Source organism: Etheostoma spectabile, unplaced genomic scaffold (genome assembly GCF_008692095.1).
Source record: "Etheostoma spectabile isolate EspeVRDwgs_2016 unplaced genomic scaffold, UIUC_Espe_1.0 scaffold00002169, whole genome shotgun sequence".
In the NCBI taxonomy this organism is placed as follows: Eukaryota; Metazoa; Chordata; class Actinopteri; order Perciformes; family Percidae; genus Etheostoma; species Etheostoma spectabile.
Window position 1 is genome coordinate 81269 of NW_022602864.1, and position 143264 is coordinate 224532.

Consider the following 143264-nt stretch of genomic DNA (forward strand, 5'->3'; position numbering starts at 1 on the left):
ATGCCACTTTTGTGTTGAGGGGCTTTCATATACATACATATGTGTGTGTGTGTGTGTGTGTGTGTCTCTCTTTTGTTAAAGGATAACCTTCTCTCCTCGCCACCCCTCTCCTGTGCATTAGAGGAAAAGTGTGTGTAACCTATAGGTGTTGTCTGTGTGTCAGAGGGAATGTGGAGTGTGTGTGACCATGCTCTGATAGCGTGTCAGAGAGAATTAGCCTCTGTGTGGCGTCCGCCTGGCACACACTGCTGCCTGCCCTCTGCCCACCACCCCGCATATGGGCCCAAGATTAGAATTAATAACCAGCGCTGCCAATCATGCTTTAATCACAATAACTCTGCATTTAGGTAGCGTGGGGAGGTCACAGGCATCTGGGCCTCAGGATGGCCAATCTGGAACAGCTAATAAGGGCAGTTTGCACGCGTGCGCGCGTGCGTGCGTGCGTCCCTGATGGACTCATTTTTAGTGTTTGTGGTGGCAGCTGCTCAGGTGAGCTACAGAGACTGACTTGAATAGTCCAGGATTTAAAAAACACATCAACTGCTGGAACAGACATGCAAGATATTGTGGGTTAGTGTCTGTACTTTCTGGGTGTTTGTGTGTGTAACATGCTAGCTAAGCAATGCTGAACTTGTAGAACAAAGAATCATAGCTTCTGAAGGCTAATCTAGCACGACATTAATTACATTGTCTCCTCTTACTGCATGTTGTGTTTAACATGAGGATAAGACCTAAGCTGGCCTGAATGACTATGTCTTTCCTACTTCTAGAGGAGTTGTGCTGTGTTAACTGACTCACCCAGTCGCTGCTTTCGTTCGCGGTCGAAAGATGGCTGCTGGCAACATTTTCTCCCAGACGGCTTTCCTTCATCTCCTCTGTCATCGGGACTGGGCCTGTTCTCTGTGTTCCGGCTGTATTTACAACTAGTTAGCCTCCAGCGTGACCTTCTGCCGCACTGCCTGCAAACCTGCACGTGACTGTCTGTCAGCTAATTGAAGTCTCAATGTAAACTGTACATTGAGCTCTTCTCTCTCTTCATCTATATGCATTCATGTTCCACTAAAGTACTTAATGTACTACACACTAAGCTTCTTCTGTGGAGTGTTTGTGCTTTTCTCCTCGCAAGTTTCCGTGGATCATGGCAACATCTGGATCGTGGCTGCGCCTGCTGCCGTGGTCCAGCTTGAAGCCCACTGCTACTATTGTTATAACTGGTCAGATTTTTTATTACAAATACTATTATTATTGCTACTGCTCATTCATATCTTTCTATCATACCCACTGCTATAATTATTATTAATCCTATTTCTACTACTACAAAAGGGGCCAAATCCACACACACAGATGAAACTGCCAAAAGTTCAGTATCTTGCTTAAGGACACATCAACATTTATACTGCAGGGGCAAGGGATCAAACCACTGACCTTTTGATGGGCATGCATTCTCTCTACCTCCTAAACCACAGCGGCCACAATTAATTGAAAATCAACTGCTGTACTCTCGGTTTAGTGAAAATTAGCTCATTTTAGCATGCTAATATACTAAACAAAAAATGATGATCAACATTATGCAAACTAGCATTGTGAGCATGTTAGCACGCCGACATTAGCATTTAGCTCAAAGCACCACTGTGCCCATGTAAAGCCTCACAGAGCTGCTGTTATGGCTGTAGAATCTTAGTCCTGGGATAAACTTCCTACAAAATGTCCTCACAGCCACGGAGAACATAGTAATTCCATCCCCCTGTTCCCTCTGCTGTGCTCTCTCTCTCTCCAGTAGCACTAAAGGTGTCGCCATATTGCAGTGGTCACGTTTCACTGCTTCTTTAATACGCAGACACATCCTCTAATTGCAATCAAAACAACAAAACAGCATATGTCAGGCCCTCAGAGACTGCAGCAGTGTGTCCTGCAGGCTCCACAAATGATGAGTGATGCTTGACAAATGAACACTAGATTGGCTACATAAATTAGCTTTTCCGTATAGTCACCCTGTAACAACTGAAGCCCAGCAATCACAACATTGATCATGGCTGTGATTGAGGGAGACCGGGGTGATGGGGTAAAACAACAGACTAGATGAAGAATGGAATATTAAGATAAATAGGCAATGTGTGGATGGGAAATAGAGAAATGTGATGATGGTAGTGGGAAGAGATTAAAAGAAGGAAGAACACAATTCTAAGTAAGGGGTTAACTTCATGAAGAACAGTGCCTTGAAACAGCAGTCAGCTTGATGTGCAACTTAGATGAAACATTAAAATTAGGAGTTTAACTGGCCAAAGAATTAAAAAAAACTTAAAGGGTCAATTCACCCAAATTAGAAAAAAGCTGTACCTAAGACAATAGCTGAGGCTCTTCTCCAGGTCTTTTCTCAGTCAAAACTATCTGCTGTGTTACACACAACCTATTGCCATTCTCATTTTTCTTTTGAAATCTACACTTTATGTTTGGGTATGATTTTACCCTTGACATACCCAGGAACCAAACTAACAATCATTCTCATAACACCTGTTATTTTGCTAATTTGTTGAAGTTTTAAACTGCTGGTATTATTGCAAATACTGTAGATCACCTAGCCTTGGAATTGGAAAATTCATTTTAGGTTAAACTGGACTTTTGTCCAGTTTAACCTAAAATGAATTTTCCAGTTAAAAGTTAAAGTGTTTTTCCAGTTAAAAGTTAAAGTGTTTTTCACATGTCCTTCATTGTGGGACAGTGTCAGCTCTAAAAGTATAAATCTGCTGCATCAAGTGTTTAAGTTTCGGAACTTTAGAATAAATGTGTGCATTTATGGTAAATGGTCTGCATTCATACAGCGCTTTTCTTGTCTTAGTGACCACTCAAAGCCATTTGGGGTTCATCTTGCCCAAGGATCAGGCCTGGTGCCAGGGTAAAATGACTGGAGGCAGGTCAAAAATGTGAGAGGCAATTTGTTTTTCATAAATTAGGATAAAATTAACCAATTTAACCAGGCTTTACCCGTGCTGCCGGAACAGGGTCAGCACTCACGAATATGGCACTCATTTCTTGAGGCAGTTGTTCAATTTTTTAAGTAAGTACAACTTGACAGAGTAACTATTTAAAAGTCAGTTTATGAGCTTTAGGCTTTCATTTACGTTACAGGTCAAACACCAAAGATGGTAATTAACTCAAGATTTTTCTGATATTTTTTACTTTACTATTTTTTGTGGAGACTTTTTACTTTTTAACACACATATCAGTACTTTCTACTCCTTACAGTTTACAAAATTGGCTCATTACTTTATTTTTGTACAAGAGGTTGTCATTTCAGAGAAAAGCATGGACACACGCCTCACACTGCGAATTCTCACTGAATCACAACTGAATTCATGTCTTGCTACTCAGTCAGAATCTTATTAACCTGGAGTCCCAGTCTCTGTCACAATAATCATAATCATATGTGTGATGTTTTAGGCCTATTGTCAGACATCCATTTAAAATGTAGGCAATGGCATCCAAAGAGCCTTTTTCCATGTCCATTGAAGTTTCTCAGCGTGCTCTCTATTAACTTGTGTGATTCAGGTAGCTTTGTATAAAAAGAAAAATGGTTGTCATTTGCAAGGCTACTTATATACTAGGTAAATTTCAAAGCCTGTACTGTTACTTGAGTAAAGAAGTTAAATCTAGCTTGCTCTAGCTTCTGATAATGCAGCCGCCTTGTCAAAAGACAAAGCTAAGCTACCAGCAGTGGTCTGAGTGCACAGCGGTATTTTCCAGGGGTAAAGTCACCTAATAGTAATTTTGTGGCGCCAGGTGCACCGAGGATACTTTGACATGTAGATTGCAGTACCAGCCATTAAACACCAACCTTCTGATCAGCGGATGACTGTTCGACCTTCTCAAGTCCCGTTTATAGAACTAAATGATAGGAGTGGTAAAATGTATATATTAAAAGGTCCTATGACATGAAAATTTCATTTTGAGTTTTTTAACATTAATATGAATTCCCCCAGCCTCCCTATGGTCCCCCAGTGGCTAAAAATGGTGATAGGTGTAAACCGAGCCCTGGGTATCCTGCTCTGCCTTTGAGAAAATTAAAGCTCAGATGGGCCAATCTGGAATCTTGCTCTTTATGAGGTCATAAGAGGCAAGGTTACCTCCCCTTTCTCTGCTTTGACCGCCCAGAGAATTTTACTAAACCGTTCTTGGGAGTTTACTCCCGGAGTCCTTAGGTTTTCTTTTCGCCCAGCATATTTCCTTGGATTAGGATAGCACCAAGATCTTGGTGGTCCTGCTACACAACACCCTGCTACGTTCTGCGGTGCCCTGCTGCACCATGCTACATACTCTAACGCCCTGCAGCATCTTGCTATGACAGGAACGACCAACATTTTTTAGTCACTGTTCCATTTTCTCTTTTGCGATCGTTATTGCCACTGTGCATCACACCCCCAACCGGCACCATCAGACACCGCCTACCAGGAGCCTGGGTCTGACCGAGGTCTCTCCATAAAAGTTTTTCCTTTCCACTGGGTATGGTCGCACCATGCTTCTGCTTGGGGGAATTGTTGGGACTTCATAAATTATAGAGTGTGGTCTAGACCTACTCTATCTATAAAGTGTCTCAAGATAACTTATGATTTGACACTATAAATAAAAGAGACTTCCGATACAGTATTAGGGGACCACTAAGGTCTATATAAAAGACTTCAGATACAGTATTAGGGGACCACTAAGGTCTATATAAAAGACTTCAGATACAGTATTAGGGGACCACTAAGGTCTATATAAAAGCATCCAAAGAGCAGCATGTTATGGGACCTTTAATTTGTGAATTTACACATTACGCAGATCTCTGCATCCCTTTCTTGCCTTAAAAACAAGATTGCTTTTATTTATAGGTATATCATATTCCTCATATAGTATTTAGTAGGTATAGGCGGCCCACAATTTGTCTATATTGTGTGTTAATCCAGTCAGTTTTTATTATACTTGAGATCAATGCACTTTATGTAGACTTTATTACTAGCACAACACTAGGAACAAAAACTATTATCGATTGAAAGATTGAGTGGAACTTTTAAGTGTAGCTTGAGCAAAAATGAGCACATTTTGAACTTATGACACCATATAATTTGGAGATGACAACTTTTAACTGCCATTAACTTATAAGGCCATTGATATATTGTTGATTATGTGTAATCAGCTTCTACTGCTGTCCAAGCGAAAAAAAATGCTGCTTAAGTTCATATCAAAGCATGTGGGGAAAAAAAAAAAAACAAGACACTAGAACTCTTATCCACTCAATTGAAATTCTTTCGGCAGTTTATTAACATTAACAATTCTTACTGATTTAAATGTTCACAATATGGATTCATATTTTAAAAACATTTCATCTTATTTATTTTTTTAGATACAGACATTAAAACAATATCCAAGATTGCATAGTCTTGAAAGACTGATGAGTCATAATGGATAATACGACTACACACTTAAGATAAAATACTGTTAGCATAAAAACAAAAAGGAACAGCCCAATTCAACTTGGCCTGAAACCTGAATAAAATGCTAAAATGGATTTCAAGGTAATTCCTTGATGAACCATATTCTGTAGCCAACTTAAACCATGTTAAGTGGAGAGCAGCACGTCACACAATCCCATACACATCAAGCAGCAACCACCACCACCCTGTTTACAGGAACAACATCTTGCTGGGTGCGTGCCTCATAGAGCCTTTGTTTCTGGACACTATGATGAACCCCGTAGCCAAAGTAGATGATCAAGCCTAAGGAAAGGAGTTGGGAAGCTTTTTAGGGTAGATTTAAAAAGGACAGCTTGGTTTATTTAGATCTCACCATCTACAAATTATGCACAAACCAGAAAAAGAGATTCCTCAATGACCTGGTTATTTAGGGCAGTTGAAACCGGCATGTCCTTACCTACTGCCATCCACACAGCATAGCTAATCCAAACTTCTCCATCCAGCTGAACCATCAGGTAAGTGTTGATGAAGATACTTAAAACTGGAATTGCAGGGAGACCGGGTACCTGCAAAAAACACATGAACTCATGCCTGGTTCAAGCCAAGAGACATCTTGAAAATTATACTTTTTGCTTTCTTGGTGAGAGTTTGTTAGGGGATTGATACCACGCTCATCTGTATGCTTAATGCACCTTAATGTGCAGCTACAGCCTGCAGCAGGTAATGGAAAAGACAGAATCTGCCTACCAGTATGTCTAATATTCTTTTTTTAAACATCAATATAACTTTCTTAGAATTAACAAGCAAAACTGAAAATCTCAGTCCAAAAAAAGTTTGAAAAAAAAAAAAAGGGTTTTTGCTAACAATTTTGTTTTTATCATGCAAACAGCATTCACATTCATTCAGTGTAGGTTTAACCTGGGATAGCCTCCCTTCACACATTGAGTCTTCGTCATTCCCTTTCTGTGCCCTGCAACAGCCCCCCAGTAAGGCTAACTGACCCACCTAACAAGATATTCCCATGTCGGTTTAAAAAAAAAAAAAAAAAAAAAAGAATTAAATCCTCAGGATGTATGAAATCCTGCCCACCACCGTCAACCCTCCAATGTACCATGAAAGCAGCTTTAATTGTGCTCTGTGGCTGTCTCCAGACGATAACGACCGCGAGGACCAGTGTCAGGGCAAGGACACTGATGAGCAGCACGCTCCACAACTCTCGTCTTTGGAGAGAATCCAATGCCTCGGACAGCAGCGCGCTTAAAACGATCACCAGGAACACTAGAGAGGAATCATAGCTGTCAGAAGAAACTTTGACATGGGAAATATCTTTAATCTTAAAAAAAACAAAAACAAAAAAACACAGATACTCCAACTGTATGTACATTTAAAAAAAAAAAATAATAAGTGAAATTTTTGTGGATTGCTATTTCACTAACTCTGGAAATTGGCACTGTAAATATGGAAACGTGTAAGTGCAGAAATTATACTATAGTACGTATGTCTGTTAAATAGTGACGGCTAAATGAAGCCTTGTGAACTATGTTCTGTATTCCTTTAACCCAACAGATACCGTCTATTGAACTAAGGGTTGAAAGGGGAGGGTGGAAAACTTCAGACACGGCCCCCCCCTCTCTGCTTCTCAAAGTTGTCAGATTCATCCACCAACCCTTCTAGAGCTGGCTCCGGTTTGCCTTGGACCAGAACTTTGTTATGCCGTTGTATTTTGAGACAGACCAGGGACTTCCTTTGACACACTGAGCTCTTCTCTCCTCTCTTTCCATCTGTGTGCATTCATGTCCCAGAAATGCTAACATTAACTTAGCTCTGGGGAGCTTATTCCCCAGAACCCTTAAATGTTCCTTAGATTAGGCTGGCACCTTGGTCCCGCTCGACCCCCTGCCATGTCCGGCTATTCCCTGCCACGCCATGCAGTGCCCCTTACGCCATGAACTACAACTACCATTTCTAGTCATATTTCATTATCTTTGTTATTATAATTGCCACTGTTCATTGTACCCCCAACCGGCACCGCCAGACTCTGCCCACCAAAAGCCTGGGTCTGTCTGAGGTTTCTCCATAAAAGGAAGTTTTTCCTCGCCACTGTTGCACTAAAGGCTTGCTCTTGGGGGAATTACTGGAATTGTTGGGTCCTTGTCAATTATAGAGTATGGTCTAGACTTTATACTATAAATAAAATTAAAAGTACACTGCATTGCCATTCCTTGAGCCTTTTAAACCAAGAGCACCAAAAAAAGTTTCACAAAGCTTCGTGAGGCTTCATTTGGCCATCACTACCATTAAAGAATATAATGAGGGATTACTTACAAATAATAACGATGAATATGTTGACATTTTTTGAAGTGCGGTGGGTGGGTCGTGCCGGAGGCTTCAACAGCCCCATCACACTAAATGCTTCCGGTCTGTGGATGAGACCAGGGTCTTCCTTGTACCTGCGAGAGAGAAAACATACGCAACATGCTTTACATGAACAAAGTTGGTAAAAGGTTATTCCTTTCAGTCTACACTTCTCTTAAATGTTAAAATTTAGACTTTATACTAAACATATTGTTTAAATCTAGTTAATCCCAGTGTACATACCTTAATATAAGAATACACACTGCGACAAGAGTGTACGCAAAGATGGTCCCGATTGAACTCATGTCAACCAGCGTCTTCAAGTCAAACAACAGGACCATGACCGCTGCAAGAGATCCACGTATGTGTTACTGACCAAACAAGAGTCTGGAGGCGATGCCGAGTTAAGATCACACAAGCGGCCTTAGTAAAAGCTTTATTTTTATTTTAATAACAAAGAATAATGTTAGGTTACAACATTCACCTTCATATAGCTACCCATAATCTTCAACCATGTTTTGCAAAAACACCAGCATATGTTCAATTCCAATATTTTACAACAAATGTTTTTATCACTAGATTTCCTATTTAACTCATTTTATATATTTCCATTTTATATTGTTCTATTCTTCGTCAGTGGGATTTTATATTGGTTGCCTCATTTCTTTTGTGAAGCACTTTGTAACAGTTTGCTCTTGAAAGTTAATATGTAAAATACAGTCACTTAGTTATTAAAAACACATTAGGGGAAGATTGCCATTACACATTGCAGACCAGCGATGAGAATGCTGGAAAGTCCGGTGTGCTGCCTGCCCATCCACCCGCCTGATTTCCTCCCTCATCACATTAAGGGCACACTACTTCATGGGGAGGTGCAGAATGGTCCAATATAGAAGGAGAAAAAAAAAAAAAAAAAAACGCTTTCATTACCTGCTACGGCTCCTGAAGACAGCGTGGCAACGACAGGGCTTTGCCTGGAGCTCATGTAAGAAAGAGGCTTGAAGATCAGGCCGTCTCTCGCCATGGCGAAGAGCACTCGCGGCATTGGAAACATCACTCCCAGGAGACTGTGGTTAGAAACACCAACGCTTCGTTAGAGTGAAGGGAAAGCTTGCCAGCAACACCAATCAGGTTAGACATTCATTTCCACATGACGTATGCGCTTCATATCTGTCAAACTGATTTTACATAAAGATCAGTTTACAAAGAAGCAGGGGGGGATGGTATATGGGACCATTTATTTGCACTTATATTTCAAGTAATTAATTTGTACATGTAACACGTCTAACTGTATCAAACTCAAAACCGTTTAAGTGTATTTATCTGACTTTTGAGCATGTGTAGCAGGTATGGACAAATATTGGTATTCCAAATATCCCTAATTTTACTGTGTATTAATTTTGTTTGCTCTTTATTTAAAATGGAGGGGACTGTTATGTATTTTACATTGGAACTACCGTTGGTTTTCCCGGCTCTCGTCAGAAGATGTCGGACCTGGCCGAGAGCGGGAGGTACCTTGTGTGGCGCGAGGCAGATGTACATGTATTAAATACAGTGTTCAATGTGTATTTAAGTGTTAGACAGGGTGATTGTGATTAGTATAGGTTTTTAGCAGTTATACTGCTTCCTTCTCTTCCGTGCGTTTGTGTATTGTTCAGTTCTGAGTGTTTAAGTTAGCAAGCTTACATGCTCTGATTTCACATGTATCTGCGTTGGCATTCTCCATTTTGTGTCCTGCACTGCTCCTATATGTATTTTTTATGTTAGGCGTGTTTTGAGGGCATATGAACAACGCTGTGTTTTCTCTTACCAAAACACTTAACAGGTATGTTATTTGCACAGAACCTATTGTGATTTAAAGTGTGTATTTTGTAATGCTGTGAGGGAGTGTGAGGCATCTGAGTGCAGTTTTATTTAGGCTACATATTATGAAAGTCTTCTTATAGTCTTTAGTTGTATTTTTGCATTTATTGTTTCATATTATGTGGGATTTTTATTTCAGTGAGAAAGTAAATCCTCGTGAGACATTGTTGGATCTGGCCGAGAGTGGCGTGTGTTTATAGGGCATGTGACTAATGCTGTGTTTTCTCTTCCTAAAACACTGAACAGCAGGAAATGTCCTGAGCCAAAGCCCGAGTCCCCAGTCGTCTGCTTCACTCGTTAGACCCAGCGGGGGTACTGAGGCCAGACCGGTTACACATGTAAACAGTAAGTGGGGTTTTACTCAAAGCACATAGTAATTCTTCATCTCACCAATGGCTAGGTAAGTTTTGGTGGCGGTTTCTCAGAGGACAAAAAGGAAACTGGAGAAAAACCACCATTTTCAACAATGGTAATCTTTTCCCTCACCTCATAGCCTCGTATATTAAAAAAAAAAAAAAAAAAGAACTAAACACCAGTACCTTGTCGAGAGTGCACACAGCGATCCCACGGCCACAACGTACTTTGCCGGCTCCCAGCCTACGTACTCAAAGGCCACAGGTAGAGGGCTGTGGCTGTCGAGCAGATAGTAGGGCATCATGAGAGTCAGAGTGGCCGACACGCCGAAGTAGGCCAGAAAGCAGACGAGCAGGGACACCACGATCCCAATCGGTATGGCTTTCTGTGGGTTCTGCACCTCCTCACCTGAAAAAGGCAGGTCCATTAGCACAATTCTTGCAACCGGTCTGGGGCAATACCACCGCCGATATCAAATATTTTGAGATGTACATAACCGTTTAAACAATTCAAACTGTTCAGTGCTATTGGTGTTTTTGCGATATCATTTCTTGGAGTATCTTCAAAATGCTTCATATCTCTAGAATCACTACAACCCGAGTTAAAAAAGGTTTCTGCCTAAAAGGAAGTTTTTCCTCGCCACTGTTGCTTGCTCTGGAGGAAACTACTAGAACTGTTGGGACCTACTCTATCTGTAAAGTGTCTCGAGATAACTCTTGTTATGAATTGATACTATAAATAAAATTGAATTGAAGTTGTAGGAGTCAATAAACCATATTTAAAAAATAAAATCGTTTTATCAAAATTAATCAAATTGACACAAGACATATTGATCCAAAAGATTTATATGTGTAGAAACAAAATATTTAATACTCTAAGTGACTTGAACTATGTACAAAAATTTGAGAAGTGCAATTTTTAATGAGCTTAAGAGTTTTGAGTTTCATCTGTAATAGCTTTGTTACACACCAGTGTTGTACTGTAAAGCTAAATTACTTTAGATACTCACGTACAGTAAATATCAGATACTTTAAGACTTTTACGCAAGTAATATTCTACAAGGTGACTAACTCCTACTAAAGTCATTTTCAGGTAAAATGCTTGTGCTCAAGTATAGTTTAAGTACTTTATACAAGATTGTTAAGACATTAGTTTAATATCCTGTGTAAAACTCCAATGCAGTTAAAAAAAAAAAAAAAAAAAAAAGGGTGTCCATACTTCCCAAGACATCCAATCAAAACAACAAAAGGTGTACTCCTAGTACAGTGGTAGTACCTGTTGTGGCAATGCAGTCAAATCCAACAAAAGCATAGAAACAGGTTGCTGCTCCTGCTAATGTGCCATGAATGCCAAAGGGGAAGAAGCCACCAACACCAAAGTCAACGGTTTCATTATGTGATGATGTAAGGTTCCTGTAGAAAGGAAGAAAATACCTTTTTAAAATCATGTTCCCAGCAGCTAATAACTAAAACCGGAGACACATTCCAGCTCCTTAAAATGTAAATATGTTTCTTCACTCTGACAGTAAACTGAATCTCTTTAAGGTGTAGACAAAACAAAATATTTGAGGACATCTTTGGCTTTTGGGAAACACTGATTAACATTTTTCATTTATTTTATAAACCAAAGAGTTAATTGATTAAGAAAACAATTGATAAAGAAAAAGGTTAGTTGTAGCCCTTGTAAATGTTTAGAACATACTGTGATGGTCATATCAGGAAGATTGTTATGCTTTGATCACATACATACATCAAAAAGCTGTCAGTAAACATTACAATAAAACGTTTTTGTACTCTATTCCTGGCAGCCGAAAAAGCCATTTTAAAACCTATATAGAGGTCTAGTCATGAAAAAGAAAAACCATGTAGTGATATACCATGAAACCGCCAGAATCTTAAAAAAACCACCATGATACAACTTCTTGGTCTCCCGCCCAGCACTACAATGACCTTAATACCTACAGCGATAGTCAAATCCAATTTGACTGAATATTAAATGGACTGTCTGACTCACGAACCAGGATGGGTTTCTAGGACCTGAGCAGACCCCAGAAGACCTTAACTACATGTAGATGAGAAGATATTTTTATGTAATTCAGATGAGCTGAACATTTAGGTACATAAGAGAATCATAATAGTTTGAATCTCAAATAGGTAAAAAAGAGAAATCTTACTCCATGTGTCGAGTTGCATTCAGGATAGTCTCCGGACTGATGTACCAGTTGTTGATGTCTCCTTTTATAAAGCCAGCGATGATGATAAAAACCAACACAATTACATTCAGTGCAGTAAAAACTGTGTTCACGACGGCCGACTCCTTCACACCAAGCGCAAGAATCCCTGACATTTAAAAAATAAAGTGTAAAATTTAAAGAATTTCAGCTTGCCAAATATTCTGCATCTCATATCCTTAACTTTCACATAAAATGACAGATATTACCAGCGAGCAGCATAATGAGTCCAGCAGCAAAGAAGTCTGGGTATGGAGCCAAGCCAGGAAAGTCCATTGGTGTATGTTTTTCCAGAGTTTTACCAATAACGTTTTCAATCAGGTCATCAAAGGTCCCAGTCCAGGCTACCGCTACACTGGATGTCCCTGAGAAGAACGAACAAAAAAAAAAAAAAAAATAAAGGAAGAAGAGGGATATGGACATTTAGATTGGGCTTTTATTTATTTTTTCTGTACTACTTATTGGCTTTAATTTATAAGAGCTCTCAAACTATTGTCTCCTCATAAAATTGACAAATCAAAACCTTCCAACACAGTTCTTCAGGACTACATTCGTCTAATGCCAGGTTCATGTTAAAGTACTGTATATGGGATGCACATGGATTACAGAGGTAGTTGGTTGGTTGAGAATTAAAATAGTATGCACATACAAAATCACAACATATACATTCAATTTGGATGCATTTTTGGGCGCCCTGCGGATCAGAAATGATGTAGGACGTGTTTTGCAGTAGACAAACTCAGCATAAGACCCGGCTTAAGTATCAGACTTTGGAAAAATTTCTTTAAAATGTAGTCACTCCATACACTTCTAGTGAGTCAGGAGTGTTGATTGAGAGGTATTGTGTTTGAGTCTATACATTGTATTTTTGTTTTTAAAGCTTAGTATATCTTTAAGTAAGGTTTTGAATGCCAGACTTTTACTTTTAGTGGAGCATATTCACAGCGTGGGTATTAGTACTTCTTCATGAGAGGCTGTGGACTTATTAGATATTGAAAACAATATAGCAGCAATTGTAAAGATAAAGTGGAGTAAAGGCAAAATGAAGGCGCACTCCCTCCGTGCGTGTTGCAATCTGAGCTTCGCAATATGTTTTGATTGCCGGTAAAAGCCACAACATATTGGTCTGAACAACTTCATTATTGTGTGTTTCACTTACCAATCACGTAGGACAGCAGCAGGTTCCAGCCAGTCACAAATGCCCAGACCTCACCTACAGCCACATAGGTGTAAAGGTAAGCTGAGCCCGTCTTGGGCACCCGGGCTCCAAACTCAGCATAACACAACCCGGCAATTACCGAAGCCAACGCTGCAACCAGGAAGGAGAGGATAATGCTGGGCCCGGCCACTTCCCTGGACACCTCTCCTGATAGCACGTATACACCAGCTCCAAGGGTGCTGCCAACACCGAGACCCACCAGGTCCCAGGTGGTCAGGCATCGGCAGAAGTTGGACTCCTCACCTTCTGGCTCCATAGGTTTCTTACGAGTCAGGCTCTGCATGAACTGTAACACTTTGGCTCCAGTGCCACTGCAATCAGCAGCTCTGCCACAGAATCAGATCGCATCAACATAAAGAAATAATTAAAAAGGTCCCATGGCAGGAAAATTTCACTTTAACGTTTTTCTTAACATTAATATGAGTCTCCCCAACTTCCTATGGTCCCCCAGAGGCTAGAAATGGTGATAGGTGTAAAACCGAGCCCTGGGTATTCTGCTTTGCCTTTCAGAAAATTAAAGTTCAGATGGGCCGATCTGGAATCTTGCTCCTTATGAGGTCATAAGAGGCAAGGTTACTTCCCCTTTCTCTGCTTTGCCAGCCCAGAGAATTTGGCCCCCCATGAGAGAGAGACATAGCTTTCAAACAAGCAAAGTGGCAAAGTTGGTCAAGGCCCCCCCCCCCTCCTCAAAAGCTACAGACTCAGAAATGGCACATATTAAGGAGAGCTCATTGTAGGACTGGCTCTAGTGGCTGGAATTCTGCACCAAGGCTGAATTTTGGGAAAGAGAGTTCAGATAAAGTATTAGGGGACCACTAAGATCTATATAAAAGAGAGTTCAGATACAGTATTAGGGGACCACTAAGGTCTATATAAAAGAGTTCAGATACAGTATTAGGGGACCACTAAGGTCTATATAAAAGAGAGTTCAGATACAGTATTAGGGGACCACTAAGGTCTATATAAAAGCATCCAACGAGCACCATGTCATGTGACCTTTAAAATATAATGAAATAAATTACATTTATATTTAGAACTGGCATTGAGAGAATATCGTTTGGTAAATATCAAAGAATTACTTGGGCAATGTTAAAATACAGGCCACTTGGTGGGCAGTCCCGCATTTCCAGAGCTAAAAATAAATATTGGAGGGATTTTAAATTGCGGTTTGTCTGATATAAAGGCTTATTCTGTACAGGTTTACATTGGATACATTTAGAAGTCAGAGAGACTAAATCCATCAGATTATGGATCAGCTACAGTCCTGTTTGTTAACATAAGCAACAGATCCCTAGAACATTTTAACAAAGTGATCAAACCATGTGTTGTATATGGGTTTGATAACATAATTAATCAGACTTAATAGGATGCGAGTGTTTCTGTAATTTCCCATTCAGAGTGAAGGCTGCTGTAAACTGTACGACTTGACCGCGGCTTTGTGTCACCGCCCACGGCTGGTGGGCTGGTGAGGAGCAGCTCACCTCCAACGAGCCTAGTGGCTCTGTAAACTGGTCACAGGAAGGAACTTGTTTTGGTGGAACAATTGCACCCCGCAAAAGAAAACACCACATACAATATTAAATTAACTGTTCACACAATACAGTAACGTAACGCATCTAAACCGTTTGTACTGCCTGTGGCTGGCTGCCGCTATTCCTGCTCTCCCTGGTTTTCCCTCTGAAGTTATCTTAATGGGTCGCTTGCACTTTACACAATCACTCATGCACACATACACCACTGACTATACTGACAATACTCCTTATCTTAATAATGCTTTAATTTGGTCTACTTTGGTTAAGTTGATTTAATAAGAGTCCAGTTAAGTTAAACTTTATCATGGTGTCTCCTATTTGTTGTGGCCTAAAAGCCTACATACCTACACCTACCTAAAGTGTGCACCAAAACATCCCAGTTGGATAGCGAATACCATTAATATATTCTTTGTAAATCTTTAGAATCATTGAAAGATCGTGAAAGAAAGCAGGCCTGCCTTGCTGCACGATCCAAATTTTCTTCAAAACGTACCCTTTTCAGCTTATAGCTTGCCGGCTCTGAGTTTGTTGTTGTTTCTCCACGCAAAGGGAGTTAGAGAACGACAACACACAGAGAGTAGAAGGCAGCAATTATATGGAAATGTACCTTCATTGATTCATACTACTTGCTGGGTAAACCCAAATAAAAAAACTTTAAAAAAAGATCTAGTAGGAAAACCTCAAGAAATCATAGCCCAAAAAGCCACAGCATACTTTCGACCCCAGCTCTAAAAGAGTTGAATGTGATGTGACCTGAAGTAACATTACCCGCTAGCCATTTCCAAGCCAGTGTGTTCACACGGCCATCAACAAAGGGAAAGTCAGCTTGTGTCCGCTGCTGCTGCAGGTGTACAATGGAAGCTCCTGTCTCCCTCCAGCTAGCCCTGCTACTGCCTGTTGTAGGCCCACACCTGAAATCAATCAAGCCAATCAGTGCCCTCAGCTCCATTTGCTTCCTTCAGTGTGTTGGGCACAGTTTCACATGCAGTGCATGATCACTTATTTCCCCACATACATGCTTTGCAATAAAGATACTAACTCAATGACAGACAAACCAAATAAATAACTAAAACAGGAAAATATTTTGGTGGGAGTTCTGAAATACTGAATGGATTTTGTAGTTTAAAGCTATGGTGTGTAGTTTATTTCTCACCCAGGAGGAATCCTAAGTAAGGACATTAAAACTGTTAGAGCATGCAGATGATACAAGCCTTCAGTGATAGTGCACCACCCCCATACAGTTGATAGTAGCCAAGGAAGACACGAAGGCTTTAACAAACAAGATAGACATTTCATAAGAGGTAATTATCTTTTGTTGGGGGTTTTTTTTTGCCCAAAAAGGTTGCGGGATGACACCCTTTTCTGAAAAAAAGCTATACTGAGAAATACATAGAGAGAGTTGTGTGGAGCTGATGGTCTTAAGTAGCCTTGTATCAATTAATTTGGCAACGACTTGAATGTAACGGATGTTCATTCATATAAAAACGTTACGCACTAGAGCTTTAATACTGAAAAACAACATTGGTCAAATTTAATTATTAATTGATTAAAATATATTGAATTGGAGATAGTGCCTGACATTGTTTAAGGTTGTTTTCATTCCGGCCTAAATATAAAAATGGCAATGTAATTGGAGCCGTCTACTCTATACTCTGAACTGTGTGATATGATATCACTTCAAGGAATGACAACCCTTCCCCTCAATTTTGAGGTAACAAATTTTGAAAAAACTTTGCATCACTTTTTCAGGACTTCAAGACAATGTCTGAAACAGCCAGAAAGCACACTGACCTTTTTTACTTTGTGTACAACATGAATTGTTGTACATAAATAAATATTAAGTGGTTTTGGTTTTGTCTAGTGCTTTATATATAATAATAATTCAACGTTTATAAAGTCCTTTGACAAAGCCAGGCAAAAGTGGTCATAACAGACACCTAAAGAGTGGAGCCAAACGTGCTAGTTGTCTAGTTAATTGAAACATCAGTTAGACATAACTGGGAAAATAAATGCAAGAGGCAACAGTAATGTAAAACATAGTATTGAGAAGACAAAACAAGCATATACATATAAGCGATAAAATAAGGATCAATAGAAATACAAGATTAACATATCAAGAGAAACAAATAAAATGAGAAGTAGAAGAAAATAATTGGAAATTAAAGAGAATTTGAAATAGAATGAAAAGAGAATAAAAAGAGACATCACATGAAAGCAAGTCAATAACAATGGGTTTTAGGCAGTGATATAAAAGTGATTTCAAATGTTTGTTCAAGTATGCACCAACCACCAAGGCACATTCCTCACCTGTGGTACTTACCAGTGTAACTTACCTGGGAATAAATCCCTTTCTGATTCTGATTCTTTTGTTTGACCTCCACAGTAACATCCTGGCTGCCATTGATGAGGGGACGAATACCACCAATTGTCCAAGCGTCCAAGCTGCAAAGCAGAAAACTAAAGACTTCTAGCTTGTTATATGTACATAATATCACAAGATGGCAGCAAGACTATGAGGAATACATTTGTGGCTGTGTCCCCCCGCCCCCCCGCCACCCCCCCCCCATGTCTCAATCAATGACATAATCCCTTTTTTGCCAACAAAAAGAAGTGAATTCTGTTTGAAATCAAGGAAAATAGAGAAAGCAACAGATAGGGAAAGCAGCCTGTCTCTTTTATTTTTCCCTTTCACAATGTGTTGTATCTTTTTGGATGTAATCCCACTTTTCAACCCCTGGCTCCTAAATTTTTTTACAATCCTCCATTCATTTAAAGAAAGGTTGAGGATAAATCAATTATGGTTCTGCTGTGTGTGTGACAGCAGAACCATAGACCAAGACAACACATATCCAGCTGTAATACTGTACCATTCCGATGTATGATGTTAAAATTAAAGGCATGAATGTCCAAGTAAAGCTATATTTGAATCTATATCAGGCTGTTAAAGCCATATTTTTACCAATTTTCAGGCTACTCTAAAAATTAATTCTCCTGTTATGCCAGGTTCGTTCCAACTCAGGGTGAGACAACACATATCCAGTGTGTCGCTCAGGTAATATCGGACCATTTTAATGTAGGATTTCCAAATTAAAGGATCAAACGTCAATTTAAAGCTATATTTGAAATCCTTTTCAGGCTGTAAAAGCCACATTTTAATTCTTTTTTCAGGTACTCTAAAAAGGAATCCTCATGTTATATCAAATTAACTCAGGGTGAGACAACACATGTCCAGAGTGTCACTCAGGTAGTGTCGTACCATTCTGATGTATGATTTTAAAATTGAAGGCATACATGTCCAAGTAGAGCTATATTTGAAATCTTCATCAGGCTGTTAAAGCCATATTTTTACTCATTTTTGAGGCTACTCTGCAACGGAATCCTCCTGTTAAGCCAGGTTCATTCCAACTCAAGGTGAGACAACACATATCCAGCGTGTCACTTGGGAAATATCGGACCATTCTGATGTTGTTTGTTTACAATTAAAGGTTTGAATGTTTAAATAAATCTATAATTGAAATTGTTTTCAGGATGTTAATCCGTATTTTAACTTTTTTCAAGCTACTCAAAAAGGGAATCCTCCTCTTAAGCCAGGTTCATTCCAACTCTGGGTGGGACAACATATATCCAGTGTGTCACGCGGATAATATTGGACCATTCTGTTGTTGGATTTCAAAATTAAACGCTTAAATGTCCATTTAAAGCTGTATTTGAAATTGTTTTCAGGCTGTTAAAGCCGTATTTTAACTCATTTTCAGGTTACTCTAAAAAGGAATCCTCCTGTTAAGCCAGATTCATTCCAACTCAGGGTGAGTCAACACATATCCAGCGTGTCATTCGGGTAATATCATTCGGGTTTTGAAAATAGTGTATTTCTGTATGATGCAGCCAGGTTAGGAAAAAATTCATTATTTGTTTCTGGGAAAAGGTCAAGACCAGCCCTATTGTCTCTCACCTCCCCCTCTGTTCCTCTGGCTCTAAAGAAATTGAACAGGTAAAGTCTGGCATTCAACATATCGAAAGAAACCGATTGCTTCACACCAGGAAGTAACCTAGTCTCCTACCCTCTGCTGTCGTAGACTAGGCTGAGCCAACAGAATGTTGATTGACTGTATTTTTGTTTGAATTTTTCATTTACCTGATAGAACCTTTTGATCTGTGACCGAAAACCACCCGAAAGGGGCAGAGTTTAGAGCCATGTTGAGCGCATCTTCGCTGTCATTGGACAGTGAAGATGTGCTCAACATGTTACCGTTCCCACAGCGGACCAATGAATGAATGGGTTTGAATACACCAGGTGAAAAGGAACCGCCCCCAGGTGCAGGGGATAAATTAGATTAGATTATACTTTATTTATCCCACGACGGGGAAATTCTGTCGTTACAAGTAGCAGCAACAGCAAAAAACAGAAAAACAAAACAATAACACACAAACAAGTAAGCACGAAAGAAATACAAGGCAAGAAATACAAGGCAAGAAATACAGGCAAGAAATAGACAATGAAAATATGGTAGACTGAGTAAGTAAAATGCCGTCAAACAAAAGGAATTTTAAAGTGCGGTTGCCATGATAAGAGAAACAATATTGCGGTGTAAGTGACGTTAAAAATTAAGTTAAGTTGAATGTGTAATTAGAGCAAAGAAGCAAGAGTCGGTAGCATAATTTAAATTATATTAACCTGAGACCATAAATATTGAAAAGTAAGTACTTGTAATAAAATAATATAAATACCAATATTAAAGATAAACAGAAAGTGTGTGATGTAGATGGGAGAAAAACAGGAACAGAAACTACAACACTATCAGGTAGAGCAGGTGTTGTAGAGTCTGACAGCGGCCGGGATGAAGGACCTGCGGTACCTCTCCTTCTTACACCGTGGGTGTATCAGTCTGCTGCTGAAGGAGCTGCTCAGGGACCCCACAGTGTCATGTAGGGGGTGAGAGGTGTTGTCCATGATGGATGTCAGCTTGACTAACATCCTCCTCTCCCCTACTGTCTCTATGGGGTCCAGAGGACAGTCCAGGACAGAGCTCGCTCTCCGGATCAGTCTATTGAGTCTGCTCCTGTCCCGGTCCGAGCTGCCCCCCCTCCAGCAGACCACAGCGTAGAGGATGGCAGAGGCCACCACAGAGTCATAGAAGGTCCTGAGGAGAGTCCTACACACTCCAAAGGACCTGAGTCTCCTCAGCAGATGGAGGCGACTCTGGCCCTTCTTGTAGAGTGCTTGGGTGTTATCAGTCCAGTTCAGTTTATTGTTTAGGTGAACACCCAGGAATTTGTAGCTCTCCACTACATCAATGTCCAATCCCTGGATGCTCACCGGTGAGAAGGGGGATGTTTTCCTCCTGAAGTCGACTATCATCTCCTTTGTCTTGCTGGTGTTAAGCTGAAGCTGGTTGAGCTCACACCAGCTGACAAAGTCCTTGATAACCGACCTGTATTCCAGATCGTTCCCCTCAGAGACACAACCAACAACGGCTGTGTCATCAGAGAACTTCTGGATGTGGCAGTGGGTGGTGTTGTGTGTGAAGTCCGAGGTGTAGAGGGTGAAAAGGAAGGGGGAGAGCACCGTACCCTGAGGGGCACCTGTGCTGCAGTGCACCACGTCAGACACACAGTGATGGAGCCTCACATACTGTGGTCTGTTGGTGAGGTAGTCCGTAGTCCATGCAGCCAGATGTTGGTCCACTCCGGCACTCTCCATCTTCACTCTGAGGAGCGAAGGCTGGATGGTGTTAAAAGCACTGGAGAAATGTGTGTGATTTAGAAATATTCCGGACTGGTCTCGTGTGACTCCATCAGGGAGAGGCATGGATCAAGTCCGTTGTCAGCTGCAGTGTAACATTTGTCTTTGTCTCTTCATCTTCATCATGCTGTTTTCATTAAATCTTTTCTTAATTCTCAATTGGACCCCAGCCTCTCTTCGTCCTCATCAAATCAAAGAACACGTCGTTAGTTTTTTCTAACAGTAGCCTAGTCTCACAGAGAGCTGTGACTTCATCCTCTCTGTTATAAGTTAATTAATCAGTAACCTCTCGTAACATTTTGTTCTTGTTTTTTAACTCAGTACATTTGCAGAAAAATGTACAGTTTTAAATATGATAGAAATGATTGATATGAGGCTAGTAGCAGAGTGGTGGATTAGAAATCTGCTCTTCTGTATATATACTTATTTATATATATCAGAAGACTCATACGCTTTTTAAAGATCCAGTAGGCCTATTGATCTTTATTGATAGGTTTTATCAGTGAGGGAGTGTTACAGATGCTGATCAGCCTTATTTTCGTCACTAGATGCCGCTGGAGCGTGCTCCCTGATGACGTCGCATTTGTAATTCCCAAAACCTCTATGAATGAGGTGAGTTCTCGCCGGGTGCGGTGGCGCGCGCCTGTAATCCCAGTTCCCGGGAGGCTGAGGCTGGCGGATCGTTTGAGCTCAGGAGCTCTGAGCTGCAGCGGACTATGCCGATCGGGTGTCCGCACTAAGTTCGGTATCCATATGGTGTTCCTGGGGGAGCCCGGGACCACCAGGTGGTCTAAGGAGGGGTGCACCGGCCCAGGTCGGACACGGAGCAGGCCAAAGCCCCCGTGCCGCTCAGTAGTGGGATCGTGCCTGTGAATAGACGCTGTAGTGCAGCCTGAGTAATCCAGCGGGACCCAGTCTTTTTCCACTCCTTCTACTGTTTAACACACAGCTGGGGTAACACACACGCTCAACAACTATGTTCCACTATGTTACAGCAGCTTCTTCACTGCCTGCTTATTTCCTCGTTGCCATGAAAACCAGCACCAACCACCTGTGTAGCTGTGTCCTCCACCGCCTCCACCTGGAAGAGAGGAGTAATGACGTCATCACACCAATTCATTCTCCGGGTTTCTTCCACTCCCGTTTCCTTTTCCCTTTCTCTTTCTGTTGTCTCATTCAACGGACAAAGCAACTAAATAAAGCAGATAATGTAGTGAGAATGTCTCCATGTCTGACAGAGCAGAGCTGTGGTTGCTGGGTTTCAGCTTCTACTCTAATCAGATCAGAATCAGAATCACAATCAGAATCAGAAATACTTTATTGATCCCTCAAGGGAAACTCTGTGTTGCAGTTGCACAAATATTATAAATATCAGAGTAGAAATATAAATAAAGAAATATAGGAGTGTGGATATGTACGGTATTTACATAGTTAAAGGAATGTTTTGATACAGTATTTACATTATTAACACAATTAAGGAGTTGCAATGGTAAAAAGTAATAATTATAATTATAATAATAATAGTAGCAGTTGAGTATTGCACACATTTCAGGCCAGTGTTATTGCACAATACAGATAATATTGTCCAGTATCAACCTCTCTAAGTGTGTGTGTGTGTGTCAGACACTTAGAGAGAGGAGTTATAAAGTTTGATGGCCACAGGCAGGAATGACTTCCTGTGGCACTCTGTGGTGCATTTTGGGAGAATGAGTCTATCACTGAAAGTGCTCCTGTGATTGAGCAACAAGCCATGGAGTGGGTGGGAGACGTTGTCCAAGATGGCATGTAGTTTGGACAGCGTCCTCCTGTCTGACACCACCCACAGAGAGTCCAGCTCCACCCCCATGACGACACTGGCCTTGCGGATCAGTCTGTTGAGTCTGTTGGCGTCCGCTACCCTCAGCCTGCTGCCCCAGCATGCAACTGTAAACAGGACAGCACTGGCCCCCACAGACTCATAAAACCTCCTCAGCATCGTCCTGCAGATGTTGAAGGACCTCAGCCTCCTCAAAAAAAAGAGACGGCTTTGGCCCTTCCTGTAGAGGGCTTGAGTGTTCTTGGCCCAGTCCAGTTTATTGTCCAAGTGGACTCCCAGGTATTTGTAGTCCTCCACAATGTCCACACTGACCCCCTGGAGGGAAACAGGGCGCGCTGGTGCCTTGGCTCTCCTTAGATCCACCACCAGCTCCTTGGTCTTTGCCACGTTGAGCTGTAGATGGTTCTGCTCACTCCATGTGACAAAGTCCCCCACCACAGCTCTGTCCTCAGCCTCGTCCCCCTCGCTGATACATCCCACCACAGCAGAGTCATCAGAAAACCTCTGGAGATGGCAGGACTCTGTGTGGTAGTTGAAGTGTGTGGTGTCGGTGGTGAAGAGGAAGGGAGAGAGGACGGTCCCCTGTGGGGCCCCGGTGTTGCTGACCACGCTGTCTGACACACAGTGCTGCAGGAGCACACACGGTGGTCTGCCAGTCAGGTCCGTCATATCCGTCCTATCTCCGGGAGACATGTTGGACCTTTAACTTCACTATCTATTAGACAGCTTGGCTAAAGGCTCCAAGGTACTCTGAGATAAAGGTTTTATATACAAACTATAGAATATAGTCAGTTATTTAAAATATATAGGATTCAATCATTTGCTCATTCATCAAGTTGTTGTTAAACACATAGTGTGTATAAATGATCTTATATTTCTTCTTTCTGAATTGTCTGACACGTCATTATAAAATGTTACTAATTAGAACTGATAGTTTGTGAGTGTATGTCAACCATATACTGTAAAATATTATATCAACATAATGGATGGGATAAATATTGAGCATATGTGAGCACATCTCCTATGTCACCATGGTTACTTCAGTGATATATGTTCCTCATATTGTCTTGTTATTGACTGTCAGAACAGGACTCACGTGTAGGAATATAACACATGAAATTATCAGAGTTTTGTAAACAGTTATGTCCCTGAAGAGAAATATAAAAATAGAGATGGACTATAGTTGTCTGTTGCCAATAGATTACAGATATTAATGTTTTCTGAGATGAACTGGTAATTTTCCACTACTAGCCAATCAGAGCCCAGCGTGTGGAGTTCCTCCTGTGTTTACAGGCATCACTGATGGAGACCTAACTGGAACTTTTATCACTGAGGGAGTTTAACAGATCAGCCTCTAACTCTGCAGCTGCACCTTTTATTTTCGTCACTAGACGCCGCTGGAGCGTGCTCCCTGATGACGTCACATTTGTAATTCCCAAAATCTCTATGAATGAGGTGAGTTCTCGCCGGGTGCGGTGGCGCGCGCCTGTAATCCCAGTTCCCGGGAGGCTGAGGCTGGCGGATCGTTTGAGCTCAGGAGCTCTGAGCTGCAGCGGACTATGCCGATCGGGTGTCCGCACTAAGTTCGGTATCCATATGGTGGTCCTGGGGGAGCCCGGGACCACCAGGTGGTCTAAGGAGGGGTGCACCGGCCCAGGTCGGACACGGAGCAGGCCAAAGCCCCCGTGCCGCTCAGTAGTGGGATCGTGCCTGTGAATAGACGCTGTAGTGCAGCCTGAGTAATCCAGCGGGACCCAGTCTTTTTCCACTCCTTCTACTGTTTAACACACAGCTGGGGTAACACACACGCTCAACAACTATGTTCCACTATGTTACAGCAGCTTCTTCACTGCCTGCTTATTTCCTCGTTGCCATGAAAACCAGCACCAACCACCTGTGTAGCTGTGTCCTCCACCGCCTCCACCTGGATGAGAGGAGTAATGACTACAGCAGACTAACAGGGTTTTATTTCAATCATTCAGTGATTTGTTTTACAGTTTAAATCCCACATCCAACATATGTACCTAATAATTCTTCCAGGTTTAATCATCAGATCCCAAACAACAACAGTGTCTTTTTTCTATCTTGTAAGGTTGATGCTGTCAGTGAGTGAGTCTGATATCAGCATCATGTGAAAACGACCGTTGGCTTTTTATAAAATGGAAGGTTATAAAAAAGCCTGACTCATTTTACAAAGAGCCATCAAGGTTGCACATGAAGTCATTAAAGGGTTCTTCCACTAAAACAACTCATCAAGTTAGGTATGCACGATGATGACTGCTGCCAAACTAGTCTGGCTCTCTATGCTGTCATGTATTTCTAGATGACGTCTGGCTGCTGCTTCACACCTGCAACCACAACCCAGAGGATCTCATTAAAGCCCTGGAATCCAACTCACCATTTATCTCTCACCACACACCTCATTAAATGTAACAGCTTTCACATTTGGTCTCAATATTCTCACTTTGATTCTTCCATGTATGTTTTTCATCAATCCGTAAACCAAGATACTTGAATAAGCTACTCTAACTCTAAGTAGCCTACATGACATGGCTTTAAATGAAACTAAACATATGCATGAAGCAATGTTTAGAAAATTATTTAAATTCAATTATAAATATTACTACTGTTTTGATGGAGGATGGTATTTACTAGCTGACTATGTTGGACCCTGTGTCATTTCGGAGGGTTTTAGTGTTGTAGATGAAAAAAAAAAAACATTATATTATTTAACTGTATTCAAATAATTTATGAATGAAAGTTTTGGAAATTTCTGGGAAATAAGCATGTGACTGTTAAGTAGCGGAATCGATGAGCAGAGTCAGGGGATCAGGAGAATAAGGGGTTCAAGGCCCTGGAGGAAGAGGAGGAGATCCCGGGGAACATGCGGCCCTGATGGGCCCCCATCAACCTGGGCACCACGCTCTGCATGCATCACATGCTCAGGAATACACACACACACACACACACACACACAGACAGTATTATTTCATAGAATAATTGCCCACACACTGACAAAATAAAGTGTGTTAAATTGTTTGTCACTAAGAAATAGAGATTATTGAGTCAGAGGGTCATCATCAGTATACTTTACGGACCGTGGGATTCTAAAGACATATACAGCCCATCAGACTGACAACATGGACCAATCCGAGCAATAATGTCTGATTCTGGGGTTTGCAGATTGTCCCTGTGTTCTTGTGGGTTTCCTCTGGGTGCTCCGGTTTTTGCATGCTGTGGTCATCTCAGGGTACCTGGGAGCCTTTAGCCAAGCTGTCTAATAGATAGTGAAGTAAAAGGTCCGTTTTATTTTCGTCACTAGACGCCGCTGGAGCGTGCTCCCTGTTGACGTCACATTCGTAAATCCCAAAACCTCTATGAATGAGGTGAGTTCTCGCCGGGTGCGGTGGCGCGCGCCTGTAATCCCAGTTCCCGGGAGGCTGAGGCTGGCGGATCGTTTGAGCTCAGGAGCTCTGAGCTGCAGCGGACTATGCCGATCGGGTGTCCGCACTAAGTTCGGTATCCATATGGTGGTCCTGGGGGAGCCCGGGACCACCAGGTGGTCTAAGGAGGGGTGCACCGGCCCAGGTCGGACACGGAGCAGGCCAAAGCCCCCGTGCCGCTCAGTAGTGGGATCGTGCCTGTGAATAGACGCTGTAGTGCAGCCTGAGTAATCCAGCGGGACCCAGTCTTTTTCCACTCCTTCTACTGTTTAACACACAGCTGGGGTAACACACACGCTCAACAACTATGTTCCACTATGTTACAGCAGCTTCTTCACTGCCTGCTTATTTCCTCGTTGCCATGAAAACCAGCACCAACCACCTTTGTTCTCCACTCTTCCACTTTTTTCTCTGTGTGCCGTGCGCGCCAACATGCACTCACAGTCACACCTGGTAGACGAACTTTAGTACAAAACTAAAGTAACAAGCCAATTTTGTAAACTGTAAGGAGAAGAAAGTAGCCTACCGATATTAGTGTTAAAATGTAAGGAGTAAAAGTAAAAAGTCGCCAAAAAAATAAATAGTAAAGTAAAATTATCTAAAAAATCTACTTAAGTAGGCCTTAGTACCTAGCCTATATGTACTTCATTTCTTCCCATCTCTGCCAACCGTTACCTTGAAACGAAAGAAACCCGGAGAATGAATTGGTGTGATGACGTCATTACTCCTCTCGTCCAGGTGGAGGCGGTGGAGGACACAGCTACACAGGTGGTTGGTGCTGGTTTTCATGGCAACGAGGAAATAAGCAGGCAGTGAAGAAGCTGCTGTAACATAGTGGAACATAGTTGTTGAGCGTGTGTGTTACCCCAGCTGTGTGTTAAACAGTAGAAGGAGTGGAAAAAGACTGGGTCCCGCTGGATTACTCAGGCTGCACTACAGCGTCTATTCACAGGCACGATCCCACTACTGAGCGGCACGGGGGCTTTGGCCTGCTCCGTGTCCGACCTGGGCCGGTGCACCCCTCCTTAGACCACCTGGTGGTCCCGGGCTCCCCCAGGACCACCATATGGATACCGAACTTAGTGCGGACACCCGATCGGCATAGTCCGCTGCAGCTCAGAGCTCCTGAGCTCAAACGATCCGCCAGCCTCAGCCTCCCGGGAACTGGGATTACAGGCGCGCGCCACCGCACCCGGCGAGAACGCACCTCATTCATAGAGGTTTTGGGAATTACAAATGTGACGTCATCAGGGAGCACGCTCCAGCGGCATCTAGTGACGAAAATAAAAGATGCAGCTGCAGAGTTAGAGGCTGATCTGTTAAACTCCCTCAGTGATAAAAGTTCCAGTTAGGTCTCCATCAGTGATGCCTGTAAACACAGGAGGAACTCCACACGCTGGGCTCTGATTGGCTAGTAGTGGAAAATAACCAGTTCATCTCAGAAAACTTTAATATCTGTAATCTATTGGCAACAGACAACTATAGTCCATCTCTATTTTTACATTTCTCTTCAGGGACATAACTGTTTACAAAACTCTGATAATTTCATGTGTTATATTCCTACACGTGAGGCCTGTTCTGACAGTCAATAACAAGACAATATGAGGAACATATATCACTGAAGTAACCATGGTGACATAGGAGATCTCTGCATGCTTCTTTATTTTCTTGCAAACCTTCAGAAACCAGTTCTGTTCATATGTCCTACATCTGGAGGATTTCTATTTCCCATTTCCCTTCCTAAATTCCATTTAACATCTCCAACAACCTCCAGCTGGGAGTATACAGTGTCTACTCCAACATGTCGTCTCCCTGGGTGTCTCATGTCAACATCAGGATTAATAATCTCATTAAATAACTTAATATTTTTAGAGAATAATAGTGAATAACAGTAGGGAATAATCCAGTCATGCTGGTTGGCCTCACCTATTGGGTGTCATATTATAATAATCATGTAGCATATGCTCAATATTTATCCCATCCATTATGTTGATATAATATTTTACAGTATATGGTTGACGTACACTCACAAACTATCAGTTCTAATTAGTAACATTTTATAATGACGTGTCAGACAATTCAGAAAGAAGAAATATAAGATCATTTATACACACTATGTGCTTAACAACAACTTGATGAATGAGCAAATGAATGAATCCTAAATATTTTTAAATAACTGACTATATTCTATAGTTTGTATATAAAACCTTTATCTCAGAGTACCTTGGAGCCTTTAGCCAAGCTGTCTAATAGATAGTGAAGTTAAAGGTCCAACATGTCTCCCGGAGATAGGACGGATATGACGGACCTGACTGGCAGACCACCGTGTGTGCTCCTGCAACACTGTGTGTCAGACAGCGTGGTCAGCAACACCGGGGCCCCACAGGGGACCGTCCTCTCTCCCTTCCTCTTCACCACCGACACCACACACTTCAACTACCACACAGAGTCCTGCCATCTCCAGAGGTTTTCTGATGACTCTGCTGTGGTGGGATGTATCAGCGAGGGGGACGAGGCTGAGGACAGAGCTGTGGTGGGGGACTTTGTCACATGGAGTGAGCAGAACCATCTACAGCTCAACGTGGCAAAGACCAAGGAGCTGGTGGTGGATCTAAGGAGAGCCAAGGCACCAGCGCGCCCTGTTTCCCTTCAGGGGGTCAGTGTGGACATTGTGGAGGACTACAAATACCTGGGAGTCCACTTGGACAATAAACTGGACTGGGCCAAGAACACTCAAGCCCTCTACAGGAAGGGCCAAAGCCGTCTCTTTTTTTTGAGGAGGCTGAGGTCCTTCAACATCTGCAGGGCAATGCTGAGGAGGTTTTATGAGTCTGTGGGGGCCAGTGCTGTCCTGTTTACAGTTGCATGCTGGGGCAGCAGGCTGAGGGTAGCAGACGCCAACAGACTCAACAGACTGATCCGCAAGGCCAGTGTCGTCATGGGGGTGGAGCTGGACTCTCTGTGGGTGGTGTCAGACAGGAGGAAGCTGTCCAAACTACATGCCATCTTGGACAACGTCTCGCACCCACTCCATGGCTTGTTGCTCAATCACAGGAGCACTTTCAGTGATAGACTCATTCTCCCAAAATGCACCACAGAGTGCCACAGGAAGTCATTCCTGCCTGTGGCCATCAAACTTTATAACTCCTCTCTCTAAGTGTCTGACACACACACTTAGAGAGGTTGATACTGGACAATATTATCTGTTTTGTGCAATAACACTGGCCTGAAATGTGTGCAATACTCAACTGCTACTATTATTATTATAATTATAATTATTACTTTTTACCATTGCAACTCCTTAATTGTGTTAATTATGTAGCCTAAATACTGTATCAAAACATTCCTTTAACTATGTAAATACCGTACATATCCACACTCCTATATTTCTTTATTTATATTTCTACTCTGATATTTATAATATTTGTGCAACTGCAACACAGAGTTTCCCTTCAGGGATCAATAAAGTATTTCTGATTCTGATTGTGATTGTGATTCTGATCTGATTAGAGTAGAAGCTGAAACCCAGCAACCACAGCTCTGCTCTGTCAGACATGGAGACATTCTCACTACATTATCTGCTTTATTTAGTTGCTGTGTCCGTTGAATGAGACAACAGAAAGAGAAAGGGAAAAGGAAACGGGAGTGGAAGAAACCCGGAGAATGAATTGGTGTGATGACGTCATTACTCCTCTCGTCCAGGTGGAGGCGGTGGAGGACACAGCTACACAGGTGGTTGGTGCTGGTTTTCATGGCAACGAGGAAATAAGCAGGCAGTGAAGAAGCTGCTGTAACATAGTGGAACATAGTTGTTGAGCGTGTGTGTTACCCCAGCTGTGTGTTAAACAGTAGAAGGAGTGGAAAAAGACTGGGTCCCGCTGGATTACTCAGGCTGCACTACAGCGTCTATTCACAGGCACGATCCCACTACTGAGCGGCACGGGGGCTTTGGCCTGCTCCGTGTCCGACCTGGGCCGGTGCACCCCTCCTTAGACCACCTGGTGGTCCCGGGCTCCCCCAGGACCACCATATGGATACCGAACTTAGTGCGGACACCCGATCGGCATAGTCCGCTGCAGCTCAGAGCTCCTGAGCTCAAACGATCCGCCAGCCTCAGCCTCCCGGGAACTGGGATTACAGGCGCGCGCCACCGCACCCGGCGAGATCTCACCTCATTCATAGAGGTTTTGGGATTTACGAATGTGACGTCATCAGGGAACACGCTCCAGCGGCGTCTAGTGACGAAAGTAAAACGGACCTTTTACTTCACTATCTATTAGACAGCTTGGCTAAAGGCTCCCAGGTACCCTGAGATGACCACAGCATGCAAAATCCGGAGCACCCAGAGGAAACCCACAAGAACACAGGGACAATCTGCAAACCCCAGGACCAGACGTTATTGCTCGGATTGGTCCATGTTGTCAGTCTGATTGGCTGTATATGTCTTTAGAATCCCACGGTCCGTAAAGTATACTGATGATGACCCTCTGACTCAATAATCCCTATTTCTTAGTGACAAACAATTTAACACACTTTATTTTGTCAGTGTGTGGGCAATTATTCTATGAAATAATACTGTCTGTGTGTGTGTGTGTGTGTGTGTGTATTCCTGAGCATGTGATGCATGCAGAGCGTGGTGCCCAGGTTGATGGGGGACCATCAGGGCCGCATGTTCCCCGGGATCTCCTCCTCTTCCTCCAGGGCCTTGAACCCCTTATTCTCCTGATCCCCTGACTCTGCTCATCGATTCCGCTACTTAACAGTCACATGCTTATTTCCCAGAAATTTCCAAAACTTTCATTCATAAATTATTTGAATACAGTTAAATAATATAATGTTTTTTTTTTTTCATCTACAACACTAAAACCCTCCGAAATGACACAGGGTCCAACATAGTCAGCTAGTAAATACCATCCTCCATCAAAACAGTATTAATATTTATAATTGAATTTAAATAATTTTCCAAACATTGCTTCATGCATATGTTTAGTTTCATTTAAAGCCATGTCATGTAGGCTACTTAGAGTTAGAGTAGCTTATTCAAGTATCTTGGTTTACGGATTGATGAAAAACATACATGGAAGAATCAAAGTGAGAATATTGAGACCAAATATGAAAGCTGTTACATTTAATGAGGTGTGTGGTGAGAGATAAATGGTGAGTTGGATTCCAGGGCTTTAATGAGATCCTCTGGGTTGTGGTTGCAGGTGTGAAGCAGCAGCCAGACGTCATCTAGAAATACATGACAGCATAGAGAGCCAGACTAGTTTGGCAGCAGTCATCATCGTGCATACCTAACTTGATGAGTTGTTTTAGTGGAAGAACCCTTTAATGACTTCATGTGCAACCTTGATGGCTCTTTGTAAAATGAGTCAGGCTTTTTTATAACCTTCCATTTTATAAAAAGCCAACGGTCGTTTTCACATGATGCTGATATCAGACTCACTCACTGACAGCATCAACCTCACGAGATAGAAAAAAGACACTGTTGTTGTTTGGGATCTGATGATTAAACCTGGAAGAATTATTAGGTACATATGTTGGATGTGGGATTTAAACTGTAAAACAAATCACTGAATGATTGAAATAAAACCCTGTTAGTCTGCTGTAGTCATTACTCCTCTCATCCAGGTGGAGGCGGTGGAGGACACAGCTACACAGGTGGTTGGTGCTGGTTTTCATGGCAACGAGGAAATAAGCAGGCAGTGAAGAAGCTGCTGTAACATAGTGGAACATAGTTGTTGAGCGTGTGTGTTACCCCAGCTGTGTGTTAAACAGTAGAAGGAGTGGAAAAAGACTGGGTCCCGCTGGATTACTCAGGCTGCACTACAGCGTCTATTCACAGGCACGATCCCACTACTGAGCGGCACGGGGCTTTGGCCTGCTCCGTGTCCGACCTGGGCCGGTGCACCCCTCCTTAGACCACCTGGTGGTCCCGGGCTCCCCCAGGACCACCATATGGATACCGAACTTAGTGCGGACACCCGATCGGTATAGTCCGCTGCAGCTCAGAGCTCCTGAGCTCAAACGATCCGCCAGCCTCAGCCTCCCGGGGACTGGGATTACAGGCGCGCGCCACCGCACCCGGCGAGAACTCGATTCATTCATAAGGAATTTGGGTTTTTCAAACGTGACGTCATCACAGAGCACGCTACAGCGTCATCTAGTGATGCAAATAAGGCTGATCAGCATCTGTAACACTCCCTCACTGATAAAACCTTTCAATAAAGATCAATAGGCCTACTGGATCTTTAAAAAGCGTATATGAGTCTTCTGATATAAGTATATATATAAAAATATGTATATATAAGTGTATATAAATATATATAAGTATATATTGTATGTAAGTATATAAATACATATAAGTAGCCTATATATATATAAACCTTATAAGTAGGCTATATATATAAACCTTACATTAAAGATCAATAAGCCTACTGTATCTTTAAAAAGCCTATGAGTCTTCTTGTATATGTATATATATATATATATATATATATATATATATATATATATATATATATATATATATATATATATATATATATATACACACTATATATATCCTATATATATATTTAGAAACACACACACACACAAGTATATACAGTATATATATATATATATATATATACATACATATGGAGTTGGTCTCGGATGTGTGTGTCAAACTCAGCATACAGACTGGAAGCAGGAGGGAATCAAATTGTAAAGCAGAAATGTACACAACAGAGGCTTGTTACTAGTAATATGTTTTTTATTCTAGTAATATTGTTTCTGGTAAAGACAAACGTCCATGCAAGAGTTCGGATAAAACATCACTGAACAAAAACACAGCACAGATATAACTCTGAATGTGATCCCGGATTGTGGATCACGTTGGCCAATTGATGTAATAATGTCCAGATCATAGAACTACAAAACCTTTACGGACACTGAAAATACAGCAGGGTCTCGGTCTTTGGTAAAGATGAGGAAACTTAGGAAAAATGACATCACTGAATTTAAATTAGGTCTTCTAATGAATGAGGCAAAATCACTTCAAAACTAAGAAACAAATGAAGGTGCATTTAAACGCTGGAGGTCCATTGCTTCTTTTTCTTTTTGATCTAAATGGAATTCCCCCTAAGGCACCTTTCCCTTTGACAGAAAGACATTTTCCTACAAATTGAATCCCAATACTGACAGTTTGCTTCTGATACTTCAAAAATCAGCAAACACGTGTAACCCATTTGTTCATCTCAACCATGACATACATATTTTTCTCAAACTCTTAAAAACAGCATGTCAGCTACATCAGGGCTCTGTAAAGCTTCACAGAAACGGATTCATCGGGTTCTTAGTTACACGGCGGTGTGACCTGCTCTGGAACTATTCCATCTTTCTGACCTTCTACGTAGCCTTCATTTCCCAGAGTCGTCTTGTAAACACAAATACACAGCGAATTAAAACAATAAACACATGCTCCGATGGTGTCCCTTAGCTTAGATTACTCATGGGATGAGAAGCCTCACACATTTGAAGCGAGGTTAGAAGAGAGGAACAGCCGGGACTGTAACATTACGAGAGACACGCTTACTAAAACTCCTAGAGTGACTTAATGTCATCATATGACTTAAAATGAGCTCCTGGAGACACAACAGTAGAATCAACTATCCAACGAGCACATTTGTTTAGCTAATTTAAAGTTACATGTCTGAGGAAAAACTAAACACAACAAACCGTAACATAAAATAGATGAGTTATGTCTCTGAGGACTTATCTATTCACAGAGAGAGTCACTAAAATATAAGAAGTGAAGTCTTTTAAAGGACCCCATGAAACAAAACACAATGCAGTCGTGAAATGGAACTGATAACAGTTGAAAGTGACATGAGTGTGTGTGTGTGTGTGTGTGTGTGTGTGTGTGTGTGTGTGGTAGGAACACATTTGACACACAACGTTCTTTTTTCCTCCATGAGCTCAGTTATGTCTCTTGTGTCCTGCCGGTTTAGTTTCATGGGGTCTTTACACACTTTGTACAATCTACTGCTACTTCCATTACAACAGCTGAAAAACATAATCCACACACTTGTTGACGACACTTTACAATGACAAGTCTAGCTTCTCATACGTCAGAAAGAAAGGGCAGCTCTACAATCTGGGACACAAAGTGCTGTGGGGGCTTGTATGAGGATGCGTTCTAGTACATGCTTTCACACAAACATGCTCTCTTCAAATGACAAATAAAACATCTGAATAGTTTTCAGCTGGACTATTTTGTAAAAGAATGAGTTAAGAACAGAATACCGCAGGCTAATACTTGTCTTTCCTCTCTGTTGTATAGAGGTCAGGAGTCAGGGACACTTGTTAGGACGGACTTAAACCTTGGTTTACAAGATGAAGGACGGCCTCCTTCTTAGCGTATATATCGCCCAGCTGCCCTAAATGCAACTAAAATGTGGTGTCCACATGGCTAAGTTTACAGGAATGTTGATTTTCGAGGCAAGACTTGACGTTTTGAATGTTTAGCTGATCAGACACATCGGGTGAGTATTTGTAAGTGTTGATCGCTGTTACCATTCCTAAATGGAAGGGGCACCGATAGCTGCAGGTACGCTGCAATTTTAAAAAAAAGAAGAAAAAAAAAAAGATACAAATGTGTCTGATGAGATAAACAGCGTCGGAATTTACCCAAATCCACTAAGATTTCACATGTCAAGTAATATGTTTTTAAGCTGATTCTTGCAGACTGACCATGACCGCATTGACTTTACTGAGCAACAGTGCAAAGGCTTATAGAACAAGTACAAGCCACAGTGACGGAGCAAGCTAACTGGCAGTCTGTTTTAAGGGAGCGTGGCTGGAAATGTAAGGCACTACAGTCTCAGCTGGAGCGTCTCTGCATCCGTCAGTCCTCCATTGATCTACTTGTGGAGAAACCCGTGGTGGGACTGAGATGGAAGGGCATCTGTCCTCAATCTGAAACTCCCGGCAAGAGTTTGTTGATCCGTTCATCACCGTCCTCACATTCATAATAATATGCATAACCAGGAGCTCCGTGGTTTCCATATAAAGAAAGACTCCCTTCAGGCGTAACAGGCAAGGTACAATTAAAGGCTTTGCTCGCTGCTGAGTGCTGCTTCTCAGCTAGAGTTGAGGAGTGAGGACAGAGCATGAAAGAAGCGGTACGGAGGAGACGACGGGGGACATTTGTGTGTGCTTACAGCCGAGTGAAGGGGCCCACGTGAAGAGGCCCCCTCAGTTTGGGAGAGGAGCAGGAGTTGGTGGTGAACGTGGAGGATGGGGAGGACGAATAAGGTGAAGAGGAAGCAGACGGGCAGTCGCCGCTGCTGTTCATGGTGAAGACGCTGGAAACGGCCACATCCACGATACCTTGACACAGCTCTGGATATAGTTTCCTGGAGGGGGGGGGGAGAAAATAGGAGGGTCAACTTGTAATCACACTTGTGTTTCAGACTAAATGATACGGCTGGCTACTGAGTTCAATACTTTTTTAGGCGGTAATTCGGATTGTGTCGGTTCTACCCGACACAGCAAAAAATGTTGTGTCGGGTAGAACCAAATTTCAAAACCTAAGGGGTAAAGTGAAAATTAAATGAAGTAGTTTTTTTCAATGTAATGTGTAGTACTGTCAGTTAAACGCATTATTAACTGCGTTAAAGCAAACCCATTTTAACAGCGTCAATTTGTAGTTTCTTTCCACATGCTGTTGCAACAACTAGTAACGTTAGAAAAACTACAACACCCACCGGATCTAGCTAGACAGGAAACAAGACAACAGGCACGCCACACACACTCGTTTGGGCTTGCGAGCCGGCCAAAGAGTAATAACGTTACGTCTTGTGTGGATGGCGAGCGCAAGACGCCGAAATGGACGCCAATCAGGTTCTGAATGGAAAGATTACTTTTTAAAAGTTGCCAAATGTTCCACTGACCAGACCAAAGTGATCTGTGTGTGTTGTCGCTGTGAACTGAGCTATGATCGCAGCACGTCCAGTCTGAAATGCCACCTGATGGCCGAGCTCACAGCTGATGCGGATTCTCCGCCCCCTCCTCGTCAAAGTATTTTTTTCACCCAATAGATTCAAAGCTTCTCTTCCCCATATTGCAAACAAAAGTCAAACAACTGTGTCTAAAAGCAGACTGAAGGAATAGATAACAGGAGACAGAACACAAGATGGGAAGACTTCTAGATGGGAAGAAAAACAAGTGAAACCACAAAGGCTGCTCAGAAAGAAACATCTGTAACAGGAGAGCCCGGCTGATTGTTACTGACTGTGCACAGGCTGGAGCTCCGTTGATCTCAATGAGCCAGACTTTGAAGCTCTCGTCCACCATGAAATCAAATCCAAACAGCTGGAAGCTCTGGTAGGACAGGTGCTTGGTGCTGATCGACGGCTCGATGCAGGTCAGACAGCTCCTGTGAAACCACACGGCAAAATCATTTCATCATCATCATCTTCACGCCGTCTGCAAACACTTGATAACATTCATTAGGAACGTTTCAGCCATCAAGTAATCGCTGACCTTTACATTTAATTAATGAAAGACAAATGGCACTCAAGGAACAGGGAATTCATAAATTGCAGCAAAACGTACTATACAACAGCATACCAAAGTCCATACTTCCACAGTACAGTTAAAGTGGGATTTGATGGGGAATGAATCAATGCCTGATTTGGGGGGGTAGTGAGTTCCAGAGACGGGGAGCAGAGCGGCTAAATGCTCTATGGTGGTGAGACGGGCAAGACAGGTTTGTTCTTTATATTGTGGATGGCCTTGAATGCTAGGATTTTGAATTTGATACGGAACTGTGGAGCTGTTGGAGGACAGGAGTGATGTATGGATATTCGTATCCTAAAGATTTCATTTATATTAAAGTATTTCCTGTACTGTGGGACTTATGCTTCTGCTTTACATCGTATATTTCCCTATTTTTTGGTATCATATCTATCTATATATATCTATCTATCTATATCTATCTATCTATCTATCTATCTATCTATCTATCTATCTATCTATCTATCATCTCTACTCTACGCTGAGTTTACGCCGTAGCCTACGTAAGCGGCCTGAAGTTTATGCTTGTGTCCTGGTGTTTGCGTCCTTCCAGCGCGTCTCTTTACCAGAATAGCATGCGTGTGTGTTGGGGAGTGTGTGTTCAGGTTCATGATTGTATTTAGAGGTCATATCAGAATAGGCTTACATGGTTTCATTTTCAGAAAACACCTTATTTTTGTAGTACACTGCTGCAGATCCTGTTTTCACCCTGTGTGTTCAGCTCTCTGTTTTAGCCACAGAGTGAGACATCTCACTTCTGTTTCATCTTAGTTGGGAGTCGCACATGCACAGTACTTAGGTACGGACTACTAGCCAGTCAGAAGCAGAGTATGAGGGCTTGCCATGCTAGCAGCTAGGCAAGCAATACAACGTGTGTTACAAAGTGACACATGTTCATCACAGAAGTAAAGGCTGGACTACAGTAGAGCTGTTTGGAGCAGTTTGGTGAACAGTGTTTTTTGTGAGAGATGGTGAGTCCCTCTGGGGGGGACTTATGGCTTTTTCACTTTGTAAACCTACAACGTGCACTTAAAAGATATATAGCACAATAGAGGAAAGGGAAAAAGCCAAAAAGTATTATATGAGCACTTCAACACAAAAAATGTTTTTATGTATTTCAGCTTTCAATGTTATGTGTAAAAGCTAATCTGTGCTTTCTAGTAAATGAGATCCAATAATTACAATAAAAACAAGAGGGACCTACTTTATGATGTGCTTGATCTGAGGTAATATGTTGGTCTCCAGGGTGACGTTGTGAGTGTTCAGCAGGTACAGCCTGAACTCATCAAAGAAGATCTCGTTCCCTTCCTCGTATCGTCCGTAGTTCTGGGAGTGCTCCTTCTGGATGCAGTGGTTGGTCAGGTGGCTGGTCATGTCCTGCAGGTCCGAGCTGTTGTAGGGCTCGGAGGACGTCCGCAGCACACCCTCCCGGTATAAATAGATGTTGTAGTTATGGTCCACTAGCACCCAGCTCCTAGCGATGGCATAACAGAACCCACATCAGCCTCAGTTACAAAGTCCAGGCGGACTAGCACATTCTCTAGTCAGTCTAACATAAACAAGACTTACCTGATGTCAAATTTCCGATGTCCCGGCTCCAGAAGCAGAGGTCTCTCCAGGTACTTCTGAATAACATGAACCTGTCCCTGATTATCAATGTACTCCAGCAGCTGATTAGCATCATGGGATATCAAAATACCAGCACCTGTTGCAATAAAAACACATGTAAAGCTGCCACTTACCACAATATAAAACTGTAAACAATACAAGTAGTAGGTCACATTAAGAGGTCACATGCAGAGCAAATAGCTCAGAAAGGGTATGGAATCTATTTGATTCCCGGTGATAAAATTTAAGAAGACACCGAAGGAAAAAAAAAGGTCTGATTAAAGCTTACTTGCGTCTTGGATTTAAGCGTGGGCGTAAAACTCTATTTCACTAAGGGCCCCACTGTGAATGCCGATCACAATAAGGGCCAGAGAGTTTATTGACATGCTTTTAATTAACTCTGTATCATTACATGTCTCAAATGGCTTTCTCCCAAACAGTTTGGTCGACATAAAACCCTAAAAAAAGTCAGCAAAAAGTTTCTTAGCCATCGTAGAATTCATGCAAAACACACATATTTTAAAAACCCAGCTGACTCACAACTACCTGTTTCTCAGCCTGAATATTTTTTTTTTTTAATCTCTGTTCCTGTGGGGAACTCTGAGTCTCAAAGTCGGCCTATTTGTGAAATTCTGCACGGCAGTGTTGCATGATTACAGTATGAAAAAACAGATTTTTTTTTTTTAGTTTGGGGTCCCCTGCGTGAGCTGCTACCCCTGCGACTCGATACCGGATAAGTGGATGAAGATGGATGGATGGATGGATGGATGGATGGATAGATAGTCAGGGATTTGGCCACAGAGCCTTGAGTTTGACACGTGTGATTTAAACCAATTAAACGTGGATAATAGTTTTTACCCTTAGCTCCGGAGGAAGACTTGGCTATCCACACTGTGCCCTCCCCACTTTCCCTTTTAGAGTGATAGGAGGCCAAGAAAACCTCTCGCTCATCCGTCTTGGGATTGTTCTTCAGATGACTGATGCCATTCGTAGCTGGAGCAACAGGGGTGTTGAGGTTGGTAGGATAGATGATGTAGGATTCTGGAAACCAGTTACTGGAGTCGCACAGCTCCGGGCTGGTCTTTATTAGCCTAATGGTGAAGAAGGGAAGTGGTCAGCTAATGTGACTGCCTTTGAATAATTCATTTGCACAAAAACAACATTAGTAACATGAATGACAGCACAATATGCATATTTTTCATTTTAAAAAGACAGATACACACTTGACCAACGACGCCTTCCTGCAGAGCTTGTCTGCTCCTCTGTAGTAATTCACCAGCTGAACCAGTCCTGGTTCATGGCCTGTAAAAATCAAAGTGAGAATGCATTTAAACATCTGCGTGTACACTCAGATCTACATATGAGAGAGAGAGAGAGAGAGAGAGAGCTGTGCGCAGTCACAGCAGCTGCCTCATCCTGAGTGGGTGGACACCAAATATAGCACCCAAAAACACTTCATCAAAAAAACATCATATTAGAAAAGCATGTATTTACCCAGACGTCCAAAGGGCAGTCTGTTCCGTTCACCGAGCATTAAGTTGAATCTGGGATTGTCTTTTTTCAGCCTCTTCCATTGTCCAGTTGAGAGGAGGATTTTGGAAACTTCTGCATAAACCGTGCTGTTGTCGTCACGGGAAACAAACGTGTACACCGGGGTATTCATAACGGCGCGTTCACTGCGTGGGAAATTATATAATAAAAACGTTCGAGTGTGTAGCTTAGCTAGCGGTCTTGCTAGTCATGAGACTGTCTGGTTGGCACTGCAGCAGACAGACCGTTCAGGGTTATCTCCTCTGCCCGTGCCATGATGATGAGTCAGTCATATCCAGTCCACACTTCCCAGTTAACTCACAATACTGGTCCCAAGCTCCAAATTCAGCCTGAGGCTAATATCTAGTTGCATGAAACATCTTAACGTGTGACGGATAGAAATGTAAGATTGCTCCGCATACAGGGGTCCTTCACTAACCCCAGACTAGGGTGTGACTGCCCGCTGCTACCCGGCTCCTCCTGGGCTTGGTCCCGTCTGGATTAATTAAGATCCCGTCTCCGGTTTAGCTTTAGCTAACGGACTGCTACCGCTAGGAAGAGCTATTCAGGGAACTTTTCCAGTGACCTCTCCTCAAAGACAAATACTTTAATAATAAAAAGTGCGAAAAGTGAAGTAACTACCTAACGTTAGTTGGCTACATATCACAAACGCATCTTATTTTCCCACGGCGGCGTATGCTCTGAAGCGCAGCAGTCGCTGTCATCCAGTGTCGACAGCATAAACAAAAAAACTCCACTGTTGTGGTTATTGTAGTTTACACGTACACTAATTCATGAGTACTTTAAATATTATTGTTTCGTCTACTAAATAAACGTAAAATAATGCAACATGGAATGCAATGTATGTAAAACTATCCTTTCTTTAATAATAATTTATTTCGGAAATTAGTTCCCAGAATAAAAGTTCAAAAAGCTGGTACTGCAATTCCCAGAATGCAACACGATAAAGCGACAATCTAATTTGGGTTTGTGGAGGTTGTGTTATGGCCAGTGGCCACAAGATGGCGATGTAGACCTCAAATTAGCAGGTAGGACCCCGTGTTTAAATCCACAATCCGGAGAAAATAAGTTTTAAAACTCGAGGCAAATGTTTTCACTCTAGGTAAAACTGCATAGTAGTTTTTTAATTTACTAACACGAATCAAAAAGCTTTACGTGGGAACTGATATAGCGGCATAACACATTAACAGAGCGTAACTATTCTCTGGGCGAACCTGGGGGATAAATGGAGCACTCCCTAGTTGTGACAAGTTATAGGTCCCGTTCCAATATTTTCAAATAAGTTAACGGCTTTAGCTTGGCTCTTTATTCTTCTTATATTTTCCACATAAGTCGACGTTTTCTCAATTGACTATTTACTAACGTGTGGTTAGTTTTGGCTGGATTTCTACATTAGGTGAACCGATGCTGAAAGTCTAATTTATATTTTTTCAGGAACTAATTGGAACGTGGCCGTAAGTCGTACTGCTGACGAAGAAACCCGTGGCGGGAACAACTAAGCTATGAGTAAAATTACACAAGTTGATATTTTAAAACTTGTGTATGTAACCTTAGTGTAACACCTATTTATTGTTGTCATAAAAGCAGAAGATATCTCTAATAGTAAGTGTCGTGCGTCATTCACAGTATTGTGGCTTGTTGTGTTTGTGGTGTATTTTCAGTGAACACTAATGCCTGTATTGTTAGTCTGTAAAGTAGTTTGAGTTGACTCTTTATAACTGCATGTCATGGAGACTAAGCTAGGTTTCCCTGTCAGTTAGCTAAATGAATGACCTAAAGTTATATAACACCGCAGCAGTTTTGGTAGTGAACGTCCCTCCAGTACGGATACATATTCATCAAATTAGATATTTAGCGTAGCTTCATGTCGTAAAGGGGCGTTTGGAAGCACCAGAGACACAAAATAACACCCCCAAATTGTCACTTAATATTCAATGTTAGTAGCAACTAGCTAGCGTCTAAGTGAAAACAGTTGTGTGTTGCTCTGGAAGAGCTTTGTCAATACTGATAAAGCAACCCCTTGTTTTTTAAAGTAAAAATTGGGAAATTACAGTGTTACAACAGCACACAAAATATACATACATACAATATTCATGAAATAATAATAATAACAAAATATAAGAAAAAAATATAGGAATATAAGAACAAATATTTAAATATATACAAGATGGAAAAAACTAAATGTGCAACTGTTTAAGTATGCTAAAATGTAAATGAACCAATCGGGCCGGTTGCCCTTATTGCAATATTGTGGTGTCTCAGAGTCTCATCCAGCACCCAGGGATGACGTGTTGAAGAGTTTTATTGCCTGTGGTAGGAATGATTTCCTGTATGTATGGAGACTAACAAAGTGTGCTTTAAAAATGGTGTTAAATTCCAAAGACATGAGCAAGGGAGGGTGCAGTTGGGATGCTATTGAGTTGGATGAAGCGTTTTTGGAACTTAAGCCATGCTGTCTAAAGTCAGGATATCTCAGCCTCTGCTGCTTCATCACTTTAAAAACCATGCTTTTTTAATCTGTTCTTGTGAGGCACGGGATTGCTGGGGCTCCTGTATGATAAACCCGTGCGTATCACAGAATGCAATGAGATGCAACTTTGTTTGTTTGGGTCAGGGGTGATGTGGACCTCGGCTTTTACTGATGTCATGTATTTTTAATAACCTTTGTCCCCTCTCCTTCACCAGACTGGAGCAGGCCAGGCATGAGTGGAGCACACCTGGACGAATGGCAGAGGAGGTCCTTTGACATTTCATCTGGCAACTGTACACCTGAACAGACGGCCGATGCCTACCGGGCCCACATCCTCTCCATTCAGTATGCATGGGCAAGCTCCCAGCTCTCTCAGGCCGACATGGCCAGCCTGCTCAGGACCTACTCGGAGCGCTACGCCGCAGTGCTGGACTCGGATGACCCCAACACAGGGCTTAACAACTATGCAGAGAGCGCACTGCATCTGGCCCGCAGTCAGAAGAACTACAGTGACAAATGGGAGTCGTCCCTGACGACAGAGAGTGTGATGGAGCTGCCCTGCGTGAGGAGGATGATAGAAGCAGGGAAAGGTGGAGGAGGCTCCCTGGTGGCAGCAGGAGATGTTAACATATGTGTTGGAGTCAGGTCAGAGGCTGCATTGTTTAAACCTATAGGCCCACCACAGCCTAAAACAGAGGTTAACAATACTACCAGTAATCCTGCTACTAATATTGCTTTAGAGAGGCCAAGAGGCTCTGAGGGGATGTCGGGTAATCCAAACTCCTTCTCCCGACCTCCAGCCCGACCGCCGTCTGTGTTTAGTCACTCTTCTTCAGGTCATCCACAGGGAAACCCTGGCCCTGCATGGGGTGGACAAAACAATCAGTCCTCCTACTTCCCCACCTGCAACACGTCTAAGCGGAAGAATTTTTACAACCCAGATGGAGGGGATGGTGGCAGGGGGCAACATGGAGGTCAAGCAGGTACTGACCCGCGAGCTGGAGGCAACTTTAGAACGGCTCGTGAGCAGTTCATTGTTGATCAGCAGAAAAAACACTCCAATCAGCCTACGAGAGGTCAGACCATGGCAGCAACTGTGAAGAGATCTCTGGGTGCTAACAGGCCTCGAGGTGCGTTTTCTAAATTTGTGTCACCTATTCCACGACCGGAGGAGGAAGAAGAAGAAGCTAGCCGTAATTCCAATCAGGAACCTCAGATCCTGGACGAGCGCCTGAAAAACCTTGAGCCCAAGATAATCGAGCTGATCATGAGTGAGATCATGGACCACGGGCCTCCTGTCGCCTGGGATGACATAGCAGGCCTGGAGTTTGCCAAGGCCACCATAAAGGAGATTGTGGTCTGGCCTATGCTGCGACCTGACATCTTTACTGGCCTCCGTGGTCCGCCCAAAGGCATCCTGTTGTTTGGACCCCCAGGGACCGGAAAAACTCTGATAGGAAAATGCATAGCTTGCCAGTCAGGTGCCACCTTCTTTAGCATCAGTGCTTCATCACTCACATCCAAGTGGGTGGGTGAGGGGGAAAAAATGGTGCGAGCCCTTTTTGCCATTGCCCGCTGCCACCAGCCTGCTGTCATTTTCATAGATGAAATTGACTCACTGTTGTCCCAGCGGACAGACGGGGAGCACGACTCATCACGTAGGATAAAGACGGAATTCTTGGTCCAGCTGGATGGGGCGGCCACGGCAGCCGAGGACCGCATCCTGGTGGTGGGCGCCACAAACCGGCCTCAAGAGATCGACGAGGCTGCCCGCCGCCGCCTGGCAAAGAGGTTATACATCCCCCTGCCTGAAGCAACGGCCCGTCGGCAGATAGTAACTAACCTCATGATTCAAGAGAAGAACCAGCTGAGAGAGCAGGAGCTGGAGAGCGTGGTCACAGCCACCGAGGGCTTCTCAGGGGCGGACATGACTCAGCTGTGTCGAGAGGCAGCGCTGGGGCCCATCCGCAGCATCCAGCTCAGTGACATCGCCACTATCACTGCAGATCAAGTGCGACCAATCCTCTACATGGACTTCCAGGAGGCCCTGAAGACGGTACGACCCAGCGTCTCATCAAAAGACTTGGAGCTGTATGAAGACTGGAATAAGACTTTTGGATGTGGACGTTAAGCGAGACTCGTCATCCTGATTACACATCTGTTAAAGTTATAGATGCTATTTTGAACTGAGTTGATATCTACGTTTTGGCTCTGGATAAATCTGTAGATTGTAAATATTTTCTTTGTTGCACACAAAGCACATGGAGTGGGTGGACTAAACAGCAGGAGAACCTTACATAATTGAAAGAATTGAAGATTATATCAACAACTCTTGACAGAACACACTATACAAATATATAGCTCCACATAATGGTGTATGTTGGATGCACTATATTAAGTTGGTGTACCTATTATTTGTTCTACCCCCCCGTGTATCAAACAGTTAGTTTTTAGATGATTTGTTAATATCTTTACAACCAGCCTGATGTTTATTCTGTAAATTGTTCCCTGCCGTTTGCATTATGCATTCACATTGTTTTCAGCAGTTGTTTTTTTTATGGCCAGACTGTTTTGTTTGGGTATTTATTTTACTGTTGCTTGGTGGTTTGGTGTAAACATTAGGCACCATGTTGTGGGCTTGTTCCAGATGAAGCAATTATCTGTTTAAATTCCTTTTTTATAGCACTTAGCATCCTTTTTTAAATATTTTGAGGATGAACATTCAGCCTAAGTAGTATTCATTCCCCAATATATCTCATATACTGTGCGTCAACACTTGATTTTTGCTGTTGCTTTAGTTTGTTTCAATAACGTGCATTGCCACAATTGTAATTTTTTCCTAATAAATTCAAATGTTGCCCTCATGAGCACGTTTGTTTGTGTCTACGAATATTTGCACATGTTTATAATATTTTGCCTGCGGTCTACTCCTGAAATGTCTCTGAGGCTGGACGTGGGACCCCCGGCTACAGAAGTTGGGCACGAGTATCCTGGGTGTCAGGTTTGGTTTTGCTCCCTTCCTTTTAGTGATTGAGACAGCAGTGGCCTCAACAGGAAAATCTGTTACTGCAATACATCCTTTTTATTAGACAATGAGCACGAGCTCCATAATTAAAAGTGTCAGTCCCCATCCTGATCCTCTGGCTCCGTGGCTGATGTAGTAGATGTACCACAGACGTCTATTAATGTCTCAGCTATCAGTATTAATAAATAAGGGTCCATCCGTCGCCAAGTGGTAGCTCAGTCTGAAATTCTTCACATTGTTGATGTTTTTTGAGTTGAGTGCCTCACTGGTCTTAAATGCACTGCTATTGAGCAAGACCATTATAGATTGTGCACACATGACCTTCTCATGTAAATTTAATGAAACAATCTTTGAAAATCTGGAAGACCATGAAAAAAGACTTTCATTCATTTTTCATCTTTTTGTCAAGTCCCTGATAAATATTTCAGACGTGTGTGGTTGGCCTCTGTATTGAAACTTTGTTGAATTAGCCAGCCCCCCCCCCCCCCCCCCCCCCCCCCTAATATGGTGTAAGCTTGTGGCTCAATTTGACTGTGGCGGTGCAGTAGTGGTCACATCTGGGGTTGTGTGGTCACAAACACATTTTACACACTGTTTATTGAAAAAACAGTTATGTGATTTTACTGCCTATAGCTTATTATTCAGATTTTCCAGCCAGTGAATGCATCTACATTCTGCAATCACTTATCTACATACAGTGGTCCTCATACGTTTGGACACCCATGCTAAAGTTGACTAAAAAGAAATGAAAAAAAATCGTCTTTTAGATATTGAGCTTAATGCCTTAATTTAAAAATCCAACCTTTAAGGACACCATTTTTGTTTGTGGATGAGTAATGTATTGTAAATAAGTAAATGTTCACTGGATTTAAATTGCCTTCACGCGCACCATGGATTCAAAGGAAACACTGCAGCATGCATTCCAGTGTTGCCTGTATATTTTATTTCAGAAAACTATCCGACTGGTGTCCAGCATGAAATCACACTACTTTTGAAATTGTTTTTGACACACTTATTACCAACACAACATGAGGTAGTTTGACTGCACTGTAAACAGTAGTTTTCCACCACACGCGCTGTTTCCTCCAGCGACCACGTTTGCGTCACCGAACCAATCAGGACTGAAGTCTTAGGGGTTATAACTTAAAAGTATCAAAGGAAAACATCCGCATTTTGCTGAAAATGTGTGTGTTGCACTTTTATACGCTGGTGATGCTGATGTATAAATGTGTTCGTAGCAGTCTACTGTTATAGCTGCACGGTTTAAACTACTCTATATGCCACTAGGTAGTTTAGTCCAGGGGTCCAAGGGTCACAAGATAAGAGAGGTTAGAGTTACTTTATAATATCAAAGAAGAAAAAAGTTCTGTTCCACACATTTATATATATATATATACATATATATATATTTTTTTTTTGTGTTAAATATTGGATACCTCTTTGGGCCTCAAACAGTTCCAATGAAACCAAGTGAGAAGTTTAGAGGGGAAATGTGTCTTTGGTGGAACTACTAAACTAAACTCACAGACATGTGAAACGTAAAAAGAGGCCCCAAGTAGATCCTGCTTTTTTAGTAAGATGTCACAAGACAGGTTGGGAGCCACTGATTTAATCTTTAATCCAGCGTATTTAACGTAAAATCTCTATAACCACAAAGGAACCAGTAACTACAGCTGTTAAATGTAGTGGAGTAAAAAGTACAATATTCCCCTCTAAAATGTAGTGGAGAAGTATAGAGCATACAATACAAATACTCCAGTACAAGTACAGATACCTCAAAATTGTACTCAGTTCCAGCCATTAACTGAGTGTATTTAGTTACTTTCCACCACTGGGCACTTTATCCTATACAGGATACACACATTGGGCCCGACATGTTGAGAAACCAGCATTGAATGTTTTATGATGGCCAGCCGTTACTAGGAGGAGTAAAGTGTGAACCTCGAGCTCTAACTTCTTGTTGGATCCTGTAAACAGCACAAGAGGAATTGGTTGAGACCAATTCTTAAAGGAGTATTTCAGTCAGCTGGCTGAAAGGGGAAGTGAGATTTGGGATTCTGACAGGGCCAGAGTTGGTTGGCCAGATTATCCCTCTCATGCAAATGCCCCCCCCCCCACCCCTCCCCTGTTGGGTCCCAGTCAAGCGTGGGGGGCTCAGCGCTGGCCACAGCTGCTTCCCTTTTCTGCTAAATCACACAGCAGCCATCTGGACGAGGCTGTCGGCGCACGACGCCGCCGCACAACGCCGCCGAGCCCCTCTTCGCCGGCCTCCACCGGGCCTCTGCAGACAGGCCGGGCCCTCAGAGCCCCGGCCCCTGCCTTCTGCTCCAGTGCCTGATCCTCCCTGTCCCAGCCCCTCAGAGCGCCACACTCTTCAGGTCCTGGACACGGCACATGTCCACATGCTGGTGTGTGTGTGTGTGTGTGTGTGTGTGTGTGTTTATGCATGGTCTCCATGCTCACATGCTGCTTATGCTACCAGTGTTCCCTTGGTGTCACAATTTTAACACGAGGGTCCCTGTGCAGAAGAAATGCCACTGTGATGTTTCCAACTTGCATGCTCTGTCTGTCTCGCATCCTTTGCAAATTACAAATATGAAGAAGTGTGTTAGTTGGACCTTAGGCTATGTATGATTTTGACCAACAAACACACTTAAGGGTTAAATCAATAATTCATGGAAATGAGATTTTCTGCTAAATCTAGACTGTACTTTTCAACCACACGTTGGTAATTGTGTGTGGAGAGGTGTTTATGTATTCCCCCTTCAGTGCCAGTCATTCACTCTTTCTTTGCTCTTCCTTGACAGGTAGAAGGGAGCAGCATCTTGAATGACATCTAAACTTAATTATTTCAGAAGGTTCGAAAATGTGAAATGAAATCTCCATATTTCCTGTGAAGGTAAAACCCAGAGAAACCTTGCATTAACTCCAGGAATCATTTTCAATTTAATGTGGACATTTCCATATTCTGACAGGTGGTTAATACAGTCCAGTTAAGAAAACTATCCTATTGAAAACATCTATATAAATATATAAAAAATGGTCGCCGTTAAATACAGGTCTGGTAGCAGTCTAGTCATTAAACAACTTCCTCAGGTATAATTGCTCCTTCTCTACACTCATTCACTGAAAAACAAAACACTTCCCCACGCTTTGTGCATATATAAAATATCGTTTATTGATATTTTGCAAGCATAAAGCTCATTCAAACCTCAAATGTTTCGTCTTCATTTTGGGAGTGATGCAATTCTCAGCCATCAGGTATGGCTAGATAACATTTTCTTCGGATAAAATGAAAAATAAAATTCCAGCAGCGGTCATGTTGTCACCTCAAACACATTTAGTACTGTTGGACAGAAAGAGATGCAGCTTTTATTAACTACTCTACAGACAAACATCAATTACTGTAATAAATACAAAAACAGACAGGCATGGAACTGTGATATAAATAATATTAGGTTGTTACAAATATAGGAACAGGTTGGAACGTTAAAAAGAAATGTGGGGTTATCTACATCGATTGGTTTTATTGACTGCCTTTAATACCGATTTTAAAATGAGTTTTCCTGCTCTGAAAACAACTGCAGAACATTCCAATAACTAGATTTGTAAATGTAAGGTTGGAAATATTTTCTATTTGAAATCTAGAAAAAAAAAGTTGCTGCCTGGTTTTCCAAAAGAAAAGACACATTTATACATTGTATACACATGGCAACTGTAAATACATCATTTAAAAACCTTCTTAGGATGTGGCACAGTAGCTCCACTGTGTTTTCTACACTGAACATTATTATATTATCGTACATTTGTTTCTTAAAAAAAAAAAAAAGGCATGAACATGAACTACTCCTTCTTTTGAGCAGGGTATTTGAAAGGAAAATAAATGCTTCTTTTTTTGTATAGTTGTGCATTTATCTGTGTTCAAGAAACATGCATACTTTGTATAAAAAAAGACAACTTTCAGACATCAACATTGTCATTTACATGTTGTAGTTCTATGTATTTCCAGTGCATGCCTGCATGAATGAGTGTGTTTTCCATATCTACACCTGTTTGTCTGTCTGTCTGTCTCTGTCTCTTGTGTGTGTGTGTGTGTGTGTGTGTGTGTGTGTGTGTGTGTGTGGTGTGGTGTGTGTGTGTGTGTGTGTGTGTGTGTGTGTGTGTGTGTGTGTACGGTGGGGGGTTCAGTAGCGATGCTCCCCTCGCGTTATGTGAGAGGAGAACTCGTAACGGTCTTGACTCCGGTGACCACAGAGGTTGCACTCGAAGGGGTCTCTGAAGCCGTGGCAGCCCATGTGAATGGTGTACATGACGTGGTCCAGGAAGAGAACGCGGCAGTGTTCGCACCGGTACGCCCTCACCTGCTCCCCGTCTGCCGTCACCACCTTGAAGCCCTCTGACGCCATCTCTATGCTGGCCCGGATGGCCTCGTACTGCCGCTGCTGCTCCTCCTTCACCAGAGGGAGCATGCCGTTCCTCACCCCCGACGTGATGTGATTGGTCAGGTAGATGAGACCGGAAGCCGCCCCGCCCGGACGATCCTCGTGGTTGCTCTCGGTGTCTGTGGAGTCCTGGCCGCTGTGGCTGGGCGAGCCGTCCTTCTCGCTGGACGCCGACTTGGAGTTGGACAGGAGCAACAGGTTCTCGGCCGCGCTGTCTTTGGCCGACAGGTTGTGGCCCGTCCCCGCGTGGCCCTCGCCCGCCTGCTTGTGGAGGGGGTACATGGAGCTGAGGCCCACATCGGAAGAAGAGGCCGGGGAAGTCTGCACCAGAGGCCGGAGCGACTCGGCCCCCAGGTAGCTGATGGCGCTGTTGATGGCCTGGTCGATGACGTGGGGCTGGATCAGCTCGCCTGCTCCTCCGTCGTAGGAGAGGTCGGACAGACGTTTCTCGCCTGAGGGTTCGGAGAGAGACAGAAGAGCAATGTGAAGTTTATACTTAAACTTTCACCTGCATCTTGCGATTTAACCACTTTAATGCCGAGCCTGCTCCTCTCTAGTTTGAAAATGACTCACTGGAATGGTAAATGTTTTATTCTTGTCTCATGGTCTCCTACTGGTATTTGTAGACTCATTCTAGCATTCCCCTCGGCCTCTTAATATTCTATTTTTCTCCCTATTTTGTTATAAAGATTATCAACATCTTATTGTAAAATTATTATACAGGGTTAAACACTTTTCTAAACATATTATCAGGCTTAATTGCACAAATAGACTTTTTTTCTGTTACACTGCATGCATTCTGCAGATCCAGGGTGGCAGAAGTAATTAACACAAAACACATTCCAGCTTCACCTATGCAGCTTTCATAGGTGTGTAGGGTATAAACACAAAAAAAGCAGATTTCAGCCCTTACCCACAAACTTCTGTGGCATAGTGCTCTTACGCTTAGCTACATTATTAGCTAGTCTGTCTAGCACCAAGGCTCTGTCAGATCCCGTCTGGCTTAAGTCTTCCCTCTGCTCATTCTGGTTGCTTTCTTCCTTTACTACTGGAAAGCAAGACAGAAAAGTAGATTTCAGAATCAAAAGTAAATTGTGGTTTGGTCTGTTTAAAGTGATGAACCGGCGCCTGCTAACACATGATGGGAGTTTCTGGTCTGATGGTATTTTTCTCGCAGAGCACAGAGCGGACTATTCTGACACATGTGAAGCTCTTGGTCTACATAAATAATATGTCTTCATTGCTCACAGATGAGGTATAAATGTGTTTCTAGGCTTCAACGCAGAGGTGTACAGCACCCTACGTATGAAATATCTCCATAGGGAGTTCATTCAGCTCATGACTGCCGAGCATATATGGACAAATACAGAACTTTACACTGACACTAGGATTACATTTACTTATCTCTGCAGTCATTTGAAATAGCTAAAGAACTTGAGCATGAGCTAAAACTCAAATGGAAACGCTGCTGTTGCATGCATAGCGTGACCTGCGCTCTGGGTAAAGTAGGCCATCGGATCTGGGTGAAAGTGAAGTGTGCGTCTGGTGAGGCACCGACCTGTGTAGATACTGTTCTGCAGGCCCATGCACTGCAGGTAGTTGTGACAGCGCTCCTTGTGCTCCTCGAGAGAGCTGCGCTGCTTGTAACTCCGCCCACAGTAAGCACACTTGTGGGGTTTTCCAACTGCAAAGACATAACATTAGATCAGTGAGCAGCGCTGTGTTGTATTCTATGGGATTGTGGATGTTAAAGTTTTCATTTTTAATTCATAACTTTTGGTTTAGTTACACAATAATAATTCAACCTATAGTCTGTCGTTCTAAATGCCCTCTTTCCTGGAAATAAAACAGGAAGTGATGGATTTTTACATTCCCAGTTTGACTGGAATAAACAGAAGAAGACAAAGAGCCCCACCTACATAGACAGAAAACCCAAGGAAAAGACCTGGCAGTACCGTCCCCACGCTGTTTGATTGACAGGTGAAGTCCAGAGACCGGCTGTAGCCAATACTGAGCCCACTGAGGTCATCCCTCTGTATTTTTAGGGGAATTCAGGAAGCTCGAGGGGAGTTTACAAACACAAACATACTCATGGAGGGTATTTTATAACCTGATCTGTGTAGACGTGATCCAAATGAACTGCTTTTACACCAACAAAATAAGAAAACCTTTACAGTCAACTAACTAATAATAGACCCACAGTCATGGAACTGGATCTACTGAAATGTTAAAGAAACAGTTGGATAATTAAATATTGAAAATAGGAGTAGTAAAAAAAAAAAAGTATTCTTATCTGTCTATCAGTGAGATCAGAATATTTAGAGAGACGCATGACCTCAGTATTTAGAAAATTGTGACTACAGCCCTGGGCATGACACTACTATAGTTAATTCCTCTTAAACAAATACAGAACATGAGCCCCTCTGTCTTTACCTCTAAAAAAATGTATTATACATGTGTGGCCTGTTTCCAAAGCCTGTATTCAATAGTAATAAATGGAATGGAACTGAGTGTTATAAATATAGCAGGGAAGTTGGAAAGTACTGAGATACAGATTGACACACTGTTGGTTTTAAGCCTTTCATGGGATTTGACAGAAAATTGTAAAAGAAAAAAAAAACAATCCAACCTTTTCCTTTAAGTATAAGCCATCCCAGTTTGTAATCTTTCCGATTCATTTAGCCTTTGCTCCTTATTTAATTCAGTTCAGTGCCTATGCACACCAATTCGTGGAGAATAAAGTGCTTCAGATGGATAACCCGTTACGGTGCTCATAATGCTAAAAAAACATTTAGCAGGTTATCCCTTCACCGTTCTGTTGAACTATTCAGAGCAGGCGTTGTATGTGTACTGTTTACCCCCAAAAGATTTCAATTACTCATACTTCTGCAAAGCATTTGCACACAGAAAAGTGACACCATATCTACACCCTGTCAACTTCCCCTTATGAAGCCCAGAGCTCTCACTGCATGCACTGGTAAAGGCACCCAGCGGTCCTACCACTACCGTGAGTGTGGAAGTTGCCGGTGTGGGTGGCGTGTGGGTACTCACCCGAGTGGGTGCGTAAATGTCCAGAGAGGGCATCCCTCCTGCGACAGGCGTAGCTGCACAGGTGACACTTGAAGGGTTTCTCCCCTGAGTGGAGCTTGATGTGACGCAGCAGGTTGCCCTTTTGGGTGAAAGAGGCACCGCACTGGCTGCACTGGAAAGGACGTTCTCCTGAGGACAAGAGCACAACAGAGGCACGTTACTATTAAGAGGCGAAAAAAAACAAAAAACGGAATAAATAACTTGTACGATTTACTGGCACACAATTGTATAGTTTTTTTTTTTGTATGTACCCTACCAGGCTGTTCATAATTTTTGGGGGTTTTTCTCGATTGCACCACTCTCCCTAACCTCACGGTGTTTGATTCCTCCACTGAACAATAAAAGCGCAGTCTTTGTCTTTTCTATGTGGATTACAAAGCGGGTTGCTGCTGTATGAATGCGGGGTCACTGCACAACAAGCATCCCGAGCGCCAGAACAAGCCTGGATGATGGAGCGTCTCGGGGGCAGAGAGCGATCCAGCAGCCTGAGAGAGGGTTTCACAGCAGACTGACACTCCATCTCTCCGTGCTCCCCCTGCCCCGCCGACTTCTGGCGCTCTGATCGAACAAGAGCCTTTCAGACTCAGCCTGCCAGTTCCGTAATGCACCATTGCCTAGGTCAATTTGATCTGAAAATCTCATTTTTTCCTCTTCTTCGTCTCTAAAATAAGAGCGGCACATCACAATGCAAATTCAGCCTCATTTGAATAAAGTGGAGGAAACACTTTGTGTTGAGAGCCAGTCTTCCTGATCAACGCTTCTGGAATAAACCAATATCCAGCCTCTCCGAGTGTTGTGGCATTCTGTGAGAACGTTTTAATATGGCTTTTTTTTTTTTCTTTTTCAAAGGCACCCCATAAAATAAGAGTCACCAGTGAAGCAGCAAAAATATAAAAAAAAAAAGGAAATTCATTAAAAATGCATTTCAGGAGCAAAGACTCACCACAGAATATTTTCTATTTAAATAAGAGGCACTTCATTATGTCTTTTATTGTAGTTTCTTTTGCATTTACATTAGTCTAGTGTTCCTTTCTTCCATTTTGAGTTTCATTAGTTTCTAAAGCTTGACAGTTAAGTGCCTTTTTCAAAATGTTCCACACCACTGGTTTGGCTTCATTACAATAGAATATCAATTTGGAAATTTGAAAAAACTTTTAATAGCCAGATAATTGTCACTTCATAGAGATTCCATTTAATCGTCCGCAGATATCCTGTTTCTCAGATCAGGGCTTTTTTTTTTTTTTTTTTTTTTTTTTGTCGGACCAAGTTCATCTCCGCTACTTTGTCACACAATAATTTGATCAGTAACTGTTGCTTGTCCTGTGGTAATTCAGTCAGTCATAATGAATGCTAATGGCGTGCTCAAAGTCTATTTCACGGACAATGGGAAGGTTTACATGCATACAGCCAAACGCAAGGATGCCGGTACGGCTACAACTGGTCATAGGCGTGACTGCAAACATAAGAACAGGCTCTAAAGTTTATTTATCTAGCACTGTCTGTGTGTAGGCAAAGCTAAAGCATGTGCACTGTGATACTGCTTGGCTTAGTGGGAGATAACAAGTCCGAGCTTCCTTTTTTGCCATTTAAAGTCTAAAGAAATGTTCTGAACATGGGCGGGAGCCACAGCAAACACCTTTCTACCCCTCATCCATCCTGTCTTACTAACAGTGAACATGGGTGCAAAGGAAGGGCAAGAAGTGCCGCAGGTGGCTTACCAGTGTGGCTCCGCTTGTGCACCATCAACACATTGGGGCCAATGCAAACTATCCCACAGATATCGCACTTGAGCTTCCCGTTGGGCAGCCGGATACCGCCAGCCGAGGAGAAGGCCTTGGCTTCGGGGCTCGGCTGTGAGCCGTTCACCTTGGCCCCCAAGGCATCGATCACGCGCAAGTCTTCCGCGCACTCCTCCTCCTCCACGCCATTCATGTCACAGGCCAGCCCATTCTCCTCATCACTGCGAGCCTCAACTTTAATGTTACAGGCTGGAAAAAAGGGCAAGGGGGGGGGGGGGGGGGGGGGGGCCACGGTTTAGAATACGAGCATGATTCTTTCATGATGTTATATGCTAAAGATGGGCAATTATCAGTGTGATATTGATACAGTGACAGGAGAATAGATAAGAGCTGCTTATTGTAACACTGTGATGTAGCCCTGGAGATGCCTTTGCCTGGTCTGTAACGCTGCATAATGGGAAAGTCAAACGATTTTTTTGAAGCAATTTGACTGTCCTCACTGAATGGATGTTCATGAATGTTTCCAACAGATATAAGTAAAACATAGCTTTTTCTGTCATCATTATCGTTACTTAGTGTTGTCATCAATCTCGCTATTTTAATTGATTTTATTGTATACTTTTTTCATGATTGACCTGACAGATTGTCATTGTTAAATTGTTTTTTCTATGAATGAGACATCATATTATATGGTACATTGCTTTTGTTACTTGTTCAAATAAAATACGTATGTGCTCATTTTATAACGACTATGCTGATTGACCCAAACTGTGCTTCTCGCAGCCAAGAAACTGGCCTGGCTTTGTTTGGATTCATTCAATACGTTATTGTAGTCCTTAGAATTCTGTTCATTCCCTCGTTCCTCTGGATAGACACTGTACAGTATGTAATAGCATTTCAACAGCACTATAATATAACTAGGGCAACAACCGTTTTGCAATGGCCTTTAGTGCTCAATGCAACATTTTTTATGTTTACCGGGATGATGCATCGACAGTTCACAAACTTCCCCTCTTACTTCAGGCATTTTGTGACTTCAGCCTGAGAAAAATTCGCACTCGTCTGATAAGATCAAGCCACCACCTACTCCTCTAAACTGTAGACTATACTGTAGATATGCGGCTTATTTCTTTCAAAGTAGAAGAGTATATTTTATAAGGATACAGAGGTGGATAGCATGCATGCTGTTTGAGGATGTCAGTGATGAAGAAACACAGATCATCTCACACCATCACACTTTGGTGAAACAAATGACAGCAAGATAAACAGGAAACAGAGACACAGGAAGTGTGAAACTAGGGACGACAGCGGTGTCTATCAGAGCCACAGAGTGCGATGAGCACACACACGCACACATGAGACAAACTCGCATCTGACCTTTTCACTAATCAGAGGGGTCTGTAGAATCCGGAAAGCAAAGGTTGCACGATTGACGAATGCCAACTATTATTTATGTTATGCTCTAATCTCTATGTGATGTCAGGTGTTCCCATAGTGATCAACAAAGGGACGCGTCCTCTGTGCTGAACTACCAGCTCCTTCTTTTCCCACTAGCGAACTTTAGAAACATTTAAGAGAACTGACGGATCGTGCAAGTCCCACAGTTATCAGCCTGTGGTTTGCGTGTCACGGTGGCAGCCTGATTTCCTCACGCCTCCACCTCTGTTTGTACAACTGAAGAGGAAGAAGTGGAAATCATGAAATATAGGAATCTATGGAAAAGGGGAAGCTTCAGACAGAGAGCCTGTCTAACTGAAATACCAAGAATTATGGAGAAGTGACAGAAAGGGAAGCACGGGAAAGGAATTGTAAAACAGCCAGTAACTGAAACATGTATTTTTTTTTTTTTTTTTTTTGCAGGAGTCTCGTTTTTGCCGAGAGCCACCAAGGAACATAAATCCCCCCCCCCCCCCCCCCCACAGAATGTTTCCCATAGAGAGCAGGAGGTGGAGCGAAATTTGAGAACTAACAGCACTGGATCATGAGATGTTTATGATTGCTTTTAGATCAGTCTCATAATCCGATCGTCCTACTCCACACAACTTTTTATTCTTTTTTTTTATCAATTTAATGTTGCATGACAAACAATCTGCTCATCTGTTCCGACTGATTTTTTTGGACAAACTTGTCTTTAGGCTGAGCAGATGAGATAAGAGAGATACCAGCCGAGCACGCAAAAGGGAAGGAAAAGCTTTAGAAAAAAGTAAAATTGTGCTACGTTGGGGTTAAGTTCTATTAATGTGCAAAAGATGATGATGAGTTATGGTAGAGAACTTATGTTTATCTAGTTACTAAACACGCTACATGTGCATCCAAAATGTAATGTAATGCAACGTGGATGACACGGTTTTGAAGTGTTGCTATGTGTTAACACACGTCTCTAAAGCCGTTAATGCCATGATGCTTTTAGTTTGACTTGAGAGTTCTCTGGCTTATATATGTATATACAGATTTAACTTCAGACAGTGGATCTGAACAGTTTTTGCTTTGCTTTTGTTTTTGCCACAACCCTGCCAGATAAACCCAAATACCCATTTTTCTACACAACCGTTTATTTGAACCATTCCCCCTTACTTCTAGCAAACTAAACTGTTTTTACCTTAATTTGAGCTATCCTATTTAATTCCTATACCTTTTGCTAAACATGTCAACCATTACTATCCATTACTTCCAACTATTTCCCCTTGTATTTATTACATTAACTATTTTGACTGTGTTTTCATCCCTTTAAGCTAAATATTTAAATTGTTTATCCATTACTTGAAGCTTACTATTTTAAACATTTACGGGTTACTTTTACTATGTATCCATTACTTTAAGCTAAATATTTAAAAAATGTATGGCTTAATTCTAGATGACTATTTCAACTGTGTTGCTGGTAATTTAAGTTTATCATTTCAACAGTTTATCAGTTGATTTAGGCTAACTATTTTAACTGTGTATCCATTACTTTACAGCTATACTGCGTAGTTTCTGTCTCTCCCATCCGGAATTCTAAGCAATGACAACAATTCTGTCAGTGCTTCCACATGACACAAGCCTTCCGTGATCGCTCACCCCCTCCATTCGAACCATTGATCCATGACTTTTATCTAACTATTACAACAGTTTATCCATTGCATCGAACAGCTCTTTCACTACTACACACATTTTACACACTCTCAACAAGTGGTTTTTCAGGTGACTCAATATGCAAATTTGTATGCAAATTGTAATTTCTATGTTTTCAAATGACTAAAGCTACTCCCCAATCTTTCCACACTCCTCTACGCAACAGCAGAAGTACCCCTCGGGGTATGAGCACCCCTAGTTGGGAATCCCTGACTTACACCCTCTGTGACGTTTTGTGAAGTGCAGTCAGGTTGTGCACGTGTCCTACTCACGTTTGCAGCGGTGAAAGAGAATTACAACCGGCACTAAGCAGCCGGAGTGATCTTTTTTGGAGTATTTACGCTGCACGTGTCGCAAACCAAGACTTTGAATTTCTCACTCGAACCACCAAGGTGTTTCAGTCAGGCATAAGGGCTTTAATGGTGACGTAAAGAGGGATTTTTGAGGACAAGTGATAGGGTTACTTTTGCATTTGCATATCACAGAGCTCGAAAGCAAAACTCGATAAGTGGCTACACCACTTCAACCCTCCTAATTTAATTGATGGTTTTAGCCACATAACCTCTGGTTGCCAACATTTTTCTGGGTAACTGAAGTACTTTTGCTCGTCATTGACTTGTAAAACGATGTACCAATAAAAAGACTTAATCAGACTATTGCCTTGCTCAGTATTGACAAGAGAGGCATTTCTCTACATGTGGAAATGTTGCCACTGATCCATGAATAACTCTTCAATGTAAGAAGAAAAAAAATGTGTAGACAGTTTATTCTCACTAATTTCAGAATTGTTGGAACACAGCAATTATAAAAAATAAAAAAAGAATGTTCTGTTTATTTGTGGTTTTCAGTTCCTAAGACATCTAATACACCACCCAGGTTATCAGCCAGGTGAAGCAGACAGAAGGGAACCACGAACGCTGGGCTGCCACCTACTTCTCATGGATATGGGGAAGTTGTGACTGAATTGGGAATAGGAAGAAGGCTTTCTACTGTTCATCTTGTTTGTCACAGTCACACATCCTGATTTGCTCGTTTTGGGAAGCAAGGGCCAGACAAACAAACCAGGTCGCAATAAAATGGTTATAACCCGATGTGGATCTGATCCTCAGGTTACAGATGAAAGGGGTAACACAATACTGTAGCAGAGAATTAAACAATGACCAATACCGAGAGAAGTGACCAACAAATGTGAAAAGAAGAAGAAAGAAGCTATAGTACTATCATTAACACAAAGCCTTTTTGGGCATAAAAAGAAGACATCATCAAGCTATATTAAACGAGTTTGATAGCAGATAGGAAGCAAGTGTGTTAGTTCTGCAGCGTGGAAACACAGGGAGACTGCTGGAGGTTCCTGTTACTGACTTTTGCTGCTCTCACTGCCTGAAAATAACCCTGTGTGCAAAGTAGTGGAACCGCATGTGTTAAACCACGGCACCAAAACTCTCAACGCGAGTTGCAGGAACACCAAAAACAGCCTGCTTTTCCCCCCCTCACACTTTTAACCTCCTTCATGTTTTCGGGAACTAGACAGCTCAGTCTCCTTCTTAGTCTCATATCTCTTAAAAGTAGCAAAAGGAGCATCTGAATCACCGAAAGTGAAACAGAAATCATTTCACTGGGATGTTCAGAAGGTCGTTTTTACCGCCTTGTGACTTAAACCAAATATGTCTCCATGCTAATGTCTCAGTTTAAGCCACACAATTAAATTGTTTTAATTCACATGTTTGCGACAGTTTACTTAACACACTGACATGGAGGACAAAATAGGCTTCACTTTGACCTTTAAAGCTCCCATATGATTGGAGCGTTGAGAATGCGCAGCAATAGTGACGATCCCGGGCTGTGAAGACTTATTTGCAACAGGAAACAAACCTGGGTTTTGAGGTTTTGAGCTTTCGATACTTTGAGGTCCCATGTCCCACATATAGTCCCTCTGCTTTTTGCCTTTTTTCACTACAGAGAACTGAGCAGCACATGATCCTGGGTGATAATTATAACTCAATCGGGCTTTTATCACAGGGGCAGTCATGCATAGATGTACCAGATACTTGCACTTCCCTTCTTTCTCTCTGTCTCTATATAGACACATGTGCACACACACTCATGCAAAGTGATCCTACTGTTATAGGGAAAGAACAGAAGCTCACATATAGTACATAAAGTCATACATACACGCTGCCAGCTGTGCCCCCTTTACTTTCTTTACATGCTGCCGATGGAAGTAAGACATTTAAATCTCCTCTCTGCTTCCTTTTTTCCCCAGGTCGTAAACGTCCAACAGTCAACTGAGTTGAGATGTACCAGTCTTATAAAAGATGGCTCTACAAACGCTAACTCGATTTCAAATGTGTTACTTGTTGCCATCACAGCCCTTGTTCAGAAAATTCCTGCCTGTGCTGAGCTCGGCGCCTCACAACTCAAGAAAGTGTGTGTGTGTGTGTGTGTGTGTGTGTGTGTGTTTGCGCACACAGGTGTGTGACCTATGTGGTGTAGTGATACGCTGATCTCTCTCAGCTTGGCCTTGTTCCTGAACTCTTTATCTTCAGGAGTGTTGAAACTGCCTGATGGCAAGTTCTTCTTAGGAAATTCTTACACATCCTATTTCAGTTTCCTCTCACTTTTTTTTTTTTTTTTTTTTGTAATGTGTGCTGCTAATCTTTGCCGTCATCTGGATAAGTGGAAAAAACGCTGATAGGATAGTCAGCTGTCATTCTTGTTTTTTCTGCCATCAATAAAAAATAAAAAATAAAATTCTCATGATTAAAACAAAATATACAACCCCACATATTTGTGACCCTGAGTTGCACCTCATTTTGCACATTTCTAAATTTAAAAAAATTAAATTCAATATTGACTCAGTGGCTCTCATGTGGATTCGCTTCATCTGTTCTTAAGCTCCCTAACGGTCCCTAACATTTTGGAACATTAACATTATTTAAAAAAAAAATAAGAACACAAATAAAAATATAAAGAATAATAATAAGCAACAAAAAATACCATATTGATCCTATTTAAATTGTATGTTATGTCTGATTTATCCTGCTGTCATGTAAAAGCAATTAGCTTTTAATGACCAATAATGACTCCACCTTGAACATTTCCTGTTTTTTCACAAGCCACCCATGTCAGGAGACCTGAGATAAATATACGCCGGCGCCGATGTGAATCCCCCTAGCATGCTTCATCCTTATTTTCACCATGATATTCCCTGGCTTGGTGTTCACAAACTCAAATCAAGGCCACATTAGCTATTCCTTAAGATTCGATTTATTAATGACATGCCATGAATCAAAGGGATTTTTTTTTTTTTTTTACCTTTTCTGCCAATGACCTAAATGTGTCTCTTTGCAGCTTCAAATTAATTTTTCCAAGGGATTTGGAACAGCAAATATCTCCCTCTGGATGTGTATGAGATTAAGTTATAAAACCATTTTTTTTGCTTTTTATTTAAATATATATGTTGTGCTTCTGATACTGACATTTCTTTCATTTAACTGTTTTACTCTGATCTGGATGCTTTGGGAGTGAATACATTACTTTTGGGAAAGGCACTGCAGTGGGTTTGACTCATTTTGATTGCTGCTTCATGGATACACTCACACACACACACACACACACACACACACTACGATTTTATCTGTTCTTACATTTACACAAGCATCAGTGTTGTTCTGAGTGGCTGTGAGACGTTTGGTGAGATGTTGCCTCGTACCTTTGTCCCCTCTGTTGTTCTGCTGGTGGGTGGAGCCGGCTGACAGGTCCTCAGGGACGGCCATTGGTTCTTCTGCCTCCTCGGACGCTTCGTTGGCAGGGGGGCTGTCCCTACCTGGCGAGACACACATACCCGCAAACACCCATCACTCACCACGCAGCCCCTCAACATGTCTCATTCAGGATAGGCAAAATTACCTCCGGGTGGTGTAAGAGCCTGTTTGTGGGGCCTATTGTATTTACTTTCTGCACTCTACGTCTCAATCATGCAGTAGGTGGTCTTTACCTGGCATCTGGGCCATTTCCTGGGCCTCCTCTGTCTCCATGCGGTGCAGGTACTCTAATGGGAGAGAGATGGAGATGGAGATGTATGTAAGTTTAATCAAGTGCAGGCTAAGGAAACAACATTATAAAAAGCCAGAGTGGAGTAAAGGGTGTATTTCTCTGCGTGGCTTTGTCACCTCAGTGAGATCGCTCTTGTCACCGCCGCAGACACCCCACAGTCCCCCACATTACATTACAAAGAATTACAGACATTTTCATTACAAGTCTGACAGAGCGACTGAGCTTGGAGAGTGGCTCGGCTCCGGCTGATGGGGCCCGCTGGTAGGCTTGCTGGGAATGGGCTTTCAGACCACATTTGTTATTTATTGTTAATTTCCTGCCACGTAATCATCCAAAAATGCAAACTGACTGCGGCAAAATTAAGCAGAAAATTAACTGGCCCCAGGTCACGAGTATGCGGGTGTTTGGCACTTCCAGCTGATCGGCGCTCGTGTTCTCACTAATTTACTGAGCATGCATCGCTGAGCCCGCGGCCTGGGCACAGACGCATGCAAGCCACACTCAGAAATAAAGAGAGGGGAGGACAGAAAAGAGAGAGAGAAAGAGAGAGAGAGAAGAAGCAGCGAGATAGATTTAGAGGCAGAGAACGAGGATAGCAATGGGAGGGCAAGAAGTCAGAAGAGCAATTGCAACAGGAAGGTAGAGAAAAGAACAGAAAAAGCAGGCCGAAGGACAGAGAAGTTCTCTTTATGATTTTTTTTTTTTTTAGAAGCAATCCTCCGGCCAGGACTGAATATCTGAGGAGTCACCAGTGCTCGTGGCCCCATTAATAATGGATGGCCCTCAAGCCTGCAGCAGATGGGCCCGACAGCCTCAGCCCCAGCTCCGCCACTTCAAGAAGCCCTTGGTGGGGCCGCTGCCCAGTCCAAGCAGCCACTCAGGGAGAAGTGAAGCTCCCGAAAATAGCGAAACGAGCCCAAGGGAGAAGGGGAACCTAGGCCTTCCTGTTTTACTGACAGATGGCTCCACACATTTGGAACAAATAGTGGGAAGCGACCGGGCCGCTGTGTCGCAACGCACAATATTCTGCGGAGTCAAGTCAGGAGCTTGGCGGCCTGCAGACACCCAGGATGCAAGTGTGAGGGGAGGAGAAGGGGGGGGGGGGCAAAGGTCACTGGTGCAGAAGATTTGTTCAGCACAACACAGGGGTGTTGCGTGTTACTCTGCTGAGCTACGACTCTGCAGCGCACTCCTTCAGCATCTGGAGTTAGGAGGTCGGGGGCAGAGAGGGGGATATTCTCGTGTGCCCTTTTTTTCTGGGCAGATGGTGTGAGGGGAAACACGGATGTGTTGGCGGAGGGGGGCTTCGGCAGAAATATAAAAGAGAGTTCCTACATTCAGCCACAACCCACTTGCGTAGGCATGTGGAAAGTAAGGTGCACGTAGAGCATTCAGGAAGTAGTTATTTTGTGATACTATTTTAAGTTTTTTACGTGTTACAAAGTTTTCCCTTATTGCTTTTAGTTGTGATTTTAAAAGTGTGCCTTAATTTTTCTTTTTCAAAGTTTAGAGTCCTACTTTGATAACATACTTTTTAATAAGAAACTAAAATGTGCTCATCCACCTGCCCAGTCACGACTTTTTTCTCATCAGATCAAACTGATGTTATAAAAAAAAAGGATTTTTACCCTTTATTGCTCATGTCCTTGTTGTTAGAGGGAGGAGTGTGTGTGTGGTGTGTGTGTGTGTGTGTGTGTGTGTGTGTGTGTGTGGTGTGTGTGTGTGTGTGTGTGTGTGTGTGTGTGTGAACTGGGGACAGGTGGAATCTTTCAAAAAGAAAAGACTTCTGATACATAGCGCAGAGGGACTGGAAAAGTTTTGGTCGGAGTATGTCAAGTGAGGAGAGGCAGGAAGAGGCTTGTGGGTTGACAGAATTCTCGGTCTTCCTCCTGTGTATGTGTGTGTGTGTGTGTTGAATGATGGGGGGGGTTGGAGGCGTCTGCTCATAGTGAGGTGCAAGAGCTACACCAGGGAGCAGGGTGGAGATGAGAAACAACGAAACCGTTAACAGATACTGAGGACCACACCAGCAGAGCCTGGAAACCCAGGAGGAAGCTTCGACATGGTGTGTATGTGTTCAGATGAGTTTACATAAGACACATGCAAACTGAACAGCAAATGCTGGAAAACATGAGGCAACACTCAAGTATAGACCTGGTGGTGTGGAAAAGTCACACAAAAAACATTTCTTGAGTTCACGTCATTCAAATTCATTAAATTTAAATGTTTTTAAGAAAAGTCCTTTTTTTTAAATCGGTTCAATCACTCAACATTTGAATGAGTGATTAAACAATTAAAAGACAAAATACAATTGGGATTTAAGGAAAAGGATGCTCATTAAAAAAAAAAAAAAATTGTTTCTGCTTATGCCAATTCGATTTTTGGCTGCAATAAAACATGTTATAGCATTTAAATTCATCAGTAGGCCTATGTAATGTATCATCACTATGTGAATCAGGTTTACTCGCTCATTACTGCTGCACCTCACTCTGATTATGCACAAACAATAGGAATAATAATTCTAATTCTTTATTTTCTCACACGCCGCCGAAAGAATCCACTTTTTCTACAGTTACTGCACTTTCTGATAATTCAGCAAAATATCTGAGTTATTCATTTTCACTCATGTGGTTTTTATGAGAAGTAATGAAGCTGGGCGCTTTCCTTATCAGTCATTAGGATTAGAGACGATCCTACACTGCCAAGCAATGTGTTGCACGGTCACCTTTGTTCATATGCACACGGAGATTGGCATCAGTAATTCGTGAAATGTATGGGTGTAAGTGGGTAGACAGTGTTAGCGCATGTGTTCTGGGAGCCTATCGAGGGGGTGAGGGGAGAGGAAAGGTGCGCTGAAGAGAAGTTTCCTTCATTTGCATCTGACACACTTCACTACTCTGCTATTCAGACAGTACAATCATTTTAATAACTGTCTGCCTTCCTCTGACGCCCACCCCCTACTTCTGTTTCTACTGACAAGAAAGATGATGTATCTGCAGACAGATTTGCAGCACTTTCAGCACTTCCCTTTCCAACTGAGATACGAAAAAGTCCTATTTGTGCAGGTCTGGGTGTTCCTTATCACAGTTTAAAATAGATCTGACATCTGAAATCAAACCTATTTTTCTAATACTTTTCCCAAGTGTTGACCTTTTGTTGAATATTTGCATTTAAGTGAGATTTGAGTGAATTTTTAACCTTCCTTAACTGGTTCAAACTCATAGAAAAATAGCATTTTACCCAATAGCAAACTTCAAATGCATTCATATTTGCCTTAAAAAAAATTATAGGCCTATCACAAAAATAAAATGAAGATGCTCTCTCCCAGTTTAAGATTAGACAGACTAATGGCAACTCGTTGTCTCGGGGCTTTGCATCACACAGACGCCACTTTAAAGATAAAATTTGAAAAAATAAAAAATAAAATAAAAAGCTACATTCTTATTTTGATCAAAACCTAAAATATACTGTGTGTGTGTGTGTGTGTGTATATATATATATATATACACATACATACATACACATACATACATACATACATACATACATACACACACACACACACACACAGTATATTCTGGCTTCTGATCAAAATAAGAATGTAGCTTTTGCCGAGGCTCAACTTTTGCAACGTGTTAAAAAGAGGAAACTTCCTCAACAGTTCGAGAGTTCTGTGTTTCTGTGTTTGTGTCTGGGCGTTGATGAACTGCTCTCCCCCTCAGTGGCAGCTCTGTGAAAGCTTGTCTCAGTCCTGCCTACATGCGTCTTGTTTCTTCCCTTCACACAGACGTTAAACAGCGAAGTGAGACTGGTTCGAACAGACCAGGTGAATACAAAGCTACACGGTATGAGAAATGATCAGATTCATCGATTATTAATTTATAAGAAACATTGGGCACATCTTCTGTGCGTGCTGATTTCCTGTTAGAACATTGTCACATATCCTACGGATTGGTTTTGGTCCCCCCAAAAATTTGCGTCTTAATCTTAATCAAAAGTTGCTGTTATTCCTGGAAATGTCTATTTTATTTTTTTATTTTACCAAACGCAAGATACAGTGGGAGCATCTGAGCGCGCACATCTGTAGCAACAGGTGCCATATAGGCTCTAACAGGAGTGTAAAAACCCATTAAACAGGTTACACTTCTAACGAAGGGCGAACAAATTAGTAAAGTAAATCTAAAAAACGAGATAAGTATGTTTATATAAATCTAAGTGGTTGTGAAATAATTCATCCATATGTTCCCAAAAGAGAAAAACACACAGGAAAAATGGGGAACATTCCTCTACTTCCGTTAAACTGATGCCTGTTTAGTAACAAATGACGCGTAAAAGTGAATATATTTTTTTTCTATATTTAATTCTAAAGAGTACTCTAGTTTGTTGATCCGTTACAAGTCCTACACCGGCCGAGAATTACGCGCACCAAGCGGGATCTGCTGCTGCGGCGCACCTGCACCGAAACTAAAGGAGTCTTTTCCAGTCAGGTGCGAAATGGCTCCTAAAACTCTTGAAAAGAAAAAGAAAGAGCTCAATGTACAGGTGCTGACCTAGCCTCTGAGATTAGTGGGGAGCTGAAAAGCGCGGTGGAAGTCACTTTACCTGCTATTCCTTGAGTTTGCAGTATGAAGTTCTTCCAACTCTCCCCGGCTCCATGTGCAGAAGGTCGCAGCGCCGCGGCGGCCCCATGGAGCTGCGCCCGGAGTCCCTCCCCTCTCCACTGCACTTCCTCGTTCCAGCCCAACATGACTATGTCTCTGAGCTCGGCTGGGGCATTTTGCTCGCTTTTATCCACAGGCCGAGTCTGCAGCGGGGAGTCGAGCCGCACAGCCCTTGGCACTTGCTTTGTGCCGTGCCAATAAAAGCTGACACCCAGTAGACCATTACTGGCAGCCATGCATGAGATGGGATGAGGCGCGCGAGGAGAGTGGACCATTCATTGTTTATTTATTTCATTCTCACCGAGGAAGCTGGGGGTTGGGGGGGGGGGGGGGGGGGGGGGGTACTCCTTACTTGCATATTGGACAGCTCCCCTTCTGTCACCTGTTCTGGCACGCTGAAGCAGTCCATGAAATTAACACAACTGTTTTCTTTCCCATATAATGAGTTTTTCTTTCTCTCTTTAATGTTTCATCCATTTCACTTTGCTCTTTCTCTCCAGTCATGGCCCCTCTTACAGTGTCAAAGCTTCTGTCCTGCCTCATCACATCTGCAAGTGTCCACAATCTTGATTATGTCCGAACCTGGGCACATTAGTTTCTTTCTTTTTTTTTTCAACCTTTTACTCTTTGTTACTTTCTGTTTTAAGATGCCTGCACACTGAGTGCATCCTCACTGCGTTACTGGCTCGGTCCTTCAGAAGACCATCGTGCGTTACAGTCACTGCAATGTGGTTTTCCCTTTGGGTGTTGTGTTCAGGAGTCAACAAACCAACAGTATGCTACTGGCTCACAGATATTTCAGCTTCAGATGTTTCCATCACTCTGAGAGACTCATTTTAACTTTAGCATTGGGAGTTTTGCTGCAAAGTCAATCATCTAAATTCAAAACAGCTTGAAAGGGACCTAAAACTGAGACACACTGAATGTGAATTAGTAAACCGTCTGCGCAGCGTAGCCTACTATCTGCAGCACATATAAGAGCATAGGGTGCAACACTTCATCTCCCTGCATTCTGCCGTCATTCATACATATATGGACAAAGAGGTGAAGATGTTTAATCACTTCATTCCAGTTTTCTGATAATGCCTATCTAAGTGTCAGTCTCTGGCACATTTGTGTAGTTAAAGCCAGAGTGATGGGCGCCTATACTGTCATAAATCATTAAAAAAATATATAAAAATTGTGGATTAATATTGATGGAAATCCTAAATAAATAATGACTTACACCTCTGGATCGGCTTAAATAACTCACCTCTCATTTTCAGATATGTCTTGTCATTATTATCTCATATGAATATCTGGTGGAGTTGACCTCTAATGTAATTACTGTATTTCAAATTACTTGTGTGCTCAAATCTATTGGTTTTCAACATAGAGCTTTTTTCTGTTTATATATTTTATTCTTATTATGTTACAAGTTCACACTCAATTTCCTAGAATAAAGTAGTGGCTATATTGGTGAATTTACCTTCCTCAGTTTTCTCTGTTTGTGACACCCCCACCCACCCCGCTATCCCACTGTCCTCAGGCCCCTGGAGCAACCTTATCTCAGGAGAGGCTGTGTGTTGGATTGCTGAGTCACCTTTCGTGGGAGGTTGCCCTTATCTCCTAAGAAGCACAACATTCAGGCAGTTGGTTGCAAAAGGAGGAACTTTGGGCAGGAGCACTGTGGCCTGCTGTGTCTTCATGGCCGTATTACGGATTGCAGCAATGCTCGCTGACTTCCTCAAAGCCTCCGGCCCGCGTCACTGCTTTCTCTGTGAGGCCAGGAGCTGCCGGCTTTGCAAGCAGGTGTGGGGGAAAAAACAACCTGCAGGACGAGCGAACTCCTGAGGCCACGCAGAGGGAATGCTGGGACTGAAATGTGACTCAGCGCTATCAGCGAACGCAGGGGTGCCCAATCATGACAGTGGTCTTCCATGCCCCAGAGATATACGTCCCAGTGACACAGCAGCTTCATTCACTGTATGTCTGAGAGGCAAAACACTGTAAGGACAATGATTCAGTCAATGTTTTAGAGAAGTTACTGCAGAGATGGGATCAATACACAACGCTGGCTGAGTTGCTGATCATAGTCCTAAGGTCTGACTTCTACAAAACATGTGGACATTGTTATTATTCAGGTGGATATGCCGACAAATTGAAGCAGATTTCTGCAGAGGGCTTCGAGGGTTTTATGGGTCTACTTAATTCTGCAGCCTTGAAGATTACACCACATGCACGGGCTGTAAATCAAACTAAACATAACCCCCTGCTCCTTGAGGTTAATCCACAACCTGAAGCAAGCCATGTTGCTGTAATTAATATCATTACCTGGCAAGTCTCAAAACATCATCAGGCAATGTAGCCGCTCGACTACCGAACAATAGGCTCTGGCTGGTTCCTATTTCATGGATCTTTAAGCAGTATTCACAGTTTCACATTTGGAAGCACGAGCAGCATGTAACCCTTAATTGGTTTCAACACCTTAATAAGTGAAAGGCGTTCAAGACTGATAATCACATTAAATAGTCCAATTTATCTAAAAAGTCAATTGCAAACTGAAAAACTCTCTTTCTTTAGGAATGCATTATGCTGTAAGGATGTCAGAGTAAATTAAATTCCCCTCTGCACACTAAAGCATCTATTTCCTTATGGTAATTATCTGCTGGAATAGACGTGTCACTAGAAGGAGTCAGGCATGCTTGACATTTAGCCTTTTTATAGAGCAGCGATGAGTAAAAATTAAGATGAGGAAAAGGAAAATTAATCTGCAGCCCAGGCAGGCATTGAGATATCCAGGAGGATAGGGGCTGAATCAATCATGATGTTTGTGAGCCTGTTTTGAAAAGGAGCCGGTGATGAGATTCAGACCACAGGCTGGAAAATCGGAGGGGGGGGGGGGGGGGGGGCACTTTTAGCAAGTAGAGTTATGATTGCTATGAGGTTTACGCCGTTTTAGTGGTTTTAAACACAACAGGAGAGCTGAAACTGACGATTATTTTCATTAGAGATTAATCTGTCGATTATTTTCATTCGTCGATTGGTCTATAAAATGTCAGAAAATGGTGATAAATGTCAAAGACGTTGCCCAAAACTAAAAGATGGTCATAGAGGAGTAAAGAAACCAGAAGATTTTCACATTAGGGAAGCTGGAACCATTGAATTTTATTTTCTAATAAAATTACTCAAACTGTTGGCGATTAACTTAATATTGGACAACCAATCAATTAGATTTGAAATCATTTTAAAGAAACAATTTGACATTCTCAGACATACACTTTTTTTTGTTGAAAGTTGGATCAAAAGATTGATGAGGAGATATCTGGGGACAGCTAGCCCGGTACAGGATGTCACAAGTGCTAATTTTCTAACTTGCTGCTTGGCGCTTGTCATCTAACTCTCAGCATTAAAGACAACAAGTGTATTTTTCTAAATGTCAAACTATATCTTTAAGTGTCTAAAACATCTCCAAACATCCTAAACAGGTGAAATAATCATCTCTAATTCGATTGAAACTGCTCTAAAGTCTGGTTCCCCCCCATCATTTAATAAGATGGTCATTATGGAATGGTGGCATAAAAGTCAAGATTGTCAAGCCCATTAATTGGTGGTTACAAGACGTCAGTCACCGACAGAGCTGTTTGCTGATATCAGGCCAAAAGGAAGAGTGCTCTTGCTAGATTTACTGGATTCACTACACATTCCCACGATGCAAAGGAAAAGCTCAATCCCAACAAACCTGCTGTGTGTCAGTAGATTTATAATTCCGGGCATTTCAAATCTTTTACACATGAAGTTCAGATTAATTGTGACCAGTGTTGGGCAGCAACTGTAATGTGACCCCTTTTTGACTAAAGGGTAGTGTATATGATATCATATGTAAGGGTATATGAAATATAATCATTTCACTACAGTTACTAAACACAGTTAGGCTCTGTAACTTCCACTTTGGGAGAGGATCTGTGCGCTGTCTTACCGAGAGTTTGACGTAGGGTTGATGTGAACTTGCTCTATGTACTCAGCGGAGAGACTGGCCTGGTAGCTGGACGCAGGGCCTGGGGGTCTGGGGAGGCAGCTAGGGTCTATCAAATGCAGGGAAATGGGACTCCCAGTAGTTCCAAAGTTATTTTATTTAAATGTGTGTGTCCTTGGCTGTCTTGCTAGCGTTACCCATTAGCCTTGGGAGTCACCTGGGTTTGTTCAGAGTTGGAGGATGTGTGAAGCCTGTTGCCTCACTGTGAGGACAGCAATACTGCTAGCTGATAATGGCCAGTTAATTCCTCTGAAACGCAGGCAAGAGGCTTGGAAAAATAATGTTTAGTTTTCTATTTCTACACAGTAACTACAGAATATGTGAAGTGTAGAGGATTTCCAGTTGTTTAAAGAAAAGTGAAGTCAAATGTCAAAATGTGATGTAATTACTTTTCAGTGTGTAATATGTAATGAGTAATTGATTACATTTTTTTTAAGTAACTTGCCCAACACTGCTCTTCACAGGGAGTACAGCCTGTGAAAACAGGTGCACAATGTCTCCTGTAGCTCTAAAGAGTGCTTTCTTAAATAAAAATAAAAAATAAAAAAATGAAAGGTGCTTTTGAGCTGCATTTTGGGAAATGTAGGATCCAAGACTTTTGGAGTGTGGCTCTTACCAAAGACTAGAATATAGGATATCTTGCCCTCTGCCACTTCAATTTTGGCCATTCTAAATGCCCCTTTAATGACAATTCAGGTAAGGTAATTTAGATGTGGATTAGAATTGTAATGCATCTGTGATCACACAACCCTAACTCACAAAATCAACAAGCAAAGATCCTTGTGAAATGTAAATCTAAACAAAGTATAGATGAAGAGAGACAGGAAAACCAGCTCATCCCTATTTCCTGTCTAAGCGTGAAGCTGCACAAACCACAGACCTAAAGCTATAGCTGGCAGGCACTTCATAATAATGTCTTTTTGCATTACAGTCACATCTACAGAAAAATAACACCTCTAAATGATGTGTGCAGACTGCATTTAATATGTGCTTCCTGAGCAAATTAGCTCGGGTTAATACCAAAATGTGACTCATAAAGGAGCTCTTATACCTGCCATTATTTTTTATACTGTAAAATATGTAACATTAGTGCAGAAAATCCTTGCTTCCATAAATATTTTCTGTTTTGTCACCCTCTTTGCCCTTCATGACAGAAACAGACGCAGACACACACACACACACACACGCACGCACGCACGCACGCACACACACGCACAGACACGCACAGACACGCGCACACACACGCACACACAGTGAGGGAGTGAGTGAGTGAGTGAGTGTGTTAGAGAGTGAATGTTTAAGAGGACAATGCAAGAGCTCACTACCCAGAGTTTGAAAACCACTCATCTAAATCAGGGAAATTATGATAATGGGGTCTCTCATTATTCTCCAACTCCTTCTGAATCAGTCACTGACATCACATTATTATAGACGTATTCATATAAACAGATTGGATGGCATAAAAAGGAAGCTGACACCTTCAAAACTTTCTCATCTGCTTTGTCTAAAGCCTCCTGGCTTGTTTGTGGGTGACAGGAAGCGCGGGTCTCAGGAAGGGGTTGCCGGGGGTCACCGTGGTCACCATTCGAGACAGGGGCGCTGCGCGGCCGAACGTTGGACTCCCGGATTCTTTGATTGTCCTGTGAAATCAGTAAATTATCATTTATTTTGGGTCAAGTAAAAATGAAACACCAGATAACTCAGACTGCTTCAGACTTTGTTATAGAAAAATACCCATAGGCGCTTGTGTAATGAGTGAGCAGTGGCAAGCAAAACTCCCGAGCACGTCTGACCGTTGCAGCAGACAGTTAATCAATCCAACTGCTTGTCTTTTTCTCTGTTTTGGGGAAAAAATATGGGAGGCCAGCCTAATCAGCAGAGGAAACAGATCGCAGGGGGTGTTGGGCACCAGGAAAAGGGATCTAGGTTGTGAAAAACCACGATTACCACGAGCTGCTCTGGATTCAGCCATCTGGAGATGCCTGCTCCAAAAGCCGGTAAAGTTCGCTCAACTGGGGCCCAACTAGGAAACAGGTTTACACCTCCCTAACAGACAGCCAACACTCCCAGAGCGGAGGGATGTTTACTCTGCACAGTGAGATGTGTCAAACTACACTCACATTTTCATTCACGTACAATGACAATATGACTGTTAAGATGACAACTTTTTTTACGACATTACATTTTCTGAAATGGAAGATTTTCCATTGCTCTTGATGCCATTTAAATAACTCGGCAATCTGCAGGGACTTTGCCTCTTTGCACAAGAATGTTATGTTGCCCTCAAATTAACCTTCTTGTCATTTTCTCCCCAGTTTTCCAAGACTTCCAATTTTCTTCCTGTCTGTCTTCAGGAATGACATCCAGTGTTTTATTTTTTTTTTAATCTCTGTCTGAACATTTCCAATTACTGTAGTCTTTACCGACTGACCATTAACTTGTATCTCACCAGCCCACTCATCCAAAAAAAATAAGATACCCATTCAGATGATGCAAATGCCTGAAGTGATGCCACTCAAATACATCCAGGCACAGAAAAAGAGAGAAAGAGAAGCTAAAACACAATTCAGAATAAAATGCAAAAAGAGGATCATTAGAAGTTGTATTTATATTTATAACATTAAATCTAATCGCGCGTGCCCATTTTTGCCATTACAACTGTGGATATTAGGAATCTTTCACATTTTATGTATTTTTATTTCTCTTTAAAATAAGAAACCAATATAATGTATTTTTACTTGATATGACGGAATTCCTTTTGTCTGTGAATTATGCAGATCCTTCTTCTTGTAATTAGTAACTAATAATTTAGGCTTGAGATGTATTTCTTGGCAGGGACTGCAGTTATTGTCAATGTAAAAATGACTATGTGGTTACTTTTGACTGATAATTTATGGTTAATGTCTTTTTACATCTTTTTATTGACAAATGTTCTTATTGTCATTATTATTATTATTATTACTGTTATCTTTATACTGTCTTGTATACTGTATTCTTGCTAAAACTGCTGCTGGAAATTTCACTTTCCTTGCGGGAGTCATCCCAAAAAGATTAATAAAGAGAGAGCTCTAAGTCTAATTTTCTTCCTTTAAAAAAACAGCACTACGCTAAATAATATTATGGCTGTTAAATTAAATTCTGGCTGAAAACTGTATCAAACATTTTAAATTATTCATTTACTAAGAATAATCCATTGTAGTTTTGGTATTAATGATGATTAATCTGAGCTGTATTTCAATTCAATTGACCGGCAGTAAAATATGAACACATCTGTGTGGTGAAGTCAGACTATAACCTGCAGCGGGGTGTCACTGGAGTGCATTAGAACGCCCTCCAGTGGACATTTGTGATCAGTCCAATGTCCTCCACCCAAATAGAAATAACGTGTATTGAAAATATTGGTAGTGGTGGGAGAAGACATTCAGTGGATCCAACAGGAGAGAATACATCAAGAAAAAAAAAACTTGAAGATGACAGATTATCGTTTATTTTCTTGCCTAGGTCGCTTCATAAAACTTATTGTAATGACTCACCCAGAGGAGCGTGCAGGACTGGAGACAGCTGGGACAGACACAGCTGGGACAGACGCTGCAGCATCAGCAGCCCAGTTAGCATAAAAAGCCCTGCCTGTGTATCCGGGGATGGTGGTTCGGCTGGCACAAAACAGACGCTTACACATTAATTATCAGGATCTGTTACAGGAGACCAAATATCGCTATATGAGAGGAATTTCAAAAGGTGTGTAATAAAAACTAATATTTCAAGTGCAAAATAAATGTCAAGCTGAATTAATAGAGCACTTAAGATCCACAGTGAAGGTATGTGTGCGGTATAAAAGCATGTCTTACCGTGCTGTAGGGACGTACGGGGGCACGGTGCTCCTCTTCAGGGTCAGCGGGTGAAAGTCTTCCTCCACGTTGTCAATGTTGTGCATGTTCTCCGAGCCGATAGTACCACTGCACATACAAGGTCAGCTCGGGGACACATGCCTGGAAACTGGATTCATCAACTCATGCAAACGCATGTGTAAGTGACCTCTTAAACATGAAGTACTCACGTGTACAGAGGGATTTGTCCTGACCTCGGACATCCACTGCAGCTGGAAAGAGGAGAGACAGACATTGCCTTGAAGCTGGTGATCATCAGTAGTGTAACTCCTCTAAAGACAGGAGTCATTAGTTGTTGGAAACTTACAATGATATGGGTTTCCTGGCGTCATTCCTCGATCGAAGCTGCTGCCTGTTCCACTCAGCTCCAATAGACTTGGAAAGGACAGTGACAACAGATATTTTAACAGAATTTATCTGAAACCTTTATGAAGACACTCAGTTCTTATATACACCCCCACTTCACTGTATAAACACAAACATAGGCAGACGTGTGACAATGTTCATGTTGGTAAGTTCTGCATGCAGTGTTTTATTATCAGTATTATTACCACATTGATTTAAAGGCATTGAAGGATAATTCTGGCTATGTTATGGATTCTTCTTATTTTTAACAAATGGAAAGACCAAAACCAACCATGTGTTAGTCCGTCTCTTAATACCCTTCCACTTCCCCAGCCTGTGGGTCTCAGCTATCCTTACAAATGTCAATCTTCCATATACTTATAGTCCCAAATATATTGTTTCATTTTTCATTTCCTTAAACAGCTGGGCACTGTAGCTTTTAGCAGACATTACTCAAACATCAGTAAATAGGGCATTTTGTTGGGGACTGTTTCCAGCCATGGATCAATACACATTTTCCAGTGAGTAATGCAGCAGGATGGTGTTTGCTGGATTGACATAACAAGGAACTACAGTTCCCATGGTCATCGTAATGAAGGAACATGTCACTCGGTGCAACAGTGTGAAAGTCTAGGGCACAGAGGAATGAGATATACCAAGAGTTCCTTGCTTTGACGATGAAGAAGTTTTCTGGTGGGTGCTACGCAGATAGGGCCGATGCATTGAAAAAAACAACAACACATAACACGACTCAAAAAAGACGTGTTGTGTCCCGGTCGACTAGGGCTGACCGGCCCAGTGTGGTTCTGTGTGGCTGTCATTAAGAAGTAAAGGAGGACAGGAGGACCATGGTGGATTCAAGACAACAGGGGGAAAAGGAGGATCAATTCATGGTGGGATTTGGTCTTTTCATGTTAAGAAAAGTTGTAAACTAGTGCCAGAATCATACTTTATCTGCCCTCTTAAGTCTCAACGCTGCACTTTACATTGTGTGCCAAGACGTTAAAACTGACAGGAAATGTGCTGCATTGTTTGAAGACACAGGGGACACATTGCTGTACAGGACAAAAAGTAACTAAGCTGGAGCCAGCACAGTTTCTGAACGTTGTAGAATGAGGGAAATTAATTAATTTATACCAACTATAAAACAAATTTACCTCTAAGTCTGAAACGTGGTTTTAATTTTGAGACACAACAACAGTTTGGTTTTTATTCTCACAGTAATTACATTCAGGTAACACAAATAGATAGTCTCTTCTTGACTGACTTCTTTAAAAAAACACCACTGCTTAAGTACGTCAGCAAAGCATTTCTATTCTGTGAATTATTTAGTTTCAGCCACCTCTCTCTGGAGGAATCAGCTGTAACAAATTCAAACTTTGATCCAGTTGTGTGTGAGTGTAATCTTTGGAGAAAGAAATCAACCGTCTGTCACAGTTTGTTCTCCATTGCTGACCTGCCACAGCTGAGGGCGACTATTGTAGCGCCTCGATGAGGGACGCTCACTCACTGGGTCCGCCGTTTTTTCCACGGTTGTCTCTGGTGCCTTTAAGCGCCGGGGTAGCTTGGTATCCCAACTAACTTCCTCATAACTCCTGCAAAGGAAGGGGAAATTCCGTCCGTTGAACATAAGAACCAAGAATGTTCAGTGTAAGTGATTAACTTAATTCCTGAATGTAATTCGCTTTAATATGAATTAAACACAGCCCTGTTCGCTGCACAAAGTATATTAGGCAGCTTATTAACTGGGGAGCCACTTCTTCCCAGAAGCTTTAAGCAGGGCTACAATCCATCTACAGGATTTTATTGAACAGCAATTAACACAACAAGAGGACACACAGCTCCCCGATGACATCACTGGAGCACAAAATCAAACCCACTCGCTCTCAAAAACCCTCAAAGCAAAATGACAGTGTGCGTGGACTGTAGATGATGAATTATGTGGGAGGTGATTGTTGTTTGGTTTTACTATTGCTGAAAGGAGACAGGTAAAGGTCTCTGTGCTCTGACCTCTGGGTTGCAGATGTGTATCTGACGCGTTGAACTGCCGGTGAGATGTCCGTCCACAGCCTCAGATCAGGGAGGCCATCCTTAAAAAACAATATTCATCGTTTTATTATAGTGTCAGTAGTTTTATTTTGTGTCTGTTTGAAAATCAAGCACAACTGCCATAAGCAAACAGGAGATTAGGATGCAAGACGATAAAGGGTCACTAATTAGTGGTAATTTGATATTATCTGTCTTCCTTCCTTTCTATCTTTCTTTCATTATTTCTATGTCTCAAAATAAACACTTCATTATTTGACATAAAGATTGTGTATTTTGAATAATCATTTGTGTACTTTAATAAGCAGCACCATTTGATTTTAAAATGGACACAAAATAAAACTACTGTACCAGTGAAACCTCACTTTGTTCACTTGTAATCTCCTATAAGTAGACCATTAGTTTTGAACAGCATGATGCTTCTTACACCATTAATGATCTTGCAAAGGACCTCTGATATGTGTAGGTCTGCACAACTTGTCATGATTACAATTCCTGCGCTAAATATAAGTGAATAAGCCAAAGACAGATCAAGATCCTTACAAATATCTAATAGATGTTGGGACATAAAATAAAACAAGCCTAAGAGTCTCTAGCCATGCTAGTGGCTGTGTGAAGCTGTACTTACTGTAAATGAGCTGAACACTAGTCTATATCGACAACGTTTCATTTCCGGGATTGTTCAGGTGTTGCCAGAAACGCCGGATGTCCCTCATTTCGGCCGAATGTCCATCACCTTTTGCTTTCTTTGAGTTGGACTATGGTTAACTGCTCCTCAGATCTCTGCAGGGCAAATCCAGACAGCTGGCTAGACTACCTGTCTAATCTGAGTTTTCTATTGCACGACTAAAACAACAACTTTTGAACCTCCACATGTTCCACCAAAACAAGATCTTTCCCAAGGCAGAGGCACCGTTTCTCCGTCTGGGAGATTAGCACCGCCCAAGACGATTGTTTTTCTCCCATCCCACAATACTGTGTGGACTCGCCATGCAAGACTAGGTGTACACTAACTGCTAACATCAGCACACTAACAAGAACAAGTAGGCTGATGAGAAGGACATTTGTTTGCATAAACCAAAGCATTGGACAACTTTTGGTCTGATGGCGGTGCTAAGATGACAAGTGAAGGGATTATTAAAGTTAGTACAATTCATCTGTGGGGGGTATGCATGTGTACCAAGTGTCATGGTTATCCAGTTCTTGAGACTTCTATCTAAAAAGACCCCAAGATTGAATATTGAATCCTTAAATCAAGAGATCACCAAAGTCATTAGGATTCATCCTGGACCAAAGTGTTGGACAGACTGACAGACAGACCAACATCTCCATGTTTTTAGCCACAACGCCTGCATCACAAAATGTCAGGATATTGTCTAAATTACTAAACGCAAAACAAAAGTAAAGACAAAAATTCAGATATACTCTCTTAAGTGAATCTAAATAGTCAATCAGACAATAAGATGTTTTTACGCATCGCTGTTCACCACTCTCCTCCCACCTCTCCAACTGCTGAAATACAGACATTAATCAAGCCTCCATCACTTTAAACTCATCACTGCAAAGCTTCTCCTAAACCATAATAACGTATGTCAAGATAATTATGATTACTTCAATAAGCAGACTCAAAATAACAAGAAAGAAAATAATAAAGCAATAAGATGTTCTCAAAGTGAACACCTGCCTACATAACAATGGGCTAATGTGATACTGTATCATGTGTGATGAGACCCAAAGGGTGTGTTTATGGATTACTCTTTCATAATCAATATGTGTTTGTCACCAGTGATCTGATTAATGTAATAATAACTAGGTTTTTTAGAGTGTTTATTTGCTCAGAGTTAAACAGTAAAAAAAATGAAGTAAACTAAAGACACCTCTTTTGGGGTCCGTGTTGTAAATACTAGAGCGTAATTTCCACTGTGGACAAAGGGGACATGTCCCCCCCCCCCCATTTTCTAAATCCTGTTTGTGTCCCACCCACTTTCAGTTTTAGCTTTGATATTATTTTATTTTTAAGTCTCTGTGATTGGCCCCTATTTTTAAAAATAAAGAAAGTAAGACATCTTCTTATGCATAGTTTAAAAGTATTCTTTCTGTCGTTATTTATCAATATGGTCAACTTAATTATTGTAGTGTGTGTGCCCCCCCCCCCCCCCCCCCCCCAAAAAAAATAAATACATGCTGTTTTGCAAGTCCTCACTCACTTGAGGTCCAGTGACTCTGCTGTGTGACGGCGCTTCAGCTGACGTTCTCAGTGAGAGGGGTTGCACTTTAACAGGATTGGTTGAACCTTAGGATGACACAAACCAAAAAGTATCTGGGACAGAGACAAATTGTAATCTATAACTATGCACAGTAGTAACTGCTCTAAAGGACATGTTACCCCATGAGGGGGCCTTGAGGCTCCCGCCACCCCACCCCCCACACACTGTCTGTGACTTGTGTATGCAAGCTTATCAGGCACAGAGCACACAGCAGACTACAAATTGCAGTTCACTAATACAACATTTTGCCAAGAGAAACAATACCACTCCTGCCCAAGGTTTCTTGTGTAAATGTATCTGTGATAGTGTGATAACACAGACATGTATCAACATGTAAGCACAGTCTCAAAGGAAATAGTTAATAAACTCCAAAAACACAAGGCCAAACCTTTTCTTTTGAATGTTTAAGAAAGATGTACATCTCCAACTTTTAGAAACAGAAGATTCTGAGTGACATGGCAGTAGGCTACTAGCTAACTAACTAACTAGCTAGCTAGCTTAGCAGCTATGCCAGCTAGCTATTACTTTGATTAGCTCAATGTGTGACTCAGTTTGCAGCACAAATACAGCAGCTACATTTTTCTTAGAGTATCTAATCTTTGATCAAATAAAATACTTACGTGCTAACAAACAGTGCCCAAGGCAACCACGTAACATATGTATTTTAACAGGAAAATTAGTCGCCTTGTGTTCTCTCCCATGCCTCATATAATAATGTGCCTTCACTAATAACTTACTACTGCTATCGAATGGCCAGGAGGGGGCACTGCACTACCCCAAATCTTATTTATCAGTTTTAAATTCAGCATCTAGGAGTGGGGCATGGACTGTAAAAAAAAAGAATAGGATCATATTAACAGTCTATAGAGTGGAGTGATGATTAAGTTCAAATAGTTTTTTAAGAGTAAACTGAATACCTTATAAAAATCTTGTTTTTACTGACCACCTCTCACCATGTTGAGATGGTGTTGATGTGATGTGTGCTCTGGGACACCATGACATCACTGGTGTGTGCGTGTGTGCGTGTGTGTGTGTGTGTGTGTGTGTGTGTGTGTGTAAAGGTGGAGCAGAGCACACCCATCAGTAAGACCAGGTGTGGTCAGAGGTTGCTTGAAAAAATAGTTGCCAATTAATTTTCCATGAATCAGATAATCAATGAATCGACTAATCATATCAGCTCATTAGTATAGTTTTAGTGCACCTGGGTGTTTGGGGCCCTGGGCCTGTTGTCCTGTAGGTATAAGCCAGCTTAGTGTCAAACTCTGATAACAATTGTGACAATTGTGCAATAAATAGGTGTATTATGGTGTTATCATGTTATTTTACCACTGAGTCTTGCTCTCAATGCTGCATCAGGGATCCTCCTGGAGTTCCAGGCCTTGTCTTTGCTCAGGTCTACACACATACCAGCGGGGTTTGGAGCTGTATGTGGCCTCTCTCTGAAACCTGGAGGCACCCACAGAGCAGAGGCCTCATGCTGGAAATCTATGAAGTTTTGTCGACCTTTGACCCCCAGGTTCACCTCGGCTCCGGCGCTCAGCTGACCGCAGCAAGGATCCAGCAAGGGGACGTTGATTCGTGAAGGAGCCAGGTTGACACGCTCAGCAAGGGGGTGACATCCAGAAAAAGGAGAGTTTGCACGTCCAGGTTCCAGTCCATTTCTACCCCCAGCCCCGTACAGACTGAAGTTCAGCCATCTGATGGCATGCAGCTCTGCAGAGAACGGCTTGAAAGGATCCAAAACTGCTGCCATTATTGCCAGGGGAGAAACTCACAGAGTGTGTGTGTGTGTTTGACAGAGCACGTCATAGATGTGCTGTCAGGCATAATGATGCAGTGAGCGCTGGTTGCCCAGAGACCATCTTAGTTTGCTGCTCAGATCAAATTACTGATATGCAGAGAGGAAACACGACCTGTTGACTGTGGAGGTGTGTGTAACTCCACATACCTGAGCATAACATTAATGTGTTTACACCGTTTTTTTTTACTTGTTACAACAACAGAAAAAAAATCTAATAAACACATACCTGTGTCAATTGTGGATGCCACACACACACACACACACACACACACACACACACACACACGCACACACACACAAACACACCGCTAATTCACTTCAATTCACTTCACCTACAAAAAATGTATCCCACTGACCATATACAAATGCTTTGTCAGCCCTCAGGAGGGCCTATTGTCCCTGGAAGATTTCTCCACCCAAATGTGTTTGGTGGATAATAATAATGAGAAGACATGGCCTTGCCTCAAGGTTTAGAGAACTGGACCTCCCAAGGGAATGCTACATTACTTCTTGTGATGGGTTAGGAATTCTTTATTTTCTTGGAGAAAAAAGAAAGAAAAATTCCTTTTCCAAGAAGATGGCAGTTGTCTGCTTTTCCTTCAAAGGACCACTAGATGGAGTGATAGAGTCTGCATTGTCAGACGGGAACAGCAGCAAACAGGCCTGTGTGTGCCCTCATGAATCAAACAAGTCCACAAATATCACAGCAGAAAATATAAGTCCCTGCTGCAATATTATGATGATACATTATGATATTAAAAATACCATTACAGCATATCAAGGTGACCATAAATGCCAATGTGAATACCTCAGACACGCTTTAAGTCCCCAAAGAAATATTAAAATGATTTTTCTTTTGTGCATGCAGTCTTAACAACAACCACAAGTGGTGTTAGTTGACTTCAAATGTAAAATGTGTTTTTAAAGTTGACAGTAGACTAAATGAAAATTATGTAAATCACATGGATTTATAGGAAGGTTTTTACAAATGGTGTAATCTGGCGAATGCACTGGCTTGAAAGCGCTGTCTTATATTCACTGGAGCAAAAAAATACACAGATACTATGTGCCTCAGTGCCTATTAATTAGTTTTCTTGGGTTGTCTGAAATGCAGTGTGCAAATGTAAATATTCCACAAAAATATATACATACTGAAGCTGCATGTGCATGCTTCATATAAATAGTGCAAGCGCCCTGCTAGGTGGCCTTTTTCTTGGGAGGGGATCCATGTTAATGTGTCAGTGGCGATGATGGTGATGCTTGCTGATAGATGATTTTTACTCAGGCTGTCATTAGCAAATGTAAACACCCAAGAGCTGTTTAAAAGGATGTGTTAAAAATAGCCTAATTAGAGTTATTCTGATAACTGAGTGGTGAATATGCCCGACTCCCACACAATTATTCTCCACAAAAGGGGAAGACAAATGACACTTGTGAGATCTGACGTGGGCTCCTTTTGAAATTGCTCTCCAGATTTAAAAAAAACTAAAAAATGATATATATATATATATAATAAAATAGCATCCCATTTGTTGCATCTGTCTTAAGTCCTATGAGAGCTGTACTGATTGCACTTTCATGCAATTCTAATGAATGAGGTTTTACAGGTCCAGAGGTCCACATGATTTATTACATTTGGAGTCTATTAATTATTCCCATATTAGAAACACCTCCATACACCACATTAGATTCCCCCAATGCTTTGTATCCCAATTATTTCAGGGTTTTCTTCTGTTGTTGTAGGAATTTAAATACCAACCTCAGCTGAGTATTTTTTTGCAGGGAATCAGATATTGCTGGAGTGAGAAGTCATTACCATTGGATCAGCCCTTGTTACTGAATCCTGTGTTATTAGTCAGCTTGTCTACCATTCTCTAGACTCCTACACAGTCTAAGAAATTATTTAAATCTCGAATTTTGCCCATGGTGCTGGGTCAATGCTACAGTGTACCAGCCATTAATTTGCACAGGCTGCATCCATCGGAGGGAAACTGTTTCTCTGGATTAAGAGGCATTGTGGCTGCTGCTGCTGCTGCTGCTGCATCAAAGCAAAGTCACACTTCTAGTGTTGTGGCTGAAGACAATATTGGCTGATGCTGCTCTGGGCAGTGCATTATTTTTGTTAATCAAGAGGACTGAGGGTGACCCAGGATGACACCTTGGGATCAGATAGGCAAGGCTGGGAGGAGACATGGCCACCGGGCGGGAGGAATGGATCATCCAAGAATGGAGAGGACGCTCCAAATTGTAGACAGTCTCCTTCATCACAAACTGTGCTGGGGAATCAGTGCTTCAAGAAATGAAACCGATAAATAGGAACCAGATGACAGACAGATATTAATCTTTGCAATCTTTAACGCCATTTCTCTAAAGCTCTGACACATTGGGCGTCTGCAGATACTTGTAGGGTTATATCTAATGAAAGCCATACCCATGTAAAGCCATCTCTTTATATGCAGGATATAGCATGGACACCACACCCATAATACAATACAATTCAGTTCATGCCAAAGAACATAATCAATGTCTAAAGTGCTTTATACATCCACTTCTGGGATTATGTCCTTCTGTCTTGTACACCGAGGAAAATCCACAATCCCATTTGTAGCAAAAAGGTCTTAAGTCGTTGCTCAGGGGTCAAAGTCATCACACTGTAAAGGAAGTGAATTGATTAGTGCCCGATGACCATGCATGCTTTAGATTTGGGCAAATTGGCTGAAGTGAACTTAGTCTCATGCTGTGTGCGGCACTCTCAACCATTTGGAAAAATCCAAACAGAGTTCAGAGATGAAGCTCCCATGAGCAGCAGGGGTAGCCATGTCCTCAGAGAGTGGCCGAAGGCTTTATTGTAGTGCTGCTTCCCTGCCCTCGGTTGCTGCGGCTTTCTGCTTGTCACACACAGTTAGCTCAATGAAGTAATAAATATGCCGCTGTACATTTTTCATGAGGGAGGTGGGAATGAAAAATCTGCTCTTTATAATGCTTTTAATACGGACGTTTTCAGACACACTCTTCCCTGCAAAGCACCCTCCGGGCTATCATGATGCTACATGAGCATGATGTTTAATGTATATACTCCCCAGGGGAGAGTCGGCATAATGCAGTGTCACTTTCAGTGATGAATATGTTGACTGCAGCAGATATACAAGCAGCTGTAAATCATAAGTACGTCAGGACAGCCTGTCTTCCTTGCAAAGAAGACAGAGCCTACACCGGAACAAACTGGTGGGGAGAAAATAAAGTCTTACTATACTGTGAGTCACCCTATTCAGGTCTCACATCATTGAAGTAATTAATTAAATTACAAGGACGCGCACCCATGAGCTCCCAGAAATAATAAGGCAGAAAACGATTCAAAGATAATCTTGTGTTGCCTGTAATCAACAAGCAACGCAAGTGACAAAGGTTTGGCACATTTGTATTTATTTTATATAGCATGCACAGAAACACATGATGACTCTACTGTCCAACTGGTGTTTGAGATCAGACTCCACATGAAAAAAAAAATTAGAAATGAGTTTAAATGATTAGCTAAATGTAATTGATAAAAACATTTGATGAAAAGGTAATGGATGAAAAAGTTGAATTAGTTAGCTAAAATGAATGGATAATCAGTTGAAACAGTGTTGGGACTTTGTAAAGTGTTTTATTAACTCCGTTAGCCTACTTGGCAGTTATTGTTTTAATGAGGCAACCAGTAACTGTCACTAATTCATATTTAGTACAACACTGGCGGAAAATAATTGATAAACAGCTGAAATAATAAGCTAAAAGAGGTCATGGTGATATGGTTTTAGGATTCAGATTCTGCTCCCTAAAACCAACCTTAAAATAGACCATTCAATTGTATTAAAAAAAGTTATTTCTAATTTTGTGAACATTTTGGCTTTGTTTGGAGGTGTCTAAAATTGGCATACGGGACACCACACCACACTGGCACTTTTGATCTGTGTGCAACTACACAACTCAGATTTCCAATTACAATTGCATTAGGCAAAGAAACACTGAGGGTAATGGACTTTCTCTGTTGCTCAGAGAGATGGACTTGTCGCTCTAGACATTGGTTTCCATTATTAAACCTCCACCTTGTTGCGCACCTAGGCTGTTTCCATTCCCTCTGACCAAAGTGAAATACCTGCTTTTGAGCCTTAAATATAGTGAAGAAACCACAGAGTAGTTGCCCACTGAGTCTGAACCTCCATTTCCTCTCTGCCCAAGTAAGGCTTTTTATGTACTTTCAAAGGGTAAAAAAGCAAAAAAGTCATTCTGCCAGCCTGTTTGCATTGAGGTCTGACATCCCTGTAGTTTTCATGGACAAAATATCCCAAAGGAAACTACACCAGCGGTGGATAATACATTCACAGGGCACTCTCACAGTATATATCAAGACCTGGATGATAAATTACCATACAAGGGCAAAAGCAAATGAACAATACCCCAGGATGAATGTTGTGTTGCAAATACAAACACTTTGTATTCCACAGGGCGGACACATAAGCTGCTCCCTTTATGATAACTTAACAATCCACAATACTATCTCCAGTTTGACAGCAACTTATGCAGATGTGCGCGGCTCAGCAGCACTCTGCTCATATTGAACCCCCCTTTAAAAAGTATTCAGCACGCAGGTCACATTGGCACAGGCTGTCTGTTGTGGATAAAATCCTGAAACGCTGCATGTCCTCCAAGATGCTCCAAGACGTATTACTCACCTAGCTGGCCTATAACAACCTGTGATGGATAGGGGCAAATTGAACCTGCATTCACCTGTATAAACCATGTTATTTAAAGAAAATAGGTGATTTACTTTGTCCCCGGCTTAGATTGCTTCTTAACACTAATACAATGTCAAATTTGGTGTTTTGCCTCCCATATCCTGTCCTTCAAAGACCTGGTAATCTGTGAGATGTGCTTCCCAGATGTATGAATGGGGAGACAATCCAACACTGCAGCAGTGTCACCCTCATCTGGAGGCAAGACAAGGCAGAGAGGTGAAATTGAAAATGTGAATGTCTGGCTAATGGCAGAGGAGTGCTGGAGATATAATACCAAATCTATAAAGGACAATTTCAGGCCCAAGACTCTGGAGACTCAGGCGCTCAATCATGAAGTGATTCGCTCAGATTGATCAAGGAGCGTCGTAATCCCATGGGAATGTTACATGTGGCTCGAAGGATGACTCCCAAAACTGTCAGGAGATTCAAAGCTGGATTTAATGGATTAGAGGTGATGTGCTTAAAAAACCATTTCATAAAGCGCAAATAGAATCCTCAAAGCATGTTACCAGTATTTAGCAGCTGTCCAGTGAAATTAATGTTCAGAAAAGTGAAATTTAAAAGGAATAAAGTCGGCGACAGAAAAACAGAGGGCTGGAACTCACTCTGTAATCTCACGGCAGAAATTCAAAGGATCCAGCTCTCTGAGAGAAGAATCGCAAATCTACTAATGAACTGTGCTGTTGATAACAGTCCCATATTAAGCAGAAAGCCCAAATGCACTTACAGATAACAAGCTCTCTTTTATTTAAAGTGATTCTGGTTTAAAAGCTTGGTGCTCCCTTAGAAATTGAAATAAACGCTGCGAACATGTCATGAAATATTCATAACCTTTAGCTGCCATCTAGCTCTCCCTGTTTAAAGGTACACGTGCAACAAAAAAACAAAATCCTACATAATTGTTCGCATCAAAATGAGAAGCCCAGATCATTACAGCATGAATTCTCCATAGCGTTATTAGATGAGATGCTGTGAGCTGCTTTCTGGAGATCTTATTAATCTACGCTCCTTAACATTGGCTGCTAAATATGCAGGCAGGTAAAACTGCACCTTGACCCTTTGGTTATTACCCTGTCTTGAGGGCTCATGGGATATTTTCACCTCTGTCAAATCAATGTCTTACAAAGCCTTTAATTCATTTTGTGTGATTGCGGACCAATAGGGCCATTGATGTTGGCTTGCACCCATGTATGTGAAATTACACAAGATTTCCCTTGCTTTCGAAACTTTAGATTGATGTTGGCACTAAAGTGTTTTGATCTAAACCCTCTATCAAAGGTCATCTTTGATCTGAACTTTAAAGACAAACCCAGCAGCGAAAACAGTCTCGACATGTTCATGAAATCCCTCATTGCTCTATATTTTGACAAAATAATTGAATCAAACAATAACTTACTATCATTTTTAAAGGACTCAATGCTTTATACATTTATAGAAGATTTTATCAACCAGCTTTTTTTTTTCAAATTGGAAATACTAATCTCAGTATCTCTCAAGTGTGTGGAGTTAACCCTCTGAGACGTAAGGTCGCTGTGACAATTCACTGTCCGTCTGGTTTTATTTTCCAAAAAAGCTTGTGAAACATCAACCCTGTTGTCCAGTTTTCCCCTGTTGTCTCTATAAAAATCATTTTTTCAGGACAAACTTGGCTGTTAGAATCCTTGAGCTGCAGTGACGTCACTTGAATGTAAAAAAAATATATAAAGAATTGTGGGACCATAAGGACAAATAAATAAATAAAACGGAACATGAATCTCACAGATATGTGTTGATGTCACACACAGAGCAATAAAAGCCTCCTGTCTAAACACTTCTCATGTGTATTGGGAGTCAAACCGTGAAGAAGTAAAAATTAAAACTTATACAGTTGACAAAATATCTATATTAAATAAATAAAGACGCTTAAGACGCTTACATGAGTTTCAATAAAGGACTGAGAACCAAATCAAAAATGTCACAAAGGGAGGAATGAGATCCAAAATGCAATATATTGATAAAAAATACATCCGCCGTGGGAAAAAAAGTCAGAATGATCCCAGTTATTATTCAGATGCACATTCCTTTTCTGAGTTATTTGTCATTTAAGTGTCGACAGTCATGCAGCCTGCTTCACGAAGCTTTACCTCAAATGATTCGAGTCAGTTCAATCCTTAAATGCATTCCTTATACATACAATTTCAGTATCGCAGACTACCTACAAATGTTTAAGTAACATTACTTGTAAACGTTTATGTGTCAACAGAACTTCCCAGATAGCAAAATATGATGCTACGTTGATGCCTGACATTAAATGAAAGGGCTCGTTATGTTTTATGTTAAATACAGCAAGTATCCAATTTTCAATCATGACTGAAATTGAATCAATACTGATTCATCCATGATCTAAAAGGATGCTCGGGATTGAATTTTAGTTGAATTCAAAATATTGAAATGTTACACTAATATACTACAGTAAATCTTTCCAGAAAATGACAATAGGATCAATTTAAACGTACTAAATGTTTGTTAACAAAATTATTAAATGTGCCTTGGAATATTTATGAACCTTTACTTCCTAATCAAATCTATAACTCTGCTCATGTTCATTTATGAGCACTTAGAGGGTCGTACTGGAAGCTTTTAACACCACGCAGCCTCATCGGCTGGTGCAGGAGCTTTTTGAGTGTTTTGGGCTAGACGCTGATGGTGTGACAAGTGAAGATAAAGGTTTATCGTGGCACATCAGATGTTATGTGATAATTAAGTCTTGACAGAAAGCCTTTGGTGCTTTGACTCTACGAGGAGATTTGTAACCAAGGGGCGTCTGCCCTGAGCAGCAGCTAGATAAATCCCCCCCGTGAAGTCCAGAATCTGGTGGAGGTGGTGGTGGTGGCTGATGATTCTGATGGGGAGAGGGAGGGCACCCCCATATATCTACATATATGAACAGTTAAAATAAACCCAAAAGAAGGGAGAGTAATCTGTGTCCTCATTTAGTCCTGGTCACACCAAGGCTTTCAACTGAAAAAATCCAAAAGTTTCTCTCTGCAATAAACATTTAAAGGAGAATTCCGGTCAATTCCAACACGTGGCTCTGTTTTTTGTAAATGGGGAGTGCTGTCAGTAGAGAGAAAAACCTAACCAATCAGGGCTGCCTACACCGTGTTATCCTCCGGCTAGTGTTAGCATCCAAAAGACTTAAACTGGGCAAGTTTTAAATGCGTTTTTAACCTCTTAACATGTTCAAAATATCATAACAAGTGTCTACCCATGTGCAGTGATTCCATCTGAGTGAACACAGCAAATCTGATTGCAGAAGATTTAAAAAAAAAGCATGAAAGCTCTGCTAATTCAGCTGTGTTTAGTTCCTGTGTTGATACTGCAAGAAGTGCTTTGGGACCTTCTACAAACTACAACACAGAAAAGAGATACAAGCATATAAGCATATAATTATTTTTTTTAAGTAAGTGCGGTAGTACAACTAGCAGGAGACAAGTTATAATTGAGGTAAGTTTGGAAACACTACCTTATGTAATCATTAAATTGATAGCCTACACATTTTTGTTTTATCTCTTTTCTCTGTTGTAGTTTGTAGACGGTCCCTAAGCTCTCTGACTGCCGTCTCAACACAGGAACTACACACAGCTGAATTAGCACAACTTGCATGTGTTTCTGTCACATCTACTGCTGTCAGATTCACTGCGTTCACTCAGAAGGAATCACTGCACATGGGTAGGCCAATTTAACAACATTTCAAAAATGTTTAGTGGCCAAAAACAGGTTTAAAACTTGCCCTGTTTAAGCCTGTTGGGTGCTAGCACGAGGTTAACACGGTGTAGACAGCACCGATTGGTTTAGTTTTTCTCTCTACTGACTACAAATATACAAACAGCAGAACTACGTGTTAAAATCAACCGTAATTCTCCTTTAAGACGATTCCAAAAATTACATATATTAAACAAATAAACCTTGTTGTTTTTAACAAGCTTTAGAGACAAAGGTTACCAACAACCACTCTATTTTGTCTTCATCAGTACACCAAAACATTTCATTTAAGACAGGTGCTTATAACGCATCATAAGAAAGACAATACAAAAGAAAAACAGATTCATTCTCAACCTCTCCTAATTCACGTAGTTCGCACAACCTTTTATATTCTTGGATGTTTTAAAACCTACCATTTCCAAAGGCAAGGGGACAATGGATTAATAAATTGAGCTTTAAATGTAACACCATTATGGTGTGTAAAAAAAAAAAAAGAAGTGCCTTTTATGTCTGAGGATGTAAGCTATGTTTGAGTAACTCAGTAATGACTTTGTTTTATAAATCTTTTATTGAGTCAATTTTTACTTTTTACTTCATCTGTTGGATAGTTCTGTCAATCTAAAACAGAGAAAGGCATTCACAAAGGTGATCAAAGTCTGCAGAAGTATCACAAGTACTCAGCAGAAAAGTCTCTCCGAGCCGTGTAACGAACAGAGAAGGGAAGTAGAATCCATGCTGTGTGACAGCACCTAACCCCTCAAGTTTCAGACCTTGCCTTCTGGATCCTGCTTCAAAAACCCACCAGCCAAAACCGATAGATACGAGCACTCCTTCACACGCCCAGCCATCTCACTGCTAAATTAGAATCAGAATTCCATGTATTGCCAAGCAAGGTTGCACTTTGTGCATCACAGGCGCAGACAGTGAGCAATAAGCATGTCCAAAAGGGAATAAACAATAAAGCACAGCACTGCTACAGCCAAGAACATAAATTACAGTAGATGCAGTACAATGCAAAGTAATGTACAAAGACACTCTAACAAATATGTGCAATGTAACTGTTTCAAGAGAAGAAGAGGACTAAATGTATGGTTTGTGCATGGTGTGCAAAAAGTTCACAATATGTGTACTATGTGCAACACCCAGGGATAATATGTATGTTAATTTTACATGTAGTGACCGAGGGTGGGGGGTAAAGAGTCTGTTAGAGTCTGTCAGTGGGGGGTCCCCGCCTTCTTAAAGAGGCCCACTGCAGTCAGGAAGGAAAGGTTCCTGTGGCGTGAGGTTTTGGTGCTGATGAACCGCAGCCTCCTGCCAGAGGGGAGGGGTTCAAACAGTTTGTGTCAGGGGTGAGAGGGATTGGTGACAGTCTATCCTTCCTGCCTCAGGGTCCTGGGGGCCGGGAGACTGTCCTTGAGGAACGGCAGACTGCAGCCAATCACCTTCTCAGCAGAGTGGATAATAAGCTGCACTCCGGCCTTCTGTTTGGCGGTGGCGGCAGCCTACCGACGGTGATGGACGAGCTGAGGATGGGCTCAGTGATGGTGGAGTAGAAGTTCATCATCATCAGCTGCCGCAGGAAGGACATCCTCTGTTGTCAGGTTTTTTTTGTAAATATAGATTTTTATTTATTTATGTTTTTTGGACCATGGGGGATTTTAGACCTTTTTTAGTTGGAGCTTAAGCCCCTAAATTTCATCCAAGCACCTCTAAAAATTATAATAGCAAAAAACGTTTGTTTGTGAACTTGTCTGACAAACAATTACTATTAAGTAAAGGTTATTTTTGCCAATCGAAGGTGGTTCTGCCAGACTCGACTTTGGCTGAGTCTCTGGCTGGGGGGTCACATTCCCATTAGGGGCCCCCTTAAAGGTCTGATCCTAGAAGTGTCCCTGGTTTTTACTATGTTGTATTTAATTGCCTTGTGTGTGTGTGTTTTTACTCTTGTGTTATTACTGTTTTCACCGATGCACAACCAAAGTTCTACACTACTTGACTTGATTAAATAAAGTGAAATATAATATTACATGACTTGGAAATTAAACAGTGAGTGAAAAGCTTACAGAACATACAACAGGGGAAGGGGAAGACATCGTATGTGAAAACATGTTTTTCCTATTTATTTTATAAACCTTGACAGCCAGAACTGTTTAATTACTATTAAAATAATGATATTTTTATTGTAAAGCACACAGATTGCAGTAGATGGAATATTAATGCACAATATGTGCTAGAGGACAAAATAACTACTTACCAGCCCTTTCAAAATATTATCAACAATGGAGCTCATTTTGACACAGTAACTAACTAGTGCTCCCAACACACATCTCCTGAGTGTAGCCAGAGGGGAAACAAGGTGAGTGGATGGGCCAAAGACCATTACTTGGTTGTGTGTGTGTTGTGTGTGTGTTGTGTGTGTGTGTGTGTGTGTGTGTGTGTGTGTGTGTGTGTGTGGTGTGTGTGTGTGTGTGTGTGTGTGTGTGTGTGTGTGTCTGTGTACTTGCTGCAAACATGGACGTATAAATTACAGCTCTGGACAGTACAATGTTGTGAAACTTTCTATTATGCATTTGTTTCACTTTATTAGGCCCCCAGTAGTCTCAAAGGAGTTGCACACAGCTTGAAGTGTAGATACTGTTTACATGAATCCTAAAAAAATGAATCCATTAAAGTTTTCCCTTTAAATTAAAAGACGACTTCAAAATGTTTTTGGAAAAACTTCTGCTTGAAGTCAAATATAGCCCCGGACTTTTCCAGTGACAACATTTCACAGTCCTTTACCAAAAGCTTACTTTTATTTCAAATGACAGAACTGGCTGATTGCTATAGATAAATAATGACTTGCATCACTTATTGTAATATGGGCACCCATGTCATCACTGTGCAGCGGTGTGCATTGTCCATAACAGGGCAGAAACCTAATTACATAGTTAAAGCATTGGGGAGACCAGGCTAATCTCTTATGGACAGATGTGTCCAATTAATGGCCTGTCTTTGAAGGCGTTTAGATGCTTACCACTCTGGGAATTTTATTTCAAGTAAAAGGCTCGGCCTCTTTTCTGATGAGTAGACTTTATGGCCAGTCTTAATGACTGCTTTCTTCTATCCAATCATGCACAAAGCTGATCTTAAAGGTCCCATGGCATGTAAATTTCACTTTATGAGGTTTTTTAACATTAATATGCATTCCCCCTGCCTGCTTATGGACACCCAGTGAATAGAAATGGTGATAGGTGTAAACCGAGCCCTGGGTATCCTGCTCTGCCTTTGGGAAAGTGAAAGCTCAGATGGGCCGATCTGGAATCTTGCCCCTTATGAGGTCATAAGGAGCAAGGTTACCTCTCCTTTCTTTGCTCTGCCCACCCACAGAATTTGGTCCACCCATGAGAGAGCGACATCTTGGTCAAGGCCACACCCCCAGTGTCCTCTCTCCTCCTCAAAACTCCTCAAAACTCAAAAATGGCACATACTAAGGAAAGTTCTTTGAGGGACTGGCTCTAGGGGCTATATAAAAGAGACTTCAGATACAGTATTAGGGGACCACTGAGGTCTATATAAAAGAGACTTCAGATACAGTATTAGGGGACCACTAAGGTCTATATAAAAGAGAATTCAGATACAGTATTAGGGGACCACTAAGGTCTATATAAAAGAGACTTCAGATACAGTATTAGGGGACCACTAAGGTCTATAGAAAAGAGACTTCAGATACAGTATTAGGGGACCACTAAGATCTATATAAAAGAGACTTCAGATACAGGATTAGGGGACCACTAAGGTCTATATAAAAGCATCCAAAGAGCACCATGTCATGGGACCTTTATAAAACTGCTGAAACGTGATCTGATCTAAAGCCAATTGTTAATGTTTATGACCTAGACAGAGCAGGTAGGGGTGACAGATAACATCACTGATCATCGGTGGCAACCTGCCCTCCATTCATGCCTTCTACAGAAAACAGGCAGGAAACATGACTGGAGACCCATCTCACCCCGGACACAACCTGTTCCAGCTTCTCCCCTCTGGTAGGCGCTACAGAGCACTGCACGCCAAAACCAACAGACTCAGGAACAGTTTTTTTCCACAAGCCATCTCTCTGATGAACAGCTGACTTCTGACTCCCAGTGCCAGGTTCAACTCCAGCAACACTGTCTCTAATCATTCTGTTTACTGGTTCCACTTATTTATTCATCATTCTCGTTCTCTATTTCAGAGCTGTTCAGAGCTGTTCATATTGTAATATAATACTTATATAATAGCATAATATTATTCATTCCAAAAACAGACCTATGTGTCCTCATACCTGGCAAATAAAGCCGATTCTGATTCTGATTCTGATTACATCACTTTACTAATTCACAGCAGGTTAGCTGCTTGGGCAATTAGACCTAAGGGCGTATTGTCTTGTAAAATGAAAGAATAGACACGACACAGCACTAATTCCTCTAAATAGACAGAAATTGAGGGAAGGCATGAACATGATTACTTTGTATTATTGTTAGTGAGGACTTGTGGATACGAGTGAAAATCCCACAATCATATACTACTTGTATGCACAAGCACAAGCCCTGCTTTCCTTGATTACACGAGTTTGGTTTGACAGGACCTTTACAGTTGTAGAAACAGAGGAGTGAAGGCTGGCCAGAACACCTTAATAGATCTGTGCCACATTTCAGCTGCTGCTCTGTGAGAAGCCTGTCACATAGCATGTACATGCATTTAGGCTTGTTTACCTCGATCCCACCGGCTGGCTGACAGGCACGTCTCACGGCTGGAGATGCAACATCGTTGTCTGGCAACCCCTCGATCAAAGACTTTTGCGGAGTGGCCTGCCCATTGTGAAGGGTGACACAGAGGGTGCCGCGCTGCAGATGCAAAAGATGACAAAAAAAACACAAACAGACACACAACATCTGCATCCATTTATCACAGCCTGCCCTCCAGTCTTCATGACCCAAACTCACATTGTTAATCATCATTCCAACCTCTCTTGTTTATATTGTGACGTTTATAGCTATTGCAAATGAAACCGCGGCGTCACCAAATAGCTTAATAAACCTTTGACAACTCATTAAAAATTTAACTGTAGCTTTTATACACACTGTTCCAATTCTGGAGCTCAAAAAGCAAAAAAATGCTTACATGTAAAGAGTGGATTTGTACATGTTTGTCACATTCAAAGGTTACTACCTGTGATACGTGTAACACAAAATTGGATGAAATTAGTTTGATTGTTCCATCTCAGTGTCATTTGTTGATTTAAGTGAAATTGCAAAGATTTTAATTCAGTTGTACGTATGTGAATAGGAAACACCATCCTCCCAACGGTGTTTAAAGTACCATTTGACTATTTACAGAGAGCAGTCTGGCATTTATTTGAAACAAGAACACATGATACCAAGAGAAATACAAAAAAGCACTTTTAAATCAAAACACATTTGAACATCCAAAAAAAAGATCAAAGAAATTAGGAAACAGTCAAGTCCTCTTGAATTTCCTTCTATTTTCCCGTTGTTTTTAACTCTGCACACAACAACTTTGCACCCATGATTCTGAAGTGGACTGCACATGGTCTAGCCTGCACTTTGGTGGTAGAGGGACGGGTGTCAGGATTTGTCAGGTGACATCGAATGTCAAGACGTTGAGGTTTTCATCTCCAAAGACAGCTGTGTGTGTTCTATACATTCTGTTTTTTTGACCTCTGGTCCAATACATTGCTTAATAAAATACAGAGGCTATAAAAAATATGTGTTCACTAGTTCAGCATTAATTACTCCTTTATTTGTCTCTATTCATAAATAACTCAATACATAGATAAATAGATATTCTGTGTTTGGATTATAAACTTTCATAAAAGCATTTTTTTTTTCTTTCTGTAATACAGGAGTGACTATAAATGCTGAACTGCTCCGGGGCCTCCGTCCGACCCTGATGTCCGGTAGACCGGGTGAAAGGCCGAGAGTTTGCATGCGGGTTGGCGCTGGTGTTGCGTGCCAATGTCTCCTCTGACCGGGCCAGTCTTTAGCTCAGCTGGCACTCGTTCTTACTGCAGGTGGCCTGACGCTCAATCTGCCATGTGCCCTCCTCATATGTGCAGTAGCAGATTGTACACTCGTCAATCTTCACCTCTCGGCCGGCTGGTATCACCGTCGTGTCCACGTAGCAATTTGGCCCTGTACAAGAAAAACAGGGAAATTATAAAGCAAAACCTAAAACAAGCCCTATAACATGTTTCAAAAGGGTATCTCAAATTGGCCTCATATATTATTAATACGATTCTTTTGTGTTGTCAGCACCATGTCACATTACCGAGTGACTCTGAACGCTGAAATTGCAGGATTTCCTCAGCTCCTGTACTTTAATATGCTGTGTGAACTGGGCTCTGGTCAAACTAGGCAGTTTGCTCTTGGTGTTGTTTAGGCAAAAATGTTGTATTAATCTTTCATGATATTGTAAGTCAAGTGGTCTGAGAGAAAAAATAGACTTCTGCATCTCCTCCTTGGTTCTGTTTTCAGGCTTTAGAAAATCCAGCCCATAAAAGGAGACTTTGGTCAATCACAAGTGCTTTCAGGGAGAAAGTATTCCTATTGGCTCTTCTACAAATGCAGATGCCCATGCACATCAGTGAAAGTTCTATTAACTGTAGCTAAGAGCTCAGGTCTGCAGCTAATTCAAGGCTAAACTATTAGATAAGAAACTTACTTGTAATCCATCCACAATATATACAGTACATAGGAACTAAATTGTCCCACAGCTTATTGTCCAGGGAGCGGACATTTGCTGTGAAAACCGTTAGGAGAGCTGGTCTGCTGGGGTTAGCCTTTAACCTAGCACGATTACCGGCTTGTTAGCCATGTTTGCATTTTCTGCGTCTCCGTGGTCAGTTGGCAGCAGCCTGTTTTTAAGACCACAGGCCGAAGCCATGGCACCGTCTACGGAGGTGGCGTGAGAGGAAATGTAAATGTGGTAGATGAGCCTATAGTTTAGTCTTCTGCTAACCATGGCCAAAGGCTCAGGGCTGCGGCTAATTCAAGTTCATGTTTTAGTGGCAAATTAGAGCCTTGAATCACAGTGTATCTCAAAGGGCTTTACAAATAAAAGGACAGTAATCCTTGCCGCTATATAACAGCATCTGGATGAAACGAATGATTAGAACTCGTCTTATTGGAGGGGCTGCACAGAGGTAGAGGAGAGGGAGAGCTGCAGGAAGATGGCTCATTTTACTTCAAGTTCTGGCATTTTGGCCCTTCTGGCTACCCCCGCTTTAATGTGTTATTGTTCAAGTTCTGGCTCGTATACAGATACAGTACATCCACTACAAAAAATCCTCCTTATGTTGGTGTTGGTAATTTCATGAAAAGATACCGGTGTCATTGAGGTTGCACTCGCAAGTGTTATTTTTCTGCCACAACACCCACCAAGGACATGGTTCAATGTGTAAAATGAGGACTGAAAACACAATTCAAAGTCACAATTATTTTGTGCTGCTTGAAGGATTCAGTTTGAAATTCCAGACCCTTGAAGACATCTTGTCAGCTTGGATGTAGGTAAATTATGAAATGCAACAATCTGTAAATTCTGCAGGTCTAAGAATATAAATTCTTGCTTAGCCTTTTGCTAATAAACCTGATATGTGACATTAAACAAAAGAATAAATAGCCTATGAATCATTGCGTTGACCCAGACTAACATATTGCTAACATTTAATTTCATGTGAAATTAAATGTTAGCCGCGAGCGCTGAGCAAGCAGGTCTATGGAAAGAGATGGATAAAACAAAAAAAGCTGTCGGGGGCTACAAATAGAATAAAAAAGACGGAAAAGGAGATAGCATGGCAAGGGATGCAACATACGTAGATGGTTAAATACGTAGATGGTGAGAGGCCTGTCAGGAAAGACAGGGGAAGGCAACATGTGCAGTAGGTCTAACATTGGGTGGAAGTGTAGGAGGAGCCACCTGATACCAACAGATTCATGTCTTAATATTATTAATATTGGGCGCCCGGATAGCTCATCTGGTGGAGTGGGCGCCCATTTATAGAGGTTTACTTCTCGACGCAGCGGGCCCGGGTTCAACTCCAACCCGTTGCTGCATGTCATTCCCCCCCCTCTCTTTCCCCTTTCATGTCTTCATCTGTCCTGTCATTAAAGGCCTAAAATGCCCCAAAAATAATCTTAAAAAAAAAAAGATATTATTAATATTGAAAAACTGAAATGAAAAACACATTACATGATGTTTGGTTGACAATATGTCTTAGTGGAGAAGAACACAGCTACACAGGCGAGGAGCGAGTGAGACGGACCTGAGGTCGGCGATGGCACCAGGCGGAGAGGAGACCAGTGAAGACGTCAGGTAGTTCTCCTGGTTAGACCCCACTAAACAAAATGTCCACTTCAAGGTCCGGGTTTAACGTTGGTGTTGCTTACAGATGAAGTCGGATTACTTCTAATGCCAAATCCAAAATAATGTAACATGTTTGGTCATATGCTATTAGGCTAATCTTGCTAATGTGAATGAAAAATGAATTTCTGTATAAAAACCCGACGCATGTGGGAAACATAACAATTATATATTTGGCAGGAACGTGGTAAATAAATCAGAATGCAAATTTAAACACGCAACGCATGAGCTCGAATGCTGTGAATGATGATTTATTTATTGTAATGAAAAGAAAGTACATTTATATATGTATATATATATATATATATATATATATATATATATATATATATATATATATATATATATATATGTGCCACATAATTATTTATAATTATGGTAGGCCTACAGTGGCTGATATACTTTAAAATAAACCTTTATTATTCAAACCCCACACATGATTATTTATTTATTTGTTTGTTTTTATGTAACCAGGGGTTTGTTCTCTACATTCTAAGTTTGCCAAATGGGTTTGCTCAATAAATGGTTATATGGCTCAGGTTATTACCTTTCCACAGAGCACGGAGCACAGAGCCATATTCATGCCAAGTGTTGTCGCCTTCGTTCCACTGTGCATTTTGTAGTTTCCAAAGAGCTGAATTATATTGCCAGTGTTATTCAATGCTAAATTATACTTCTGCTCTTGTGCTCTTGCAAAAAAAAAAAAGCCTAATACAGCCTAACGTGTTTTTTCAACAAAAAGTATTTTATATTGTATTGTATATTTTGTAATCATTAAATGACAAGCTTATAATAATGTTTCTGTTTTAGTGAAAGACACAAGCTGAAGTAGGTCAATGCTCTGACAAAGATGCGAGATAGTCATTTATATGAGCATATGTATACAAGATATAAGAGGATTACAAGCAGAATTACCAAGTTACATATTTCAGTTTGAAGACTGAAGAAAGAAAAGCCTCTATGAGAAAATCCATTGTGGAACGTAGTTCGAAAGTAGGACAGGACTTTTACCGTTACTTTTAGATGCCATGTCTGTTACAATGGCCACATTTCCTTATGGAGTTCAGTGCTGGTAGTCATCCTATCTTGTTTCTTTAAGATAACTTTTATGACATCCTGGCAAACTTGAATGCAGGCAGTCAAAGAAGAGAATGAACACAAGAGACCACATGGGCTTCCCTTCATTTCATTTCTCTCAGTGGAAAATGAGCTCTCTTGTCTAACTTTTCATTGATTGCTTCCCAAAATAGTGCTACAAGAGGTACAGAAAAAACACAGAAGCATCAAGATTTCCGACATGAGTCCATTCAGAGTGAACCCAATGCTGATCACATTTAACATGGGTCCCTTTAAAGGTGGAATTAGCAGTTTGTGACATTTTCCCCTCCAATCTGCCACGAATCATCAATTGGCTTTGTATCCGCTTGTCAAAATAGCTGAGTGACCACTCATGATTTATGTATGGGAGCTTTTTCATTCTGGAAGACCAAGCAGCCTTCGGGAAACAGAAACATCCTTGCATGATTACTAATTCTCAAGGAGTTCACATGATTATCTCTTCCACTGTCTTCTTCTGGGATTCAGACGTTTAACCCAAGGTTTTTTTTTTTTCATTCCAACTCAAATTTAATTCCATTTTAAATGCGCACATGAGAGGTATTCAATGGTATTGGGTTCCACACTCCTTAAATTGGCTACACCGCAACTAAAGCAGAAATCTTGCTGAAGGCATCCGTCCTCATTGACTTCAAGACTTGACTTGGAATGCAGAGTGGGAATTGTGCATTTAAAAAAACAACAACAAATTAAGCACTGTTACACAGTGCTTTAATATAGTTCTGAAGTGCACCCAAGGGACTGTTGTTTTTTTTATTATTTTGAAGGAAATTGGATCTCACTAATGGCATTTTTGAAGTTGAAGGTAGTGGTTGTAAAGATCTAAGCCCTGTAATCCGCACAGAGACGTGCAAAGAAATAGAATAGAAGAGAGAATAAAGACAATACTAAATATAGAGATCCTCCTTGTATTATCCACTGCAGAGTACCACTAAGGTCTATAGAGTTAGTGCAGGGGGGCCGCCAAATTATGTTAAAAAAATCCTTTTTTGAATTTTTTTTAAAAATTAAAATGTTTGAACATCTAAAATAACATGAATCCAACGTATTAACAGAAAAGATAAATTGGCCTGTTAATGAAAACAAACAAAACATTTAATTTACACATTGGAGATAAGCTTAGGCTACAGCGGGCAAGGTGGAAGCTATGGCAACCATACAGTTAAGTTTAAGGATTCACTGTTCCACATGCATGTTTAACATAAAAAAAACATAATGTATAAAAAACATATATAAATATCCATTTATTTAACCAGTTTAATATGCAACTCAGTGTTATACAGTATATGTAGTAAAGGGTCCCTACTCCATTTCTCTATTAGCTAAGGGGTCCTTGGCCTAAAAAACCTTGAAGATCCCTGATCTACAGCATCACCTTCTGTGGTACTATGCGTGAGGGGAAGACGTTTGTGTCATAAGGGTGTCTCTGTCCTCAACCGGTGGCTGCAAAAAAGATCTCATGAATCATCCATTATCTCTCATGCCACGCTGCAAAATATAAACACTGCGAAATTGCTTCCAGATCAGCAGGTATGGCATAACAATGGCTGTTTCCCTTAGACTAACAAGGTCTTGAGCTGGTCTGTTGTATAATTAAGATGCTGATAAATGGGGAGTCTTTCAGCTGCAGCCACTGCATTTCATTGGACAGCAGCACCCAGAAGGAGCGTGCTGGCACATCAATCAATGGGAGTAGTTTGCAGAGGCCTGTCAAAACGTCAACCCAAACACATTTATAAGTCTTCAGATGAACACGCACACACCCAATCTGAATAACAAGTGTGGCCCAGAATACTGTCGCTGCTGATTCATCATCATTAGCGACATTTAGAACACAATGTCTCGAATAAAAGACGCACATGTCAAGGATAGGCTAGGAGAGAAAATCGTTTAAAAAAAAAAAAAAAATACTTCCTGTAAAATATTTCCTCCTGGAGCTGGGATTAAACCACCGCCTGTCAGCCAGTCACTCGCAGGAGCATGACACTCATTTGTGTTAATTAATGCATGGATTCGCCGCCGCTGTGCTTACTCATTGCTGTCACGCTATTAATCTGCCATTCATATAACACCCACCTCTTTGCCATTGCTTCACTAATATAATACATCCCCGTCTCTCGATCACTCTCTGTCTTTCTGTGCCTCTCTGTGGCAAAAAGAGATTTTTATGGGCACATAACGCTTTAGAGCTTTTCAACAAGAGGCAGAGACAAATGGACTGTGCATGTGCACGAACAGTTGGACCCTAACTGTCGCTAAAGCGTGTAAGAAATTGGCATGGGCGGCGTGTGAAAAACATGGCCATTAGCACCTGTGGCTATTGGCTCTGTAGCAGCGGCAGATAATGGACGGGGAAACGAGGACACATTCGATCATCACATCCCTTCATTCTGAAACGTGCAGAGCTCCATTATAAGGTATTGGAAAGAGAAGAATAGCAGAAATCACTCATATTAATGCATTTCTTGAGTACATTTGCATTATAAATGCAGGATAAAAAATGCCCTTGCTTTGTAAAGACAGGAAGTGGGAGAACTTTGCAAAGAGAGACTGATTTAACAACAATATAAATAATTTCTATCGGAGATTTTGCGTGAAACGGCTTCAGACTTTTAAACGTGAACCGCCTCGCGTTAAAGACAGTGGAAGTGAGTTTTTAAGGAAGTGCCACCTCATGTGAATGTTTCTTTCCATGTCTCCCATGTCCTTCACAGGGACGGACTCTCCAGCCATCACAGTTTCCAGGTGACAGATTTACTCAACAGTATAACTACATTTAAAGTTTTGACGTCAATCTGGAAAATCTCCATTTCTTTATTTGGGAAAAATGTAATTGGAAGTCATATTAACGTTGACTTTTTATTCAGAAGAAAATTAACATCGACCTAGCAGAGCAAAGCTGAAAAACTCTCAGTGAACCCAGCAGTCCTGTAATTGTTAAGACATAATGGGACTATTACCTTCATTATAGTGACCTTTCTCTATTGCAATCATCACTCCGAAGTCCAGTCGTGGAAAATTACCTTCAGATAATAAAATGTAGCTGTGTGATGAAATAATAAAACCAAAAAGGAAAATGAAAAACGGAACAAAAATACCTTTTGTGAATCCATTAAATTATGCAACAAGTCCTACTTTCCCCACGCCAGTGTATCTGAAATGCTTTTAGTTATTATTCCTGATTACATCATGGTCAACAGTCCTTGTGTAAAATGTTACAACACACACCTCAATTCATTACTGGTCATCATTATATGTTGTATACTAAAGTATTTTAAAAAGAAGCGATAATTGGACTACTAATTGAACTTAACTCTCTTTATTTGGTTCAAGCAGCAATCTGCATGAAACAGTTTGCCAAACCCATCCTAATCCTCAAATTCTTTGCCCTTGTCCAAAAAAAGCTACATGTTTGAAAATGCAAACATTGAAGCATTGTCTTAAAACAACATTTTTATTATTTTTTGTTTTTATAACACATGTGTATACTGTATATGTAGGACACATAGGACACAAGCACTGCTGCACTCTTGCAGTCCCTGCACTGTTTCCATGGATCATCAGCTGTAGAGCATGCAGACTTTTGGCCCGGAGCATGCAGCTTTAGCCTTAGTTTCTCAGCATTGCATCATTTGCGCATAAAAGACTCATTTACAGTTTTTTGTTTTTGTTTTAAAAGTAATCTGCCGGAAGCGATGAAGTCAGCTGGAGACGGACGGCGTTTTAGCGTTAACATTAGCTTATGCTAGCTGGATACATTTTAAAAACATCTGCAAACGACAGTTGTCATTCTAGCCAACACAAAAACAAAGATTAATTGATTTAAACTGACTGGGAATTTGAGAGTAAATTGGTCATTTCTGGCCAGTTATCAATGTAAACTACTTATGTGCCATGTTTAATCAGAAAGTTTGACAGAGGTAATAGTAACAAGGCTGAATTTTAGGAAAGACACTTCAGATACAGTATTAGGGGACCACTAAGGTCTATATAAAAGAGACTTCAGATACAGTATTAGGGGACCACTAAGGTCTATATAAAAGAGACTTCAGATACAGTATTAGGGGACCACTAAGGTCTATATAAAAGAGACTTCAGATACAGTATTAGGGGACCACTAAGGTCTATATAAAAGAGACTTCAGATACAGTATTAGGGGACCACTAAGGTCTATATAAAAGAGACTTCAGATACAGTATTAGGGGACCACTAAGGTCTATATAAAAGAGACTTCAGATACAGTATTAGGGGACCACTAAGGTCTATATAAAAGAGACCTCAGATACAGTATTAGGGGACCACTAAGATCTATATAAAAGAGACTTCAGATACAGTATTAGGGGACCACTAAGGTCTATATAAAAGAGACTTCAGATACAGTATTAGGGGACCACTAAGGTCTATATAAAAGAGACTTCAGATACAGTATTAGGGGACCACTAAGGTCTATATAAAAGAGACCTCAGATACAGTATTAGGGGACCACTAAGATCTATATAAAAGAGACTTCAGATACAGTATTAGGGGACCACTAAGGTCTATATAAAAGAGACTTCAGATACAGTATTAGGGGACCACTAAGGTCGATATAAAAGAGACTTCAGATACAGTATTAGGGGACCACTAAGGTCTATATAAAAGAGACTTCAGATACAGTATTAGGGGACCACTAAGGTCTATATAAAAGAGACTTCAGATACAGTATTAGGGGACCACTAAGGTCTATATAAAAGAGTCTTCAGATACAGTATTAGGGGACCACTAAGGTCTATATAAAAGAGACTTCAGATACAGTATTAGGGGACCACTAAGGTCTATATAAAAGAGACTTCAGATACAGTATTAGGGGACCACTAAGGTCTAAAGACAAGCATCCAACAAGCACCATGTCATGGGAACTTTAAAATTGTTAATTAATTGTATTAATGAAAGTTTGTAGATTTGTTTTCTCAGAAGTTTGATAAATGCTGCTGAGTGCACTAAACTACAATATTTGTTTTTACATTATACATTTTTAATTTAAGTATGCGTTTAAGTTTAAGTTTAGATTTTGTGTCTCTTAAGTAATTAATAGTGTTACATTTTATCTTTAAAAAAGGATTAAGAAAGAGCACATATCAGCCAAACACTGGCCAAAATAAATCTGCAGCATGTATCGGCCATCGGCTGACTGATTTCTAAAGATCGGCACCGGCATCGTCCACAGAGAAATCCATATTGGTCGAGTCATATTCACTTTTGCATTTATTGAGTGGCTCTGTTTGCTACACTAATCCTTCCCCGAGTCGAGATGAGATGGAGGCTGCTTCACATTGACAAACCACACCATTTCACATCCACATAAACAACGTTCCTTCAGGTCGTGTATTTTTTTTTTCTTTGTGCATACCTTTAAAATAAAAACAAAAAGCTGCCACATCTGTAAGGGCCCTCTATGAATCACGCCTCTTGTAATTTAAATGAGTCTCCATCTCTTGGCAACCAGGCTACCATGTCTCGTGTTGCTCTATTTGAAGTGATTTTGGCTCAGGTTCAGGCTGTTTATCACACACGCACCCCCCCCCCCCCCCCCCCCCCCCAGATTAGTGTTGACCCTAATGTCTAAGACTTGAAGAGCACCACTTGTTCCCTCACACGTTGCCAAGGCAATACCCTGCAAGAGCAAAGGACAAGAGGGAGGGAGCCACGGCCGAGGTGCTGAGGAGAGAGGCTTCTCCTACATCGATTTTTTTCCTCCTAAGCATTCTTCAAAAGCAGACGCTACGAGAGAGAGACAACACTTGGCTTAGAATTGACAAAAAAAACACTCATCACACCTATATTGTAGAAATCAAAAATAACACTATTGTAGAAACAAAAAATAATACAATATAATGTAAAAACATCATGCTTTAAGCAGGAGTGAAAACCCCGACGTATAGAGAGCTTGTTTTCCCTCTTTGACTTGCATTGACTAGGTGTTCTTTGAATGAATCAATATTGTTTAATCAAACTTTATGGTGGCGAGCGAGTCACAAACTTCAGAGGGTATGAAGCCATTAAATTGCAAAGTGCTTTGAGTTAATGAGTAAAAAATGATTAGAACCTGCCTCCATTCACAGCTGTTCTTTGATATTCATGAACAACTGTCTGGGGTGGATGCTAGCGATACTTTCATCTTCCTCGCCTGGCTCTTCCCCAAGTGTCTCCTCGCATACAGGCTGAATGACACATCGGAGACAGGGTGCTCTGCCATACGCATTGATTTTGCATGCCTGAAAAGGCCAAGATAATGCATTTACATATTCAGTGAACTTATCAAACATTAAAATACTTCATTGTGATTTATGTCAATAGTTATGATAATGGTAACCGGGAGAAGGGCCGTTAGCTGTGTAATAAGGGTAAAAGGCAGCATGACTTGTTGAATAAGATACTCAATCTGAGTTATTTTCTTTTTACAGACTCGATGTCTCAATCTTTCACCTCATTTTGTTCCATTGTCTGCATATTTTTATGCTCAGTCTTTAACGCTAGCACAGTTCACTTTTCCTTTTCGGCGACATTACACATCTGGATGACTATTTAATTTTTTCCCATTAATGAGCGGAGCTTTGATGTGACACTTTGGATACATCAGGGTTGTTGGGAGGTCCTAACATCTGTCTACACTTCAAACAACATCTGGACAAGACCGACAACCCCACCTGAGCGGGAACTCTCTAACAGCCTCCAAGGACCTTATTTTACATCCTCCGTATTTCATCACGGAGCTACCACTGCGGCGATGTCTCGTATCGAGCGCTGCAGGAATTAACAGTGGTGAGATGGGAGCTGGCAATCAATGATCCTCATCATTTAAATCAAGGCATCTGTAATATTTGGCGAAGAGGCGTCATAAATAAAAGACAAAGTAAAATTTATTGTGTGAGCATTAAGAGCTGAAGGAAAAATCAGTGCTGTCATTTAGAGTCATCTATCTTAGTTTACGTCCGATTACTGTATCATCCAATTATTTAATTGGTTTCTGCCTTTGTAGGTCATTTTTTAACATGTTGTTTGTTATGTTTACTATATGGTGTCGAGTCTAGCGTGAAATGAACTGCAAACGCAAACGTAAACGTGACAATTAAGTCTTCAGAGCGACAAGATTTTGATAAATTATTCCCATTTACTCCAGTGGAAGGTGACCGGCTTTGTGCAGAGTCTGACACTTACAAATGTGTTTGGTGATTGCTGAGAGTGTTTACACGGTGACAACCACATCAGCCCTGTTCATCAAATCCTAGCCAGATGTATTCCCTGCCCGGTACGAGGTTGTTGAACACACTCTGCCACAACGAGACTCAACTCCGCCTAATTAACAGCTCTGAAATTCACAGCTATCCTGAGTATGTGAAAACACCAGCAGGAGCAAGCACATGAGAAAGTTAGTCTAAAGGATTGGCACAAACCGTAAAAATACACTTATTTTTAACAGACAATCCTCACTTGCTGCTGCGTTAAAAACACTGTAGCCTGACTGCTGCGCAAATGAGGCATAAATGCAGCCAACGGCTATTTTTGAATCTTTATAAATATCACTGTGTTCCTGTAAATTTACTCTAAAAGGGTGTGGGACCAAGCTGACAGAGCCTGCATGACAATGTAAGAACAGAATTCTAAATTTAGCAAAGTACATGGTGTATGGGTGATGGATAACGACCAGGTTTAAAGGGTACAAAAAAATGTAAATGTGGTCAAACTCAAAGGAGCAGAGACCAAAAGATCCTGACTGTTAGAGTGCTGCAGGAGTCCTAAAACCCAGAAATTTAGATTTTTGCACGGTTGTTTCAAGGTCATAGTTTTTTTTAAATGGGATGCCTGAAAAAAAGGTCTGTGGTTAACATAAGCTTAAGAGATATTTTAATTTTGCTCTACAACATAAAATACGTCAGTAAATACCAAGTCTAGCATATCCAGACCCCGCTGTGCAGGGAGCTGTCCGTAGTGCTGAATGAGACTGTTCGGCATCATGGTAGTCTCGCATTGCCAGACCTTCCTCAGTGCGTAAAACCAGAGCAGTTAACCATAGACCTCATGTTGTCGATGTAGACTAGTAGTTCTACTAGTTCTATCTTTCCATTTATGTGCATCCATGTCCCAGAAATGCTTGTTACTAACCTAGCTCCGGGGAGTCACTCCCCTGAGTCCTTATGTTCTTTTTTTCCCCAGCATGTTCACTCGGATCAGAGAGGCTCCAAAATCATGTTAGCAGCTGTCGCCATGGTCCCGCTACATGTTCTGCGGTGCCATGTTCATCTGCTACACTCTGCGGTGCCCTGCTACGTCCTGCTACGTCCTGCTCTGCCTTGTAGTGCCGCACAGAGTCCTGCTATGCCATGAACTACTACAAAGAACTGCTACAAACTACTAATTTTTTCTATTTTTGTTATTGCCACTCTTCATTCTAACCCCAACCGGGCCCGTCAGACACCGCCTACCAAGAGCCTGGGTCTGACCGAGGTTTCTGCCTAAAAGGAAGTTTTTCCTCGCCACTGTCGCACTGTTGCTTGCTCTGGAGGAAACTACTAGAACTGTTGGGTCCTTGTAAATTCTGGAGTGCGGTCTATACCTCCTCTATCTGTAAAGTGTCTTGAGATAACTCTTGTTATGAATTGATACTATAAATTAAATTGAAATTGAAATTAAATAACAAGGGAGCAAGCCTGCCTCCACGAAGCGTAGCTCCTATGGCGCCATTTTGATGCTACCTAGCACTCGCCCGCCATTAGCATCCCATTGACTGCCATTCATTTTGGCGCCACTTTGACAGCGAAAAACTTTACGTCTGAAGAGTTTAAAGACTCTATTTATTTATTGTTTTATTCTAAAGAAACACGACAATGTATAAAAGTCTCCATTACCTTGTATCTCATGTATTGGCTCCGTAGCAGTGGCTCCGTTTTTGTAAAAACTGTTCTATAGTACAGTACCAAACAGTAGAAGAACAGAGAAGCTTGCAGGCAGTTTGGACTTACATCAACTTAGGTTTAACTACTAATGTTGACTAGCATTTTAGTTAGAAGTAATTAGCCTGTGCCTGTGTTGTCTGCTTACATATACCTACGCTCTCCGTCTCTGCTGATTGGGAATGATTGAGATTTCTCTTGCACAGCTACCAGAAGACTTACAGCTTTCAAACAGGTTGCTCACGTCACATCGACGTCGTCAAGATCAGTTGGAGGCTGCACAGAAAGGCTCAGCTATCACTGGAAAAGTACTTCTAACAGACTTTTCTGGTCTCCCTTGAAAACAACTGCGTCACATTGTCCATTTCTAATACTGTCTATGGTAAATACCCCACTAGTGAATTTAAAAAGTAAGTGGCTAAATGAAACTCCAAACTTGCCTGGTTGATTCATCAGTACAAATAAGGAATGCATTAGAGAAATCTGGTTCTTTGATACAAAATTGAAGGAAAAGCCTGTTTAAATAAACAATTAGAGGGAGAAGTTAACTACAACTCCCAAGGTGCATTTCTGCAAGAAGTGTACAATCTGGAGCTTAAAATAATTTAATTTCTGGACTCATTTTGAAATTAATTCAGCAACTGGGGTGCCGTGCTTTGTAAACAAATTCAACGACAAAGCCTCTGCCTGGCTTTTTCTCCACAGCAACAGCGGTCAAGGTTCATGGGTATTGTAGTCTTTAGAGCGGTCCGCCATGCCAAACTGACAGAGAAAAACAATTTCTCTGAAACACACATGTAGGTGAAATGATTTAAACTGAGGGCCACATAACATTGACATATAGCATTGTTAAATCCTGTGTTCGTTGAGCAACATTGAGGGTAGCACTAAAAGAAACATTTTAAATGAGAACTTACAGTGGGGGTTTTACTTCCAGAAACAGCCGTTTGGCCTACTTCACAACTGTATTAATCACTTGTCTGCCTGGTCACAGCCCAGCCCCTAGTCTATATCCACGACGTTCCACTTCCGGGACTGCTACCGTTTTCTTTCTTTCTTTGTGTTGGATTTTTGAACTACGCTGGATTCGTGAACACAACTGCGTCACATTGTCCATTTCTTGGTTAACTGCTCCTCAGATCTCTGCAGGGTGAATCCACACAGCTAGCTAGACAATCTGTCCAATCAGAGATGTTGCTCGCAGGACAACAACACTGTAAACAATGGCTGTGATATCTACAGTTATTTACTTTAGATTACACTGTAACACTGCTGTATATGATTTTTACAGTGGAATGCTGTAAAGTTTACATTACAACCTGGTCGACATGAAAAAAATCACAGTAGTCAAAGTATACAGTTGAAATCACAGTAGTCAAAGCATTATAGTTCAAAAAATCACAATAAAGCCACAATAGTACTATAAATATGAAAGTAAACTACTTTTTATCTTATGTTGTGTTTCATTGCTTTGTATTTTACAGTGACTACATTAAATACTGTAAATGGAAGTACTGTACCTTTGCTGCAAAAAGAATTCACCGTAACTTACTGGCAAATCATTGCCAGTAAGTTACTGTAAATTTTACGTAAAATTAGTTTATGTTTACGTTAGAACTTTTGAACCTACACGTTCCACCAAGACGAGTTCCATCCAGAGGTTACTTTGCAGCGGCTCCGTGCGGTGCATAGCGCTGCTCATGGACACTGTGATTGGTTTAATGAAACGCCAATAAACCAAAGCACGTTTTTCTCCCATCCCGGGATGCTGTTTGGACTAGCTATACCCTCTTCCGCAGCGCCTTAGAGGACGGTCTGGCAAAGCAAGCTCCAATTCATAGTGCAGGTTTAGAAAGCACATCCAAAGGAATTCTACAGCTGTAGGTGTTTTCACCGGCTGAGTAGTACTCCTCATGATGAGTCAACTGTTCTCAATGTGTAATGTGTAGTGCCCCTTTAACTTTTACTTTTATTTATTATTCAGACTGTGACAGTGTTAGTTGTGGTCAGGTAACTCGGGGTCTCAAACACAGTGAGCTTTATTTATTGAATGGCAATGTGTGGTAATCTCATGGTAATAGGGACTGATGCTGCCTTAAAAGTGAAAATCCTCAACGGCTGAATGAGCCCGTGGATTTGGTGAGACTTTTGATTACACTGTCTTCCGTCTGCCACATCTATGCACATAGCGTACTGCACTGTGTCTACATCTGTCTCCTAGACCGATGTGCCTGCAGATGTAACCCAGCAGAGTATTTCACAGGGGACAGCATGGAGCGCTGCCCAAACTCTGCACAAAGCACTTTCAGCATGATCAATATGTGCATATCTAAAAAGTTGGTGAACAGCAAAAAAAAAAAAAAGAACAAAGGACCAAAATGTATAGTATTCCCCAAGATTACAACAGGCAAATATTAATAGAGTGAGTAACGCTCCATGACTACCAATGTTTTCAACTCTGTCTCTGGAGGTTGTTAGACAGACTTTTAATTTGAGTGGGACAACATTTGATTGATACCTACTCACAGAAAGTCATTACATGTCTATAATGTTTTATAACTCTAAAATGATAGATGCATAATGCTTATGGGATATGTTGGATGTAATTAAAAATGAACTGAGTAGATGGTAGTCACATCTTTTCCTGAATACATGTAGGCTTACAGTCTCTTTTTTTCTCTAGCACAATGGTACACACCATGTGTGTCTTACAATTATGGGTCCAATTGATCATGGTGGACATATCTGGACACAGTAAGTGAAAGGTGATTAGAGATTTTCTTTTCTTTAATTTATGTTTTGTTTTTCATTGTTTCAATTTTATTTATCCCTCAATCACTTTTTTCCTTTGCTTTTTGACTCTTGAGCTGCTGTAAGTGAATTTCCCTGCTGTGGGATCAATCGTTTTATTATTCTTATCTCATAAGCTGAATAAGTCGTTTTGTGGTTTATTTCATCCAGTTTATGTTTTTGTATTTTTTTTTTTGTCTCATTGGAGGATTAACCTTGTTTATGTAAATCCACTTGCACAATCTGTTGTTTCTAATTCTCTTGTGTTGATCATTTAGAGTGTAAATGCTCAGTTCCAACAAACCTCATGAAAATCCAAATGTCTTGCTTGCAGTTTTACACAAGCAGTAGTGTCATGCTGTGGCTCATACAGACAAAGCCTTTTTATGTGGAGCATACTGTACAACTTGTCACAACTATCACCAGGATTTTGTCTTCATGCAGATTGCTTGCTCTTGTTTATAGCATGCAGCCTGCGCCACGCTGAGATTCCAAGTCAGAGATACAGTACATATCGCAAGTCATCATTCTTTTTGCTGAAGGAAGCAATGTTGCTGACGTTGCCATGTTGCATTAGAGTCACACCAAGAAAACAAGGGGACATAATCTAGGACATGCTGTCTGGAATCATCCGAAACAACTTCAGATAATCGAATCTGAGCCGCTGAATTTCCTTCTTCTCCGACAGGCCAAAGCATTTCAAACCAACGAGATCATAAACCTACGAGCCCTAGTATCTCTGTACCAGACGGTAGCAACATATTTTGGAACGTACACAGCCCTCCTCTTTTAAGAAATGAAGACTGAAAACGTCACAAAAGCACATGTTTTAAAAAACACAGGCCATAAATGAATAACCATATTTCGGTGTGAATTCACTGAAATAGATCTAATTACTTTGAATATCTGATATGGCAAGAGACTGCAGTAGTGCAACATGCTGCATGTTTTGCATCAGTAACATAATCATCATACCTTGCCCTCATAACTGAAACCTGGTTAGACCATAATAACAGTGCTGCTGTTCTCATCGAGTCCGCTCCCCCTAATTTCAGTTTTATGAGCGAGAATAGAGTGAATAAGAAAGGAGGTGGAGTCGCCATTTTGTTTAATGACTCATTCCACTGTACGCAAATATGCTATGGAAGTTTTGCTTCTTTTGAATATGTTGCTCTTCAATTAAGATCTTCCCCTCAAGCAATGTTTCTAAATATCTACAGGCCACCTAAATATTGTGCAACCTTCATTGATGAATTCACTGAACTGCTGTCTATAATCTGTATTAACTTTGATTGTGTAATCATTGCGGGTGATTTTAACATTCATGTTGACAACCCCCAGGACAGGGGGACCAAAGAACTGTGTTGTGTTTTTGAGAACTATGGACTGACTCAGCATGTAACAGAGCCCACGCACAATAAGGGGTACACTCTGGACTTGATTGTCTCAAAGGGTCTGAACATTTCCAAGGTTGTGGTGACTGACGTTGCTCTCTCTGATCATTCCTGTGTTTTCTTTAACGGCACTATCTCTGTGCCCAAAAGTGTCCAAACAAAGATAATCAGAAAACGGTATATCACTGAAAACACCAGTGAAACATTTATTCAGCTTTTCTCCTCCACACCCGCCCTCTCTGGGCTCTCAGTCACTGAGCATGTAGATAATTTCAACTGTAAAATTACAAATGTTATTGATGCCATTGCTCCCACTAAGGTCAAAGTTGTCTCTGGTAAGAAAAGATCTGCATGGAGAAATGTCCTACTGGTGAGAACAGAAAAAAGACAGTGTAGGAAAGCTGAACGAAGGTGGTGAAAAACAAATCTCCTGGTCCATTATAACACCTATAAAGAGAGACTTCGACTTTATAATTTGGAACTGAGGAATGCAAGAAGGTCCTTCTTCTCTGATATTATCTCCAGAAACAATAATAATTCACGTGCTTTGTTTGCTACTGTTGATAGGTTAACAAACCCTCCAGTACCAGTAGCATCTGAACTTTTATCTACCAAGGCCTGCAATGACTTTGCCTCCTTCTTCAAAGACAAAATTCAAAAGATTAGACAAACAGTCAGTGCCTCCATATCAAGTTCAGGATATGTGTTGTCACAGTGTTCAAGCAAAAATAGTCCCAATATGACAGAATTTCATACGATCAACCATACAAACCTGGAGGACATTATTCAACATCTGAAAACCTCGACCTGTTGCCTTGATATTCTACCAACGGGACTTTTCAAAAATGTTTCCAATTGTTTGACTTCTGATCTTCTACAGATTGTGAACACATCTCTTCTTTCAGGAATCTTTCCACAGGCCCTGACAACTGCAGTAATCAAGCCACTATTAAAAAAGAACAACCTAGACAAGTCACTAATGAGCAACTATAGGCCAATATCAAACCTTCCGTTTTTAAGTAAAATCATTGAAAAAGTAGTCTTTCAACAACTCAACCATTTCTTGTCACTAAGCAACAGTTTTGATACCTTTCAGTCGGGTTTCCGACCACACCACAGCACTGAAACGGCTCTTGTCAAAGTCTTTAATGACATCCACCTTAACACAGATAATGGCAAAATTTCAATCTTAGTATTACTTGATCTCAGTGCTGCATTTGACACGGTCGACCACGACATACTACTAGACCGATTGGAAAAATGCGTTGGCCTTTCTGGCTTAGTACTAAACTGGTTTGAATCCTACCTAAAGAATAGGGATTACTTTGTGTCTATAGGTAATTATGCATCTGAGCGTACAAATATGACGTGCGGAGTTCCGCAAGGCTCCATTCTGGGGCCTCTTCTGTTTAACATCTACATGCTTCCACTGGATCAGATTATGGAGAAAAACAAAATAAGTTACCATAGTTATGCGGACGACACACAAATTTACATAACCTTATCGCCAGGGGACTATAGTCCAATACAAAAACTGACTAAGTGCATCGAACAAATTAACAACTGGATGTGCCAGAACTTTCTGAAATTAAATGAAGGAAAAACTGAGGTGGTTGTTTTTGGAAAAAAAGAGGAACGATTAAAAGTCGGCGCTCAGCTTCAAACAACAATTTTAAAAACAACAGACAAAGCCAGAAATCTGGGTGTAGTCATGGACTCAGACCTGAATTTTAACAGCCACATTAAGAAAATAACAAAGTCAGCCTACTATCACCTTAAGAATATATCAAGGGTTAAAGGACTTATGTGTAAACAGGACTTGGAAAAACTGGTCCATGCTTTCATCTTCAGTAGACTTGACTACTGTAACGGGGTCTTTACAGGTCTCCCTAAAAAATCAATCAGACAGCTACAGCTGATTCAGAACGCTGCTGCTCGAGTCCTCACTAAGACCAAGAGACTGGATCACATCACTCCAGTTCTGAAGTCTTTACACTGGCTTCCTGTGTCTCAAAGAATTGATTTTCAAAGTACTCTTGCTAGTTTATAAATCCCTTAACGGTTTAGGTCCAAAATACATTTCTGATCTGCTACTACACTTTGACCCCCCCAGACCTCTCAGGTCATCTGGGACAGGTCTACTTTCTGTCCCCAGAGTCAGAACTAAACAGGGTGAAGCAGCTTTCAGTTTCTATGCTCCTCATATCTGGAACAAACTCCCAGAAAGCTGTAGATCCGCTGCTACTCTCAGTTCTTTTAAATCAAGGCTGAAGACCTTTCTTTTTGATGCTGCCTTTCTTTAAATTAATGCTCATTTCTTTAAATTTCTTATGCTGCACTGTAACTTTTATTTTTGTGTTTTATGTGTCCTAATGTTTCTATTTTGTTTTTAACTGTCTATTCATGTGTTTTATTAATTTTTAATGTTTATGATTTTTAACTGTTTGTACTTGTGTTTTATCTGTTTCACTGATTTCGTGTAAAGCACTTTGAATTGCCCTGTTGCTGAAATGTGCTATACAAATAAAGCTGCCTTGCCTTGCCTTGCCTCATAACTCCTGCTGAGGTCCCCTGGAGAAAAAAACATTTGATACTAGTCTGCTGTGAGTTGAGCTGCTCCGCAGCCACCACTAGCAGACTGGTTGAACTTGAACAAAGTATTTTAGTAGTAGTTGTTCTTTTAAAGAAACTGTCTCCGCTCACCAGTCTTGCAGATGGGACAGCACTGATCAGGCTCGTACTCCGGATCGACGCAGTCAGTCTGCGGGCAGGCTGCCACAGAGCATAACACCTCCCCACTTGGCTCACACCGGCACTTCTCACATGGAGACACCTGGATAGCAGAGAATAAATAGTAATTAACACCCTTATAACCCTTTCACACGCAGATACACACACACACACACACACACAGACAATGAAGAGTCTTCTCCTCTTGATTAATTTCTTGTTATCTATGTGTCTGGCTCTTTGTTTGTCTCAGTGTCTGTCTCTTTTTATATACAGCTCTGTCTCTCTGTTTGTCTTTTAAATATACACACAAACACACACACACACACACACACACACACACACACACACACACACACACAAAATACTCCTGCCTGTCTGGCTTGTACAATGTGCATTCAACATCACAACACAATCTATAGGGAAGTGCCACCCTTCTAACCTTCATTGCCAATTAAAGCCCCGTTTGAGAGAGAGCCGTGTCGAGAATTTAACTTCCCTATCCAATCAGAGGATATGGAGAAATCAATAGCAATGGGAAACAAAAGAAAGATGCTTCCTATTTTCTAGGTGCGTGAACAGAGACATTAGAAATGATGGGTTGTCCAAACTTTCCTGTATTTAAATAATAAAACCAATGTGGGACAAAAGCCGAGACTGATATTTTGAATTAGATTTAACTGCAAAAGGCTTCATTTAACAGCCGCTCGTATAAAGTCACACGCCTTTAATCTCAACAAGAATGCAGAGGTTAATTCCACCAGCGCTGCTGTAGATTTCAGAGGCATGCGCCTCCGCACAGCACTTCACTGTGTAAAATGGAGCCAGGCAGCATTTAGTACGATGACCAAGAACTTAGCAATCAAGCAAAAAAAAAAAACTGCCTGTTGCTTAGTATCAAAGCCCCACACACACACACACACACACACACACCGCACAGCACAAAGGCTGACATATGTCTCTTGAGAAAGTAGAGCTTCCTGTACTTTTCCCTTAGCAGAGACTTGACACTAACACAACTCGCTAACACAGTGAGTTAGAGAAGGAAAATCCCACATTAGCCTTAACCTCCTGCTGAGACACTCATTACAAAGCAAGGAGAAGCATGGTACAGGTACATTTAGGCGTGGGTACATTTAGGCGTGGGTACATTTAGCTATCACCAAGATTGCGGTGCAATCCTGAGTCAAGCCTTTTTAAAGAGGTGTCAGAAGATGAAACATGAAAGATCAGGCCAATGTATCTCTGTGTCTCTTCACAAACACCCACATGCAGCAGTGTGCTCTGCAGAGTTGTAACATCACTATAACTGGAACTCTGTCATGTGTATCAACAAACTGAATATGGAAACACTCTGCTGAAGCGGGGATTGCTAAAGTCAGCCTCCGGTAATATTCAGGCTTTGTGTGAGGGAAAAAAAGACAAGTGCTGACCTTTGCCATTATAAATCTGCCTGCCTGCTCACTTGCATGCTGTGAGGCAAGGTAACTTTTACTTTCTGTGTAGTGCCTGTGATAAACTACATTGAACTGCCAGCAGTGTTCTGTCAGCACTTTTTTTTTTTTTTAATTTAAGCATGTCAGAAATGAGTGAAGGCAGCTAATGGGCTCACCTTAAACTCTTCTAGCGAGGTGTAGATCTTGCCCCGGAACTCGCAGTAGTTCTTTTTCTCCTTGCACATCGGGCAGCATTGGCTAGTGTCCACTTTAATGCAGCGAGGGTGAACTTTTGGACATTCTGGCTTGGTGCACAGAGGGCCCTCGTCTGTGCAGAGGCAAGGGCACGTTGAAGGGCCCGGGGTGAACTGGTCCCCGATGGCGAACACGAAGCCGCTCTCATCCATGCAGCCTTTCCCCCGGTAGTCTGGATAGGCGTACTCGTCAATGGCGTCCAGGGAGAGGGTGACGTCACTGGTGGGGCCCTCGTCTATTTGATTCAGGCTGTCCTTTTCAGTCCACAGCTCCTGAGGCTTCCCGCCTTTAGAGCCTCGTGTCTGGGAGCTGAGGTACGACTTGGCACGGCTCGAAGCATTCCTTTCGGAGGCCAAAGCATTGGTTTCCTCCGGCCGCTGCTGAGCGCCGTATCTCAGCGGCTCCTCGGGGGCCTGCTCGTCCTGATGGCCATACACCCTGGCTTGGGTCAACACTCTTTCCAGGCGTTCTCGGCTCGCTGGTAAGGTTGCTATAGGGTTACACTGAGCGCCGCCCATCAGAAAACCAAGAACAAAGAGAACTTCTGCTGTCATGGCAACGGAGTGCAGCATCTCTCCCCACCACCAGCGAGGTGGGAAAACACCTTGGATCACATAACACACTTCACATCTCAGGTGTGAGCCAGTCCGTCTGGAAAGAGAAAATTAAACTGGGGTTATACGCTCAGTATTTTGTCAGTTTTTATCCCAGACTGGGGGGGGGGGGGGGTTGTTTAATTTAGACTCTAGAGCAGTGCAGGGAATTCAGGCGACTTTGGCGCACTGCTCCATCATGTCAAGCAAGCATCCCGCTGAGTGTGACACAAGCCTGTGATTTGGATCATCAGGAAAGGGAGTATGCTAGGTCTGTGTTAGGAAATCAATACCGCTTCATACTGTAACGCTTCCCTGCATCAATCACTCCCAGCAGAGACACAGCAAACGGAAAATGACCAAAAAAGGAACCTGAATCTAACACTCTTACGCTCCTGCTCTTCTTATGGAACAAAGATTCGGGATCAATGTCTGCTTTGAAAAAAAAAAAAAGGAATCACAGTTAACTGTACAAAAGCAGAAATTGATTTGAAAATAGAACATAATTCCCGTCTGGAAAGATGAATCTCTCATAGCTGATAGAAGAAGCCATATCAATTTCAAAATAAAGCCAGATCTTTTGCAAAGTGTCGATGTGCATCAAAATTTCCCCTAAAAGAAGCATCCTAAATATCTCATTGGTTTGTTTTAATCAAAAGTAAAAGCACATCTCTTCCTTCACAGTTTTCAGCACTGTGAGGAGTCAGTGTACAACAAGTCAAGTCATGTGTAATCCCAGGATCAACTGCAGGCGATGCAGAGACTGCACATTTTTGGAAAAGCTGCAGTCAATGCTTTGTGTTTTTGTCTCTTGCTTAACTGGATTGACGTCTTGCTATGATGCTTTTGCTGCGTTCGATGGCCTACTTCCATTCATTTCCTCCTCGCCAAATGTTCGGTGTCATCGCTGAGCTCCGTTTAACGGGCTGCCACCGTGTTGACATTTACAGCTCATTTTGAAAGGTGAGATTACGCCGAATTGACTGACTCAACAATTAAATGTAAAGTCCTGCCTCTGCTTGTTTAAGAATAGTTTACCAAGTTGATTACCTTGTCAAACTCAGTGCACACAGCTAATTTCCAACAGAGAGATTGGGAGCCCTAAACAGGAGGTGAAAAGCAACTAAGCATTAAATAGGCCGTAAGCAAATACATCTGGTAATACACAGAAAGACGGAGATAATGCTGCATTCCTTCCATCCAGCTCTACCTACAGAGCAACAGTCTCTCTACATGTTTTAAGTCATGCTTTTTGATATTCATGAATTCTGATGGAGTCTGAGGGAAAAAGGGCTGAAATTGACTTCTGGCACGCCACTGGTATTTGTGCGGTGTTTTAGCTGAATTGTTATGTTTGAGGCCGAATCCTTGGAGCTGCCGTGGAACGGAGAGGAAGCAGAAACGAGGTGCATACCGATAACGCTGGTGCAGCTGAGAGAGACAAGGAGAGAGAGAGAGAGAGAGAGAGGGAGAGATATGAGTCCAGGCCTCATTAGTAAAAGGACCTCATTTGGCATTTCTCAGCCTCACCTCTCCACCTTAACAGCTGTTACTAGCTGTCACACTGCTGCTGCCTCTGTGCTGTGCTGTGCTGTGCTGGGCTGGGCTGGGCTGTGCTGTGCTGTGCTCTCTTTCAGGTTTGAGTACTGGGTGGCCCTCAGGCTGGTTGTCAACGGGGCACAAACTAGCCACAGCACCACGGTAGCACCACACATCAACACACATTGATCCTACTAACAAGTAGTACGTGGTTGTGTCAAAACTCTCATTTAACTCACTCCTCTGTGACATGGAGCTCCGCTGTAGCTCAAACACACATCAATGAGCCACACTGATGTTCTCCGCATGTACAAAGTGTTATTCCACTTGTCAGAGGCTATATTCAGTAACTCACAGACTCCTACTCTCAGTATGTAAAAGCCACTTGTGGTTTTGTAATGTTGCCAGTTTATAACTTGGAAGTCCTTTTTGGGGCTTTTCCACCTTTAATGGACAGCACAGCTACAGTAGATGAGAAGGACATGCAGACAATCATCACAGGTCGGACTCGTACCCTTGACCTCTGCGCCGAGGCATTGACCTCTGCGTAAATGTGTGCCTGCTCTACCAACTGAGCCAACCCAGCCACTGGTAGGTTACTTTACCTCAGCGCTTAGCACAAATGTAGCAAATTCACATCAAAATACCCCTTGTGTGAACATGTTAGCATTGCAACGTGTTTACATGCTACTATGAAGGATTAAAGGCGCCCTGCCACATAAAACCGTTTTTTACTTGCATTTTTTGAAACATGTCAGGTCCCCAACAAATCTGTTTAATTATTTTTAAATAACTTTGGCTTGAAACTGCTTTGCCCTGCTGTTTAAAAAATAAAAATACAAAGCCTTCTTAAAAATAGAATCTACTATATTTGTAACCATGTGTAAAGTAGTTTAAAGTGCACCTTCAGCAGAAACAAATGGGTTCTGAGCTTAGAGCAACACACAGCCTTAGAAAGTACTGAGGCAGCCTTGTTTGTTAGTTTGGGTCTAAATATAGAACAACTGTAGCCATATTCCTATTATGGGTAGTATTATTTGTATTGTATTCCATTAAAAACAAAACCTTTACAACCTTATGTTGATTCTCTGGATCTGCAAATTATATGATGTGCTACATTCATTACCGCCTAATGCCATCTCTAATACAGATGTCATATTTTCTAAATGTCAAATTCATTGTCAGCCACGAAGCATAAATTACATGCAGGCTTGAAACACACATTATGTCCTTTTTAATACAGCACCTGCTAAACATTTTCGAAGATTAAATTAGATCAGATTATACTTTATTCATCAAATTTTGTTGTTATAGCAGCAGCATTTTTTCAATAAAAGCAAAAAACAAAAACACACAAGCAAGTAAGCACACAAGAAATACAGGCAAACAATAGACAATGATAATATGGTAGACTGAGTAAGCAAAATGGCGTCAAATAAAGGTATTTTAAAGTGCGGTTGCCATGATACAAGAAACACTATTGCAGTGTAAGTGACGTTAAAATTAAATTGAATGTGTAATTAGAGTAATGGAGCAAGAGTCTGTAGCATAATTTAAACTATATTAACCTGTGACCATAAATATTGAAAAGTAAGTACTTGTAATAAAATAATATAAATACCGATGCCTTCGTGGATACCTTTTCTTACCACTCCTCAGGTTCAACTGATTACAAACTTGCGTTTAAAGTGTTGCATATAAGCCACTCTGTGAAAGGTCGTGGATCTTTGCACTACAGCCCTGCAGATTCATTTTTTTTGCTTCATTGCTCCATCTTGAATATTTGCAGTCAGTTTGGCTGGAAAGAAAACAACGTAACTATTACCTGACATAAAGATAGAACACAGTATCTACACATCTTTGCAGCATAGGGTACAGGCTGTTTCTATGGGCTATTACACAGACAAATTGTGAAGTATTAATTTGCATGTAATGAGCACATCATTTTTGATTAACCTTGATGCAACCTTGTTTCTGTAGTCTTTTTAAGATTTGAGAAACCTGATGTAGAAACTCTCTGTTTTAACCAACAACAGAGTCTGAAACTCTGCACAGGTGTGACCTGACCTGAACCAGCCCATGCTCTGTAACGACTTCTACTGATTCCAGCCATTAGTCAGCAGCATACCAGAGTTTATATAAGCCGGCATCACTGAGTTCATTCACACGTCTGACACATTTCAACACCCACTTCAGAGCAAAAATCTGCTCTGAAAGTGGAAAAACAACTCTCCAATTAACACTTGTCAGCTCCAAACAATTATCTCTGGAAAATAAACACTTGTTTAAAATCAGCTGTGTATTTTAATCTTAAGGTACAGTCCCATTTGTTGACCGCCCAGAGCCGAGTGGGCATGTGGTTTCACTGTTTCCACAACTTTTCACCAACTGAAAGGACTCTGCGTGGTTCCAAGTGGTCCGAGCTATTACCAAGTGACATGAAGTGATAAAATGCCTTATAATTTAGGCCAAAAATGCTCCATTAAAAAGAAAAGTGCAAATATAAGAACAATTTCAAACAAACTCAGTCAAATTCTTCTGAATTTCAAAATGCAAAAACATGCAGTTTGTACTGCATGTTTTTGCACAATAGGTTGGAACAATGTTCTAACCTATTGTACAATAGGTTAGAACAAAACAGTTTTGGGAACCAGGCAGAAAGCCTAGCCGTAGTTAAACATGCATTATAATAACTCTAATAAAACCAAGACCTCTGCTTAGCTGTGCTACGTTGTAATCTAATGTGTTTTTTAATTGATTTTTGATTAATAAATAACGATGCAAGGTGAAGCTGTGAGAAGTGATAGTGTGTGTGTTTGTGTGTGTGTGTGTGTGTGTGTGTGTGTGCGTGTTTGAGAGAACTGGCAAAAAAAACTACACTCCCCTGGAGTACAATACAGGTCTTAAATATATGTCTTACTGAAACATCTGCACTTATATGATCAAAGTTTAATGTGGTAGAATGAGTTTCTAACCCTCCTCCACTGAGCTCATCTTCAACCAAAGATGTGAAATCGGTTCAAACCTCAGGCCTGACAGGTCCAAGAGCAGAAAGCTGCCATTATTTCCATGAAATACAACAGTCCATCATTAGAACTCAGTATCAATGAGGGAGGCAGTCCTTCGGTGACTTATAAATATACTAGGGTTAGATTCACTTTTGTGCTGGCTACAGTATGTCCCAGAAAATAACACCTTATTTCTGTCTGGGGTCTCAGAGGCTCCTGCTGTAAAAGAAATAGATTTTCATCTACTCTATACTTCTATGCTCTACACTTGTAACTGGAGTTGACTACATGCACTACCTTCCAAAATCAAAGATAGGTTTGTTGTATTGGAGTTGTGTAACTCTTTGTAGGTTTGTTCATAAGAGGTCTAACTGACCTCAGCCATACAGTAAGTAATGTCACTATGTAGGATAACACACTGTATGTTGTTATTTGGCAAACAATAAAAAACATATAGCCCGTTTTTTGGTGTAGTAACAATGCTTTATGCACCTTACACTGTCACTTTTATCAAGTATTTAAGCCAAGTGGGTGGCAAGTTTCCATTTCTGTGTTTTTTCTCTATTGTATTTGAAGATGTAGAAAATGTGAAGATGGTTAATAGGAAAAAATAAGCAATTATTAATATTTTTACACCCCAAACAACAAAGAAAGTAAAGCCACTGCCAACAATATGGCAAATATCAGATCTTTGTCAGGCAATGTAGTCATTGTAGATATAATACAGGGCGCTATCACTGTCATTTAGCTACATAAGCAGCATGTAAAATGTGTATTTTTACCCGACGTAGTTTTCAAAATTAGCAAACCCACAAACTATTCTATCAGTCTGTATTTTAACGAAGATTCCTTTTTTTTAAAAACACTAAATTATCTATACAGTATGTATACGGTGTATATATATATATATACATATATATATATACATATATATATTAGTGCTGTCAGTTAAACGCGTTATTAACGGCGTTAACACAAACCTAATTTGACGACGTCAGTTTTTTCATCGTGAGATTAACGTTCTTTTAGGCCTAGCAAACTTTGTAGTTTTTTTTCACATACTGTTGTAACAACTAGTAACGTTAAAAAAACTTTAACACCACACCGGATCTAGCTAGACCGGAAACAAGACAACGGGCACGCCGCGCACACTTGTTTGCGCTTGCGAGCCGGACAAAAATTAGTATCACACCTGCAAACTAGTCGCTTTACGCCGTTTGAATGGGAGAATGTCATCGACGTGAGTCGTGTAGATCAGAAGAGTTTTATTTGGCGGGGTGCTAATACGGCACCGGTGCCTTAACGACCGTTATCTACCGGAAAATAAATAGCAACGCGGATTTCTGTGACTTATTTAGGTGCCACTTAGATGCCTTCGCTTCTCTCTGATGCTTTGAAACGGACGTTGGAGGGAAATGAAACAGCGTCGCACTGGACACTAGTCAACACTACAATTAGCAGAATCAGAATCAGAATCAGAAATACTTTATTGATCCCCGAAGGGAAACTCTGTGTTGTAGTTGCACAATATTATAAATAGTGTAGAAATACAAGAAATAAAGAAATATAAGGAATTGGATACGTACGGTATTTACATAAAGGAATGTTATTATACATTATTTACATAATTCACATAATTAAGGATTTGGAATGGTGAAAAGTTAAATAATAATAATAATAATAATAATTGTGGTATTTGAGATTGCACACATGTCAGGCCAGTGTTATTGCACAAAACAGATAATACAGATAATATTGTCCAGTTTCAACCTCTCTAAGTGTGTGTGTGTGTGTGTGTGTGTGTGTGTGTGTGTGTGTGTGTGTGTGTGTGTGTGTGTGTGTGTGTGTGTGTGTGTCAGACACTTAGAGGGAGGAGTTAAAAAGTTTGATGGCCACAGGCAGGAATGACTTCCTGTGGCGCTCTGTAGTGCATTTTGGGAGATAACGTTAACGAGATAACGCGGGTAACGTTAGCCTACCGTTACCTAGCAACGGAATTTTGTGCAACTTTTTATTGTTTTGTATATTTTAGAATCAAGGGACAAAATATGCAACTAATTAATTACATTTTGATCGTTTCACAGCCCTAATACATACTATGTATATATATATATATATATATATATATATATATATATATATATATATATATATATAATTCTATATATATTCTTCTAGATTCTATGTATATACTGTATATACAGATGTACAATACATATGTATAAGGTCAAATATAAGGATAATGAATGCAGGCAAAATGACCAGACCGTGATCGGAATAGTTTTTTTTAAAGGTTTCTCTTTTGCTATAATATTTCAGTTCTGGCCGCCTGGGTAGCTCATATTCGGAGGTTTACTCCTCTACGCAGCAGCCGTGGGTTTGACTTTGCCCTGCGGCCCTTTGCTGCATGTCATTCCCCCTCTCTCTTTCTCCCCTTTCATGTCTTCAGCTGTCCTATAAATAAAGCCCTAAAACACCCCCAAAAAAAAATCTTTACAAAAAAAACTATATATATATCTTTCAGTTCTCGCTTCAGAAAGCTCCTCATGTGGATTTTCAGGACTCGGTAAACAGCAATTATCACCTATTCTGAAGATTTTACCTTGGAATTACAACCATGCAGCAGCAGGAAATTAAAATCCGCCGTAAATGGCTGATTTCACAACAATAAAGTTGTATTTTGTTATGCTGCTCTTCTATTAGGGTAGTACTTTTTACTGACGATATTTCCACTTTCAACTGACATTTAAATGCTGCGCTGGCTCCCTGCCCTTGTGAGAATGAACCCAGCATTAGCTTCAGTGTTTGCCAGCAGGAGCAGGTTCAGTCATTACCATCACTGGAGTTATATATCCCTCTGTCAAAGGCCAAAGTTCTGTTTACATCTCAGGCTATTGAACACAGCCACTTTGACCACTGAGGTGCAGCAACAATGATTAATCAAGCAGAGACTCAACCTGGCTGTTGGTTCACGGTTCAATGATGCTCACCATCGCATTGATTTATGACTCATAAATTATTGTCGTTTGCATTGCCCAGCAGAGCGAACGAGGCCCATAAGTCTTAACACAACAACCTGAGCTCAGAGTGAAATTTTAGCTCTTCCTTGACTAATAAAGATCCTGTTATTCGCACAGATGGAGCTGGCAAGGCTTCAATAACACAAAACACGGTGGTGTAAAGTTGACCTGCCTCCTCGCTTTCTACTTTGATGTCACGACAGGTTTCTCCCAGGGAGATTGATAGCTGTTTCACTCACACACCGGTGCTATTAATAGGGCCAAATGTACCGAGGCTGTGCTCTCATCTCCAGGAATTTTCTACACACAAGTTTTTTTCATCTATTTGTTTACTTCTAATTACCATTTGGTCTTCATAAAAGAATATTTGCAAATTTGTCCTGCCTGAAAAGCTTCATGGTAACAGTAAATAATTTAAAAAAAAAACGTCATACAGCAGCGCTGAGGCTCCCAGCATCCTTCTTGTTTGGATTTCTGTTTAAGTGTTCACAGTTTAAGTCTGACAATGAGCCCTTTAAACAAGCAAACATTCTCAGCCACAGTGTCTTGGAGAATAAAAAAAAAAAATCCAACTGGATGTCATTGAGAGGGAAACCGTCTCTTCAGCGCTGGAATTAACTCAGACAGACAATATGCCCTCTCCGCTGCTGCCTGCACTTCATTTATTGCACATTACAGATTCTCCTACTTAAACTGTTCCAGCATCCCAACATGCCATCAATGGCAACACGGGGAATGCAACAATTTACTTTGAGGTCTACTTCAGTTTATGACAGAGCAGATCATGGGGGACGAGATGTGAAATGTTTAGACAGTGGTGGCTAGTGGGCTTGGATCTGACAGGGCTGAGAAAGTATTGAATTAATGATGCCATGCTTTAAAACTCATTTTTAAACAAATAAACAGTGTGAAATGATGAAATCCAATTAGAGAAATAAGGGACACTGAGGCAGGATCCAAGAGTATTAAGCCATCTGCCAGTGAGGGAAGATTGCTGCAGGGCTGCCTAATTGAATTTTATCCTCTGACTGAAAATCTTACGAGTGACCTAAATCAAAAGAAAGTTTGCCTAAACGTGCAATGCGAAAAACCAACAGCCCTTGCAAAACTGTCATATAATCTTAAGATTATTTGCGGTGGAACAAGGTGAGAATGTGCTCATACACAAAGCCGTGCCAGGAGAAGTCTGGAGCAGGAAATGTATCAAGGAGAAAAGTGCACATCGGCTTTTGATATTACTCAGACAGAAGAGAAGACAAGGTGATGGTGATGGTGATGATGATGATGATGATGATGATGATGATGATGATGATGATGATGATGATGGCAAGCAACCTTTGGGACTTTCTTCCCTGTCAGAGATGTGACATTTAAATTAAAATGGGAATAAATCTCAATTCAAGCAATCATAACTGCAAAAAAAAATCACAGTGAAAACAAGCAGCTATGTTCTCAGAAAAGGATGCAATCATTCAACAGCCATTACTTTTCTGGACATGAATGTGAAATGATGAAATGATGAGGAGATTGTATTATGTGTCTGAGCTCTGTCAGAGGCGTGTGTACAGGCTGGATGTTGCATCCTGGAGTGTGTGAGCAGCAGGCAGAGTCTTTGTGCAGCCACTGAACCCTCTCTCATGCTTCCTCAGTCCTATGTGCAAGAAAACAGCAGCAGTTCACTTCCACTGACACCTCTGTAGCCTCCACAGGTGCAACAGCCTTTCCCTGCAGGTTTGGAACAATCTGCATCAGTTTCCTAAATCAAGCTTATTTGCAAATAAAAGCGTTTGATGCCATTTCATTTCCACGCAGCCGTGGTGGCTTTACTGTGTGTTGGTGAGTGAAATCTTTATGAAATACACCTATTTCAAAGACAAAACACAGCAAAGTAAGTTGATGCGTAAAACACGACTCAACACGCACAAGTGATGAGCCCCATCCCCGCACAGCAACAGCGGCGGGTTGTACTTCACCTGGGATCCAGGGAGCGTGTGCGTCTTCGTCGGCGCGCCGGGGATGAAACGCCGCCTTCGGACAGTCGGAGAGCGGAGCCACGACAGCAACAAATGATCTGTGGTGAAGAGATGTAAACTGACGCTCGTTAAGCCGGGAAAACGCACAGTTTCCCCAGAGGAGGCTCGCAGGTCATCGGCGTGTCGCGCGCAACTTTAGAACGCCACGGAGAGTGAACGCGCTCCCTCCGTGTCCGGCGATCCGCCGCTGACAGTGCCGCGCAGCCACTGGTGCCCCTGCCACACACTAGCACTTTATTTCTCACGGTGACAAGAAAATAAATAATTTAATAAATGGGGGAGGGAAAAGAGAGAGAGAGAGAGAGGGGGGGCACGTTCAGCCGACCGGCCGCTAGATGGGGCAGTGAGAAACAACTGGCTGTCAATTAAAGACGTTTCGGTCCACGAGGCAGGCTGCACACACTGCTGTGATTAATGACTCCACGTCATTATCTAGAATTAGGAAGTCGTTTCAGTGACACCGTTTGTTCACCGGCCAATTTGTAGAATGAGATAGACTAAAGCATATTACACAAGGGGTGGGGGGGGGAGTTAAAAACTGTCACTGTAATACATCAGGAATCATGCAGGGCCATGGCCAGGATTTTAGGAACACTGAGTTGATAGACCACCCCCTCATCATGATCGTTCTTTTTCCATTTCCTTTCTTCAGTCAACTGTTCGTCTCTCTCTTTCATTTACCAAAAATGAAGGTCTAAATGTTTTACAGCCTCCTCCACACTGCCGGAAATAAAACTCCCGCTGATAAATGCTGGAGATTTTTTTTGTCTATTGCTGGAATATGGTAGTTAAAGTTAAATATAGGCTAGGGTATTGAATCTAAAAAAAATACTAGAATCCACTTATTAAGCTTCTCATGCCAGTACTTGAAATGGGCCAGTACTCACATGGCACCTCTGACTTTTGTCCACCTGAGTACCCTTACTTGTAATTGTTATACTCAGTATTATAAATAGGCTGATATCATAGACTGTTTACAGCTTTACGGCTCCAGAAATACGCTACATATCATGATTTATTGGGCGAAACTAAGCAATTCTATGTAAAATCAAACATGCAGCACCCCCCATGTAGCCTGCAAAACTGTGAGATTTGCAGTCGAATCAGGCTCCTCAGAGTAGTCGACTATTCAGGGTCACCTCTACTTGATACGTATGCATATAAATATATCATAAGCCACACCCTATAACCATCTCATGCAATTGCTGAATCAGGGTACTGGCACCTTTTCTGGTCCAATACAGAACTGACTCATGTACTATGCATGATGTAGCCCACTCACGTACTAACCTTTATGTACTTTACTTTATTAGGCCTATTTGAATGTTGTACTTCATCCAATCGGTTAAGGAGGGAAATGTTGTGCTTCTTACGAATGATCTGACAGCAGCTAGTAACTTTTCAGATAAATATAAAGAAAGAGCGTACAGCTGAGCCATGCTGTATGCTCATAGTGACAATGTTTTTTTTGTTTTGGGGCTTTTCCGCCTTTTGATAGGGCAACTAGGTGAGGGGGGGAGGGAGACATGCAGGAAAATGTCATAGGTCAGATTCAAACCCTGGACTTCTGCATCAAGGCATTAACCTCCCTATATATGTGCACCTGAGCTACTCACTGAGCCGACCCGGACACACCTGGAGACAGGTTTGGCAGGTAATATTTATCGTGTTTACCACCTTAGCATGCTAGCATTAGTTAGCGCTCATACTTTTACTTTTATACTTTAAGTACACTTTGCTTACTTGAGCACCATTTTAAATGCAAGACTACATTTGACATTGCGGTTTTGCTACTTTGACTTCTTCCACTACTGGTGGAACAACCCGTTCTCACGGCAGTTGGTGAAATGGTCACGTTACTTTGATCTATTGCTTCATCCACAGGGACACACTTTTATCGTTTATTTCGTGGTGATCACCACATAATGGGAAGGTGACCGTTCCACCACCCCAACCAACCTCCATATTCTCGGATTTTCAGCACTACTCGCTACCGTGATTGTGCTGTTATCACGAAAGGTGCTTCCCATTGATTTCAAATTCGTGCTCACCACCACAAAAAAAAACGAGAAAATGGTGTCCCTGTACACGAATCAATAGATAAACAACGTCACCAGTTCACAAACTGCCATGAGACTGGGTCGGGTAGACAACCTACAGCACAACGCTTAAACCCTTTACTGTCATCCAAAAACACAAGTCAATAGATACTTTAAAAAATATTATAGATACTCAAAAAAATATGATAGGAATGCAATAGATGAACAAACAACACCAAAAGGTCTCAAAAACAATTCAGTATGTCATAAAAACATGATACGTTCATTTAAGTGTATAGTAATAATGTAGGAGATTTTCAAAACCATAAACCAGATGTTTATCATTAATTAACAATCACTAAAACGTGCTTGATTCACTGTATATAGTACAGAACGTTATATAAAGTATCATGCTTTATGACAACAACACTAGCCTATTTAAAAAGACCATGTAGTAAAAAATACAATTAGGCACAACCGACAAAGTCTGTCCCAAGAGGACTATTTTTTAGTGTTGCAGGGATTTGTTCATCAGGGGTTGAGTGACAGTCCTGCCTACCAATTTGCTATGAACTTCCAAGTGGTTATTGCTTTTTTTTAAACTGCATTATTGCAGCAAGCCTAAAAAAGGGGCCCGTCACCCCTGCCTGTGTCAGGTTGGAAAAGGAAATCATTAATATAGCATTAGAAGCTGGCTGTGAACTCATAACTGCCCTGGGCACCCATCAGCATACATGCAGGACTGTTCTCTGGTGCTACACCTTCCCCGAGGTTCAAATGTCATCCTTCACTGTCATTCCATTGCTGCCCCCATTAACTATTGATTATCTCGACTTCAGCGTTTCGAGCCCTCCTGTGGACGTGGCCCACATGGCTCACTACCCGTATACTCCACGGATCAGGAAGAACAGAAATGCCCACCTTCTGGTTTCTGCAGTAGAAGAGGGGGGGGAGTCGGATTCACAGAGGGACGGGGTTAAAGAGTTGCCACAGAGCAGCAAGGACTGACTTCACTATACCCTACCTGCCTATTAGCAGTATGCTTGAGCGGACAACTGGAGGATAAGTTGTTCTTTTCCAGGACCCGTGAGAATTTTCCACAACATGTGTTGAATATTTACTGTGAGGTTAGTCCGAGTTTGCTTCTGTTTTTCAGGAGAGGGCGGGTTGAAAAGTTTGTTTGGGCAGGAGCTTTGTGCCCTCTGCCATCAACAAACTGCATCCATAATACCATAGATGGTGCAGTCTAGTCTTTGTATATCTGCCAAAACCTGTAAATGCCTGTGTGTTTCAACCTGCTAATGGCTGTTATTCCCACTCTCTTTATTTTCTATATTTCCGTATCACTGCTGTTTAATGTTTCCCATTTCCAGGCTGATGTACATTTCCTCTTTGGAGAAAAATATCAAAAGACGGAAAAAATGAAGTGTTTGCTCTGAGTCATATTATTCTGGGTGTCAGACAGAAACACAAGATAAATATAACCTTATTCATGTCAGTGTGTTTAGAAGTCCACTTAAATATTAAACAAAATGCGAAAATTAAATAAACATCTTATCCACTGCGTGAAAACAAAATCAAATAAACTCTTTGCATAAACTCTTTAAATAATTGTTTATGCAAAAACATACAAAATGTTCTCTGAGTTATTAACTGTGATTCCAGCTGAGTGGAAAAGTGCTTTAAAGCTCAAAGCCCCTTTGTAAACAATGCATACATAAATCATCCGAGCACACGTTTGTATTGGGTGTCTGTGTAAAAAAAGGTTTTCTTCACTAATAAAATTATTAAAAAAAACAACCAATCTTTATTCATAAAAAGTCCCATTTATTTAAAAGTCATTACATCAACAAATATTTTTTCAAATCTGCCTTGTTTGTGGGAAGACCCACACCAGAAACATATGAATAAAACATGTATTACAATAACGGCTCAGCGTCCATTTCATATGCTGAAATTTGAAGCATTCCAGTCATTTGGGTTGGGAAATAAACAAGAAACAAGCTAGCGTACAGAAACAATACATGAGTTAGTTAGGCCAGTCCCGCTCTACAGGATTACAGTAGAGTGAAATCCACTAGAATCCAATGTGGCTTTAGGATAATCCCATCAGAACTGCAACAGCACAACGCTACTACAGAACACCCAAGCCTGTTAGAACTGATGAGAGCCTACAGTGAAGGAAAGGTTAGGTTGACAATCCTTGGTAAAAAGAAGAAGAAAAAAAATACATAACACACTGACTTCTACTTTACAAGACAAACATTTTAACAGCCTGCTGCCAACAAAGCACAATGTCTTATAATACTAGTTAGAATGAGCTAAAAAAAAAAAAAAAAGATTGTAAACTAGACACACAAATAGAAAACTAAGTCAATATTCGCATCATGGAAAATACATCTCCTGGATTAAGTCTTCATCATATAAAGCTCTGTCACATAAATCCATTTGAAAAATAACTTTCTCTAGGATACTAGAAAACAAGCCTGAGTTTCCAACATTCATTGGTATGCATGTCCACAATGTAATACTGAGTTACTATGCACCTCAGCTGCCTGTTGTAATTAATGTGGACATGTGTTGATACTACCAGTTTTTCTGTCTGTCTAATATTCTCCTGATTTATGGAAAACAAGTGCTACACTGGCAAAACGTACACACACTGGTGTGTGACGCCTATATATGTATGCTCAATCTTACCTCATTTCTCATCGTTTAATATTGTCTTACCAGTCCATTACATTGACTAGACTTAAAAAGCAGACATCAATAAGGACCAAACTTCTGCCGCTCAGATTTTTTGATGCTGGTTGTCATTTTTGTGGTGTAAGGGCAAAAACCCTGAGCTAGGTTGGAAGCGGCTGCTGGGTGGACAGCCAGGAGGGGGAGAGTTTTCATGCCAAGCAGGCTAGAAATGGGGACGGCGTAATGTTGGTTTTGGATGGTTTGTAAGGTTGAGGGAGAGTGGACGTTAATGGCGGGGGAAGAAGTGGTGGCCGCCAGGACGGCCATAGAAGTAGCAGCAGTGGAGGCAGTGGGAGCGGACTGAGAGAAGCTCATGTTGAGGTCAATTGGGTTCGCAGAAGAAGCAGCCTGCATGGTGTATTTAGCCATCTCTAAGCTGCAGGTAGTGAAGTTTGGAAGAGGGAGTAGAGATGGTGAAGGGTTAAGAGGAGACAGAGGAAAAAGATGAAAAGGGGAGGAATGGGTGAGACAAAGGAGAAGAGAGGTGAGAGAAAGAGGATAAAACATAAGTATCAAAGAAGGAATGTGTTAAAAAGCAGAGACAATCAGGATTTGAATGCAGTCAAGAGAACGGAGCAGCGAGATGGAACAAATCCAGCCTCACTCTGAGCACAATATCTCTGCCCTTATTCAATAGCTTGGCTGTCTTATCACGAGGCCGCGATGCAATGCCCTGCTGGACGTGTCCGCCCTGCGTAATATCTTACCTGGCGTTGATGAGGTACTGGGCGACGCTGATGCTGGCGGGCGAGCCTGTGATCGTGACTTGGCGCATAGCTGAGCCATCAGTGGCACTGGCAATTTTGATGTGAGCTCCAGAGACCTGGCGAATCTCATTGATCTTGCTGCCTTGTCTTCCAATTATGCAGCCAATAAACTAGAAAAGGGGAGAGTGGAAATATGTAAATGGAAAAAACGGTTATGTTTACATGCTTTCCAGGAAACCAGCACGAGGAAGCAGATGACATGGTGACAGCAGCCCGGACTCCCGGAAGTTTTCTACACAACAAAACCCCATTCCCAGCTGTGTTATTGTTACAGCGGAACACCATGATGCATTGTACCCATAATGATAACCCACCGGTAGCCTAATTGTAAGACCACATGAAATGTTAGCTGCCGGTACTGTGTTGTCACTGGAACAACGACGACAACAAAGACACTGATACCATAAATATGAAGCTACCACCACCAGCTGGTTAGCTTAGCATAGCACAAAGACAGTAAACAGGGAGACACAGCTAGCCTGGTTTTGTCTGGCTGCCAACTAGCACCTCTAAAGCTCACTTATTAACAAGTTACATTTTGCGTGTAAAAGTGTAAAAATTACTATTTGAGTCTCAAGCTCGTTGCCTGGCAATCTCAAAGTGTCATCAAGACTCCAAGAAATACACATAACCTCCCTGGACCCACAACCTGTCATTTTATACAGATATAACATGTTATTAGTGCCAGAGCCATGCTAGCTGTATCCCCGTTTCTATAATGCTAAGCTAACTGGCTGCTGGTGGTAGCCTAATATTTATATAAAGATATGAGAGCGCTATCTGTCTTCTCATCTAAAACAAGAAAGTGAATAAACACATTTCAGAGGTTAGGTTGTGTAATTCCAAGACATCGCTAAGGGCGCTAATTTTTGAAACACTCCTGTGGGTCATATTATAGTATGGTTTAGAGGACCTGTTGGTTATTCCATAGAAATATAAAACCTATATAACCTATGATTACATGAGATGATTTTGATTCTGATTATGGAGGAAAATAATCTTATCTCAGGCTAAAATAGCCAAGCCAGTAAACTGCTGTCTTCTATTGTTGATCCACTAATATCTTTACTTTTTTCAGAAATATTCAAACCACAGCAAGCTAATACTTATGATGATTGTGGCGTATTTATGCATTAATTCATGTTTAAAAGGACAAAAGCATAAAACCCTTTCTGCGGCTAAGAAGGAGAATGTTTTGGGGTTCAAAGAGTCTTCATTCCTCATCACATTTAGTGCTGGAAGAACAAAAACAGTGTGGCACTTACATCGTTAGGTATTGCCAGCTCCTGTGAACTTGTGGGGGCAGATGCATCCAATCCTGCAAAGTAGGACAAGGAATGCGAATAACAGTATGGCACTAATGGCTTCCACTTTTCATTGCATGACAAGTTAACCTACTTTGTCTACTTTATCACTGGTACACTGCTAAATTAGAAACTTGAAAAATGGCATATGGCAAGAAAATCTTGAATCTAGGCAGACACATACTGTATTCAGCACACATACTATGCACATATTTTACATTGCTACAATAAGATGAGCTACATTTTCATTCACATAAACTTGTTTCATAAGCTCTATCACACAAATCCTGCTTATATAATCAAAATGTTGTAATGTTTTGTCCTCAGTTAGTTGTGGCAGAGTATATGAGTACGTGGGGTGGCTGAGGTCGGGGATGGTCGGCCCAAGACAATGTTAGATTTGGAGGAGAAATGTTGCAAAGGTGAAGGATGGGGTCGACAGATGTTTTGGAGAAGGAAATTGGACAGATGGAGCTGAAATTTTGGGAGGGTATGAGAAATACTGAGAAATGGTTCTATATTTACTAAAATGTAAATATTTCTGACATTTTTCACATTTCCCTCTCAGAGGACTCTGCTGTTTTACTTTTGTTTTTCCTTCTGTCTGCTTCCATCTGTGTCATACTCCTGGATTATAAATATTTCAGTGACTAACTTTCAAGAAGGTTGATAATAAACTAGTTGGGTGGCTTAACCTTACAACTTCACTGTTCTTTTGTTTCCATCTGGTACAACTAGATGCGGCCATTTTTGTTATACGCACATCTCTGTAAAGCCACCTTCTTAAAAAAAAAAACCTGTGAGAGTGTCTGTAAACTCTGAGAGAATGGAGACATCCTTGATCCGCTCTGAAGTGACAGGGGTGTTGATGGTGTGATTTGAAGAGGAGTGAAGACAGAGGGATAGATGGACTTCCCCAGGGAGCCGTGGGTACGTACCAGGGAAGGTAGGGTTGCTCTGCCCAAGGGAAGGGAGGGGGATATGCTGCATAGCCAGCTGGTGAAGCTTGGTCAACTGCAGGGTAGGAAGGAAGTTAGAGCTAACCAATCAAACTGGATTATTTCAGAGGAGTTGACAACTACAAATACAGAACCAATCTGAAGTTCACAAAACATCACAGATAGTGTCAGTGTGAAGAGATTAATTTCCTTCAGAAAGCATGCTGGCTTCTCATGGCAGTTATCTGAAAAAACAGTCACATCTCTGGCTACAAAGCTTTCAGTGATCATGAATTCTAAAGATCTTGACTTTCATTTTAATCAATGCATGCTGCTACAGTGTGTTAGTGTTAATAAAGTCAACAGATCAGGTTTATTGAAGTTTCATCTTCGAAGAGTAGGGTACACAGAGGGCGTATAGTGGTGGCTTTGGAGGGAGTGGGCGGGAGTAGGTCATTAGGGCGGGTGTCAGTCACTCAAATGAGCATACTTACATCTTGATGCGCAAAAGCATACTGCCCTGGAATTGCAAAGGCCTGAAAAGAATAAGAGAAGAGATGTGGTTGTATGTGTGAGAGGTGCAGTGATTTTGTCACAGAGTATAAAAAGTAAACTCAGTGCAGTGAGTGTGTTTCTAAAAATCCATTCTCTTCCTCTTTTCCATAGCTCTAATGTGTATGGATTTGATAGAATTTCATCTAAATGTCATCTGCGGTTTTTCCCCCTCTTTGACCATGGCCAGAAATCAAATAACATAAACAGATGTCTGATAGGTCAGAGCAGACGGTGCCAGAATCAGGACAGCAACTGGCCAGCACATGCAAACATGAGCTTTAGTCACGACATCTTTCAGGCTTCACACTGTAGTGGAATTATTAATGTGAATGACTGTTATTCATGTCTCCAACACATTACAGCGTGGCCAAAAACTTTCTAATGTGATCATTAGCTCATCTTACTGCTTACAGCATTACAATATGAAGAGCTTATTGCGGTCTAATTACATACATGTGTCCCTCTAGTGGTGAAATGTGCTTAATGATCAGCATGACTCGGAGCTCCCACACAATTAGGCAGCAATTAATTTGCCATGCTTTTAACAAAGCTGCTAAAATCACAGCTCAATAACTCCCATATTGCTACTTACATGTGCAGAGTGTTGTGGTGCTAATACTGGATGGGCTCCAGCAGTCATGGTCTTGGGACGGTAGGGAATAGTCGCTCCTTTCGGTGGAGACTAGAGGCACAGTCATGCAAACCAAAAAGCAGAATTTATACACTGCTACAACTGAGAAAAGAGCTCTACCTGGCACTGATGCATTTCATATCCCTTTTTATATCGCCTGCTGAATCTTTTTATACCCCTTTCATCGGTTGAGAAAGTTACATGAGACCTTGGACCAAAGAAGCCTATGATAAGTGTGAACAGACCTGAAAATGGGGGATTGATATGATGTTTTGACAATGAAAAGATGTCAAGTTGATGCTAAACTTAAATCTAAACTTATTCCTTTAACTTACAGGACTCCATTTTAACTAGTTTCAATCTCATATAAATAATATTTAAAAAATGTAAAGATAGTATACATCAGTAATTTCAAATTACGGGGTACTCTGACAGATATTTGGGGGTATGTCAGACAAAAACAATGATTAAAGTAATGAAATATTGAACATCCAAGCAAACAGTGCCATTATTGTTGCACATCTCATGAGGATGACCAACCACAACAACCTGAACACAAAGATACAGCCTTGCAGGAGGGTCTGAAAATATCCCCAATGTGCTACTGAATACTTTTTACCACCTCCTAAACAAATGTGACATACTTGATGCCTAAATAGAGTTGTTGAACGTGAAGATCATCTGCTGTCTGACAGTGCTTACCTCCAGCATGACAGAGCAGATGTGTCTTACACACTGAGTGATGGCCTGTGGAGTGCCAGAGATTGTGACAGCCCTCTCTGTAGAGTCCGGCAGCATGTCTCCTGCCACCTGAACCTGAGCGCCTGTGGTCTTAACATCACCAGACAACAGAAGAAAACAAAGGCTATTTATTGCTGAAAAGAGCACAGATTGAAATGTTGTTTCAAGCACCCGCAAATTGCCCCGAATACATTTTGACATGCAGGGAGCAGCTGCAAGCCAAATAGCAATGTTAGTTCCAATATTTATAAGAGGTGTACACAAATATTGTCCGTTCAAAATGAGTATTCACCCTTTGCCGATCTTTACAGCCATAATCAGTGGGATCTTCAAGAGCAGTAACCAAAAAATACACACATTTTAAGGCAGGAAGTTTGACTGGAGTGTTTGATATTTGAGGTGTCGAAGCAGCAGGGAGTTGGTTTTCTATCTCGGTTAGGGTGCAAAAACACAACTTCCTGATAGAAAATTTAAAAAAGGAAAGGACTCCTACCTCTCTGATCTCTTTGATTTTTGAGCCTCCTTTGCCAATCAGGGAGCCACACTGGCTTCCCGGGAAAACCAGGCGTAGTGTCACAGGTGGCTTGCTTGTCACGTTGCTGTTTGTCATTGCTGCAGTAATATCCTGAAGGAGGATTCAAAAATGTGTTCAGCACCGACTGAAAGAACGTCAGCTTTATCTGACAAGTCTCTTTTTTGCAAGACTGTGGGAAAGGTGCGTTCAGTGTCCTTCAGACTTCAGGCAAAATCTTGAAAGGATCTTTAGTAAATTCTCACATTAAACACTAGAGTTTTAGTGACCATATGTTGCACATTTGTTTTGCTGTACCTCCTCAAACTTCTCTGCGATCATGGAGAAAGCTCTGAAGATGCCCTCTGTAGGTCCTGTGATGGTAATGATTCTCTCTGGAGATGATCCCTCTGATATGTTGATCCGAGCACCACTCTGGAAACAAATTATTCCAGCCTCAATTTGTTGTAATTTATCTGCCTGTCATTCAAATGTACATGTTTTCACATCACAGATGTGAAAGGGATTGCTCACCTCCTCCCTCATCTTCTTTACTGTTTCTCCTTTCTGGAATCAAGTAGGAAAATATAAAACAGCAAACTTGATTAGTTTTGTATAGGGAGGAAAAAAAGACAAAAAAGACAAGCAGGATGAACGAATGTAAAAAAAAATATATATATATATATATATATATCTACCTTCCCAATTATGCTGCCAACTTCCTGTGAATGAAAAGTTAACAACCCTTAACAAACAAGTGATAACACACAAGACGTTCTCTAACAGCTTTTCACATTTACAGCAGGTTGTAATCATTTTATCAACACTGAAGTGCTATTACCAGACCATTAGGGTATTACTACAAAAATACACAATTATTTGAACTATTTACGCTTCTGTCTATTACCTTGCCATGCATCAGCAGCCTTAACGTCAGTGTAACATTCAGACTCCCATCTGAAGCCATTTCTTCCTTGTCAGGCATTCTCCGTGTTTTCCAAGCTTGAAAGTAAACCGTCTGCAAAGAAAGAGAGAAATAGTTTAAGACAGTTCCTGTATCCCGTATTTTAGGTGGTTAAGCAGAGCATCTGTTCAAATAAAGAGGTGATCTGCAAGATCCTAAAGTTATTTCAAAGTAACTGATGAGCTTTAGGTTTCAATGTATTTCCAGCTTTCTTAAGTAATTGTGTTAATCACCACTGCTTTTGCCCACTACCCTGTTCTTCTTCTAGGTGTCAAACTGCTGCAGCTGCAGAAAATGTGAAATGAATAAAAAAATCTACATTTTCCTGGGAAACACGGAACAAGACACAGCTAATATGAAAGCTTTCATGAACTGTGTGTAAGCGGTGTCATCATGGGTACATCAGTCTGCTGCAGATAAAATAGTTCTGTTTGAAAATGCCATGGACTGTTACCATGGGTAATGTAAAGTAACCATAAGATGCTCCAAGTTGGAATGGTCCTTTTTATGCTGTTTTTGAAATTATCATGGGACTAATGCTCTCTGAAGAGTTATGAATCGTTGTTGTTTATCTCCTGACCGTGTACTTGTGAGCGGGGCAAGATAAGCCTATCACTAGGTGCAATCTTCACGTGGGACCGTGTCTTCAGTTCCGACTGGATAAAAGTTGTGTGAGTCCCTCGGATAAGATAAGATACAAAGGAAGACACTTGTGCTGTGAAGGCCTGAGGATCAAGTGATGTGTGTGTCTGTGTGTGTGTGTGTGTGTGTGTGTGTGTGTGTGTGCGTGAACGTTGCGCTCTGCTGTGGCCGCGTATCCAATTCGTTGTATTCACAGAACAAATAAAGAATGTCTCGATGCATTGAAGGAAGGGCAGTTTATTGCACCATAACAGACAGACAGAAGACGAATGGATCAAGGCCACATTGTTTATTTAGCCATCATGGTTCTGAGAAATGCTTTTACCATTTATTTCTAACACTGGGCTTGGCAAAGCTCTTTGTTTGAGAGGCATGAACATAGAACATTGATTCAGATGAGAAATTTGTAACTTATAAACAAAGTAACCCAATTAGGAAAAAGCTAATTTAGAAGGACTGCTTGCCTGGACTGATAAGGTGTTCACATGTGAAACTCCAACTGAAACCTGTTGGCTTAATGCAAATGGTAGATCTACTTTTGGAGATCTTGGTAATAAAAGGGGAGGGAAGATGGCGGCATGTTATTGGTGAGTGAGAATGAGGTGTTCCCAGTTAATCCAGAGTTTAATTCAATCCTACTCCAGGGTTTTAAAAATATACACAGTGACATTTTTTTAAGCAACAGTTTGACAAGTTGGGAAAAAATACTTCTTTGCTTTCTGGTGGAGAATTAGATGAGAAGATTGATACCATTGTTACCCGTGGGGACGGCTAGCCTGTCTCTGTCTACAGGTAACAAAAATCCATCTAGCAGCACCCTTAAAGCTTACTGATTACCCCTTATAACTTATTGGTTTAATCCATATAAACAAAGGAATGGTCTTTACGGTGGGTTAAGTGCTAGACTATTTCATGGCTCTGACCAGCTGCCAAGCAGACCGCGGAGACTCCAGGAAGTTACAGCTTCCAGCCAAGATATAGTCTTAAGCATCGCCTGTAAAATAGTAAGTTTTAATTTTTACACTTTACTTATTCTTGTACAGATTTTAAAAAACAATACATGATTAGTGTTGATTAGTGAGCATTAGAGTGGTTGGATTTTAGCTGTAGACACCTAGTTTCCCATATTTATGCTAAAATAAGCTAAGCTAACAGGCTTTAACTTCATATTTAACAGACAGAAGAGAATGGTGTTGGCAAATAAGCGTATTTCCCAAAATATCAAACTATTTATCCTCCCCCTGCTCAGATACTGACACAAACCAATAAATACAGAACTCTCTGTCGCTGTTCCACACCTAAAAGGGTTGGAATCAAGCTTGAGGATAACACAATTGGCAGAGGTTATCCGATGAAATGTGGCAATATTAGTAAATAACAAGTAAGTAAAACAGTTTTCCAGGAGATAAGACAAGTTTACAATAAGATATTGTTGTAGTCCATTCCAGTGTTGATAATGCCAGATTTAGCTAATGAACTTACTCCTAACGACTTCCTGAAAAAACGGTGGGTGTCCTACTGCTAACAAGACTGACAGCTATTCTCCTCTCTGTGTATCATTATAAAGTTGTAGTGAATACATCAAACAAACAGCAACATCTCTGTCTAATCCTATAGGCCGGGATTTGTTTAGTTAATGCTAAGACCCTTTTGACCCATTTCTGTCACCTCTAGCACGTCAGCGCCCACTCAAGACTTCCGAACAAAACACTCGAGCACAACAGCACCCACAGACTATACATGATAAAACAAATATTCTACAGCAACCCAACTCCCAGAGCACCGTCAGGCAGAAGTGTGCTTCAGACAATCAAAAAATAAAAAACAGGGCATTAACCCTTAAGGGAAAAAGAGAACAATGTCTACGTGGATTACTTGGGGTTTCATTAGAAAATGTATTCCAAATTTCAGACTAAAACAAAGCAATCTTTTAACATTCTGAAAATTGTAACGCAAATGTGATCGTATTCACAAGATTATTCCATACATTAGTCCCTAAATAGACAACAATTGAAACAATGTTCTATACATGTTGAAATAATGTGTTGAATTATTTATCTTTATCAGGATGAAACGGATTTCTGCTAACCCCATAACTAATCACTTACTTAAATATCTAAAGTAACATTCTATTTATAACCGCCACACATCAGACTATGAGTAAGTGGTCATGCTTGGCATTCCTCCCTCAACACAAAGGTTACACTTGAAGAGATTTATGTCTGCTTTAATGTTAATATAATAATAGTTCATTACAGACCAAACCATCTCTGAAGTTAATAACGCAACAACATATATTTTACAACACAGCAAAGTACAGAAAAACAACCAGCACAGTTGAACTAATGGGAGTCATGAGTGGTGCATTAAAATGAAGGCATGCACTCTTTAGCTCGCTACAGAACCAAAAAGCACGGTTGCATTAAAATTTAAATGTCAACGTTGTGCCTGGCTAAACCCTGACATTAGTGTGCAACATTGTTACCAGTAGAATCTGAGTTTGAAGGATCTTTGCCGTTGCAACTCAGTGAGAGGCCTGCAACGCAACAAGAATGATTAAAGTACTGACCTTAAATACAAAATACTTGCTCCTCTTCTGTCTTTGTGGTATCTCCTAAATGAATGGCCTTTTAGTTTGTAGTCCGTGTTCAATGTTTGCCCCCTTTGTTGTCAGTTATCCACAGAGTGGACAGATGGTTCCCTGTGCCCTCAGACCGGCTGGAGCAGAGGCTGGCTTTGGTATTAGTCCCTCAGCTTAGCCCAAGATAAGCCCCTACGCAGGGCAAGTGAACCCGCATCTCTTGCCTAATTCTCCCTGTCACAGCCACCAAAGAGGCGTTCCTCCGCACGGAGATCCACAAGCTGAAGAGGCCTGAGGGCAGGGCAAAGAGGCTCTTTGGCTGGACACTGTCCTGCACAGTTAGAGCAGGCTACAGCTACAGGCACCGCAACAGAAAAATGGAGAGGTCTAGCCTTTTTTTGCAGTCATCAAAAACACACACATCGACACTGAAGAGAAGCTTTGTTCTGTTTGCTCTGGGACTAACAACTCTGCATGACTGCTGTGTTCTTCATTAGATTTTCAGAGCGCTTCCTGCCTGCACAGGGCCTGATTTTCTCTAAAAAATAAATATCCCGATATCGAATCAGTGCTTTGTACAAGGACCCCAACTAATTGAGGGCTGGGAAGGACAATGTGGCGTTTGAGCTATTTAGTAACGTTAAGCACAATGTCTTCATGGGGTGCTTGTCCCCCCTCACTGCCTCTGCCCTCCCCAACAACAAGCCCTTCTGCCCTTGTAATGAGGCCATACTGGATACAATACAGCCCTTCACCACAGAAAAAAATGTATTCAGCTGAGCTTCGAAATTGTGAAGGAAATTAATCAGTGAAGCATAAGTGGCATATTTAATTACTACTCACTGCGTTGCACAGGAACAATGATGGCTGATGTGAGCCTCATGGCCGTCTATCAGACATCTAAGCAGGCCACATTACATTCACTTCTCAATACAAATTCCAAGTTTTGAATCTGTGATAAAAGGATTGAAGGTCCTCATGAAAACACATTGATGAAGATAATCATTTAAAACAAATGCAGTTTGCCGTCATTCACTTTTTAGAAACGTTTTCAGGCTAGCTCGTTAGGCTAGGCTAGGACCAGGGGTCAGGGAAAGGTTATCAAAAATGCCAAAAGCATGGCATCTGACGAAGTATTTGACAGTTATTTCTGTCCTTTCAGACACCGTGAGATGATCAGGCATTTCATGCCAATCACTTGGGACTAATTTCCTTTCCTGCATGTACCTTGTGTGTCAATGAGATTAAGTAGTCAGGGATTATGTGTAATGGGATTACTGTGAGGTTATTGAGACTGGTTGGTGTAATCGGATACAGTTACTGGTTACAGGAAAGGGGGTCATAGCTGCGCCAACTTTACCCAAACTGAAAGAATGGCTAGGCTGCATTCACATAGCCAAAAGAGGATCCGGCAGGGTGGTGATGCGGTGGGGAAGTGTCACTTAAATGGCTCATTTGTGTGACATTCTTTTGTGTTATCTAACCAACCAATGTAGCACAATCAAATTTTATATTTCACAATTACTGTTTTTAGTCAGATCATTATTTACAGATCTCCACATTTCCGACTCCACCTAAAGGCAGCCGCATTTCACAGATAAAGAGAGGAAGAAAATAGACAAGCGACTGTGCTTTGTTGTTTGGCAAACATTCAGCTGTTATACAAACTCCTGTTCAGTTCAGTGCTTGTGTTTTTTTTTTTTAACCTCATAGTGTTTTAAGACTTTCTTGTGGCAGCGTTTGAGGCGATGATGTTTCCTGTTTACTGTACAGGACTCTCACACCGCCTCAAAACCATAGACTGTACATACAGTATATTGAGTCTATGCCACAAACCAATGGGTGACGTCACACATGAGATGTCCATCAATATATGTACAGTCTATGCTCAAACCATAGACTGTATATTAATATTAACTGTCTATGGTTCAAAACCGACTGACAAGTCTGATTGCAGGTTACATGATTGGTCACTGCAGTGTGACGTTGGGTTGCATTTCTCAAAAAGTTGATTCGGTTTCAACTTTTTGCCGCAGTTTGCAGTCCTTTTTTCCGGCTCCCCCCATGGCATAAATATTAAATAGACTTCAGTGGGCATTCCAATTGATATTTTAGTAACACTTTAAGGGTAACTAATCATATATTACTCTTTCAAAAACAGTACTCATTAACTGCCCTTTTTTGTGTACCTTATTGTAAAGTGTTACCAATATTTCCAAGTGGGAACTTGGAAATTCTGATTTCCCGATCCAACTGTACATGTTGGGCATTGTCAAGATGGCAACAGCCGCACCACCAGGAGCAGTCCATTTATACAGACAGTACAAAATAATGTTTCTTTTTTAACATAAGCTAGCTAAAGCATGTAAACATGTTCTAGCAGAAACCCAAAATACAAGTACTA

General features: G+C 41.3%; 7 protein-coding genes and 1 long non-coding RNA gene across 20 annotated transcripts; 2 read left to right on the top strand and 6 right to left on the bottom strand.

Annotated features, from left to right (window-relative positions):
- Positions 1–5476: 5476 nt before the first annotated feature.
- On the bottom strand, positions 5477–15877 carry LOC116675720 (cationic amino acid transporter 2). Its single transcript, XM_032507353.1, has 12 exons — positions 15769–15877; positions 13409–13794; positions 12459–12614; positions 12193–12358; positions 11295–11431; positions 10205–10427; positions 8733–8869; positions 8046–8148; positions 7773–7897; positions 6559–6725; positions 5905–6013; positions 5477–5750 (listed from the first exon to the last, which is right to left on the bottom strand). Exons 1-12 carry the CDS (start codon positions 15777–15779, stop codon positions 5632–5634), a joined length of 1839 nt encoding a protein of 612 aa, XP_032363244.1. The 5' UTR covers positions 15780–15877; the 3' UTR covers positions 5477–5631.
- Positions 15878–33268: 17391 nt separating this feature from the next.
- On the bottom strand, positions 33269–40442 carry ttl (tubulin tyrosine ligase). The gene is made up of 7 exons (XM_032507314.1): positions 39668–40442; positions 39397–39475; positions 39032–39264; positions 38135–38270; positions 37770–38039; positions 36282–36425; positions 33269–35403 (listed from the first exon to the last, which is right to left on the bottom strand). The coding sequence occupies exons 1-7, from the start codon at positions 39834–39836 to the stop codon at positions 35205–35207; spliced, it is 1230 nt and encodes a 409-aa protein (XP_032363205.1). The 5' UTR covers positions 39837–40442; the 3' UTR covers positions 33269–35204.
- A 235-nt stretch (positions 40443–40677) lies between these two features.
- fignl1 (fidgetin-like 1) lies at positions 40678–47852 on the top strand. Of its 3 annotated transcripts, XR_004328510.1 has the most exons (3): positions 40975–41326; positions 42410–44569; positions 47843–47852. XR_004328510.1 is itself a non-coding variant. In XM_032507313.1 (2 exons), exon 2 carries the CDS (start codon positions 42427–42429, stop codon positions 44323–44325), a length of 1899 nt encoding a protein of 632 aa, XP_032363204.1. In that variant the 5' UTR covers positions 40678–40752; positions 42410–42426; the 3' UTR covers positions 44326–45061. The 3 variants fall into 3 exon arrangements, 2 of the variants coding, with proteins under 2 accessions (XP_032363204.1, XP_032363203.1); XM_032507313.1 differs by lacking the exons at positions 40975–41326; positions 47843–47852 and adding an exon at positions 40678–40752 and having other exon boundaries at positions 42410–45061; XM_032507312.1 differs by lacking the exon at positions 47843–47852 and having other exon boundaries at positions 42410–45061.
- Positions 47853–48141: 289 nt separating this feature from the next.
- On the bottom strand, positions 48142–66578 carry ikzf1 (IKAROS family zinc finger 1 (Ikaros)). Of its 8 annotated transcripts, none has more exons than XM_032507305.1 (8): positions 66260–66578; positions 61599–61652; positions 61314–61427; positions 54470–54739; positions 52713–52880; positions 51220–51345; positions 50575–50706; positions 48142–50113 (listed from the first exon to the last, which is right to left on the bottom strand). In XM_032507305.1, the coding sequence occupies exons 1-8, from the start codon at positions 66552–66554 to the stop codon at positions 49404–49406; spliced, it is 1869 nt and encodes a 622-aa protein (XP_032363196.1). In that variant the 5' UTR covers positions 66555–66578; the 3' UTR covers positions 48142–49403. The 8 variants fall into 8 exon arrangements, with proteins under 8 accessions (XP_032363196.1, XP_032363195.1, XP_032363201.1 ...); XM_032507304.1 differs by having other exon boundaries at positions 50575–50709; positions 66260–66577; XM_032507310.1 differs by having other exon boundaries at positions 50575–50709; positions 61511–61652; positions 66260–66347.
- On the top strand, positions 65363–68115 carry LOC116675699 (uncharacterized). Its single transcript, XR_004328511.1, has 2 exons — positions 65363–65502; positions 66819–68115. It is a non-coding gene; the product is annotated as an uncharacterized LOC116675699 (long non-coding RNA).
- A 3614-nt stretch (positions 68116–71729) lies between these two features.
- Positions 71730–80631, bottom strand: spmip7 (sperm microtubule inner protein 7). The gene is made up of 9 exons (XM_032507303.1): positions 80205–80631; positions 78819–78904; positions 76576–76655; positions 76022–76160; positions 74528–74595; positions 74391–74432; positions 74182–74289; positions 73867–73986; positions 71730–71973 (listed from the first exon to the last, which is right to left on the bottom strand). Exons 1-9 carry the CDS (start codon positions 80629–80631, stop codon positions 71838–71840), a joined length of 1206 nt encoding a protein of 401 aa, XP_032363194.1. The 3' UTR covers positions 71730–71837.
- Positions 80632–94548: 13917 nt separating this feature from the next.
- On the bottom strand, positions 94549–126681 carry vwc2 (von Willebrand factor C domain containing 2). Its single transcript, XM_032507352.1, has 4 exons — positions 126383–126681; positions 116171–116900; positions 114532–114661; positions 94549–95371 (listed from the first exon to the last, which is right to left on the bottom strand). Exons 2-4 carry the CDS (start codon positions 116819–116821, stop codon positions 95220–95222), a joined length of 933 nt encoding a protein of 310 aa, XP_032363243.1. The 5' UTR covers positions 116822–116900; positions 126383–126681; the 3' UTR covers positions 94549–95219.
- Positions 126682–130289: 3608 nt separating this feature from the next.
- On the bottom strand, positions 130290–141421 carry zgc:110045 (poly(rC)-binding protein 3). 4 transcript variants are annotated; one of them, XM_032507336.1, is made up of 13 exons: positions 140849–141421; positions 137581–137691; positions 137372–137395; positions 137208–137240; positions 136992–137108; positions 136656–136787; positions 136124–136252; positions 135383–135472; positions 134730–134771; positions 134095–134311; positions 133259–133311; positions 131934–132103; positions 130290–130652 (listed from the first exon to the last, which is right to left on the bottom strand). In XM_032507336.1, exons 2-13 carry the CDS (start codon positions 137656–137658, stop codon positions 130616–130618), a joined length of 1122 nt encoding a protein of 373 aa, XP_032363227.1. In that variant the 5' UTR covers positions 137659–137691; positions 140849–141421; the 3' UTR covers positions 130290–130615. The 4 variants fall into 4 exon arrangements, with proteins under 4 accessions (XP_032363227.1, XP_032363228.1, XP_032363225.1 ...); XM_032507337.1 differs by having other exon boundaries at positions 134236–134311; positions 140849–141416; XM_032507334.1 differs by having other exon boundaries at positions 130290–131602; positions 140849–141411.
- Between the last annotated feature and the right edge of the window lie 1843 nt (positions 141422–143264).

Excerpts from the sequence above, each read along its gene's own strand:
- LOC116675720 (XM_032507353.1), bottom strand. Across the intron at positions 7,898-8,045 it reads GTGTGTATTCTTATATTAAG|GTACAAGGAAGACCCTGGTC; the intron begins GTATGTACACTG and ends TCTCTCTCGCAG. Across the intron at positions 5,751-5,904 it reads TGCTGTGTGGATGGCAGTAG|GCTTGATCATCTACTTTGGC; the intron begins GTAAGGACATGC and ends TCCTTTCCTTAG.
- ttl (XM_032507314.1), bottom strand. The coding sequence starts at position 39,836 with ATGAATACCCCGGTGTACACGTTTGTTTCCCGTGACGACAACAGCACG. Across the intron at positions 39,476-39,667 it reads ACTGCCCTTTGGACGTCTGG|GCCATGAACCAGGACTGGTT; the intron begins GTAAATACATGC and ends TGATTTTTACAG. Across the intron at positions 38,271-39,031 it reads GTCTTCCTCCGGAGCTAAGG|GTGCTGGTATTTTGATATCC; the intron begins GTAAAAACTATT and ends TTATTGCAACAG.
- fignl1 (XM_032507313.1), top strand. The coding sequence starts at position 42,427 with ATGAGTGGAGCACACCTGGACGAATGGCAGAGGAGGTCCTTTGACATT.
- ikzf1 (XM_032507304.1), bottom strand. The coding sequence starts at position 66,554 with ATGGCTGCCAGTAATGGTCTACTGGGTGTCAGCTTTTATTGGCACGGC. Across the intron at positions 52,881-54,469 it reads GCACAAGCGGAGCCACACTG|GAGAACGTCCTTTCCAGTGC; the intron begins GTAAGCCACCTG and ends TCTTGTCCTCAG. Across the intron at positions 51,346-52,712 it reads ACATTTACGCACCCACTCGG|TTGGAAAACCCCACAAGTGT; the intron begins GTGAGTACCCAC and ends ATGTCTTTGCAG.
- spmip7 (XM_032507303.1), bottom strand. The coding sequence starts at position 80,631 with ATGGCAGCAGTTTTGGATCCTTTCAAGCCGTTCTCTGCAGAGCTGCAT. Across the intron at positions 78,905-80,204 it reads ATTGAGAGCAAGACTCAGTG|GTTCAACCAATCCTGTTAAA; the intron begins GTAAAATAACAT and ends TGTCATCCTAAG. Across the intron at positions 71,974-73,866 it reads AGTCCTGCACGCTCCTCTGG|GACAATCAAAGAATCCGGGA; the intron begins GTGAGTCATTAC and ends CTGATTTCACAG.
- vwc2 (XM_032507352.1), bottom strand. The coding sequence starts at position 116,821 with ATGCTGCACTCCGTTGCCATGACAGCAGAAGTTCTCTTTGTTCTTGGT. Across the intron at positions 114,662-116,170 it reads CCTCGCTAGAAGAGTTTAAG|GTGTCTCCATGTGAGAAGTG; the intron begins GTGAGCCCATTA and ends TCTGCTATCCAG. Across the intron at positions 95,372-114,531 it reads CTGTCCCATCTGCAAGACTG|GGCCAAATTGCTACGTGGAC; the intron begins GTGAGCGGAGAC and ends TTTCTTGTACAG.
- zgc:110045 (XM_032507334.1), bottom strand. The coding sequence starts at position 137,658 with ATGCCTGACAAGGAAGAAATGGCTTCAGATGGGAGTCTGAATGTTACA. Across the intron at positions 134,312-134,729 it reads ATGCTTTTGCGCATCAAGAT|TTGACCAAGCTTCACCAGCT; the intron begins GTAAGTATGCTC and ends CCTACCCTGCAG. Across the intron at positions 131,603-131,933 it reads CAGTACCTCATCAACGCCAG|CTTAGAGATGGCTAAATACA; the intron begins GTAAGATATTAC and ends CACTACCTGCAG.